The sequence below is a fragment of the Schistocerca gregaria genome, chromosome 3, assembly GCF_023897955.1.
Source record: "Schistocerca gregaria isolate iqSchGreg1 chromosome 3, iqSchGreg1.2, whole genome shotgun sequence".
Classification (NCBI taxonomy): Eukaryota; Metazoa; Arthropoda; class Insecta; order Orthoptera; family Acrididae; genus Schistocerca; species Schistocerca gregaria.
Genome location: NC_064922.1, coordinates 747069919 through 747214097, shown reverse-complemented (window position 1 = coordinate 747214097; position 144179 = coordinate 747069919).

Below are 144179 nucleotides of genomic sequence, written 5' to 3'. Positions count from 1 at the left end.
TGTGTTCAGTTAATTTAATGAGTTAAGTTTTAATTGTGACTTCTGTAAATTTAACTTCAAACAATGTACAGTTTCAGCACCTCTTATTGTGTGGATATATAAGGGCCCAATTTTTGGTCATGACACAGTCAGTCAACAGCCGAGTTTCAGACAAGAAACCTGTGTTGGTTAGAACAACAACAATGCATCAGCTTACTAGTGAAATAAGTGTTACACAAATAGATGGTGTGTTAAACTAATGACAGTGTCTACTCCATACATACCTGATTATTCCAAAATAACCGTGGACTGTGTGGTTATGTTTCTTACTGCTAGTAGATGTTCAAAAGTAAACTATTGCAGCAGTATGTGGATGTTCACCTGCAACCTATAAATTAGGCATATGGGAAGTTAAGACAATTATGCACTGGCTACATCAAATGGGGCTTATGGGAAGTTAGAACAATAGTGCAATGGCCAAATGACTGTGTATAATTGGGTGGTTGTGAAAAGTGAAAGTAAAAGTGGCAGAGATTATCAGACTGACTCAATTGAGAAATTTTATTCATAGACCTTTTTGTGGGAACTTACCTTTGTAAATGTGTTGTGCAATTAATTGCATCTGTCAGTGTTCCAATACAGGAACTGTTTTGTATTTGGACATCTTTTTGTTGCATTGTTACTATGCTTTACCTGTCCATTTTACCACCCACTCCTAGAAAGCCCAAGGACAAGCTCCACACCATGGCTGACTGCACCAAGCAGCTGCTGACATCATCTCTCCCCCCCCCCCCCCCCCCCCCCAACCCTGCTAGTGCTTGCACACCAGGCAAAATACATAGCACAGCACACTTCTCCACTGTTCCAGCACATACCATGGTGAGTGATGCAATGCAAGTCCAAACCCAGCATACTACTACCTTCAAGTTTGGCCCCAGCCGATAGCCAAACCTCTCTGCCACCCAAATCTACAAGTGCACATGTTCGGGTTTCAAGCCTTCCTCAGCCACTGGTCACAACTTGCAGGGACCACCACCGCCCCAGTGCATGACCCCCCTGCCCCCTCCCATTATCAAGCCAGCCTGTGCTCCCATACGCATGCCGCCTTTCAACTTCTGTAGCCCTTGGCTCTGGTTAGCTTCTGTAAAGACAATATTCACAGACTTCTCAATCACCAGTGGCTCCATGCAGTTCATCCTCACAGCTTGCACTTTGGGTGCTTCAGAGCTGCACAACATCATCACAAAACCAGCAGATTTGAGATTTGATGCCCTGAAAGACCAGCTGATAGTGTGGTTAGCTGCATCAGAAATACAGTGCACACACACACACACACACACACACACACACTATTTTCATCAGATGAATGCACCTATATGCCGCTCTCACAATGCTTCCAGCCCCTCCACATACTTGCCACACCTAAAATCATTATTGAAACACTGATACTCACAAAGTGCACCGCACATTTACTTGCCACACTCTGCATGACATTAGCCACTTACAACCATACTAAAGTTGATGTGGCAAACAGGATCTTCGAATCCCTCGACCCGCACACTGTCACCACCTCCACATAGTATTGTGATGTCCCTTCTCACATCTAGAAGCACATGCAACAGAAGTAGAGTTCCATAACAGATCCCATATAATAGTAACTATTTACCGAGCACCTGCAGGAAATTATAATCTATTCATAAATCATCTAGAAGCTCTTTTGGTTTATTTAACAGTAAGAAACAAAGAAATTTTGATTGCTGGTGACTTTAATACAGATTTTCTAATGCAATCTTCCAGTAAACATTTACTGCAGTTAGTAATGTTGTCTTTCAATCTAACTCACACTGTAAACTTTCCAACTAGGATCACTAAATCCTCAAGGACAGCCATTGATAACATTTTTATAGACAAATCAAAGGAACAAAATCATATCATAAAACCTGTAATAAATGGACTATCAGATCATGACATGCAGCTCCTTGTTTTAAATGTAAATTCTAAGCAGATTATCAAGACTGCTAAATCTGAGTACAGGAGAGTATTCAATCAACCAAAAAATTGAGTGTTTTAGAAAACTGCTCAAAGATATGAACTACAAAGATGTTTATAGTGCTCATGACATGAATGAAAAATATAACACATTCACAAACAATGTCAGTACTATGTTTGAAAACTGTTTTCCTCTAAAAGTTACTCAAATTAAACAGAAGTTTATAATAAAACCATGGATCACACAAGGAATAAAGATTTCCTGTAAGACAAAAAGGAAAATGTATCTGTCGACCAAGAATAGCTCCAATGCTGATGATTTAGCTAAATACAAGGAATACTGTAAAATATTAAAAAAATTAATTCGGACATCTAAACAAATGAACTACAAGAAGAATGTAGCAATGTCAGGGAACAAAATAAAAAATATATGGGATATAGTGAAAGAGGAGACTGGTAGAACCAGAAAGGAACAGAAGCAAATAGCACTATGGGTAGATGACACATTAGTAACTGATGGGCATAGTGTGGCAAATCTACTGAACAAGTACTTTATTTCTATTACTGATAGAATGGGATTGTCAGGATCAGTAAATAATGCCCTTGAATATCTGAAACCAGCCTTTACAAATAGCTTCAGGTACGTGAATATGTCACTCACTTCACCAAAAGAAATAACTTCCATAATAAAATCTTTAAAAATAAAGCATTCTAGTGGTTATGATGACATATCAACAAAGTTAATTAAAGCATGTTCTTGTGAGTTTAGTACAATTCTAAATTACTTGTGTAACCAGTCAATTATAACTGGGACATTTCCTGACTGGCTGAAATATGCAGATGTTAAGCCTCTATTCAAGAAAGGGGATAAAGAGATGCCATCAAACTACAGACCAATTTCACTTTTGCCAGTATTCTCAAAAATTTTGGAAAAAGTAATGTACAGGCAGCTTCTCAACCGTCTGGCCACAAATAACATATTATCAAGAACACAGTTTGGATTCCTGAAGGGTTCTGATATTGAAAAGGCTATTTACACCTACAGTGAAAATGTACTTAATTCATTAAATAACAAGTTACAAGCAGCAGGGATTTTCTGTGATTTGTTAAAGGCATTCAATTGTGTAAACCACAACATCCTTTTAAATAAATTAGAATTCTATGGTGTCACGGGCAGTGCTGCAAAATGGTTCAAGTCATACCTCGCTAACAGGAAACAAAGGGTGTCAGTGCAAGGGACTAGTGAATTAAGTCATCAGTTATCATCAGAATGGGAAGAAATTACATGTGGTGTCCCACAAGGATCCATCTTAGGGCCATTGCTTTTTCTTGTGTACATTAATGATCTCTCATCAGTTACACTGCCAGAAGCAGAGTTCGTTTTGTTTGCAGATGACACTAGTATTGCAATAAATAGTATGTCGACTGTAGCTCTATAAAGATCTGCTAATGATATTTTCATGGATATTAATAAATGGTTTAAAGCCAACACACTGACATTAAACTTCAAAAAGACTCACTATATGCAATTCAGAACCTGTAAGAGGTTTCCACCCAGCATATGCATAAAGTACAAAAAAGAGCAGATAGAAGAGGTTGACAGTCTTAAATTCCTGGGATTACAACTTGATAATAAATTCAGTTGGGAGGAGCACACCACAGAACTGCAGAAATGCTTTAACAAATCTGTATTTGCAATTCGAGTGTTAGCAGACATAGGCGACATAAAAGTAAAAAAGCTTGCATACTTTGCCTACTTTCATTCCATAATGTCATACGGTATAATATTTTGGGGTAACTCTTCAAGTGAAACAAAAGTTTTCAGAGTCCAAAAGCGTGTAATACGTATTATTTTTGGAGTAAACTCACGGAGGTCTTGTAGAAACCTCTTCAAAGAACTGGGTATACTAACTACTGCCTCTCAGTATATTTACTCCTTAATGAAATTTGTCCTAAATAATATATCTCTTTTTCCAACAAACAGCTCAGTTCATACATACAATACCAGGAACAAAAATGCTCTGCACAAGGACTTAAAAGTGCTTACTTTAGTTCAAAAAGGGGTCCACTACTGAGGAACACTCATCTTCAATAATTTGCCAGCACACATAAAAAATTTAGTTACAAATAAATATCAGTTTAAAAGGAGCCTAAAAGACTTACTAGTGGCCAACTCCTTCTACTCCATTGACAATTTTTTAAATAGAAACAAATGATGTGTTGTATATATTCATACTATTAGTATTGTTATTTCAGCTTAAAAAAAGGGGGGGGGGGACATGTTTCACATCCACGAGGATCTCCTCAACTCAGATCTATGGAACAAAAAACTAATCTAATCTAAACTATGTCACAATGATGCTCAGCCCCCTGGTTTTCTGCCAGCCCCACTGCCTTGTGCTGGTTAAGCAAAGAACCATGCAGGCTGGAACTGGGTCAGTGATCATCACCAATATGCTCCACCCCTCAAAGAGCCCATGGCATCCAGCCTACACCATGTCCAAAAGAAAGACAGTTCTTGGTGACTCTCAGGACCGCAACGCCAGGACTGTCCCCAGCCATTACCTAGTGCCTCTCTTCTGAAGGTACAGTGACAAACTGCCTGACACAACCATCTCCTGCAAGGTAGACTGTGCAAAAGCATTTGTGGAGATCCTGTTTGTCCCCCCACCCCCAACCCTGCCACACAAGGACATGGAGAAGTCACCAACAAACATCCCCTTCAGTCTTTTTGAAAGCTTATTCATGTCCTTTGAGCTCTGCAACCTTGCCCAGAGCTGCTGATGCTTTCTTCACAATGTCCTACGGGGTGCTTCATGTTGTTTATCCTACCTGTATGATATCCTCATCTACTGCCAGCAGCACCACTGGTGCCTCCAGGAGGTATTTTTCTGCCTCCAAGAAGCAGGAGTTGCCACCAGTATGAAGAAGTGCTTCTTCTGTGTTACATAGATTGACTTTCTTGAATAATCCCTGGGCTCCTGCTGCCGGGTGAGAAGGTCTGGTCCATTGCTAAACTCCCATACCTCACAAGTTTTAAAGAAATCCACAACTTCCTCAGGAAGCCAAATTTTTTTTCAGAAAAACTCTGCAAGTGTGGAGCACCACTCACTGCCACACTCTACAGCCTCCACACTTAAATTAGCACGCCTGTTCCCTGGATGGTGCTGATTACAGAGAATTTTGAATAAATGAAATGTTATCTCTCACCTGTTCTCCCCTGGCCCACTCCCATCCAACTGTCCTGCTCACAGTCACTACTGACACTGACCAGTCTGACCAAGGTACCGACATTCAACAACACATTGAAAGTTTCAGACAGCTGCTGGCATTCTTTACGAAGAAGCTCTTTGAGCTGATGCAAAGTTGGGCATTGTACAATCATAAGCTCTTAGCTGTATATGGGGTGGTGAAGTATTTCCACCCCTCAGTGGAAGGAATCACCTCCATTGTCTTCACAGCATCCTAACCTTATGACAGGAAGGAAGGCATACAGATCTTCCCTAGGCTGTTCCTTCAGCAGGAATACATAGCACTTATCACAATCAATGTATGGCACCTGACAGGCACGAACAACATTGTCGCCAAATGCCCCAGTCACTCCTGTGCCCTCACCATCTCCCTCAACTATGCTACCCTGGCTGCTACATGGGCATCCAATTCCAAGCTGCCAAGACTGTGCAGCAACACAAACACCAGACTCAATCTCCAACCAGCACTTGGTTTCCAGTCTGGTGCGACTTTCATGCAAATTCCAAACACCCAGACAACTCCATAGTGTGCATGTGTCCCTACATTCCCCCCTGGCTTCCCCAAGGTGGCATTCAGACACTTCCATAGCCTGTCAGACGACAACATAAATGTATCCACTGTCTGCCTCAGTATCCAACAGCACCGCACCAACTACGTCCACACCTGCCTCCTCAGGCCACCACTCCAAAGTAAGCTGTCATATGCATGCCGCTATTGCTTCTTTGCCCTCAGTGGACCATCATTTTTCCCCTGTCCGTATTGACACTGTAGGCCACAATTTATTATTGAATCATCACCGGTACATCTTCACCATCATTGACACATTCATTCAGTGGCTGGAAGCCATGCTGCTCTCCAATGTCATGGTGGATAGGCTGGCAAAGGCTTTCACAGACACCTGGATCTTGCCTCTTGGGTGCCCACATCATAGACCACAGATGGCAATCCACATCTTGTCTATTTTTAACACTCACTGAAACTTGTGGTATGCTCATCCATTTTATGGCTAGTTACCACCCTAATTCTAACAGCATGGTGGAAGGTTACACAGAACCCTAAAATGGCCTGTCAATCCATAACTTGGCACGCACCCTGCTGCTAGTTCTCCTAGGTTTGCAGGTGGCCCACAAAACTGCCTTATGTGCATATGCTGCCAAAGACATGTACAGGCAGCCACAGCCCCTGCTGACCAGCTCCTGCACTCTGGCCTTCATACAGCAGCAACATGACTGCATGGTGCACTTGTGCCTGGCATTCTTGCAATGCTACAGTGAGTGCAAGATCTTTGTGCATCCGGAACTCCACACGTGCTTGCATGTCATGTTTCAGATGGACTCAAGCCACCCACTACCCCATCCACAGTACTCAGGCCCAGCCCTTGTCCTCAAGTGTGGGAAGAAGACCTCTTCTGTGTACCTACATGGCACTGCCACCACAGTATCCATCAATAAATTGAAGCTAGCATAGACAATCAACCTTCCCAGCTCGTGTGTGCTATGAACTGTCAAAACTGAGGAGGCACCAATCAATGAAAACAATATGCTGGGCAATGACAATGACCTGGAGGGCAGCGCTTGCAACCCAAGAACAGGGGATGCCCTAACATTGACACCACACTGCCTCGCCCCCACCCCCCTCCACACTGCTGGATCTCATTGAGGCACATGTCATTCCCTCCCCTGGCAATGCCAGCACACATGTCTGCCACAACAGATAAACCAGTCTACCAGCAAGAGTTGTTGGCAGCAGTGACACCTACAGTATCAGCAGAGGACAATGTGCATTAAGCAACCCATGTGGAGTGCATTGTGCATTGTCTGACGTGTGTGACCTGTGCTAGCACCAGCATGACACCACGCCCTCTGCCTGCCCACTATCTGCACACCATATAATGCCTGACTACACCCGCCGACCACAGCGCATCTCCTCCCCTCACCCCTTCTGGCAGTGCAGTGAGGTGTTACCCCATGCTCAGCTCATGATATGATACTCTAGAGGCCACCATGTACCACATCACTACCTACACCATCACTAGCAGCCCTGATGCTGCTGGCACCATGCTACAACCCGCAGTCTCCCAGTCAATGCCAGGAGTGACTACTGCATCCTGCAACCTGTACTATCCCTCTCCCATGGTGGCAGCTGTGTGGTGATGAACTACTACATGTTTGTCCATTCTAACCATCTGCTGTAGAAGACAATATCACCCTGTAGCAGACAATGCATCATGCGGTGAGAATTGGCTTCACAAACTGTATGCATCTGAGGACAAGTGTTCTCTCTTCCACATGTCTCTGGGGTATTTCCCTAAAGCCTGTGTCAAGAAGCATCCTCAACTTGTCACATTTCTGCACCAACACCAAGCTGCCCCCACAATGAGTGCAATGATATAATATTATTTTGGTGGTCAGTTTATGTTAAAGTTATTCCATTATCAGAACTTAGTGACTTGCCATAGTGCTACAAGATAGGTACATGACCTATGAAGACATCAGTGGTAAGCTGTTTCGTGTGTCTATAAAATAAACAGCACTGCAGGCCTTCACAACGCCTATGGAAAACTAATAGATCAGACTAAGACCATACAACGGCGCAGCATTATTCAGCATCCATCTCATCATCTCATTTGCTTACGTCCTGAGCACAGAGTATGACCTTCAAGAAGTACAATAAATTACAGTGAGTGCAGCAAGACCTAAACTACACTCCTGGAAATGGAAAAAAGAACACATTGACACCGGTGTGTCAGACATACCATACTTGCTCCAGACACTGCGAGAGGGCTGTACAAGCAATGATCACACACAAGGCACAGCGGACACACCAGGAACCGCGGTGTTGGCCATCGAATGGCGCTAGCTGCGCAGCATTTGTGCACCGCCGCCGTCAGTGTCAGCCAGTTTGCCATGGCATATGGAGCTCCATCGCAGTCTTTAACACTGATAGCATGCCGCGACAGCGTGGACGTGAACCGTATGTGCAGTTGACGGACTTTGAGAGAGGGCGTATAGTGGGCATGCGGGAGGCTGGGTAGACGTACCGCCGAATTGCTCAACACGTGGGGCATGAGGTCTCCACAGTACATCGATGTTGTCACCAGTGGTCGGCGGAAGGTGCATGTGCCCGTCGACCTGGGACCGGACCGCAGTGATGCACGGATGCACGCCAAGACCGTAGGATCCTACGCAGTGCCGTAGGGGACCGCACCGCCACTGCCCAGCAAATTAGGGACACTGTTGCTCCTGGGGTATCGGCGAGGACCATTCGCAACCGTCTCCATGAAGCTGGGCTACGGTCCCGCACACCGTTAGGCCGTCTTCCGCTCACGCCCTAACATCGTGCAGCCCGCCTCCAGTGGTGTCGCGACAGGCGTGAATCGAGGGACGAATGGAGACGTGTCGTCTTCAGCGATGAGAGTCGCTTCTGCCTTGGTGCCAATGATGGTCGTATGCGTGTTTGGCGCCGTGCAGGTGAGCGCCACAATCAGGACTGCATACGACCGAGGCACACAGGGCCAACACCCGGCATCATGGTGTGGGGAGCGATCTCCTACACTGGCCGTACACCTCTGGTGATCGTCGAGGGGACACTGAATAGTGCACGGTACATCTAAACCGTCATCGAACCCATCGTTCTACCATTCCTAGACCGGCAAGGGAACTTGCTGTTCCAACAGGACAATGCAAGTCCGCATGTATCCCGTGCCACCCAACGTGCTCTAGAAGGTGTAAGTCAACTACCCTGGCCAGCAAGATCTCCGGATCTGTCCCCCCAATTATTTCAATTTCCAGGAGTGTATTTCCTGTACCTATAAGTAATTTTTATTTCTTTGGAACTGCATAGTATGGGTCTTTGTAAGAGTATGAGCTAAACAGGGAGGCAATTCTTCTGGAAAATCTGGAATCCTCAGGGAATTACATTTTACCTGGAAAATTATAGAAATCTCAGGGAATTCCAGGAATTTCATAAAATCTCAGGGAATTCTACATTTTTAATGTAGCACTGAAACTGGATTTTATTGAGTTCTATAAATCACTACCTACCCCCATGAACCATGGACCTTGCCATTGGTGGAGAGGCTTGCGTGCCTCTGCGAAAGATGGCCGTACTGTAGGTGGAACCACAACAGAGGGATATCTGTTGAGAGGCCAGACAAACGTATGGTTCCTGAAGAGGAGCATCAGCCTTTTCAGTAGTTGTAGGGTCAACAGTCTGGATGATTGACTGATCTGGCCTTGCAACACTAACCAAAACGGCCTTGCTGTGCTGGTACTGCGAACGGCTGAAAGCAAGGGGAAACTACAGCCATAATTTTTCCCGAGGGCACACAGCTTTACTGTATGGTTAAATGATGATGGCGTCCTCTTGGGTAAAACATTCCGGAGGTAAAATAGTACCCCATTCGGATCTCCGGGCGAGGACTACTCGAGGACGTTGTTATCAGGACAAAGAAAACTGGCGTTCTACGGATCGGAGCGTGGAATGTCAGATCCCTTAATTGGGCAGGTAGGTTAGAAAATTTGAAAAGGGAAATGGATAGGTTAAATTTAGATATAGTGGGAATTAGTGAAGTTTGGTGGCAGGAGGAACAAGACTTTTGGTCAGGTGAATACAGGGTTATAAAAACAAAATCAAATAGGGGTAATGCAGGAGTAGGTTTAATAATCAATAAAAAAAAAATAGGCATGCGGGTAAGCTACTACAAACAGCATAGTGAACACATTATTGTGGCCAAGATAGATATGAAGCCCAAGTCTACTACAGTAGTACAAGTTTATATGCTAACTAGCTCTGCAGATGAAGAAATTGATGGAATGTATGATGAGATAAAAGAAATTATTCAGATAGTAAAAGGAGACGAAAATTTAATAATTGTGGGTGACTGGAATTCGTCAGTAGGAAAAGGGAGAGAAGGAAACATAGTGGGTGAATATGGATTGGGGGAGAGGAATGAAAGAGAAAGCCGCCTGGTAGAATTTTGCACAGAGCATAGCTTAAACATAGCTAACACTTGGTTCAAGAATCATGAAAGAAGGATGTATACATGGAAGAATCCTGGAGATACTAGAAGGTATCAGATAGATTATATAATGGTAAGACAGAGATTTAGGAACCAGGTTTTAAATTGTAAGACATTTCCAGGTGCAGATGTGGACTCTGACCACTATCTATTGCTTATGAACTGTAGATAAAAACTGAAGAAACTGCAAAAAGGTGGGAATTTAAGCGGATGGGACCTGGATAAACTGACTAAACCAGAGGTTGTACAGAGATTCAGAGAGAGTATAAGGGAACAATTGACAGGAATGGGGGAAAGAAATACAGTAGAAGAAGGATGGGTAGCTTTGAGGGATGAAGTAGTGAAGGCAGCAGAGGATCAAGTAGGTAAAAAGACGAGGGCTAGTAGAAATCCTTGGGTAACAGAAGAAATATTGAATTTAATTGATATAAGGGGAAAATATAAAAAAAAACACAGTAAATGAAGCAGGGAAGAGGAATACAAATGTCTCAAAAATGAGATCAACAGGAAGTGTAAAATGGCTAAGCAGGGATGGCTAGAGGACAGATGTAAGGATGTAGAGGCTTATCTCACTAGGGATAAGATAGAGACTGCCTACAGGAAAATTAAAGAGACCTTTGGAGAAAAGAGAGCCACTTGTATGAATATCAAGAGCTCAGATGGAAACCCAGTTCTAAGCAAAGAAGGGAAAGCAGAAAGGTGGACGGAGTATATAGAGGGTCTATACAAGGGTGATGTACTTGAGGACAATATTATGGAAATGGAAGAGGATGTAGATGAAGATGAAATGGGAGATATGATACTGTGTGAAGAGTTTGACAGAGCACTGAAAGACCTGAGTCAAAACAAGGCCCTGGGAGTAGACAACATTCCATTACAGCTACTGACGGCCTTGGGAGAGCCAGTCTTGACAAAACTCTACTGTTTGGTGATCAAGATGTATGAGACAGTCGAAATACCCTCAGACTTCAGGAAGAATATAATAATTCCAATCACAAAGAAAGCAGGTGTTTACAGATGTGAAAATTACCGAACTATCAGTTTAATAAGTCACAGCTGCAAAATACTATCGTGTATTGTTTACAGACGAATGGAAAAACTGGTAGAAGCCAACCTTGGTGAAGATCAGTTTGGATTTCGCAGAGATGTTGGAACATGTGAGGCAATGCTGACCCTACGACTTATCTTAGAAGCTAGAGAAAGAAAGGGCAAACCTACATTTCTAGCATTTGTAGACTTAGAGAAAGCTTTTGACAATGTTGAATGGAATACTCTCTTTCAAATTCTAAAGGTGTCAGGGGTAAAATACAGGGAGCGAAAGGCTATTTACAATTTGTACAATAATCAGATGGCAGTTATAACAGTCAAGGGGCATGAAAGGGAAGCAGCAGTTGGGAAGGGAGTGAGACAGAGTTGTGGCCAGTCCCTGATGTTATTCAATCTGTATATTGAGGAAACAATAAAGGAAACAAAAGAAAAATTTGGAGTAGGTATTAAAGTCCATGGTGGAGAAATAAAAACATTGAGGTTCGCAGATGACATTGTAATTCTGTCAGACAGAGCAAAGGACTTGGAAGAGCTGTTGAAATGTAAATTGGCATTGGCAAGGAAAGCGTTTCTGGAGAAGAGAAATTTGTTAACATCGAGTATTGATTTAAGTGTTAGGAAGTCGTTTCTGAAAGTATTTGTATGGAGTGTAGCCATGTATGGAAGTGAAACATGGGTGATAAATAGTTTAGACAAGAAGAGAATAGAAGCTTTCGAAATGTGGTTGCTACAGAAGAATGCTGAAGATTAGATGGGTGTATCACATAACTAATGAGGAGGTGTTGAATAGGATTGGGGAGAAGAGAAGTTTGTGGCACAACTTGACTAGAAGAAGGGATCGGTTGGCAGGACTTGTTCTGAGGCATCAAGGGATCACCAATTTAGTATTGGAGGGCATCGTGGAGGGAAAAAATCATAGAGGGAGACCAAGAGATGAATACACCAAGCAGATTCAGAAGGATGTAGGTTGCAGTAGGTACTGGGAGATGAAGAAGCTTGCACAGGATAGAGTAGCATGGAGAGCTGCATCAAACCAGTCTCAGGACTGAAGACCACAACAACAACAACAATTTTTCTTCCAGACATTGTTCTTCCAGTCATAATACCCATTTAACAATGGCATTACTGACATTCACCATTAGTTAGGTGCTTGTGATTCTAGAAACTGCTTCTCTCAATTTCTTGGTTAAAAATAGGACACAATTTTTTTCTAATAATTTATGGGTGTGCAGTCAGACCCCATAGACTTTCACCCACTAAAAGAAGTCTACCTATCTTCAGGTGCACAGACAACTACTGAAGATCCCAGGTTCATTCACAATATTTATGCCGAATCACGCACATGTGAAATGTGCTGTTTTTTTTCGGTGCATGAGTCAGGTGATTACATGCGTGGAATAGCCAGGATGTATGTGCTGCCCTCAGTGGTGAAAGTGGGACAAGATCTAATCACTGATTATTGAATGATCCCATCATTTCCACTATGACTGGATAATTTTAATCATAGGACTCCAAATTTTGTCCATTTGAAAGCCATTGTAACCATTTATAAGATTAATGAAAGCCTTATTTCCACCAATCCATTGATTACTGAATCCTAAAAACTGTAAAATGGAGTTAACATTTTTGTTCTGACATATTCCATTGATTGTTCCAAGGAAATACAGTGTACTGCTACTGCTGATTTTAACAGTTGCTGAATTCGGGTGTATCTTTCATGTTCTGTACATTGCTCCTGGGCAGTTTCTGTTGACTGGCCTATATATGCTGCACCACACTCACAGGGGATTTTGTAACCACCTGCTTTTTTCAGTTGTAAGGTGTTTTTAATGTATCCAGCCAGGGCCAAGCTCTTCACTGGTGGACGGAGGATTGCCTTGATTTTATTTTTCCGAAGCAATCTACCTATTTTAGAAGACACATTCCTGGTATACTGAAGGACTGCAATTGATATTTGGTTCTCATTAGTGTCCTCAGTGCAATGCTTCTTGTTATTATAGCTGTGCACGACCTTCCTTATTTTGTGTGAGGTGTAGAAATTCTGTTTAAAAACCTTCTCCAAGTGTTCTAATTCTGTGTGGAGGTTTTCACTGTCTGATATTACATGTGCCCAATGTATTAAGGTACTAAGAACACAGGCGGTTTGTGTGGGTTGATGGCAGGTAGATGCGTGGAGATATAGATATGTGTGTGTGTGGGGGGGGGGGGGGGGGGGGAGGGGGCGGATTTGTACACAGAATGTCCCAATGACCCATCATTCTTTTAGATTAGATTAGATTCAGTTTCGTTCCATAGACCCAAAAAATGAGATGATTCTTGTGGGTGTGGAACATGTCAAACAATATAACATAAAAACATAAAACATTTGAATATAATACTTCCTACCCTGATCATTTGTCAGGAGATAGTCAAAATATGTTAATACAATGCAGTAATGCAGTAAACTGGAACAGCTAATATTTACAGAATTAACACACTGTCAGACTGGAACACTGTTATGCACTTAACAGAAAGAACAGTGAACAGCAATTTTAACAATGAAAGAACTACAATTTCTCATCATCCAAATATTATTTTAGATGAAAACAAGAAAAACGAGAAGACTGCAAGTTTACGAGAAAATGCATCAGTAGTGGTAGAATCAACATTTGAAGTTTCAGAAACAGCATCACTATCGACAACAACAAATAGAATGCTGTTGAGCAGAAGAAGTGCTGAGCCTCCTTCTCATCTCAACGATTTGTGCCTGAAGAAAAAGAAGGGACAACAGAAGGCAGTGTCAAGTGTCTCCTCCCTTCTGTCTCAATACAGACTCCAGTGGATCCTCTGTCAGGTAACAGCACTAATAGAATGAAGAAGCAAGAGGAAGGCAAATCTTTCTTTCATCAAAATGTAAGGGGCCTCTTAAACAATACAGATCAACTTCTTATTAACATTAATGAGAAGGACAGTATAAATAATGCTCAGATTTTGTGCTTAACTGAGCACCATGTTACTGATAAATGTGCCTTGCCATCTAAAGTAAGTTATAGTTTAGTAACCTACTACTGTAGGCTAAGTAAAGACAAACGTGGCATAGCAATTTATGTTAAGGATAGTGTAGCATACAAAGCTATAGATATTAAGAAATATTGTGTTGCGGAACAACAATTTGAGGTATGTGCAACAGAAATAATAACAAAATTCTACACAATTATAATGTTGGCTGTCTACAGGGCTCCTTCAGGTGACATAAGGACTTTTCTACATTTAATGGAACTCCTTCTGTCAGGGTTACCTTCAAAAGCAAAGGATATTGTAGTTTTAGGTGATTTCAATATAAACTTTACGACAGAAAATAAGAATAAAATTGACTTTGAGATTGTGATGACCTTACATAATCTGATATCAGTAATAAACTTCAAAACAAGAATTACATCTGAGTCCCAAATTATGATTGATAACATTTTTTTTTAGATTTAAGTAGACATGAGAATTATACTGTCAGGCAGGTTACAAGTGGTCTTCCAGATCATGATGGGCAAATTCTCACTCTTTATGGTGTTAATCTGTTCAAAAAAGAATTTCCTCAATGGAAATTCATAAGAGTAATGATTGGAGAGGCAAAAGAAACTTTCAACAATAGCTTGCAGCAAATGGATTGGTATTTAGTATATAGCTATGATAATGTTGATATTAAATTTAACTGTTTTATAAATGAATTCTGTCCTCTTTTTGAAGAAATATTCCGCAAGAAGTGGGTCAGAAACAATGCCTCCAATTCTGTAAGTAAGCCTTGGATTACAAAAGGTATAAAACAGTCATGTAAAACCAAAAGGGAAACATATGCTGCAATAAGATTATGTAAAGATGTAGAAAAATAGGAACACTATAGATTATACTGCAAAATTTTAAAGAAACTTATACGGAAATCAAAAGCCCTTTATTATGAGAAGAAAATAGATAATTCTAATACTAAAATAAAAACAATTTGGAGCATTGTAAAAAAAGAAACAGGAAGAGATACAACAAGCAAAGAAGATGCAAATAAAATTAGATATGAAGGTACCCTAGTAGACAACCCCAAAACTGTGGCAAAGATTTTTAATAAACAATTCATATCAGTAACTCAACAGATTGGTTGCAAGCCCAATGTTGATGAAGCTTTAACTCTTTGTCAAGCAGTATATTCAAACACAATTTCAGAAATACGCCTTAATTCTGTCACTGTAGAAGAAATTCAAAAACTCATCATGTCTTTAAAAAGTAAGAATTCTGCAGGGGTTGATAATATATCTAGTAATTTATTGAAATATTCTTGTGCATGGATAAGGGACATTCTCTGTCATATTTTCAATGCTTCCCTTCAGAAAGGTGTTGTTCCCAGTAGACTTAAGTATGCCATTGTGAATCCCCTGTACAAAATGGGCGATAAAGCTGAACTAACTAACTACTGACCTATCTCTTTTCTGACAGATTTCTCAAAAATTCTAGAAAAGCAAATACATGTAAGAATTACTGATCATCTCATGAAGAATGGAGTTCTCAGCTAGAGCCAATTTGGCTTTCAAAAGGGCCGTTCAACAGAAGATGCAGTCTATGCACTTGCAAATGAAGTCTTAGAAACCCTTAATGAAAAAATGCTAGCACTTGGTGTCTTCTGTGATTAATGCAAAGCGTTTGACTGTGTTGATCACCAGATTCTCTGGCAAAAAACAAAATTAGTAGGAATAAGTGGTGTTGCAGGCAATTGGCTACAGTCATACATCCAACACAGAAAACAAAAAGTTGTCTTGAATAGCTCAGGTGGAGTACGTGACGTTTCCTCACATTCTGAATGGAGTTCCATTACATGTGGAGTGCCTCAGGGCTCAATTCTTGGGCCGCTATTATTCCTGATTTTTATAAATGATCTACCATCATGTACAAGCCTGCCATGTAAATTTACATTATTTGCTGATGATACCACAATTTTTATGTGCAGCAGAACAGACAGCAATCCTGAGGAACTCGTTAATCACATACTCTCAGATGTGGTTAATTGGTTCAAGCTGAATGGTCTCTCATTAAATTCCAGTAAGACAAACTTTATTCAGTTCTGTACAAAAACAGAAAAAGAGAGACAGATCAGAGTGGCATGTGGTAATCAGCCAATAGAAAGATTGGAAACAACAAAATTTCTTGGAGTGCACATTGACAAGAAAATGAACTGGTCTTCACATATTATACATATCTGTAAGAGGCTCAGCTCTGCTACATATACTTTATGGGTTGTCACTACATGTGTCGAACCTAACACTGCAAAAGTGGCATACTATGGCCATTTTCACTCACTCATTGAATACGGCATTATTTTTGGGGGCAACCAGCCATTAGCAAGGAAAGTGTTCATTGCACAGAAGCGAGCTTTAAGAATTATATGTGGAATGCACCCAAGAGACTCGTGTAGAAATAGCTTTCGAAAACTTAAATTATACACAATTACATGCCAATATATTTTTCTCTAATGTGTTTCGTTTGTAAAAATATAGAGATATTTCAGCCAAATAGCAATTATCATGATCATAATACATGGAGGAAGAATAACATACACAGTGAGCAAAGAAATTTGAGCTTTGCACAAAAGGGTGTCCACTACACTGGAACAAAACTATTCAATGCTCTTCCTTCTGAAATAGAGACAGAGGTTCATAACAAGAGTAAGTTTAAGAAGGCACTAAAAAATATTTCTGCTAGAAAAAGCTTTTTACAGTCTAGATGAATTTTTAACTAAATAAATTGTAAAATTTTAATATTATATAATACAAATTGACATAATGCCACCAAGAATGTTATTTAACTTGAGCTCTGTATCTGTGCATGCTCTGTATCTATTTTCTGTAGTGCTTTAATGTATTTTCTTGTTACTGTATTGCTGCTCAAAGAATTCACTGTATAAATTTTTATGTAATTATGTACTCAAATGTCTGTATATGCTATAAGGTTATCATATTGTATTTGTGAAAAACTGACTTGTTCCACATTCTTGTGCACCCAACACAGTTGGACCTATGGAACATGAAATAAATCAAATCAAATCAAATCACTATTAATAAATTTATCATAAGCAAAATACCTATTCCCGAACATTGTGACCAAGTGTTGTCAAAACTGAAATCTAACAGATATTTTTACTTAAGCTGGCTTAACAGTCTCTGTTAAGATATTTATCTATGGAGTAGAAGAAGTTGCCTATCAAAAAGTCTTTCAAACTCTGTTTAAACCGCACTTTATCTGAAACCAAGTTATTAATGCTTGCTGGCAATTTATTGAAAATGTGTGTTCCTGAATATTGGATCCCTTTTTGGACCAAGGTAAGTGATTTTAGGTCTTTATGCAGATTGTTCTTATTCCTAGTATTGATCTATTGGTTGGAAATAGAGATGTATTACTTGCAATAAATTTCATTAAGGAACAAATATACTGAGAAGGAGTGGTTAGAATGCAAAGTTCCTTGAACAGGTTTCTACAATATATTCTCAAATTTACACCACAATTGATTCTTATCACACACTTTTGTACCCTAATAACATTTGCTCAGTTTGATGAGTTTCCCCGGAATATGATCTCATGTGACATAATAGAATGAAAGTAAGCAAAGTATGCAAGTTTTTTTATACTTATATCTCCTACATCTGACACCATTCTCATGGCAAATACAGACTTGTTTAGGCACTAAAGCAATTCTGTGGTATGTCCTTCCCAACTGAATTTATTATTAGTTGTAATCCTAGAAATTTAGCACTGTCAACCTCTTTGATCTGCATGTCTTCATATATTATACTCATGCTGGAAGGAAATCTCTTATAAGTTCTGAATTGCATATAGTGGGTCTTCTCAAAGTTTAATGACAGTGAATTATCTTTAAACCACTTATTAATGTCAGTGAAAATTTGATTTGCAGCTATTTCTAAATCTGTACTTCTCTTGCTACTTATTGCAATGTTTGTATCATCTGCAAACAAAACAAACTTAGCATCTGGCAATGTAGCAGATGAGAGGTCATGAATGTACACAAGAGAACACAGAAACTGCCAGTAGCCTCTAATTTATTATCTAATGAACTAAGTACATTCACACAGTTAGTGTAAATAGCTTTCCCTATATCAGAATCCTTCAGAAATCGAAACTGTGACTTGGACAATATATTATTTGCAGTTAGATGCTTAAGGAGATGCTTGAACACAACCTTTTCAGATATTTTGAGAAAGCAGGCAAAAGTGAAATTGGTCAATAGTTTGATAGCATCTCTTTATGACCCTTCTTGTAGAGAGGCTTAACTTCAACATATTTTAGTCAGTCTGGAAATGTTCCATTGATAAGAGAGTGATTACACAAATATTTTAAGATGGAACTCAACTCGCATGAGCACTCTTTGATTAACTTTATTGGTATGCTATCATACTCACTGGAATACTTAGATTTTAAGGATTTTATGATGGATGCTACCTCTTTGAGATACATGAGTGTCATTTCCATTTTAATGAAGTTATTTTTAAAGACTGGTCTCAGATACTCCATTGCACTGTTTACTGAACCTGATAACCCCAAGCTGTCAGTAATAGAAATGAAGTACCCGTTTAAGAGGTTTGCAACACTACATGTATTTGTTACCAAAGTCTTATTTATTTTTAGAGCTATCTATTCCTCTTCTTTTTTGACCCCACCTGTCTCTGTCTTCCCAGTATCCCATACAGTTTTTATTTTGTTACCTGATGTAATTATCTTTTTCTCATAATGAAGCTGCTTCGATTTCTGGATTACTTGCTTCAGTATTTTGCGGTATCCTTTGTAATACATTACAATTCTAACATCAGAGTTGCTCCTAGATAGTACTTACAGTCTCCTTTTTGTCCTACATGATCTTTATTCCTTGTGCAATCCACAGTTTGTTTGTCAACTTCTGTGACATTTGAGTTACCTTTAGAGGAAAACAATTTTCAAAAGTGGAGGAAACTTTATTAATGAATGCTTTGTATTTTCCATTTGAGTCAAATGTATTGTAAACATCTATCCATTGCATGTCTTTGATCAATTTCCTGAATTTCTCAATTTTTGACTTATTTATTACCCTACTGTACTCAGATTTAATAGATTTTTTATCCTGACAATTTTCAACATTTAACACAAGATGCTGCATGTCATGATCAGATAGCCATTTTACTATTGGTTTTGTGATATGACTTTTCCCCCTAGATTTATCTACTAACCAGGAAAGTACTTGGGCTCAAACAAACTGATCTCTATGAATGTTTGGTTACAGGGCCATTATGTACCCCTGAATGTGCTGGTGGGTGTCGTTTTTCTGCAAAACTCTGCAGTCATGCTCTAGATATCACTGTAGATGTAATTCTAGATGCCATACACAATGCAGCAATCTTAACTATAAATGTAAATGTGGAATGTCAATAAAATGCTCTGAGCAATATGAATGACTGCAAAACGCACAGAAATGCAAGTTGATCGCATAGCATATTTGCACATTCTATAATATCAGTGTTGAACGACATGTCAGTGATACTCTTGAAGTTGTTCACTGGTTCACCAATATCGTAACAAGCATTCTGTCACGCGTAATGAAGCATTGGTCTGTATACTCCCACAGATAACTGATTGTAAATGACAGAATGCATATTCATGATAAAGAATTTGTCATGTAATTTCGGCTGCATATTACTGGAATGTAGTTCAATGAAATCTGTTATTCTCTTGGCAAATATTTTATATTGCCTGAAGAAATACACATCCAGAGGTTGTGCATATTTTGTAGTTTTAGGCAGAATGATTTTTAAATCTACATGTTTTCTGCCAGATGCTTCCAGTAATACTCGTTCATCCTTATGTCCAGACCAGGAGTCACAAAGTACTAATGACTTTCTTGACAAATGTCAATTCAAAACTGACAGAAAAAATGTCTTCAGATGTTGTTTCGTCATCTTCCCACTCACATTTGCATCGACAATGACATTTAGAGGGCAGCGCGTTTCTGTTTCCCTTGACACGTGGGGTCCAAACTTTCCACTGGATTCTTGGAAGCAAATATAGAGTTTGTCTGCCAATTGTCCATCCGTTGATATAACAACATTGATTGTGTAACTAGATGTTGCACAGTTAACTGATTACAACATCGCGACAGTGTTTCTCTCGCCTTTCATGGATAGTTTTCTGTCAAAATTAAAGTTCGTAGTTGAACTGACTCTGATCACAGTTCCATACAGAACTAATATTGATGTTTTCCCTCATGATATGCTCACTGACGTCAGCAACAAACGTTTGAGCTCTTTCAATCAGCTCTTCTTCGTCATCCTTATCTTTTCGTGCTTGGAGCAAAGTGATATGGTGTGATGTTATCCTAAACTCCTTTTTCAAATTAGTAATAAATCCTAGTGAAGCTGTAAAGTTTGTACAGTCGAGATTTCTGGCTACGTCCAATGCCCAATGTTGTAAATGCCAATAATGAACGGCGGAACCGCATTCTCATGCATCATCGAATTTCACCATTACACACTCCTTGATGGTCTTGAACAGCAGTGTATGATTCCCTTTGAAAACTGTATTTCCTTCTCTTTTCTTTCCCATGGGCTCCCTATTGGCTCCAGCGATTGCAAACCTGTATATGGAACATTTTGAGGAGGTGGCCCTTAAAACTGCCAGACTTCTTCTGCTATGTTGACGGCACTTTGGTCGTGTGGGGACATGGCAAACAGGCACTAGATGAGTTTCTTGAACACCTCAACAGCATCTACCCAAACACCAAATTTACAATGGAAATAAAGGAAAATGGATGCCTCCCCTTCCTTGACATTTTAATTAAGAGGAAGGCAGATGGTTCACTAGGCCATGTAGTACATAGGAAAAAGACACACACAAACCTATACCTTCATGCAACAAGCTGCCACCATCCAGCACAAAGACAAACAGTACTGACCACCCTGGTACATAGGGCACACGCCGTCTGTGACAAAGACAAGCTACCATCCAAGCTGCAACACCTGAGGGAAGTCTTTCACCAAAATGGCTAAAGTGAAATGCAGATCAACAGGGCACTTAAAAGGAAGAAGGAAGCAGTGAGAACCACAGAAGAAGATGGCGAAGAAGAAGAAGAAGAAGAAGAAGAAGAAGAAGAAGAAGAGAAACGGCTCACATTCCTTCCATACGTGGGTCCGCTATCGGCCAAAATTGCATGACTTATGGGCAAATACAATATCAAAACCATTCTCCAACCACCACCAAAGACGAGGGAGCTCCTAGGTTCTGCCAAAGATGTGCAGAATCTTAACTCACCAGGAGCATACAGCATACCGTGCAAATGTGGAAAACAATACATTGGGCAAACACAGTGCTGCATATCTAAACACTGCGAAGAACATATCAGATGTGTGCGACTAGATCACACAGAAAAATCAGCCATACCAGCACACAGCAAAAATGAAGAACACACCTTCAACTTCGAAAACATGAAGGTACTGTGCCGAGCATCTGGCTTTTGGGAAAGTGTTATCAAAGAAGCCATAAAAATAAGGATTCACGACAATCTGGTCAACAGAGATGGGGGATACCAACTCAATGCACCATGGAACCCTGTGATAGTGGCAATCCATCGGGAGGGTGCCCGTCAATGTCCTCTGCAGCGGATGCAGACAGAAGGCTTACACGAAGAACCGAATGCAGCCGCTGGGGGCAACCGCCATCCCCTCTACTGCGCGCATGCTGCTGGTCCACTGCAGCCACTGGAGGTCCAATGGAGGGGGGAGACTGTGCATATAAATAGCCCGCTCTCCACAAATCTCAACACTTCGCCAGAAGATGGGTAATATGACACTTCCCGAAACATCACAAGATATCAACACTATCACCTGGCTGGAGACCCGAGAAACCTTCATCAATAGTTTACACCGGGAAAGCCTACAGTCACCTATGTTGGGCTTGTTTGACTTCTACCAAAAGTTCATATCAGATGGTCATTTAATCTTCCTTGCCTTGGTAATTTGTTGAAAAAGAATGTGGTGTGAAATTGGACAGAGGAGTGTGAAGAGGCTTTTCAGAGACTGAAAAAAGAATTAGTAAATAGTAAATTTTTCACTGCCTTCCTGTATGAGTACTGGTGCGAGTTTTTGTGGTTTGGGGATAGAAATTTTCCAATTTGTACCTACTGAGATGGGGGTTGAACACAAAACTAATGCTTTTGCTAGTAGAAGATTACCACCACATGAAAAGAATTATTACATTTCAGATGGCTTTGGAAATTATTTTTGGATTTCAAAAGTTTCAGTACTATTTGTGTGGACATAAGACCATAATATACACAGATCATAAGGCTTTGAGTTACTTTTAGAAGTGCATGCTGAAAAACACCAGGTTAACTAGGTGGGCTTTGTATTTGCAACAAATCAACTTGGAGGTAAGGTACGTAAAAGGAGAAGACAATATTGTGGCTAACATGTTATCTAGGATGCCACCAGGTAAGAAGGATACTGACAGTAGTGAGAACTGTGAATAACAGGTAATTTTGTTTTATTTGCAGGGAGTGAAGGATAAGAAGCTTATTAGGAAAATTTGCTAGCAAATGAGAAGAGAGCAGAATGGAGATCCAAAGCAGTATTACAATTCAGACAACAGGCGAAAGGAGAAACAGTACTATACTGTACATAAATAGTTGTTGTTTAGGAGGAAAAATCTGAATGATCAGGACTGGAAGTTATGTTTTCCTGGCCAACATATTGATAAATTTATTGGCTACTTTCATGAGAGTTATGGACATCATGGGACCAGGAAATTAGTAGCTAAAATACAGGAGACAGTAATATTTAACAACTTGTGGAGACGGGTTAAGCAGAGACTAGAAAGATGTGATAAATGTTAGAGAGTAAAGACAACAGTTATGCCATCAAAAGGCTTAATGCATTCTGTCCTTCCTAGCAAACCTACAGAGCTTACAGCAGTTGACCTTCTAGAAGCGTTGCCTGCATCTACAGAAGGTTGTAAATATATTTTCACTGTTTTGAACACATTCTCAACCTATGTAAAACTGTATCCAATTATGAAGACAAATACTAATGCTATAACTGAGAAGTTGACATCTGATTCCTTTTATAATGTTGGGGTACTAAAATCACTTTTGTCTGACATAGGCCCACAATTTGTTTCATACAGGTTTGAACACTGTATGGCAATGCAAAATATAAAACAAAAAAAGATTTCTACCTATTTTCCACAAGATAACATGAGTGAAACACAAGCAGGACTGATTGTGGTAAGAAACACACTGCTTGGGCGGGTCACATGCGAATTTTGAAAATATTACCAACAACTGATGGAACAAATTGACAGGATATGCCCTGTGTGAGCTTATGTACAATGAGAGACCCAGAAACATCATCAGAGAAGAAGCAGTATTGATTTTGTTATGAGAATGAAGTGTGTATTGGACCAGAAGTAAGACCTACAAACAAGTAGGGGGTTCAACATACTGTGTTGGATTCATCATGTGGCGATAATGCTTACCCCAGCTGTCTGTCTCATTTTTCATGTTTCCTGAGGCAGTCAAACTTCTCCTATCCTATCTGTAGTTTATAAGTGAATCAGAAACATTCTTTCTTCAACTTTCAGTAGAATACTTTAGTATAGGAATATTTTAGAAAAGGTTTATCTACTGTTATCTACAAATATATGTGTATTATGTTTGTTAGTGATAAGTAATGGAATCATAAGAAGAAGGAAAGAAAGGCAAGAAAACAGCAATGGTATTTGATAAAAATCTATGAGATACTGAGTTTATTCTGGTTTAATGAAATAATGAAAGTAAATTGCTGTCATGGTTAAAGAATTTCTTTAAATGAGGTAAGATAAACAGAAAATAAAAGGAGTCAGCATAGGTGGCAGAGAAAATTCAGGTTATTTGAAAACTATAATTCACATCTGAAGTAATCAGCTCATGTGTAAAATTAGTATAGTTTGGTGTGGCAGCAGAGGCAATATGGAGAAAAAAACAAAAAAAAAAAAAAAACCATCTTGAATACTAGGTCGTAATATTAATTGTAGTATAATAGAAGTGTTTGTGTTGAGTGCAATCAATATATAGAGAAAACAATCTACCTATAGAAGCATGCCATCGTACAGCGTCTTCTAACACTAAGGAAATTATACTTTAAACATACACTCCTGGAAATGGAAAACAGAACACATTGACACCGGTGTGTCAGACCCACCATACTTGCTCCGGACATTGCGAGAGGGCTGTCCAAGCAATGATCATACGCACTGCACAGCGGACACACCAGGAACCGCGGTGTTGGCCGTCGAATGGCGCTAGCTGCGCAGCATTTGTGCACCGCTGCCGTCAGTGTCAGCCAGTTTGCCGTGGCATACGGAGCTCCATCGCAATCGTTAACACTGGTAGCATGCCGCGACAGCGTGGACGTGAACCGTATGTGCAGTTGACGGACTTTGAGCGAGGGCGTATAGTGGGCATGCGGGAGGCCGGGTGGACGTACCGCCGAATTGCTCAACACGTGGGGCGTGAGGTTTCCACAGTACATCGATGTTGTCGCCAGTGTTCGGCGGAAGGTGCACGTGCCCGTCGACCTGGGACCGGACCGCAGCGACGCACGGATGCACGCCAAGACCGTAGGATCCTACGCAGTGCCGTAGGGGACTACACCGCCACTTCCCAGCAAATTAGGGACACTGTTGCTCCTGGGGTATCGGCGAGGACCATTCGCAACCGTCTCCATGAAGCTGGGCTACGGTCCCGCACACCGTTAGGCCGTCTTCCGCTCATGCCCCAACATCGTGCAGCCCGCTCCAGTGGTGTCGCGACAGGCGTAAATGGAGGGACGAATGGAGACGTGTTGTCTTCAGCGATGAGAGTCGCTTCCGCCTTGGTGCCAATGATGGTCGTATGCGTGTTTGGCGCCGTGCAGGTGAGCGCCACAATCAGGACTGCATACGACCGAGGCACACAGGGCCAACACCCGGCATCATGGTGTGGGGAGCGATCTGCTACACAGGCCGTACACCTCTGGTGATCGTCGAGGGGACACTGCATAGTGCACGGTACATCCAAACCGTCATCGAACCCATCGTTGTACCATTCCTAGACCGGAAAGGGAACTTGCTGTTCCAACAGGACAATGCACGTCCGCATGTATCCCGTGCCACCCAACGTGCTCTAGAAGGTATAAGTCAACTACCCTGGCCAGCAAGATCTCCGGATCTATCCCCCATTGAGCATGTTTGGGACTGGATGAAGCGTCGTCTCACGCGGTCTGCACGTCCAGCACGAACGCTGGTCCAACTGAGGCGCCAGGTGGAAATGGCATGGCTAGCCGTTCCACAGGACTACATCCAGCATCTCTACGATCGTCTCCATGGGAGAATAGCAGCCTGCATTGCTGCGAAAGGTGGATATACACTGTACTAGTGCCGACATTGTGCATGCTTTGTTGCCTGTGTCTATGTGCCTGTGGTTCTGTCAGTGTGATCATGTGATGTATCTGACCCCAGGAATGAGTCAATAAAGTTTCCCCTTCCTGGGACAATGAAGTCACGGTGTTCTTATTTCAATTTCCAGGAGTGTAATTGCTGGGAGTAATGTTTGTGGAAAGAATAAGCAACATTTTTATGTGGATCATTCTTCTGGCTAGAATCTTGAGCAGTGTGATGGAATACAGTGAAATAATAATTATTCTAAGTGATAATTTAGTCTGATCAGTAATAAGAGTTAAGTTTGTGTTAGCATAAGGATCTGTTACTGTGGAGTGTTTTTCAGTAGAATCAATTTTGCATTGGATAAGTAGAGCAGGTGTTTATTAATTAGGTAATGAAGCAATAATGAAATAACGAAATAATGAATAATGTTAGGGTCTTAATGGTTAGGGAGCCTGTCTCGGCAGTAGGAATATTTTTTGAGAACACACTCCACTAGCTAACAAGGTAAAAAATATAAATAAAATAATGGAGCTGGTCGACAAGATTGAGTAATGAAAAAGATTACTGTGAGGTGGATGTTCGGGTCAGTTACACCAAACAACACCTTATTATCAGGAGTTCATTTATTCACCTCTTTACACAAGCAAGGCTTAAGAAGAACTGGATGGCAGAACTGCACAAAGATAATGTTTAACTTAGTTCAAAGACGATACTCAGATTGATACTGGTGTTGACCTCATTGGCACCACGTAGCCCCCCCACCCCCACCCCCCACCCGCAGTACGGAGTACTCTTGAGAGGCTGGGGGCGGGGGGGGGGGGGGGGGGGGGAGGGTGACTATTTCATCGGCATGGGTGGTCTGTGAGAGCTGGACCATGGTCAGCTAGACAACGTCGTCAGGGAGCTGTGTGGGTAACTGTCATGAAGGAAGGTCTGGCCACCCGGCCACCAGGAGGAATAGAATGACGACGATGGCGTCTCCGGTGGGTGTGGCAAACACACAAAGAATGTCCAGGTCAATGTCGGGTGAGAGGGAAACACATTTCACCAGGTGGCAGGGAATGGTGGAGGTTGTGTTATGAGCACCGGACGAAGGGAAACACACAACAAACAGTGTATCATCACGTAGTATCATAGAGGTGTTGTGGATTATGTCCAGGGGAACAGGCACAAACACCTCAAGTAAGGGCTCGTTCAAGATGGGGGGGGGGGGGGGGGTGAGAAAACTCGACAGGGTGAGGCAGGCAAAGGGGGAGAGGTTGAAGGGACCAGCAAAGGGCCCGGCTGTGAGGGCGTGATCGTAGGTAAGCTCGACATGGGGAGCATGGGGTTACTCGACGGAGTGCATGACTGGAGTGGGGAGCATGGTCGGAGGAGAGCTTGACGAATGGAGCTGGAGGGAATGGTCGGAGCGTCAAGAGCCACGACAGTGAGTGGCATGGTCGTGGCCTGAAGGGGGGTAGAAGAAGGCTCGACATGAGCAGGCTTAAGTCTGTTGATAGAGACTGTGACAGCTGAATCTTTTATCTGGATGTCATAGGTGCTGCCTGAGCGCCAGAGAACTCGGTACGGGCCAGTATATGGAGGTTGGAGGGGAGCACGGACAGTGTCATCCTGGAGCATGACGTATTTGCAATTGTCCAGAGATTTCAGGACGTGAACCTTAGGGTGGGAGTGGCTGGCAGGCAGAGGGATATGGACGCTGATGAAGTGGCGTCTGATGCGGTCCACAAAGGAAGGTAAGTCAGACTGAGGGAGAGAAGCAGAAGGGCTCACAAGTTCGCCTGGGAAGAACAATGTTCTGGCCATATACGAACTCAGCTATTGTGCCCTTGAGGTCTTCCTTATAGATCGCATGAATGCCAAGTAGCACAAGGGGAAGGGCCTCCGTCCATAGAGACTCGTGGCATCGAAGAGCTGCCTTGAAAGTGTGGTGCCAGTGCTCAACTAGCCCGTTACTTTGCGGGTGATATGCTGTGGTACGGATGCGCTGAATGCTGCAGATGTTACAAATCTTGTTGAACAGGGCTGACTCAAACTGTCTGGACATCCAAAACGCAATACCCATGACTCGGCAGAAGTTAGAGCAACAGTTTCTGCCATAATATTGGGGAGAGGGGACAGCCTTGACCCAGCAAGTTGTTTGGTCGATAGATGAGAAGACATAACGAAAGCCATTAGAGGGGGGGGGGGGGGGGGGGGGAGGGGAGGAGGAGAGGGCCGACAATGTCAATATGAATATGCTGGAAACGCCCAGGAGGGATTGAAAAGGCTCCGAGGGGGGTGTGAATTGTGCTTGTGTACTTTGCAGCATTGGCACGCCACACAGCAGCATGCCCATTGCTGGAAGTCCATGTTGACATTTCTCCACACAAAGTGCTCCACAATGAGGTGGGCACCCGCACAAACACTGGGGTGGGCTAAATTATGCAGTGCGTTGAAGACAGAGCGTGGTTGGGATGAGGGGGCATAACGTGCCCATACTATTGTCGCACCAGGTCTCACCAGAAATGCCAGGGAAGGTGGTGAGGATGAAGTGTAGTGAAGAGGTAGAGTCTGAAATCAGGTTTTGTGTGTCCTCGTCAGCAGGTTGGAGGTTAGGTAGTTTAGAGAGGCCTAACAGCAAATGAATAGCGTCGACTCATGAAAGGAGATCAGCAACTATATTGTTAGCACTCTTTGTGTGTCTGACATCAGTGGTGAACTGAGATATGAAGTCCATGTATCTGAAGCGGCGAGGAGGCGGGTCTGCTGGCGGGTTTGTAATGGTCGCAGCCAGGGGTTTGTGGTCCGTTAAAACATAGAAAGGGCATCCCTCAACATCAGTCTTAAAATGCTTGATCGCTTCATAGACCGCGAGCAACTCCCTGTCAAACGTGGAATATTTCCGTTGTGCGTTGGTGAGCTTGCGCGAGAAGAACTGCAGTGGCGAAGTCTGGCTGTCGACTGTCTGGGTAAGGACAGCGCTGGTGGCAGTATCGCTCGCGTCTGTGGTGATGAAAAGCTGTGCATTAGGATGAGGATGGGTGATGGTGCAGGCCTTGGCAAGAAGACTTTTGAGGGAGGTGAAAGAGTCAGTCATAGCAGGGGTCCATGGAATGGTCCGAGATCCAGAAGAGTGGGTGCCTGCCAAGGCATCCATCAGTGAAACCTCAATTTCCGCAGCCTGAGATAGATGTCGGCAATAATAATGAAACGTCCCCAGAAAGTGCCGGAGCTCTTTGAATGATGCAGGTCTGGGTAGGTTTAGTATTGTTTGAACCTTCTCAGGGAGCAGTGAAATGCCATCGACAGAGACCCGAAAACCAAGAAAAGTGACAGCCAGTTGATGTAGCTGCAATTTGTCCTGGTTGGTCTCGATGCCTGCTGCCGTGAGAGCATTCATAACAGTTTGTACATGTCGAATGTTGTCCTTGATGGAGGAGCTGAACACAAGAATGTCATCAAGGTATGCAAAGCAGAATTTTAGGTCGAATAGCACTTCGTTGATGAAGCGCTGCCAGGTCTGGGTTGCGTTTTTCAGACCCAAGGGTATGAATCGAAACTGAAATAACCCGATTGGGGTGGTGATTGCTGTCTTCTCGATGTCATCAGGTGCCATGGGGATCTGGTAGTAGGCCTGTTTGCAATCAACGAAAGAGAACGTGGTCGCACCTGCGAGGGAACTGGTAAAGTCGACAATGTTGGGTACGGGGTAGGTGTCCATAATTGTTCGTGCGTTTAGTCGATGGTAGTCTCCACACATGCACCAGGTGGGTTCAATGACGCCGGAGCTTAGAAGTTCAGAAATCTGCTTTTTAAGGTCGGAGAGGCCCTCGGGACAAAGTCAACGGGGTTTACTAGAGATCGGGGGGCCTGGCGTGAGGCGAAGCTTGTGAACTGTGCCATTGGTGACAACGGAAATGTTGCTGGCGGCACAGGAGGCTGTTTGTTTACAATGGGTGGCGGGCGGGACAGGCAAGGCGTGGTCTTGGTGTTCGGAGCCACTCAGCGGATACGAGGCAGCGAAGTGTCTCAGGAGTCAACGTGACAAGATGGCCGCTGGCCTGAAGCAGTGGCACCGTGTTCGGGTGAGCTCTGTAGAGCTTGTGAAGTGTTAGTGAGTCCATTGTCTGAGGGTGCGGCCTGTGGCAGCACAGTCGCCGGCAAAGCGCTAAGCATGAGTACACTGTTTGTGTCGCACGGTGGGGCGCAGGAGCCGAAGTTGCATAGTTTGAGGTACTGTCCACGAGGGGACATGTGACGCTCATCGCGCGAGCGCACTTGTGTCCGGCCGAGTGTCAAATGCTGCTGCGTTAGGGGGTGTGGTCCCTGTTGAACTGTCAGTACACATTATGGTAGACTTGATAGCACAGTTGCAAGGGGTAGCGGGAGGTAAGCACATGGACGCTCGATTGCTGGGACTACAAGCAGATTCGGTGCACTTAGTAACCTTGCTCTGTCCTTGCTGCAGTGTCTGTAATTCTTTTGCTGTGACAGAGAGCGGGAGCTGAGTTTTGTCGAGCCGGAGGGAGAGCTTGAAGTTTTCCTTGCATAGGCAAGTGATGTTTTCAAGCTCGACAAGGCACTTGTGTGTTTTTTTTGTAACGTCGTCAACAGAGACTAGCATGTACGGATGAGCCTGGACCTATGTGTCACGTGGGGGTTTGCTCGAAAGAGCACAGAGGAGGTGAGTTTTGGAAGGGTGATGAAACACAGTGTTTCGCACTAGGTCCGGTGAAAGTTTGTGGTGTCGCAAGAAGTCAATGGCTCATATAGGTTCCTCAATATCGTACACTAAAAAAGTCCACTTGAGTTTGCAGTTTGCAAAGAGTGAGACGACGTGGGAGGTTGAACGTGAGCATTGTAGTTTAGTTGAATTCACGGCTTGCAGTGAAGTATGATGAGGGTGGATGTTCAATGACACTAAGGACATAGGCAGCAGCGGAACATCGGCACCTGCATCCACTAGGAAAAGTATCCCAACGAAATGTCTTTAATATAAAGTCATCCGTAATTATCCAATTGTTTCCGGACAGAATGGAACACTGGGAGGTGCCTGTCATGTTGTGTGCAGGAGGCGGCACCTACCTGCGATTGTTGTTTGGGAAGCAGCAGGGTGGTCTACAGTTCTGTGCCACTTCACCAAACCGCGTGTGGAAGTAACAGTGTGGGTAGTGCGTTTGCAGTTCCTGCGGAAAGTGCATTGTCAGAGACGGTGGCCGAGGTTCAGTGGCCGCAGCAGGTTCAGTTGCAGGAGGGGTTGTGACCATGGGCGGAGCGAGTGATGTCCCAGCTGCTTGTTTACTGCTTCCTGGAGCGAGCAGAACAGTCGGAACAGTGCGGCCCTGTCCGCTTCCGGCAGCAGGATGAAGAGCCTGAACCTGAGACTTGCCAGGTAGGAAGTAGCTGGCGAAATAGAGCAGTGATGCATCGTGTAGTTTGTCAGTAATTGTCATTCATTGCTCGACAGGTTTGGGAGACGTCTGAGCCACAGCAAAGCGGATGTGAGGAGGTAGTTTATCTGACCAGATGGTGAGGAGAGCTGTGTCAGAGAGTATATCGTCGCTGAACAGGGCCCGTAGCCATCTCCAGAGTTGGGAAGGTTTGTCATTGCCTATTTGCTTGACATGGAGCACTTGCCGTATTGCTGTCTCAGTTGAGCACACAAGCTGACGTAGAACTGTCTTTTGGCTAGAGTGTACTGGGTAGCTGAGTCCGGGGTGTCGACCAGGTCAGCAATCAAGTCCTCCTGGTCGTGCAGGTGGGTGATAAGGCACAGAAATCTGGTTGACTCATCGAGTTTGTAATGGTTGAACACTTCGTCCACAATTTTGAACCAGATTGTTGCCCTGTTGGGGTTGAACGGCGGCAGCGTTGGTAAGTGATCTAAAATGTTCGGAAGAACAGGTTGAGTTGAATTCGTCGGGGCACTGCCTGAAATGAGCTGTTGTTGCTGCAGTGTTCCAGGAGAGTGTGTCACCAGGGTATGTGGCGACAACAGCTCGTCGGGTGACAGCTTGAAGGTGACGTGTTGTGGTTGAGCGCAATCCGTCGCGAGGCGGAAGGCCAATGTGGGTGAGACACTGTAATGTGTCGATTGCAGTTGCGGAAGTTCAACACGTTGCGGGTGTGTTTGGATTGACGTGTTGCAGAAGACTGACATGGATGAGGCACCAAGATGTGCTGAGAACGGTAGCGGAAGCTTGACTGGAGCTGGTGTGGGGGCGACAGGTGAGAAAAAGCTCAAAGTTTGAAAACACGCTAGTCTGTGGAAAGCTCGACATATGATCAGAGCCAGAGCCACCTGTGTTGCAGGGAGGCTGTGGAGGTGTGGACTGTCCAGAAGCACAGAGTGGAAAATGATGTTGAACGTTGGACAGAATGTGTGAATGTTCACTTTTCATAGTCACTCCACTCATAACGGTGTGCAGATAAGGTGAATGTCATGGCACAAAACACTGAGGTGTGGCAGTAGGTTGGAGATGGAGGTCAGGCACAGATAACAAGCTATTGTTCCTGTTGCAGGCCAAGGTATTGAAGCAGGAAGGCATGTGTAGATGCTGAGCCAAGGCAGGCGCAGGTGTGGTGACATGCTGAGGAGGTTGACCTGTGAACAAAGCGGTTCCAGCCACATGGCAGGAATCCACATGGTACTGCACAGATTGTGGCATGGACAATCGTTGTCCTGGTGGAGGTAGGTTGTCCTACGAAGCATTTGCAGAAATCGGCATTGGTCCCACACTGCACAGAGATCCATAAGAGATACCTGCACCATTGATGAGAGAGGGCATATGTGGTGGGAACAAAGGCGTGTGATAGCTGGAGTCATGCACACTCCTAACCTCATTAATTGTTGCAGGCTCGAAAACGTCCAGTGAAATCAGTGTAATTATCGAGTGAGAGGCATCTTGTTGCAGTCCTGGCAGGTGTACATCACCCGCAACATGATGCATGCCATCACAAAATCTGGCGCTAGGCGTTGGGCTGAAGCCATTGTTCAAATGTTGTGTTCATGTAATACACACGAAAATAACTGATGTGGAGGCCGCAGACACAGCAAAACGCCGAAAACGGTAGACGTTACAACTCAGGGCCACTAGTGAGGTGGATGTTCAGGTCAGTTACACCAAACAACACCTTATTATCAGGAGTTCATTTATTCACCTCTTTACACAAGCAAGGCTTACAAAGAACTGTTTTCTGAGGAATTATGAGCTTAAAGTGGTAATACTGAAATGAAGAAAAGTAATTTTGGTTATTAACTGATAACTGTGGTGTTAAGTGATGTGAATATTCTAACAGGTCAGCTATTTGGTAACATTGTGTGAGGATTTAATTTTCTGGTTGAATGAGAGCAGCACTCAGAGGTGAATGGAGAATTAGGGCAATGATTTCGTACAACTTCCACCACCTCAATTTCGATGTGCATAGTAATTAAGTTATGTGATAGTACTCTATCCTTTTTTCCAAAAATCTAATGATTATTAAATCTACTAGTGCACATCATGAGATTTTGCTAGAGGTAATGTGCATATTTTGGACATTAAGATGATGAGTCCATAAATGAAAGTCCCCAACTTACATACTATAGTCAATTTCAGTGCTAATTATTGTGATGTTATGAGAACTGTGTAATGTATTTATTTATGAAGTAATGACCATTATTTGCCATTAGTGTGAAATGCCTTTCTTTATACATAGTTAGAATTGGCCTTGGTGCCAATAATGGTCGTATGCGTGTTTGGCGCCGTGCAGGTGAGCGCCACAATCAGGACTGCATACGACCAAGGCACACAGGGCCAACACTTGGCATCCCGGTGTGGGGAGCAATCTCCTACACTGGCCATACACCTCTGGTGATCATCGAGGGGACACTGAATAGTGCACGGTACATTCAAACCGTCATCGAACCCATCGTTCTACCATTCCTAGACTGGCAAGGGAACTTGCTGTTCCAACAGGACAATGCACGTCCGCATGTATCTCGTGCCACCCAACGTGCTCTAGAAGGTGTAAGTCAACTACCCTGGCCAGCAAGATCTCTGGATCTGTCCCCCATTGAGCATGTTTGGGACTGGATGAAGCGTCATCTCACGCGGTCTGCACGTCCAGCACGAACGCTGGTCCAACTGAGGCGCCAGGTGGAAATGGCATGGCAAGCCGTTCCACAGGACTACATCCAGCATCTCTACGATCGTCTCCATGGGAGAATAGCAGCCTGCATTGCTGCGAAAGGTGGATATACACTGTACTAGTGCCGACATTGTGCATGCTCTGTTGCCTGTGTCTATGTGCCTGTGGTTCTGTCAGTGCGATCATGTGATGTATCTGACCCCAGGAATGTGTCAATAAAGTTTCCCCTTCCTGGGACAATGAATTCACAGTGTTCTTATTTCAATTTCCAGGAGTGTAACTATGTGCTCACATATTTGTCTAAGTTACATAGACCATCATGAACCTGTTGGCAATTTATAGGCTGCTTAGTATCTTGTTAATAAGGTTGTGTGATAAATGGTGTCCAACAGTCAAATTGTGAGCACCCACTGCATATCACACATCATAATGTATTTGCAGTTTGGCATTTGCCCTGCCTAAGCCAAGTACAGAAAGCTTAACATTAATCATTCATATGCCAAAGGGTATTATGTTAAATAGAATTCAGTTTTGTTTTGGTATGCACACCAGATCTAGGTGCACACAAATAGTGGTGTCCACATGGAGTGTTTTTTCTGGGCCAGCTTAAGTTAGTACATTACCTATGTAATCCTACTACATGTCATATGCAGTTATGTCCAGCTCCAATATAGGGACCATGAGAACATTTCTGTGTCACATTATTTTATTCTACAGACTCAATCCTGCATGTGTAAGAACATGGCACACATTGAGGTCATGCAGAGCAAGATAATGAGGAATGTATTTCCCACAATGTTGACATACCACCATCATTTTCCTCCACTACCCAGCTACTGCTTGCCACACTGGATCACATGCATCACACAGCTTTCCCCACCCCTCCACCTGCCCAATGCTAGCAAGAAGAGCAGAATTTTATGTGCGAAATGATCCTGGTATGCCACTCCTAGCAGGTTTGGACCCCACTGATGGCCTGATTTCCTATGTCCTCCCCAATGTACAGGCACAGATAGATGGCTTCCAAACTGCCACAGCACAGGTGCAGCTGCACATATCCCCCCCCCCCCCCCTACCCCCCAATTGTCCCACACCTATGGGTCATTTCTGCAAAGGCAATATTTGCAGGCTCGTCTATCACAAATGATGTAATAATACAGTTAGCACATGCTGTTGTGCAGCTTGAACCTTCAGTCACCTTGGAGACATATGACATTATCATCAACCCTCTGCAATCCAGCATGTTCAATGCCCTATGGGCCCAACTAACAGAGTGATTCATTGCATTGGAATTACAGCTCATGGGCACATTATTTTCATAGGAGGAGCATGCTGACACATGGCCCTCACAGCTCCTACAGCACCTCTGCACACTGGCGAAGCTGATAGTGCTTCCCAACAGGTTGCTGACTGCAACTTGGCACAAGCTTTTGCCAGCTGTAGTATACACGTCATTAGCCACGTGGGGTGAGTGCCGACACAGTGACCACCTCAGCTGATAGGCAAGGCCTTCAACCCACTCACATGACCATACACTCATGCTGCCTGCATTAATCCCAGCACCCCCAGCCCATGAACACTTCACAGATAGAGCACAACTCATATCTAAAACGATCAGTGAGACAGGCAAGCTTGTCACAGCCCTGAAGCACACACATCTATCCCACATCGCACACTGCCCATGTACCCACCACTAGGCCTAAAATTGCCAGTGTGCATGCCTGTGCAGTCGCACCGCCTCCTCACCCTTCCCCCCTCCCCCCTCCCCCTTCCCCCCTCCCCCTCTGGGCACCCTCCGCTACCAGTTGATGACAACCCAGGTGTCTGTGGGCCAGTGAATACTGCTGATATCATGAACATTTCGACAGCATCTATCTGCTCTGTGATTTCACAGCACCTGTTTGTGTGTGATTGTGGTAACCCACTCTCCTCGACCTCCTTAAAACTGGTTATGACTTTTCTGTCTATCCACACAGGTTACTACCCTCTGTTAGCTGCCATCCACCTTCTCTACAACTCCTCACTACAGATAATGGCTCGGCAATCATAACCTACTGCCCCCATGCCATCCATTGACCTAGGCCTTGATAGAGTGTTCTCATGGACTTTTCTGTGGCCGGCGTTATGCACCTCACCCTTGGCGCTCATTTTATTTTCCACTACAGTCTCCTCCTGGATGTGACAAGCCACTGCCATCTCCCGCCATTCTATCCCATGTCAGTCTCATTCCACCACTCTCAGCTCTATCAAATAATTTTCCTATTCCAGCCCTTTGGCTGAAATTCTTGCTGCATTTTCCCTCCTCACTGTCCCCCTCCTGTGCTCCCCTTGAGGTTCACCATGACAACTGGCACTATATTGCCATGATGCAGGGCACACTGGTTTACTGCTACCTCTGCCCCCTTTCACCCATCAAACAAAGAGCTGAGGAAGCCGAGAACAAGGTAGTGATCAGCATATGTGTGCTCCACCCCTTCAAGAGCCCATGGACCTCCACCCCACCCCTCATACCAAAGAAAGATGGTATGTGGCGCCTATGAGGAGCTTTTGGGCACTAGATGCCAAGACAGTGCTTAATCATTACCCTGTTCCCCTTTTGCACAGCTATAGTAATGACCCATGTGACACAACCATTTTAGCAAAGTGGACTGTGCAAAAGCATTTATGCAGATACCAGTCACTCCTGAAGACATGGAGAAAATGGGCATTGTTAAACCACCTCTGTCTCCAGGAGATATTCTCTCGCTTACAGGAGGCAGGTGTCATTATCAACCTGTAGAAGTGCATTTTTGATGTTCTGGAGATTGACTTCCTGGGGTTACAGACTATTATCATCTGTGGGCTCCCACCTCTTGATGAGATGGCCTGGATCATGTATGAGTTCAAATGCCCCACTGCATACAAGGAACTCTGTAGGTTCCTTGTGATGGCGAATTTCTTTAGGTGTCACCTGAAAGATACCATGAGTGTGCAAGTGCTGCTCATGGCCGCACTCCAGGGTGACTGCACAAAAGGCAATAGGCCCTTTCCCTGGATGGCACAAATTTTGGACTGTTTTGAGGACACAAAGCTCACAGAGCCATAGCACAGTTGGGCCACATACAGTTGTGAATTCCTTGCTGTGTATGAGGTGATGTGGTATTTCTTCCCTTCAGCGGAGGGGCGCCATTTCATGGTTTTTACTGACCATCACCTCATGGCAACAGGTTTCTGTTGTAAGGAGGACACAAAGATGCTACCAAGCCAATTCCAATAGCAGGAATATATCACACAGTTTACTACACATGTGTGGCACATGGTTGGCATCAACAACATAGTCACCAACTGCCTCAACCAATCATGTGCCCTTACCACTCTTTTCAATTATACATCCCTCACTGCCTCCCAGGCAGTAGACCACCAGCTTGTGTAATTGTGCAATGACAATAATATGGGCCTCAACCTGCAACTGCCCATTATAACAGCTGTCTGCAGAACCATGTGATCTCATGCATCAGTACAGGCCGCCTGCCCCCTATCTTCCCACAGACCTCTCCAAGGCGGCCTTCAAGTACATGCATGGCCTGGCCCACCCTGGCATCCATTCTTCTGCCGCGGTCACTCAAGAACATTTTGCTTGGCCCAGTATCACCAACTGGATTTGCACCTATGCCCCATATCAGCACTCAGAAGTAGGCAGCCACATGCATGCCCTCAGTGCCTCTTCCCCCAGTGGACCATCACTTCTTGCATGTACACATGCATGTCACAGGCCAACTGCCATCTTCCAATGGTCACTAGTTTCTCCTTACTGTCATCAGCAGATTCACACAGTGGTCCAAAGCTGAGTCACTGTCCAGCCTAACTGTGGACAGAGTGGCCAAGGCCTTTATAGACAATTGGGTCTTGCATTTCATGTGCCATTGCCACATCACCATACGCCGTGGATGGCAGTGCATGCCTTTCTCATTTAAGATTCTCACAGAAACTTGCAACACTCTCATGCTCTTTACAACAAGGTACCACACTGCTACCATGGCAAGGTGAAGCAGTTTCACAGGGCTTTAAAAGCTGTCCTCACATGCCATTCTGCAACTTTAACTGCCACTCTGACTCTAGTCTTCTGAGGTTTGCAACAAAGCTGATTTGGGCACATCCACCACCAAGCTGGCGTGTATGGGTAGCCTCTTACCATCCCACATGATCTCACTGAGTGCACCCCGTACCGCCCACGACCTGATCTCAGCCTTCATGCAGCAACTCCTTACTGCCCTCAGTGCCTCCCCCTCCCCCCCCCCCCCCCCCCCCCAAGTGATACAGTGATGCCAGCCAGTCTTTCATTGGGATCTTTACATGTACACATCTACGATGCTCTGGTTGGATGCTAGCAAGTCAGGCACTGCTCCACCCTCAGTACTCATAACTGTATTATGTCATCTTCTGTGGCACCAAGACATTTTTCCATATGGCTCCAAGGTGCCACCACCACTACCTCCATTGATCGCTTGAAGCTGGCATACACACACTACCTCCCAAGTCCACGCACATTGCTGGCCATTGAGCTTGAGATGGCACTGACTAACGATGATGGCTCCTCAGCCAACACTGCCAGCCCCAGGGCAGAAGCTAGCCTGCCACTTGCACCACCATCCACACTAACAGAGCCGCTGCTGATGTCTGCCACTCCACCCTTGCCACTAATCCATACCCGCAATGACGCCTGATTAACAGCGCAGCAATGCTGTATCCCTGGCACCATAGGACTGTTTACCACCAGCATAACACTGTCACTCACTCCTTTGGCAACTTAGTGACCCAGCCTACCAATGTGGGGCACCAGCAGTAGATACAAAAGCACTGACCCTGGATGGCACACAGTCCACCCACAAGGGACACACTGTACACCACTCACTTTGTGTTACCTGACCATGTGCTGGCACACTACCACTTTCCCTGCCAAACTCCATCACCATCCCACAGCATAATACACCACGTCGACTGACTGCAGTGCTGCACTGCACCCTACCCTGCCCTACGCAGTGTCACGCTCATGCCAGGCTTGCTGTGGAACAGCATCAGGCCCACTGCCCACACTGTTGATGTGCTCACTGCCAGTGCACACCTCAGCTCTGCTGACACTACACTGCTGCCTGCTGCAGAAACCACAGCATGCGTCATCGCCACCTCCACCTTCACCACCACTGATGGTAGTTCCAATAAAGGAACCATCATAACTATTTCATTTTGCAGACCCAGTCCTGTGTGCACCAGCACATGATAAATGTTGAGATCACATGTAGCAAGGTAGTGAGGAACCTATTTCCCACACTTCTGTCCTTGCTTGAAGTACCAATTTGCTTTGAAGCATGTTACCTTTTTGGAACAGTGAAAAGTACCCACAGTTTATTGCTAAAACAAATGCTTTTATATTTTTCACTAAATGATTTTCATAGCAATTTACACAAGACCTCATGGTGAACACAGAATTAAATACTGTCTCACAGAGTAAATCTAGAGCACAATATTGAACAAAATGCACATACAGACTCACTATACATGATAGGGCACAAAATTTAATACAATATTTGGTAACCTTGACATTTTCAGTTAATAGCTTACTTTTGGAAGAAACAGAGGAAACCACAAAAAAGTCTAAAATTTCTGTGCTTTTCTTTTTATCACAGCTGAAGTTGCATTCAGAAATGGGGGGTTACTAATATAACAGGCCAAATTTGTATGGTTAAAATAGTTTCCTGAACTCCACTGAGTTTTGGAGGTAGAACTCTTAATTTTCTTGATCTGGTAGCTGTTACCTACTATTTAATGAGAGCAGCCATTTGTACCACCAGCAAACATCATCCTGTAACTGGCCACTGCCAACCTTAGTGATCTTAAAGTATTATAACATGTTTAATTCAATATTCATTACTGTTAATAAATACCACATTTGAGTGTAAAAGTTACTATTCTGTGCTTTCACAAAACATATTAATTATCCTCTGTCATTCCCAGGGTGGATTGCCTAATGCACTGGATAGCAAGCTTTGTGTGTGTCTGTCTCAATTCCTCTTTCACAGAATTTTTTAGATGAATTCTAAACTGATCTAGCACAAGAAGAGAAATCTTCTTCAATAAAGCACCTTTCCTTTGCTACGTTTGCCTGCTTGATTTCTTCATTGATAGTCCTTGGTGTCAATTGGGGGTGTGTGTGTGTGTGGGGGGGGGGGGGGGGGGGGGGGGGGGGGAAGTTCAACAGTTCTACACTGAATATTGTAAGAGATGTAGCTGACAGTAGCACAATTGCTTAGCACAATTAAATGCGCAGTTCACTATTGGTAAATGTTGAAAAGCCTCATTAATAGGTTGCAGGCAACATCAGTGTACTGCTACTATTAAGATGATACATTGTTGTTGGTTGAAACAGTACATAATTTTCCTCTGGAAATCAGCCATGGACTGACTGTCTTGAGACTAAGAATCTGGCCTTTTATATCCTCACAATAATAGTCACTGAAACAATACGTTGTTTGATGTTTAAGTTACAGAAATTACAATTAAAACATAACTCATTCCGTTAGCTGAATATACATAAAAAAAGTCCTCCCTTTTAAAGAGTTACTTCTACCACAAAGGTTAGGCTGACTTATTTGTTTAAATAATGGAATTAACAGATATAGTTAAGCAAATAATGTTGCTGACAAATCTGGTAATTATTCCCAATTAAATAATAGGCTAGCATGTATTCAAATAGAGCCAAATAAATACTTAAAGAATCCTAGTAGTTCTTCTTCCAAATGTTTATAATTAGTACAGAATTTATATTTGTTTATAAGTCAACTGTAGCATTTAAGTCACAAAACAATTACTTATTTCACTCTATAACAAAAGATATTAACTAGGTTTAGTCAAAATAAATTAGGAAAATAATTGTATACATAAAACTATGCACAAAATTAGACAGGGTGGTATATTTCTTAATACTGAGAGCCAACCTTTCTCTTTTATGGAAATGCAGACTGTTGTACTCATGTACGTTAAAGGTAATTAGGCAAAAAAATGAATTTAAGGAGGCAGATGGCAGAACAAGACAGGAAGTAAAGAAATCCCAGCTTGCTTCATCACATTGCCCCTGATTGGACTGACCAGATACATATTGCAAATAGCTAACTGCGCAATTCAGTGACTACAAGTAACTCCAGAAAGTATGTTTAATTACCTACACATAAAAGAATATTACATGAGAAATCTCCTTATCAAAAACTACAGTACATACATTTTTCCAATTCCTACTTATGTGAACTAGCCATATGAAAAACCCCATACAAAACATTTATATATAGTGTATTTTACAATGGCACAAAATATCTACAAGTTACATTTTTAATAAAAATTAGGCATCTTCATCATAAGTGATATCCTTTTTGGATGAACAAATATTACATTCTAAGTCCTGTCTTGCTTCAAAAAATACACGATCATGGTTTGCAAAAAGTTAAATTATACTGCTCATTGCAGTTCACTTTCAGACAGAAAATTTCACTTTTTCAATGGTTAGTATTTTCCACAAGCACTTTCACTCCTTTAATGAGCTTTAAAACATTTTTTCACCAAGTCGTCCTTGCCCTCAACAGGTCCAAGTGGTAGTTAGTAAGGAAATGCACTGCCATCAGTTCCCTTGGAGGTGGTTCCCCTCTGCCACAACACATGAAAAAGTAGAAAAAAGTACTCCACTTCAGTACACTCACTTTCACTTCTAACTAAGTATAAAGAAAAAATGCTTCACACTTATGGCAAATAATGGTCATTACTTCATAAAGAAATACATTACACAGTTCTCATAACATCATAATAATTATCACTAAAAATGGTGATAGTATGAAAGATGGGGACTATCAATTATGGACTCATCATCTTAATGTCCAAAATAGTACATTACCTCTAGCAAAAACTCATGATGTGCAGTAGCATAAATATACTAATCATTAGATTATTGGAAAGAATACAGTCACCATCACATAACTTAATTACTACACACATCAAAATAAAGAGGATGGAAGTTGTATCAAATCATTGCCCTACTTCTCCACTCAACCCTGAGTACTACTCTTATCAAGAAGAAAATTAAATTCTCACTCAATGTTACCGAATAGTTGACCCATCAGAACATTCACATCACTCTAGCACCACAGTTATCAGTTAATCAGCAAAATTACTTTTCTTCATTCCAGTATATCCACTTTAAGCTCATGATTCTTTAGAATACAAATAGAAGTTTTCAGATAACCTATAGATCCAATAATGCAGCATTACATGACTAGTTAAAGTTACAAACATGTCACAATCAGCAGTTTGTTGAGTATGTGAGGACATACAAAAAGACTTACCGCAAAGTAATAGCAAAAGCAAAATTATTAAGTAATGATAGATTAATAAGGCAGGCTAGTGACAAGTCCATAATGATGTGGAAAATGGTAAAAAAAAGAAACTGGGGGTCAAACTAAAGAACAGGAAATCAATCTTAAAAATAATGAAAATATTTCCATAGAAAAAGATGCCATGACAAACTATGTAAACAATTATTTTGTAAATATTCCCCTTACTTTAAGTAGATTTAAGCAACAACCAGCAGTGACAACTCCAATGGTAAATAACAGCATGATGGCAATCCCAACAGATGAGCATGAAGTTCTAAAAGTCATTAAATGCTTGAAATCCAAAATGTCCTCTGGGTTGGATGATGTACCTGTATCAATAATTAAGAAAATTGTTCCATGTGTTGTCAAACCTATAGTGCACATTGCAAACTTGTCCCTTAGTGAAGGGATATTTCCGGATAAACTTAAAATCTCTAAAGTGATACCTCTATACAAAAATGGTGACAGACACAAAATAGAAAATTAGCGACCTATATCTCTCCTCCCTGCCTTCTCCAAAATAATCGAGGAATTAATGAAAATCAGGGTTACAAAATATCTAGAAAAATATAAACTAATAAATAACAGTCAACATCGCTTTCGAGCAGGGCACAGTACAGAAACAGCCATATTGGACTACACAACAGAAATTTGGTGTCAAATAAACAGGTTGTTGGAATTAATCTAGATTTATCCAAAGCCTTCAATACTGTGAACCATGTAATATTACTTGAGGCAATAGGCATCAGGGGTACTGTTAAAAAATGGTGTGAATCTTATCTGCAAAACAGGTCACAAGTTGTTGAGCTGAGGTCATCCAACAATCATCACAATTTTAAACTCATATCTGAACCAAAACAAATTGAAATAGGTGTTACACAGGGCAGAATTCTGGGCCCATTGTTATTTCTAATTTATATCAATGATATACAGGCTCCAGAGAGCTCAGCCAAAATTCTACTATTTGCAGATGACATGAGTATCATAATTAGTGATATAAAAGAATCATTGTGTACTACAGCAGAAAAAATGCTCTCATACATACAGTGATGGTTTAATTCAAATAAGCTGACATTAAATACAAAGAAAACAAACTTTATACAGTATGGAAGCAAGTGTTAAGGGCAAAATATATGCATTATGCTGGATAGCAAACAAATAAAAAAAGTGTGCACCACAAAGTTTCTGGCAATGTGAATTGACCAAGATTTAAACTGGAATGAACACAGTGTATGTATTACTCAGAAACTTAGCTCAGCATGTTTTACCTTAAGAATAATGTCCAAGGTATGTAGCAAAGTATGTATTAGAGTGGTGTACTTTAGTTATTTCCAATCAGTTGCAAGCTATGGCATAAGTTTTTGGGGAAAAACCAGGTCAAGACTAAATGACATTTTTATTATGCAAAAATAGCTATTCGTATCATGACATGCAGCCCACCACAAACTCACTGTAGACCCTTATTCAGACAACTAAAGATACAATACCATCAATATATATTTTTAAATGCCTGGAAATGATCAGTAAAAATAACTGCGATCTCCAAACCAACTCAAGCTACCATGATCACAATACAAGGCATTGTAAAGACTTCCACATTCCCTATGTAGCAAAAACTAGAAGTCAGAAACATGTTAGCCACTTAGGAATCAAGCTTTTAAATGCACTTCCATCTCAAATTAAAGAACTGAAAGGCAAAAATAATTTCAAGTGTGAAGTAAAAAAAAATACTTGATGGAAAAATGCTACTACAGTGTAAATGAATACCTGTTTCAGACTGTGGATTGAAACCTGTACTTGTTGTTGTTGTTGCAGTCTTCAGTCCTGAGACTGGTTTGATGCAGCTCTCCATGCTACTCTATCCTGTGCAAGGTTCTTCATCTTCCAGTACCTACTGCAACCTACACCCTTCTGAATCTGTTTAGTGTATTCATCTCTTGGTCTCCCTCTACGATTTTTACCCTCCACGCTGCCCTCCAATACTAAATTGGTGATCTCTTGATGCCTCAGAACATGTCCTATCAATCGATCCCTTCTTCTGGTTAAGTTGTGCCACAAACTTCTCTTCTCCCCAATCCTATTCAATACTTCCTCATTAGTTATGTGATCTACCCATCTAATCTATAGCATTCTTCTGTAGCACCACATTTCAAAAGCTTCTATTCTCTTCTTGTCCAAACTAGTTATCATCCATGTTTCACTTCCATACATGGCTACGCTCCATACAAATACTTTCAGAAAAGGCTTCCTAACACTTAAATCAATACTTTCCTTGCCATTGCCAGTCTACATTTTATATCCTCTCTACTTTGACCATCATCAGTTATTTTGCTCCCCAAATAGCAAAACTCCTTAAGTGTCTCATTTCCTAATCTAATTCCCTCAGCATCACCCGGTTTAATTCAACTACATTCCATTATCCTTGTTTTGCTTTTGCTGATGTTCATCTTATACCCTCCTTTCATGACACTATCCAACTGTTCAATTGCTCTTCCATGTCCTTTGCTGTCTCTGACCGAATTACAATGTCATCGGCGAACCTCAAAGTTTTTATTTCTTCTCCGTGGATTTTAATACCTATTCTGAATTTTTCTTTTGTTTCCTTCACTGCTTGCTCAATATACAGATTGAATAACATCGGGGATAGGCTACAACCCTGTCTCACTCCCTTCCCAACCACTGCTTCCCTTTTGTGCCCCTTGACTCTTATAACTGCAATCTGGTTTCTGTACAAATTGTTAATAGCCTTTCGCTCCATGCATTTTACCCCTGCCACCTTCAGAATTTGAAAGAGAGTATTAACCGGTACTTATTTTTTTAAAATTCAAACTAATTTAATTATGTTTTCAACTTCGTAATTATGGTACTTAGGAAACATCTGTTTAATATCCATAACACATTTTGTGTATAAGGGGTAGTTCATGATCTATAATTGTTTATCATGAGCATGTACTTTTGTTTTTGTGTAATAAGTTCTTGTACACTACTTATGTACTATGTGTATGTAATTTGTTTGCTTTTTTGTATATGTTTGTCAATATATAATGTGTATGTGCTGTTATGTGTTACGTGTAATCAAATGACAAATCCTATATCACATGTGTGATCTGTTGGATGCTAAATAAATAAATAAAAAATAAATAAATACACAACTTTTGTTTTTATACAGTTATCTTTTTCATTACTTAATCTTGTCTGTCAGCTCCATTTTTTTACTTATACTTTTTTTACCTCGTTAGCTATTGGAATCTTTTCTCAAAAAATATCCCTGCTGCAGAGACAGGCTCCCTAACCATTAAGACCATAACATTATTCATTGTTTCATTATAGCTTCACTATCTATTTATTAGACACCTGCTCTGCTTATCCAAAACAAAATTGATTCTACTGAAAAATACTCCACAGTAACAGATCGTTATGCTAAGGCAAACTTAACTCTCATTACTGATCGGACAAAATCATCACTTAGAAAAATTATTATTTCACTGTATTCCATAAAATTTTTTGAGATTCTAGCCTGAAGGGCGATATACATAGAAATGTTGCCTGTTCTTTCCACACACATTACTCTGGGCAACTATGTTTAACATTTTATTTCCTTAATGTTAGAAGAGGCTGTATCATGACAAGCTTCTATAGGTAGATAGTTATCTCCATATACCGATTGCACTAAACACAAACACTTCTATTATACCACAATTAGTATTAAGACCTAATATTCAAGATGGTTTTTACTGCACATTGCCTCTGCTGCTGCACAAATTATACTAATTTCACACATGAGCTGATTACTTCAGATGCTAATTATAGTTTCAGATAATGTGCACCTTCTCCTCCACATATGCTGACACTCTTCATTTTCTGTTTACCTTACCTCTTAGTTTGACAGAAATTCTTTAACTTTGACACCAGATTTCTTCATGTTTCATACAACCAGGATAAACTCAGTATCTCATAGATTTTTACCGAATCCCACTGCTGTTTTTTTCTTTATATTGCCTTTTCTTCCATCCTCTTATGATTCCACAACTTACCACTAACACAACATTATATATATATATATATATATATATATATATATATATATATATATATATATATATATATATATATATATATATATGTCTGCTTGTGTCTGTGTATGTGCGGATGGATATGTGTGTGTGTGTGTGTGTGCGAGTGTACACCTGTCCTTTTTTTCCCCTAAGGGAAGTCTTTCCGCTCCCGGGATTGGAATGACTCCTTACCCTCTCCCTTAAAACCCACATCCTTTCATTTTTCCCTCTCCTTCCCTCTTTCCTGACGAAGCAACTGCCAGTTGCGAAAGCTCGTAATTCTGTGTGTGTGTTTGTGTGTTTTGTTCATGTGCCTGTCTGCCGGCGCTTTCCCGCTTGGTAAGTCTTGGAATCTTTGTTTTTAATATATTTTTCCCATGTGGAAGTTTCTTTCTGTTTTATATATATATATAATCCTACTCCCAACATCACCACAGCCGAATCCCAGGCTATCCGTGATCTGAAAGCTGACCGATCCATCATCATTCTTCCGGCTGACAAGGGTTCCACGACTGTGGTACTTGATCGTCGGGAGTATGTGGCTGAGGGACTGCGTCAGCTTTCAGACAACTCTACATACAAAGTTTGCCGAAGTAATCCCATTCCTGATGTCCAGGCGGAGCTTCAAGGAATCCTCAGAACCTTAGGCCCCCTACAAAGCCTTTCACCTGACTCCATCAAACTCCTCACCCCACCGTCACCTCGCACTCCTACCTTCTACCTACTTCCTAAAATTCACAAACCCAAACATCCTGGCCGCCCCATTGTAGCTGGTTACCAAGCCCCCACAGAACGTATCTCTGCCTACGTAGATCAACACCTTCAACCCATTACATGCAGTCTCCCATCCTTCATCAAAGACACCAACCACTTTCTCGAACGCCTGGAATCCGTACCCAGTCTGTTACCCCCAGAAACCATCCTGGTAACCATTGATGCCACTTCCCTATACACAAATATCCCGCACGTCCAGGGCCTCGCTGCAATGGAGCACTTCCTTTCACGCCGATCACCTGCCACCCTACCTAAAACCTCTTTCCTCGTCACCTTAGCCAGCTTCATCCTGACCCACAACTTCTTCACTTTTGAAGGCCAGACATACCAACAATTAAAGGGAACAGCCATGGGTACCAGGATGGCCCCCTCGTATGCCAACCTATTTATGGGTCGCTTAGAGGAAGCCTTTTTGGTTACCCAAGCCTGCCAACCCAAAGTTTGGTACAGATTTATTGATGACATCTTCATGATCTGGACTCACAGTGAAGAACAACTCCAGAATTTCCTCTCCAACCTCAACTCCTTTGGTTCCATCAGATTCACCTGGTCCTACTCCAAATCCCATGCCACTTTCCTAGATGTTGACCTCCATCTGTCCAATGGCCAGCTGCACACATCCGTCCACATCAAACCCACCAACAAGCAACAGTACCTCCATTATGACAGCTGCCACCCATTCCATATCAAACGGTCCCTTCCCTACAGCCTAGGCCTTCGTGGCAAACGAATCTGCTCCAGTCCTGAATCCCTCGACCATTACACCAACAACCTGAAAACAGCTTTCGCATCCCGCAACTACCCTCCCAACCTGGTACAGAAGCAGATAACCAGAGCCACTTCCTCATCCCCTCAAACCCAGAACCTCTCACAGAAGAACCCCAAAAGTGCCCCACTTGTAACAGAATACTTCCCGGGACTGGATCAGACCTTGAATGTGGCTCTCCAGCAGGGATACGACTTCCTAAAATCCTGCCCCGAAATGAGATCCATCCTTCATGAAATCCTCCCCACTCCACCAAGAGTGTCTTTCCGCCGTCCACCTAACCTTCGTAACCTCTTGGTTCATCCCTATGAAATCCCCAAACCACCTCCCCTACCCTCTGGCTCCCACCCTTGCAACCGCCCCCGGTGTAAAACCTGTCCTATGCACCCTCCCACCACCACCTACTCCAGTCCTGTAACCCGGAAGGTGTACACGATCAAAGGGAGAGCCACATGTGAAAGCACCCACGTGATTTACCAACTGACCTGCCTGCACTGTGATGCTTTCTATGTGGGAATGACCAGCAACAAACTGTCCATTCGCATGAATGGACACAGGCAGACAGTGTTTGTTGGTAATGAGGATCACCCTGTGGCTAAACATGCCTTGATGCACGGCCAGCACATCTTGGCACAGTGTTACACCGTCCGAGTTATCTGGATACTTCCCACCAACACCAACCTATCCGAACTCCGGAGATGGGAACTCGCCCTTCAGTATATCCTCTCTTCTCGATATCCGCCAGGCCTCAACCTCCGCTAATTTCAAGTTGCCGCCGCTCATACCTCACCTGTCTTTCAACAACTTCTTTGCCTCTGTACTTCCGCCTCGAATGACATCTCTGCCCTTAACTCTTTGCCTTTAAATATGTCTGCTTGTGTCTGTGTATGTGCGGATGGATATGTGTGTGTGTGTGCGAGTGTACACCTGTCCTTTTTTTCCCCTAAGGGAAGTCTTTCCGCTCCCGGGATTGGAATGACTCCTTACCCTCTCCCTTAAAACCCACATCCTTTCATTTTTCCCTCTCCTTCCCTCTTTCCTGACGAAGCAACTGCCAGTTGCGAAAGCTTGTAATTCTGTGTGTGTGTTTGTGTGTTTTGTTCATGTGCCTGTCTGCCGGCGCTTTCCCGCTTGGTAAGTCTTGGAATCTTTGTTTTTAATATATTTTTCCCATGTGGAAGTTTCTTTCTGTTTTATTTATATATATATATATATATATAGAAGGAAACTTCCACATGGGAAAAATATATTAAAAACAAAGATTCCAAGACTTACCGAGCGGGAAAGCGCCGGCAGACAGGCACATGAACAAAACACACAAACACACACACAGAATTGCTAGCTTTCGCAACTGATGGTTGCTTCTTCAGGAAGGAGAGGGAAAGACGAAAGGATGTAGGTTTTAAGGGAGAGGGTAAGGAGTCATTCCAATCCCGGGAGCGGCAAGACTTCCCTTAGGGGAAAAAAAGGACAGATGTACACTCGCGCACACACACACACACACACACACATATCCATCCGCACATAATTTAAATATGTCTGCTTGTGTCTGTGTATGTGCGGATGGATATGTGTGTGTGTGTGTGTGTGTGTGTGTGTGTGTGTGTGTGTGTGTGTGTGTGTGCGCGCGCGATTGTACACCTGTCCTTTTTTTCCCCTAAGGAAAGTCTTTCCGCATTTTCTAACATATTCCTATACTAAATAATCCTGCTGTACGAAATCACATGAAAGTAAAAGATAGAATGTTTCTGATTCGCATATAAGCTACAGATAGGATAGGAGAAGAATCTCATTGCTTCAAGAAACACAAAAAATGAGACAGACTGCTGGGGTAAGCATTATTGCACTCATAAATAAATCCATCACAGAATATTGAACCCACTACTTATTTATTTTAAATGGTTTTATCCAGAATTAGCATCTTCCCCTCCATATCTGTTCCTTGAATTTCTCCTACCATTTCTGGGCCCATTCTGGCTATCTTCCACCAAATCATTCCCTGAATTCCTGCTACAGTTAGTTCTGTTTGTCCTATTACCTGAGACTCTCTCCCTGATTGATAATTGTCATCAAAATTCCTCCCACAGTCTTCCACTGTGGGCTTCACTGTCTCCACTTTATCAACACAATTCAAAAAATCACTAACATTACCCCTAGGGGCAGGTACAAGCAATTCTCGAACTTTCTGAGGCAACTTAGTTTCTAAAACCATATTCATTGATTTACTACCTAGCTTTTTGTCCACATATTTCAGTTTGTTTATCCAAAACTGACCAAAAACTTTTGTAGTGCCCTCCCTAGAGTCAAATCTCTCCCCTCCCCAAAATTCACTCGAAATTCTCTGCTGCTTCTCTTTGGACCAATATTCATCCAAAACTGCTTTCTTAAAGATATGCCATGAAGTACAACTATCAGCTAACTGGGCTACCCATCCATAAGCATCCCCTTCCAAACAGCCTCTCACAAACAACATTTTCTCTTTGTCATTTCATGTTTCAGGCAAATCATTAAATTCCCTAATGAAATCCTGTGGATACACTTCACCACATGGTTCAAAATTATTAAATTTCATACAACTAATGAATGAAGGACTGTTTGGGGTGCTACATACTCTATGCTTTACATTTTGTGCCTTTTCCACCTTTTTCTTCATTTCAGTCAATTTTGAATCTACATTCTTATTCACTTTTACCAGTTTTTCCTCTACCACTACTGCCCACTTGGGATCTACCTCTGTTTCTAAATCATTTTTAATTTGATTGATTGTGTTTTCAAGTTTAATCCTATTTTCAGCATAAAATTTCCTGATTGCTCTGACTTCATCTTTACACTTTCTCAGAAGCCTCCACACTCCTGCTATAGTTATCACAAAGTTTCTATCTCTCTTCTACACATTTACTACTCACTAATGTTAATTTCTCATTAGTATTCTGTACTACTTTCTTTATCTTTTCATCACAATCATTCACTACTGCCTCAGTCTTCTTATTTTATGCTGAAAGATTAGAGCTGACTACCTTTATTTCCTTGTTAATTTCTTTCTACAGGTCATCCTTTAAACTAGTCATGCCAGTTTTAATACTATCAGTTTTATTTTCCACCCTAATAATGTCTTTTTTATACTATTTTCCATTCTACTAATGTCTTCTTTTGTACTCATACTACTCAAACTACTCATAATTTGCCTTGACATCGCTTCCAATTTTCTGTCTGCCATAAAGTTTTGCCTTTGCTGACATTTGCTACTAGATTCTTCCTCCTTAACCTTAACGAGTTCACACACTTCATTACTGCTTTTGTCCATTTGGCTCACATCACCACACAATGCAGGTGACACTTTTATCATCTCATCTACAATATGACTTTTGTCCCCATCATTGAAAGTTACATTCCTGTTTGATTTATAACCACTACCATCTACCAAAGCAGTCACCATTAAGTGCTTCTGTTCATTTAAAAACTTAACTCCTACAGCTTTGTTATCAGTCACATCACCCCCACTGTTGTCCATCCTCCATCACACCGTCTTGTTCATTAAGGCCACTTATTATGTGTCACTTGATATAAAACAGCTTTTGCTATGAATTAAGTTATTTTTATTCACTCGTATCCTGCTGTCGCTGTCACTGCGGCCATCCTCCATAACCTCAGCCAACGATGTTCTGTTTTTATGCTGTATTGTTCATGTTCATGTGCAATCAAACTTTTGGAATACTGTAATTCCTTTTCATTGCCATTAGTTCGTTCACTGTTCTCAATAATACTAATACCACATGTGCTTTAAATTCAGTCACTCCACTCAAAATGCACTGTTCACTGTTCAAAGTTCACAAGTCCTTGTTTATTGTGTAAAAATACAATATTCCTTGCCTAAAAGTACGTCATATGTGACGTTTGCCTGCTTTGTTTCTTTGTTGATGGTCCTTGGTGCCAATGTACTGCATTGTTATACTGCCTTGAAAAATGGAGGGTGGAAGTTCAACACTTCTTCTTCTTCTTCTTCTTCTTCTTCTTCTTCTTCTTTATCATCGCCTTGTCCCACGTCACGTAGGGTCGGCGTTGCTCTTCTGGATCCTTCTCCATAGTTCTCTATCCATTGCCTCTTCCTTCTTCCATCCTTTCTCCCTTAGGTCCCCGGATATCTTATCCTTCCACCTCATCTTCACTCTTCCTCTCCTTCTCACTCCTTCAATCTTTATATCTTCAACTCTGTTTCCAATATAATCTTCCCCTTTTCTCTGTAAGTGTCCATACCACCTTAGCCTGCTCTCTTGTATCTTTTTCCCCATGTGTCCCTCTTTCACAGCTCCTCTAACAAATTCATTTCTAATTCTGTCCTTCCTTGCTACCCAACACATCCAGCTCAGCGTCCTCATTTCCGCCACTTCCATCTTCCTTTCCTGGGCTACTGTGATTCGCCATGTCTCTGCCCCATATGTCATAGCAGGCCTTACCACCATCTTGTACACTTTCCCTTTCAACCCAATGCTCACCTTCTTGTCACACAACACTCCACTCATTTGCCTCCAGTTGTTCCAACCGTAATTTATTTGGTGTTGTATCTCGCTTTCCAGTCCTCCATCCCTCTGCATGTATGACCCCAGGTATTTAAATTTGCAGACCAATTTCAGCTCATCGTCCTGAATCTTGCAAGACCACATCTGCACATCCTTCAGTGGAAGTTCAACACTGAATACTGTAAATGATGCAGTCGACAGTTGCACAACTGCATTTCACAGTTCTTTGCTTTCACTGTTCACAACTCCCCAATATTACACAATTATATGGCCAGTTCACTTTTGGTAAATGTTGAAAAGCCTCATTAATAGACTGCAAGCAACATCAGTGTACTGCTACAACAGTTCGCTGTTGAATATCTATGAGCAGTAAAAACCTAACCACGCCATTCACAGTTTTTGAAGAATAATACAGTACATGTGATACTATTTTTCAAATAAATTAAACAGACATTTTGATTAATTGTTCTCATGCATGGCCTATTTGTGTTACACTTATTCCACTGTTAAGTTGATGCATTGTTGTTAACCTAACCAATACATGGTTCGCGTATGAAAATCAGCTATGGACTGACTGTCTCGGGACCAAACATTGGTCCTTTAAATATGTAAGGATGAGCCAGACAGTAGGGGATTTTACTTTATTATATAAGCTTTCAAATGATAACTTCATTTTTCTTGTTACGGCCAAACCTTGGCCAGCAGTGTCGGCTGCCTGTAAACTTTCTCGTCCCACAGTCTAGCAACAGGAAGTCAGCACCAAGGCAGGCAAACTCGATCACATGCATCCCATGTGAGCTGATGAAGTAATGTTGTCCCAGGGGTCGCTGACCAGGCCATGCTCTGGAAAGTTCCATTGCCACCCCTGTGGGTTTCTCAGTCCTGACCAATCAGGGCAGAGGAAGCTGCGGGGCCATGCTGGAAGTACTCAGCCACCCACCACCGGGCCCGCTCTCTTGGATGTGCGCCCTGTAGTAGTGAACATCTTCTGCTTCTCCAAGTGCTTTGCTGCCACCGTGGACTTAGTTTCACAGCCAGCATGCCGCTAGAACTTACCTAATTGGCAGACACCAACTTTCGTTAGCTTCACGAACTATGTTTCACCAAACTCTACAGTCAGGCTCACCCTCGGCTCCCTAGGCCTGGCTATGTGACTCCTTTTTAACATGCTTTCCTGAATAAATAGCCTTTGTTTAAATATTATCCTGATGACTTAATTATGCCCAACACATTCCCATCCGTCCATCCTGTACATATGTCCTCACGATAATAGGCACTGAAACTATACATTGTTTGATGTTTAAGTTACATAAATTACAATTAAAACACAAGTTACTCAATTAACTGAATACATTGAAAAATTCCTCCTTTTTAACAGTTCCATCTATCACAAAATTTAGGCTGAATTATTTTTTTGATTAATGAAATTAACAGACATAGTTATACCGGCAATACTTTTGACAGACCTGATAATTATTTTGGAATTAATTAAAGGCTGGCTTTGCTAATATATTTTCTAGTAGAGCCAAATAAATACTTTAAGAATCCTAGTAGTTCTTCTTCCAAATATTTACAATTAGTACAGAATTTATACTTGTTTATAAATCAACAATAAAATCTAAGTCATGAAACAATTACTGATTTCAGCCTATAACAAAAGACATTAACTATAAATGGTCAAAATAAATTAGGAAATTAATTACATACACAAAATTAACAACAAAATTAGTTCTGATGCCATATTCCATAAGACTGAGGGCCAGTTTTTCTCTTTTGTGGAAATGCAGATTATACTCGTGCATGTTAATGGTAATTAGGCAATCATGAAAATAAAATGAATTTAAGGAGGCAGATGGCAAAACAAGGGAGGAAGTAAAGAGATCCCACCTTCCTTTGTCAGACCTTCTCTTCCACACTCTGTTAGTCCATTATTTCATACCAGCCTCATCCATCCAACCCTTTTCATGTACGTGAACAACAGACGATGGTATTTTGGAAGATTTTGGCATTGTTTAGCACAACATGAAAGGCCAAAGTGTAGTGCATCTTTTCATGTCCACTTGTTTTTACAGTTAGTTTTAGCACCTTTCATGGCAACAGTTCTGTTACTCGGCACAGCAAATGTCAAATGAGTTTAATCTATTTTGCTATTTGCTTAGTTCCAGACTGGTTTTCTTTCAATGTTGAACAATCAAAGCAATGGAAAGATAATATTTTCTCTTCATACCCTTGTGGCATTTTCTGAGATATTGTGGTTTTGGTTCACATATTATGTCCATAACAACATAAATCTGTAAGTGCAGAACAGGGAATCAGTGATCATAAGGCCGTTGCAGCATCCCTGAATATGGAAGTTAATAGGAATGTAAAAAAAAAGGGATGAAGGTTTATCTGTTTAGCAAGAGTAATAGAAGGCAGATTTCAGACTACCTAACAGATCAAAATGAAAATTTCTTTTCCGACACTGTCAATGTTGAGTGTTTATGGAAAAAGTTCAAGGCAATTGTAAAATGCGTTTTAGACAGGTACATGCCAAGTAAAACTGTGAGGGATGGGAAAAACCCACCTTGGTTCAACAACAAAGTTGGGAAGCTACTGCAAAAGCAAAGAGAGCTTCACTCCAAGTGTAAATGCAGCCAAAACCTCTCAGACAAACAGAAGCTAAATGATGTCAAAGTTAGTGTAAGGAGGGCTATGCGTGAAGCGTTCGGTGAATTTGAAAGTAAAATTCTATGTACCGACTTGACAGAAAATCCTAGGAAGTTCTGGTCTTACGTCAAATCAGTAAGTGGCTCGAAACAGCATATCCAGATACTCCGGGATGATGATGGCATTGAAACAGAGGATGACAAGCGTAAAGCTGAAATACTAAACACCTTTTTCCAAAGCTGTTTCACAGAAGAAGACCGCACTACAGCTCCTTCTCTAAATCCTCACACAAATGAAAAAATGGCTGACATCGAAATAAGTTCCAAGGAATAGAAAAGCAACTGGAATCAAACTGTAATCACTCAACAGAGGAAAGTCCACTGGACCTGACGGGATACCAATTCGATTCTACACAGAGTACATGAAAGAACTTGCCCCCCTTCTAACAGCCATGTACTGCAAGTTTCTAGAGGAATGGAAGGTTCCAAATGATTGGAAAAGAGCACAGGTAGTCCCAGTCTTCAAGAAGGGTCATCGAGCAGATGCGCAAAACTATAGACCTATATCTCTGACGTCGATCTGTTGTAGAATTTAGGAAGATGTTTTTTGCTCACATATCATGTCATTTTTGGAAACCCAGAATCTACTCTGTAGGAATCAACATGGATTCTGGAAACAGCGATTGTGTGAGACCCAACTCGCTTTATTTGTTCACAAGACCCAGAAAATATTAGATACAGGCTCCCAGGTAGATGCTATTTTCCTTGACTTCCGGAAGGCATTCGATACAATTCCACACTTTTGCCTGATAAACAAAGTAAGGGCATACAGAATATCAGACCAGCAGTGTGGCTGGATTGAAGAGTTTTCAGCAAACAGATCACAGCATGTTTTTATCAATGGAGAGACGTCTAGAGATGTTAAAGTAACCTCTGGCGTGCCACAGGGGAGTGTTATGGGACCATTCTTTTCACAATATACACTCTTGGAAATGGAAAAAAGAACACATTGACACCGGTGTGTCAGACCCACCATACTTGCTCCAGACACTGCGAGAGGGCTGTAGAAGCAATGATGACACGCACGGCACAGCGGACACACCAGGAACCGCGGTGTTGGCCGTCGAATGGCGCTAGCTGCGCAGCATTTGTGCACCGCCGCCGTCAGTGTCAGCCAGTTTGCCGTGGCATATGGAGCTCCATCACAGTCTTTAACACTGGTAGCATCCCACAACAGCGTGGACGTGAACCGTATGTGCAGTTGACGGACTTTGAGCGAGGGCGTATAGTGGGCATGCGGGAGGCCGGGTGGACGTACCGCCGAATTGTCCAACACGTGGGGTGTGAGGTCTCCACAGTACATCGATGTTGTCACCAGTGGTCGGCGGAAGGTGCACGTGCCCGTCGACCTGGGACCAGACCACAGCGACGCACGGATGCATGCCAAGACCGTAGGATCCTACGCAGTGCCGTTGGGGACCGCACCGCCACTTCCCAGCAAATTAGGGACACTGTTGCTCCTGGGGTATCGGCGAGGACCATTCACAACCGTCTCCATGAAGCTGGGCTACGGTCCCGCACACCGTTAGGCCGTCTTCCGCTCACGCCCCAACATCGTGCAGCCCGCCTCCAGTGGTGTCGCGACAGGCGTGAATGGAGGGACGAATGGAGACGTGTCGTCTTCAGCGATGAGAGTCGCTTCTGCCTTAGTGCCAATGATGGTCGTATGCGTGTTTGGCGCCGTGCAGGTCTGGTGATCGTCGAGGGGACACTGAATAGTGCACGGTACATCCAAACCGTTATCGAACCCATCGTTCTACCATTCCTAGACCGGCAAGGGAACTTGCTGTTCCAACAGGACAATGTACGTCCGCATGTATCCCGTGCCACCCAACGTGCTCTAGAAGGTGTAAGTCAACTACCCTGGCCAGCAAGATCTCCGGATCTGTCCCCCATTGAGCATGTTTGGGACTGGATGAAGCGTCATCTCACGCGGTCTGCACGTCCAGCACGAACGCTGGTCCAACTGAGGCGCCAGGTGGAAATGGCATGGCAAGCCGTTCCACAGGACTACATCCAGCATCTCTACGATCGTCTCCATGGGAGAATAGCAGCCTGCATTGCTGCGAAAGGTGGATATACACTGTACTAGTGCCGACATTGTGCATGCTCTGTTGCCTGTGTCTATGTGCCTGTGGTTCTGTCAGTGTGATCATGTGATGTATCTGACCCCAGGAATGTGTCAATAAAGTTTCCCCTTCCTGGGACAATGAATTCACGGTGTTCTTATTTCAATTTCCAGGAGTGTATATAAATTACCTAGTAGATAGTGTCAGAAGTTCCATGCGGCTTTTCACGGACGATGCTGTAGTATACAGAGAAGTTGCAGCATTAGAAAATTGTAGCGAAATTCAGGAAGATCTGCAGCAGATAGACACTTGGTGCAGGGTGTGGAAACTGACCCTTAACGTTGACAAATGTAATGTATTGCGAATACATAGAAAGAAGAATCCTTTATTGTATGATTATATGATAGCAGAACAAACACTGGTAGCAGTTAGTTCTGTAAATATCTGGGAGTATGCGTGTGGAACAATTTGAAGTGGAATGATCATATAAAATTAATTGTTGGTAAGGAGGGTACCAGGTTGAGATTCATTGGGAGAGTCCTTAGAAAATGTAGTCCATCAACAAAGGAGGTGGCTTACAAAACACTCGTTCGACTTGAGCATTGCTCATCAGTGTGGGAACCATACCAGGTCGGGTTCACAAAGAGAAGACCTAAAGAAGAGCGGCGCGTTTCGTCACAGGATTATTTGGTAATCGTGATAGCATTACGGAGATGTTTAGCAAAATCAAGTGGCAGACTCTGCAAGAGAGGCACTCTGCATCGCACTGTAGCTTGCTCGCCAGGTTTCGAGAGGGTGCATTTCTGGATTAGGTATCGAATATCTTGCTTCCCCCTACTTATACCTCCTGAGGAGATCACGAATGTAAAATCAGAGAGATTTGAGCGCCCATGGAGGCTTTCAGACAGTCGTTCTTCCCGCAAACCATAATCGACTGGAACAGAAAAGGGAGGTAATGACAGTGGCACGTAAAGTGCCCTCTGCCACACACCGTTGGGTGTGTGTAGATGTAGATGTAGATGTAGATGTAGGACCAACTCCACCCTTAAAGTCTGTTAACTTGAACTGTAGTGATAGATTATGATCATGTATTTAAATCATTTTTATATTCATTCCAGTGCCATTTTGATAGTGTCCTTGAATCCATTTCAATGCAACATCATCTTGTTTTGCCCATTTTCCATTCAGTCCTCTATTTCTTCCTCATTTTTTTTCAGCTCTCTTCTCACTAGCCCCGTGAATTGTAAATGTTTTTTTCTGTTAGTGGAGGGCAAAAATGCTACTCAGCTGCTATGTTTCCTTGTTCTTTTGCATATACTATCACTTTCCATTTATAGCCCGCATTGTATCAGTATCTTTTATTTTTATTCCACTACAGAACTAGCTACTGTTACCAGTAACACAAATCACTTTCAGTTCAAGTTCACTGACACCGTAGACTGTAATGATGTATCATAGGCTGGATAGTGTTCTTGGTTTGTGATGGTGGGGCAAGAGGAAGACAGTGTTAGAAAAGTTTTGAGTCCTCACAACTCATGTTTGTTGTATCAGTGCACTGCTGCTGCCAGTTGAATAGAGTGTTGCAAGACAGAGACTGATGAGAATTTTAAATCAAACAAATAATTTTAATTTAAAGTGTAAGGTGCACACAAATTTTGGAGTCAATTATTCAATGAAAAAATGCATTTTATAGTCTGTAAAATATGTTAATAATAGAATAATTCATGAGTCAACATAGTCACAGTACAGTTTTCAGTGATCCAGGAAATATTTATATTATTATAATAACAGTCATGAACTACAAGCTTTTATCAGTCAAGTTATTAATGTCAGTTAATGATGACCTCACACAGATTTTAAAGACATACATACAGAGGTAGCCTTGTGTACAAATACACCCACATTATACAAATACAGAATCAGAAATCAATTTAAGCAGTATGGAAACATTACCATACTTGAGTAGATACATTATAACAAATACATAACATATTATTATTTGTATATATATAGATGGTACAGTCACAACAGTTAGCCACATGAAATTCATCACAAAGCTACAAAATTTTGAGTTCCATAATCAGCACTCTGACATATTTGCTAACACTTTGGGGAAACAAATTAAGACTGCCATGCAATGATGAATGACATGTCTGCATCCTGTAACACTGGAAGTGATTGCCGTAGTTCAGTTCCCTGATTCCAACAGAAATATTCTTTTTAATTAAGTGTACAAAATCTTTCCAACAAGAGTTAGTGCAAACAGATATAAATGCACGGACAATTATGTTTAATACTATACAACAAAATGTAATGAGGAAGGATGCGTTATTAAGAAAAATAACAGTAGCTATGTTATGATAATTAATCAGCACTATTGTAAAATGCAATGTAATTAAAATAACAAATATGAAGCTTGGTAATAAATAAAGTAGAACAAAACACGAGCACACTTGCTGCCCAGTACAATCCACTTGCCAATCAAAGAGCACCAAAAATGGCTTACAAATACTTGCAAATATATGGAAAATAATTGTCATGGGACATAATTTGTACTACTGTCTCACACAGATATTGACACACACATTGTCATAGGAACATCAGAAGATTTTTGTTTCATTTTTTTCCCCATCAGAAGATTTTAGTTTCATTTTTTTTCCAGGTGTATTTATCTCTGCACTGGACAAAGTGCTAGGGCCCAAACTTTTGAATAAGGTAACAGTATATGTGGATGACCTAATAGTTGCTACACAAACTTGGGTAGAACACTTAAGATTAATTGAAAAATTATTGAGCTGCTTTTCTGGATATGGAGCAACAGCAAATGTCATGAAACCTAATTTCAGACAAGAAAAGATAAAATTTTTGGAACACATAATCTCTTCATAAAGCATACTGCCAGATCCTAAAAAACTTGATGCCATTGGGAACTGCCCTGTTCCTCAAAACAAGAGGCAATTAAAGACATAATTAGTCTTTGTCTCATTTATCAGGTAATTCATCCCTAACCAACTTATGAACAGTGATGCTTTATTCAATCTTCTCCAGAAAAACTGACCATGTTATGGGACAAGCAATGTTAAACTGATTTCAAGAACATCAAGCAAGCCTTATTAAATGCAAATATTTTACCTCAACCAGAGGTGAAGAAGAATTTTTGTTTATGCACTGACACATCTTCACAAGGTGTGGGTGCATGCCTTTTTCAAATGGTAGAAGAAGAGGGAAATCACATCCCTAAAGTAATTAGCTTTGCCTTCCACACCTTATCTGAAGCTGAATGTTCATATTCAGTTATGGAGTTGGAGGGTTTGCGGTAATTTGATTCTTTGAAAAGTTTGAATATTTCCTTTGGGTTAAACACACAAAAGTATAATGCGACCATCAGTTCCTATCATTTTTGTTAAATTGTAAATTGCTGCACCAGTGGATAGCCAGGTGGGGCATGTATCTTCAAGAATTCAATTTTGAAATAGTGTACAGAAAAGGAAACCAAGACATAATAGCTGATGCTCTTTCTCGATTACCACAAGGCTTACAGGAATTAAATGATCTTTTATAGAAGGATGGTGAAAGAAGAGCTATATTGATGGAAGACAAAACACTCCGAAAATACTATGTCCACATGTGTAAACACATGGAACAATTACAACTGGAAGACACATGCTCGAGTAAGGTAAGAGTGAAACTTATTCAAAAAGGTGGTGAAGAGTTAAAAAGACTTTTCACTACTCACAAAGGTGTTCTGTTCCATAGGAACTATCTTGAACAAGAACAATAGTGCATGTGTTTGCCAGAGGAATACATGGTTGATTTTTTCTCTTATACACACACAATAATTGGGGCCATTATGACACTGCAAAATGCAGTGACAAAATAGAAAAATGTTGTTATTTCCCGAACCAAAGACAAAGTGAACTACAGCTGGTAAGAAAGTGTATCATCTGCCAGAAAGCAAAACAGTCTAACATTTCCAAACAGATAGAATTACATCCAATTGTGGCTAAAAAACCTCTAGAAAAGACGTACTTGAATGTGGTTGGACCTTGTCCTAGAGGTAAGAGGGGAGTAAAGTATATAGTACATCTGTATGAAATTTTCACCAAATACGTAAAACTGTATGCTGTACAGAACATTACAGCCAGTTCAATTACAAGACAAATCAAAGAGGATTATTTTGCAAGAGTAGGAAAACCAGAAGTCATGTTAACAGATAATGTGTTATATTTTGTTGGACGTAAATGGAAAGAGTTTGTAGGTTCCAACCAAATCAAACACATTTTAGTATCCAAATTTCACCCCAAGCATCCCCCATACAAATTGTGTTTAAGGAATTCAACAGATTTGTGTGAATCTACACTCCTGGAAATTGAAATAAGAACACCGTGAATTCATTGTCCCAGGAAGGGGAAACTTTATTGACACACTCCTGGGGTCAGATACATCACATGATCACACTGACAGAACCACAGGCACATAGACACAGGCAACAGAGAATGCACAATGTCGGCACTAGTACAGTGTATATCCACCTTTCGCAGCAATGCAGGCTGCTATTCTCCCATGGAGACGATCGTAGAGATGCTGGATGTAGTCCTGTGGAACGGCTTGCCATGCCATTTCCACCTGGTGCCTCAGTTGGACCAGCGTTCGTGCTGGAGGTGCAGACCGCGTGAGACGATGCTTCATCCAGTCCCAAACATGCTCAATGGGGGACAGATCCGGAGATCTTGCTGGCCAGGGTAGTTGACTTACACCTTCTAGAGCACGTTGGGTGGCACGGGATACATGCGGACGTGCATTGTCCTGTTGGAACAGCAAGTTCCCTTGCCGGTCTAGGAATGGTAGAACGATGGGTTCGATGACGGTTTGGATGTACCGTGCACTATTCAGTGTCCCCTCGACGATCACCAGAGGTGTACGGCCAGTGTAGGAGATTGCTCCCCACACCATGATGCCGGGGGTTGGCCCTGTGTGCCTTGGTCGTATGCAGTCCTGATTGTGGCGCTCACCTGCACGGCGCCAAACACGCATACGACCATCATTGGCACCAAGGCAGAAGCGACTCTCATCGCTGAAGACGACACGTCTCCATTCGTCCCTCCATTCACGCCTGTCGCGACACCACTGGAGGCGGGCTGCACGATGTTGGGGCGTGAGTGGAAGATGGCCTAACGGTGTGCGGGACCGTAGGCCGGCTTCATGGAGACGGTTGTGAATGGTCCTCGCCGATACCTCAGGAGCAACAGTGTCCCTAATTTGCTGGGAAGTGGCGGTGTGGTCCCCTACGGCACTGTGTAGGATCCTACAGTCTTGGCGTGTATCCGTGCGTCGCTGCGGTCCGGTCCCAGGTCGACGGGCACATGCACCTTCCGCTGACCACTGGCGACAACATCGATGTACTGTGGAGACCTCACGCCCCACGTGTTGAGCAATTTGGCGGTACGTCCACCCGGCCTCCCGCATGCCCACGATACGCCCTTGCTCAAAGTCCGTCAACTGCACATACGGTTCATGTCCACGCTGTCGCGGCATGCTACCAGTGTTAAAGACTGCGATGGAGCTCCGTATGCCACGGCAAACTGGCTGACACTGACGGTGGCGGTGCACAAATGCTGCACAGCTAGCGCCATTCGACGGCCAACACTGCGGTTCCTGGTGTGTCCGCTGTGCCATGCGTGTGATCATTGCTTGTACAGCCCTCTCGCAGTGTCCGGAGCAAGTATGGTGGGTCTGACACACCGGTGTCAATGTGTTCTTTTTTCCATTTGCAGGAGTGTATATACCCTGCAAACATACCAAGTGGAGTGAATATGTCACTCCCTTCTTACAAGTTGTTAACAACCTTCCCCATACATAAACTGGATTTACACCTAATGAGCTGATGTTCAATTGCAAACAATAGTCAAGTGGGAGAAGCCTTTGCCCACGATACTGTTACTGGAATTATCACTGGAGGATAAAATATGACAAGCAGTAATCAACCTTGAAACTTTGGCTAAATATAGGAAAGGAATTTATGACAGAAAGCTGAAATGTACAAAACAATTTTATATAGAACAAAACGTGTTATTTAGTACATACCCCAAATCTACCAAAATTGGAAAACTGAACCATAAGTGGCAACTACTATACACCGGACCATACACAATTACTAAAATCCTCTATCCGGGAGCATACAGATTGGTACACAAGAACATGGGTAAAAACAAGGGCCTTTACCCACACAAAGACTTGAGAGCATTATATGTTGAAGAAATATTAAAATATGTGAAGAAGAAAACAGATGCAGTATGTCACATATTGCAATGCTTAACTAAAGCTGAACACTACCAAATAATTACGGCGTCAAAACCTAACTACTGTGAGTGTCGACTACCCACGAAAACATCAAACTCGTGATTAACATCGAAATTTTTATGCTTGTTTGTTACTTATGTAAAAACTGTTTTACACTCATTGTACATAACATATTGTATTGATGATAGAGCTCTGTATACCTTAGCACATGGTTATCCTTTATACAATGAACATAACAAGCTGCACTTTTAAACATTGAATAAGTATTTCATACTATTTGTATCGTCCAGTTTGAGTTGTGCTTATAAATAACAAACTATTTTGTTCTTGGGATAACAGTTAAGCCTATTAATGAGACATAACTGAGCACATGAAGGCCTTTCCGTGGAACTGCCTCAACCCTGTAGTGTGTAGACCATTCCTGGAGAATGCAAGAGAGGTGAGGCCATGCATAGTTATCTGAGCAGAGCATAGTATCGATTGTAGTGACTATTGCTTACTTCTTTAATTTTTTGGAATTGATAAATATGCTCCGACAAGCAGTCACTGTAAATTGAAATGAAATTATATCAATGTATACTATAAATGAAAACAGAATCTGTGAGGGTAATCCCAAAACTAAGGTCTCCTATTTTTTTTTATAATTACATAGATCTGATTATTTCTACAATTGTTTACACCAGTTTACAGCTTGAACATTTAGTTATTTTTTGACATAATCACCATTTCTGTTGCTGCATTTTTCTAGACACTCTGGCAGTTTTTGTATGTCCATGTCATACCAGCTTGCCACCATGCTGTTTGGAAAGTTATGAACCTCTTCTTTCACCTCGTCGTCGGAGTTGAATCACTGGGACCACAATTAACACTGACTGGTACTGTGAGACTCTGAAAAAACTCAAACAGGCAGTTCAGAACCGGAGAAGAGGAATGTTGAACAAGGGTGTACACATTCTCCATGACAACACTAGCTCACACATCACTCAGTAAACCGTTTCTCTCCTGCAACAGTTTCAGTGGAACATAATCACCCACCCACCCTTTATTCCTGACTATCACCTGTTACCTAAAAGAACATTTGGCCAGAAAGCGATTCAGCTCCAATGATGAGCTGAAAGAAAAGGTTCATAACTTTCTGAACAGCATGGTGGTGAGCTGAAATGACAGGGGCGTACAAAAACTGCCACAGCGTCTACAAAAACGCATCGACTAAAATGGTGATTATGTAAAAAAATAGCTAAATGTTCAAGCTGTAAACTGATGTAAACCATCGTAGAAATAAACAGGTCTATGTGTTTATAAAAAAATAGAAGACCTTACTTTTGGGATTACCCTCATATTATTGTATGAATGTTATATGAAGAATGTATAACCAAATGAGAGTAAAATGTGTATTCATATAATTGGAATCAAATAATGTAATGAAATTGTAATTTAACAAAATGTACTAAGACAAAATGACAAACAATGAAAATGTATATCAAAAGGGGAGAGAATATGTTACAGATTATAATGTTATAAGTAACGATAATGGCATGTCAGCAAATGGATAGGATAAGTGTGTTTTCCAACTGTATTAATAATTTTTTGTTATGTGTTAATATTTGGAAAGGACACTACAGAAACTTTATTTAATGCAACTGTATGAAAGACACTCAAAAACAAAGCACAAAAAGATACACACCTGGCTGCAAAGTGCTAAGTGTGTGTGTGACATACATGGATGTGTGTGTGATAAACTAAAGATGGCAATACCTCATGTAACAAGAATTCTCTGTGCGTGACAATGTCATAAAAGCAGTAAGGAACTTACCTTATCAATGGATGTCAGATGTATGGCTGGTGTCCCCACTGAATAAGTAAGTGCGACAAGGTGAAATAAATTCCTTGGGACACTGATATGGAAACCAGTTGTCACCACATCGAAGATTTCACAAAGGCTCACGCCGCTGAACATAAGCGTCATGAATTTGTGCAGTGAAAGCTACTGTAAACACATGACATGGACACTCTGGCCTTGTACCAAACACATGTGAGCATAAACTGGGATGATAATGGACATTGTGCTGTGCGTGCACACTTTGCAAGGTGAGCTTTGTGCAGATGCTGACTAACAACAATGGGACTATGTGATTACAGAAAGCACTTTGTTAGGAGGGAAAACTGATGTATGTATGTGTTAAAAGAAGCTGACATGCCCATATAAATTGATAACCGTTTAGGATAACTCGAATGGCTGAAAATAAAGGCTATGACCATACTGGTTAGGTCAGGATTATTAAGTTTCAAAAAGGGAAACAAGCTCAGACACTGCGCATCTCTGTATGATGTCAGTGAACAGTGTGTGATGATTACCTGCCTTATTTCTTTGTTTGTTGTCCTCGGTGTTGACGTACTGTGTTGTGATATTGGCTGAAAAATGGGGTGTGGAAGTACAATACTGACTATTTTAAATGATGTAGCCAAGAGGTGCACAGTTGTGTTTCACAATTCTTTATTTTCTCTGTTCACAACCCCCCAATAATACACAGTTATATGGCCAATGCACTATTATTTAACTTTCAATAAGCCTCACTGGCTGAAGTTGCAGGCGAAAATCCACATACTGCTACAATAGCTGACTGTTGAACATCTACGAGCAGTAAAATACATAACCACATAGTCCAAAGGTATTTCAGAATAATCAGATATGTATGGAACAGATACTGTCATGTTTTAACACACGACCTAATTGTGTTACACTTATTTCACAGTTAAGTTGATGCATTGTTTTTGTTCTAACCAACACAGGTTTCTCATCTGAAACTCGGCCATGGACTGACTGTCTTGGGACCAAAAATCAGACCCTTATATATCCTTACAATAATAGGTACTGAAAATACACATTGTTTGAATTTAAATTTACAGGAATTACCATTAAAATTTAACTCGTTAAATTAACTGAATACATCGAAAAATTGGTTCTTTTTTACAGTTTCTTCTATGGTGAGGTTAAGCCAAATTATTTGTTTAAATGATGAAATTAACAAATGTAGTTATGCAAACAAAAATGTTTTTGAATAGAGCCAAATAGATCCTTTAAGAATACAATTAGTTGTTCCTCCAAATGTTTATAATTAGTACAGAATTTATATTTGTTTATAAGTCAACAATAGCCTTTAAGTTGTGAAACAATAACTGATTTCACCCTATAATGAAAGATACTAACTAGGAAGAGTCAAAATAAATTATAAAATCAATTACAGACACAAAACTAAGCACAAAATTAAGTATGATGTTACATGAGGGCTAACCTTTCTCTTTCATGAAAATGCAGATTATACTCATGTATGGTAATAGTAATTAGTCAAAAATGAATTTTAAGGAGGCAGATGGCAAAACAAGAGAAGTAAAAAAAATATATCCCATCTTGCTTCATCACAAGTGAGGGGCAATTATGTTGAAGCATATTATCTTTTTTTTCCTTTTTATACATGTAAGCTACATGTAAACTGAATGGCTTACAAACTGCGACAAAGATAAATTAACGAGTTGTTTTGTGGCAAGGATAATGTTTTGATACTTCTATGTGAAAAAAGAAAGAAGAAATATGCTCTTCAATTTATTAGTTCCTGTATCTTCACCTGTTTGTTTCTTTAAGTGGTAGCATGTGGACGTATGATTAGATCCGTCATACCAGTATTGTTTAAAAATGTGTATTTCAACCATACATTAAAAAAGTTATAAAAAGTTACCCTACAAGGCAAAGTTTATTCATACATTCATGATGACCACACCTGTCTGTTCATCATTTCACCTGCTGCCGAGATCCTACATTAGGAGGGTCCAAGCAGTCGAGAGGAATTTGCATGTGCAGCGGAGGAGTGATCCTGCATTGGCAGTGCTATAATCAGGACTACACACAATGGAATTAATATGAAACAGTACATTACTCAAATTATGAACATTGATCTTAACAGCATTGATACTGAAGGTCTGTTGATATTGTTAATGCTCACCCAGGATATGTGCACAGATTTATAAATTATCTTCCAATTTCTTTCAACTTTTCTGTCAAATTTTTTTCAATTATTCAAGCAGAAATTATTAATCAGTTTTCATTATTTGCCTACCCACATATGTCATTATTCAGATTTCAGTAGAAATATTCCTTGTTACTAAGTATACAAAATCTTCCTAATGGGAGTTAGTGCAAATAGATATCAAAGCACAGATACTTGTACTTCCATATTACACAATAAAATGTAACAAGGAAGGAGGCTTCATTAAAAACTAACATTAAATATGTTGCAAAAATTTGCATTGCACAATGCAACTGATAATGAAAACAAAAGTTCTGAAGCTCACTAATGAAGAGAGTACAATGAAATTTTAGTGCACATGCTCCCTCATGCAATCCACTTTCCAGTTGGGAGCACCCAAAGCTGCTCACAATTACATGCAAAGAAATGGAAAGCAATTGTCACCATACATAATCAATATTGTTATCCCACATACCATCTATTCATATGAATTCCAGATGAAACTCTAAACTTGTAGATTATGGCTGTGAAAAACATTTGATATGAGCCCATATATGGATAAGTCTGAAGTTCAGCAGGTATGTTCCCAGTACATCAGATCAGTTATGCAAGTGGAGCTAAAACACACACCAGTCAAGTGTAAAGACAATGATCAAAATATAGTAAAATAAAAAATGTATAATGTGGGAATGCAAGGATCACATAAAATATATTGGCCATCAAATGGCCAAAAGAGAAAATAAAAATGTGTTTAGCTAGAACACATAGGCATGTTGTAAAATATAAAAGTGCCTTAAAAACTAAGAGTCAAAAAATAAAAATGCTCTTACTCGCAGAAGTCACTGTAAAAAAATTACTCTATTAATACTTCACAATTGCTAGCTGGGGGAGAACTGCCGCTGACTCAGTTACATTTTATGCTGTGTGATATTCCATACAGTACATATTGCCATCAACCAACAAACCACAGAGACCAGCCAGAAAGATGGAAACAAAGTAGCAAAGCACAAAAACCGAGGAGATCAAACCAACCAACAGGAATGCTAATACAATCAAACAATCACTTTGTATTCAAAAAGACTCCAAAGCCAAACAATGAGTTTTAAACGGAAAATTATCAAACAAACCAAAATATGCACAAGGCACAAAATCAGTTTGTTCATTAAGAGCACTATCAGGCTGATTTTTCTTAGAGTTATAAACCTCCAGGAGACTGAAAAGTGGGTATACTATTGTCTATCCTATCCAACTTATCTCCACTCTCAGACAAATGCATACCAAATGCAGACCCATTCTATAGTTGCAAGGGCTCTCTAAATCTCATATTAAAAGATCTGGTGGTGTGGCCTGTGTAGTAATGGTCACATTGACCACTATGAATTCTATATACTCAAGACACTGAAAACCTGTTTTTCTTTCCTATATTATGTCTAATTCTCAAGCTTAGCACATTATTTATTTGGAAGTGCTGGACCTCCTGAAGCACGTCTCAATTTTTTATTTATATATACTGTACCATGAAATGTCGTAGGGGCAGGCCTGACATTAGCAATATTTTGGCTATCATTTGTTAACTGGAATGAAATTCTCTTCTCTCCTTCTTTTTTTAACTTTATTAAAAAACACAGTGTACCTTAGCTATTGCATTCTGTTTTTAGGTATATAATTCATCATGTATTTCTTCAATTACTAAAGGAAAACTAGTAAAAATGGCCTTCTAGTTTATTGATTGACAGCAAAAATTTGCTTTAATAATTGCATTGGTACATGTCAGCTTTATGTATATTGCTTTACAAATATAGTGAACTTATATCCATTCCCAGCTTTTATAGTAGTAAGATCAAAATAATTAATAGGACCTCTCCTTCCAGTTCTGTAGTGAAATCTATTTTCAAATGCATGTTACCTATCAATTATGAAAATCCATTTCCATCACTATATCAGAACAAGGATATTGTCTACATATTCCCTGTAATTGATAACTTTCTCTTTAACTTGTGGAAATTTCACAAAATGTCTACTTTCTAAAACCCACAAGAATCATCTCATTTTTTGGGTCTGTGGAACGGAAACTGAATCTAATCTAATCTAAAATTTATGAAAATATTTGCCATCATCCACAAGACAATTCCCCATACCTAAGCCATCTGTTGGAGCAATGATCTATAATTAAATAAGAAATGTCTTAATATTATTGATGACATACATAACAAACAAGAGCATGCACATTACACAAGAGAAAAAAATAAAAGGACAAGGCAGGAAACAGAAAGCACTCCAAAGTTAGTAAATCAGTTAAAGCAAAGAAATTCAAGACTTTTTGTCTTAATGATTGACTATTTGTATCACCCTCCCCTCCTTGTGATCTGTACAGTGGAACACTTGGGATGAATGGATATATATGTCAGATGATTCTGCCAGCCCTGGTGTGTACTAGATGCAGAGTTGAAGAAACAGAGTAAGTGTCCTGAATCTGATGTCACCAAGCATCAAGAGTGATGAAAGAAATATCAGCTACTGCAGAGATACTGTACAGCAAAGCAGTACCATGAGGTGCAAATGAGATGCTAGGAAGAAATTATGCCTCCTGTAGTTCTGAGACACAACTACTGGACCTCTGCCATGAAACAGCATCACCAGAGGCAGGAGGGCAGTTTTGTTCGAGATCAGACCCTGCCCACTTCCAGAAAGTTCCTGTCAGAGTACCATCACTGCGCTGCCTGCTTGCCATGACACAACGCTTGTCAACTTTCATGAAGCGAAAAGGGCTCCATCTCTTGTGAACTCTGCCTATGCGTCCATGCTATCAGAACTGTGTCAACAAATGTCTATGAACTCTTGTTTTCTAGTAACTGTAGTGAAGCCGCACTATGGCCACTCTGAACTTTATTAATTTGGCACTCAGTAATCATGGTTCATTTAGTGTGTTCTGTACCACAGTTTCAGAGCTACAGCTGAGCCTGGCAAATAAAGATAAGTTTTGTTGCAATTAATAAAGTATTACTTATTCAGAGTGTTCTAATTAACTGTTTTATTACTAGGCACCTCAGTGTCCAACAAGTTGGACACAAAAAGTAAAGTGATACAAAGGATGCAGCTCAACATTTGTTCACTGTGGCATATTTTGTAACTAACTAGCAGTACTATCTTCCTGTTTGTGTGTGTTTTTATACTGAGTGTTCATGATGTCTCTTCTGGATGTGTCTTTAATGACAGCTACACAGCTGCAGGAACAAAGGATTGAACAGTTATTAAACACACTGCGAGGAATAGTGGCAGCACCATAACTGACATCCCAGCTGGAAACAACTCAACAAATGGTTCAAGTGATTAAATTCAGACTGTTTCCAGGGCCAATTATGTTGAGCAGTTGTTAGTGCACTTCAGTGCATACAGCACAACAGATAACCAGTATATTTACCACTTGCTCTCCGCCATAAGCTCACACGTAGTCCAGTTAATAGTAAAACTGTGTCCAGGTGATTGGTCTCATGAGGTCCACTACAACCAGTTAGTTGGCAAACTGTCAAATCACTTTACTTTCAAGTGCATGGGTTTCAGGCCAATGTTAATGTATTATGTCATAAGTACAGTTTTCTGTTCTCTGGTAGTTTAGGAAAGGCCCAAGGGTTCGATGCCCATGTGACACTGAAAGACACAGCACAGCCCAAATTTTAAATGCTTGTCCTGTCCCTCATGCATTATGGGAGCAGACGGCTGCAGAGTTGCAGTGGTTGCAGGACAGTGATGCCATCAAACCACTGTCAGCCAGCCAGTGGGCTTCACCCCTGGTGATCCTTAATAATCCTTCAGGTGGTTGAGATTCTGTACAGACTTTAAATCAATCATCAACCCACAAACTATTGTTGATTATTTTCCATTGCCATGCCCTTAGGATTTTATAGACAAATTAAGTTGTTGTTATTGTGGTCTTCAGTCCTGAGACTGGTTTGATGCAGCTCTCAATGCTACTCTATCCTGTGCAAGCTTCTTCATCTCCCAGTACCTACTGCAGCCTACATCCTTCTGAATCTGCTTAGTGTAATCATCTCTTGGTCTCCCTCTATGATTTTCACCCTCTACTCTGCCCTCCAGTACTAAATTGGTGATCCCTTGATGCCTCAGAACATTTCCTACCAACCGATTCCTTCTTCGAATCAAGTAGTGCCACAAACTCCTCTTCTCCTCTATTCTATTCAATACCTCCTCATTATTTATGTGATCTACCCATCTAATCTTCAGCATTCTTCTGTAGCACCACATTTCGAAAGCTTCTATTGTCTTCTTGTCTAAACTATTTATCATCCACGTTTCACTTCCATACATGGCTACACTCCATACAAATACTTTCAAAAACAACTTCCTAACACTTAAATCAATACTCGATGTTAACAAATTTCTCTTCTTCAGAAACGCTTTCCTTGCCATTGCCAGTTTACATTTTATATCCTCTATACTTCAACCATCAGCAGTTATTTTGCTCCCCAAATAGCTAAACTCCTTTACTACTTTAAGTGTCTCATTTCCTAATCTGATTCCCTCAACATCACCTGACTTAATTCGACTACATTCCATTATACTTGTTTTACTTTTGTTGATGTTCATCTTATACCCTCCTTTCAAGACACTCTCCATTCTGTTCAACTGCTCTTCCAAGTCCTTTGCTGTTTCTGACAGAATTACTATGTCATTGGCGAACCTCAATGTTTTTTTTTCTTCTCCATGGATTTTAATACCTACTCCGAAGTTTTCTTTTGTTTCCATTACTGCTTACTCAATATACAGATTGAATAGCATTGGAGAGCGGCTACAACCCTGTCTCACTCCCTTCCCAACCACTGCTTCCCTTTCATGACCCTCGACTCTTATAACTACCATCTGCTTTCTGTACAAATTGTAAATAGCCTTTCGCTCCCTGCATTTTACCCCTGCCACCTTCAGAATTTGAAAGAGAGTATTCCAGTCAACATTGTCAAAAGCTTTCTCCAAGTCTACAAATGCTATAAATGTAGGTTTGCATTTCCATAATCTTTCTTCTAAGATAAGTTGTAGGCTCAGTATTGCTTCACGTGTTCCAACATTTCTACGGAATCCAAACTGATCTTCCCCAAGGTCAGCTTCTACCAGTTTTTCCATTTGTCTGTAAAGAATTCACGTTAGTATTTTGCAGCTGTGACTTATTAAACTGATAGTTCAGTAAGTTTCACATCTGTCAACACCTGCTTTCTTTGGACTGGAATTATTATATTCTTCTTGAAGTCTGACGGAATTTCACCTGTCTCATACATCTTGCTCACCAGATGGTAGACTTTTGTCAGGACTAGCTCTCCCAAGGCTGTCAGAAGTTCTAATGGAATGTTGTCCACTCCTGGGGCCTTCTTTCAACTTAGGTCTTTCAGTGCTCTGTCAAACTCTTCACATAGTATCATATCTCCCATTTCATCTTCATCTATATCCTCTGCCATTTCCATGATATTGTCCTCAAGAAAATTGCCCCTGTATAGATCCTCTATATACTCCTTCCACCTTTCTGCTTTCCCTTCTTTGCTTAGAACTGGGTTTCCATCTGAGCTCTAGATATTCATGCAAATGGTTCTCTTTTCTCCAAAGATCTCTTTAATTTTCCTGTAGGCAGTATCTACTTATCCCTCATCAGATAAGCCTCTACATACTTACATTTGCCCTCTAGCCATCCCTGCTTAGCCATTTTGCACTTCCTGTTGACCTCATTTTCGAGACGTTTGTATTCCTTTTTGCCTGCTTCACTTACTGCATTTTTGTATTTTTTCCTTTCATCAATTAAATTCAGTATCTCTTCTGTTACCCAAGGATTTCTACTATCCCTCATCTTTTTACCTACTTGGTCCTCTGCTGCCTTCACTATTTCATTCCTCAGAGCTACCCATTCTTCTTCTGCTGTATTTCTTTCCCCCATTCCTGTCAGTTGTTACCTTATGCTCTCCCTGAAACTTTGTGCAACCTCTGGTTCCTTCAGTTTATCCAGGTCCTATCTCCTTAAATTCCCACCTTTTTGCAGTTTCTCCAATTTTAATCTACAGTTCATAACCAATAGATTGTGGTCAGAGTCCACATCTGCCCCTGGAAATGTCTTACAATTTAAAACCTGGTTCCTAAATCTCTGTCTTACCATTATATAATCTATTTGAAACCTTTTAATATCTCCAGGGTTCTTCCATGTATACAACCTTCTTTCATTATTCTTGAACCAACTGTTAGCTGTGATTATGTTGGGGTCACTTATTTTCAAAAATTGATCTCCCAGAGGCCTACCTGTGATGAAAAGTCGAAGAAGATTTCTGTGATCAACACACACAAGGGACTATTCCAGTTTTAGCAGTTACCATTTGGTAACAATTTCACCCCAGCTATTTTCCAAAGGTACCTTAAGCAACTGATGCCGCAAGTACCTTCTTGTTCCAACTGTTTAGATGATATGTCTCTGATCATATGCCAGCAGAACATGCACAAAAATTAGAGGCAATGTTTCAAGTATGGTCCAAAGCAGGACTGACATGCAACCATTCTAAGTATTCCATCTTCCTTAATGAAATTCAGTGTCTTGGTCATGTGATTAACGTGTACGGCATACATCTGTCACAGTCACACTTAGTGGCCATTCTCAACTTGCATGCACTGACCAATGTATCAGAATTGCAAGCTGTAATGGGGAAGTAATCTATTACATACATTTTATCCTGAATGCTACTCAGATCACAGCACCTTTAAACCAGTTGTGCCACAAGGGCATTCCATTCATACAGTCGGCATAATGTCAGTCCACTTTCCAGCAGCTTCGACACCAGCAAGCCTGTCATTTTTGCAGTAGATGACTCATCTGATAGCATTTGTGTGGTGTTGTCACACTGAATGGGCTCTGGTGACTGACCACTTGCATGTGGGTCAAAGACACTAATGCCCAGCACAACTACAGCCAACTTGAAAAGGATGCAGTGGTTATCATTTATGGGGCCACGCATTTCCATCAATATCTGTACAGCCGCCTCTTTTCTCTAGTTATGGAACACAAATCATTGATGGCTCTGTTCAGGCCCTCCCAGTCTGTCCCAGCATGTACAGTGCAAAAGTCACAACGGTGGGCCCTTCTTTCATACAATTACCAGTACGAACTGTCATATAGAACCACCATCACACAATCTAATGCCAAACTCCTGCCGAGACTCACTATTGGCTCCAATGCTGCATCTGACTCCTCCAAGGACTCTTGTCATCACATGGATTCAGAAGAAATCCAGTTTTTGGAAGATTTTCTGGCCAGCTTCCCATATGTGATGCAGGATATGGCATCGGACCCGACATTGAAGGTGACGCTTGAGTTTGTTTGTCGTGGGTGCTCAAGAAGTCTGAAGATGATCTGTCATGTGGTGGTTGGTCACTACTTTGTCATCAGCATGCCATCTCTGTATGGATAAGTGTCCTCCTGATGCTCACCAGAAGTGATGATTAAGAGTGTTGTTGCACCAGGCAGTTGGCAAGGTGCTATTGTACATGGCCAGCAATGGATGCACAGTGTGCAATGTGTACGGAGTATCAGTCTACTCCCCCACAGTGATACCTTGAGTGGCCACATCCTGATGGGCCTTGACAATATCTGCACATACATTCTGCTTAGCCATACTGGAACATACACTGGCTAGTAGTTGTAGATGTGTACAGCAAGTTTCCCTTCTCCATTTCAATGCAGTCTACCACACCAGCAGCACAGTGTCAGCTCTTACATTGATCTTCTGCACTGAAGGCTTACATGAGGTGACAGTGAAGGATAATGAGCCGCAGTTCATGACTTGGGAGTTTGAACAGTTTTGTGCAGACGGTATTCAGTGCGTACTTACAGGACCCTTTCATCTAAAGTTAAATGGTGAATCTGAAAACTTTGTAAGGACCTCCAGTCATAGATGGACAAGTTTTTGAGCCACTCACATACAGGACCAGGCTTTGAAAAACTTTCTGTCATCATATCACTCCTTGCCCAAAACTGGAAAGTCGGCAGCAGGGCTCCTGCATCGTTGATGCCATAGGACTCTGCTCCATTTGCTATGTGCACCACTGATACCTTATGTCCCTTCTTCTGAGTCACAGTTTCAGCCTCAGCAACCAGTGTTCTTTCATGTATTTGGAAGGGGTCACAGACGTGAACAGTGTGTCTCGTCTGAGGTGTTGTCCCATTCCAATCCTGCCAAGAGTTGCACAGGCAGCTTTGGAACCAGCTTCAGCCAACCCACTCAGGAGATTCTGCCACTCCCTTTCTGATCACAGATCCACCGTGTACCCAGGGCATGCAGCAGTCATTGCCACAGTCGCAGACATCACCTGTGGCAGCACAGTCATCTCCACAATGGGAGACATCCATGGTCATCAAACTGGCGCCACCATCAGTGTCGCAGTCATGCTGGCACCCATGATGTGGCCAGCAATAGGATTGCACCTAGTCACCCACCCTGGAGGACCGAGACATTATCCCCAGTGGCATGCCTGTCACATCATCTGCCTCTGTGACTACAACCACTGACACGCACCCTTTGGTTGGCTTCCCAATTGGCATTTCCAGCCACTTGCAAGGTGGACACTGGGATGTGAGTGGGTGACCCTCAATGACTTAAGTTTCAGCACCTTCCTCCACAGTTGCATTGGCACTCCATCCTCCCCTAATACCATTAAGTCCCACCTCTATACCCAATGCTGGGACAGATGGTTGGGGGAAGGGGGGAATGCAGTGTCATTGGGTATCAAGAATGGCACAAGAATAAGAAGTAATGACCACCAAAGAGATACTGTACAGAAAGTGGTATCACAAGGCACCAATGAGATGCTAGGAAGAAACCATGCTTCCTGTAGTTCTGAGGCACCACTGCTGTCTCTCTGCCATGAAATATCATCACCAGAAGCCAGGAGGGCAGTTCTGTCAGTTCTGTTTGAGGTCAGATCCTGCCCACTTACAGGAAGTTCCTGTCAGAGAAAAATCATTGTGCTGCTTCTCTTCGCGACACAGCCTGTGTCAACCATCAGGGAGTGACAAGACTTCTGCCTCCTGTGAACTGTGCCTATGCGCCAACACTGTCAGAACTGTGTCAATAAGTGTCTATGAATTTGTGTTTTTTAGTGACCATTGTGAAGCCACAGTATGAGCATTCTGAACTTGGAACAATTTACCACTCAGTAATCATGGCCCGTTTAGTATGTTCTGAACCACATTGATTTGATTTGATTTGATTTTATCAGGAAAGCAAAAACAAAATTGGTCAAGCCCATTGCTGTCTGCACCAAAACGGAGTTTATTGTGCAGTATTTTTCCCTGTGTCCCTAATAAAGCCAACCAATGCCATAGAACAATGCAAGGAAATCCGTTACCAGAGCTTTGCTAGACACAATTTCTTCAGCTCTGGTTGATCCAAATATTCTGTGTCTTTTAATCTCCTATGCCTCGCATTCAAAGATCAAATGTGATATGGTTTCCTCGTCCACATGACACATCCTACATTTGGAATCTTCTTCTATTATCCCCACTGTATGTAGGGTATTTGAAATCCCCATGGCCTGTTAATAGTCCAACCATGAGTTTCATTTCTCTCCTGTTCAAGCCCAGGATTGAGAATCTTCTCTTAGAACATGGTTTCGGCATCAACACCTTGCCATGTTTTTGCTTTTGGATCATAGCCCAATATTCTACATGCTGTCTCCTTGTACAGCCTCATAGTTTTATTTTGATCATTGTGTTGGTGATTGTCAGGACAGGTTCTGGCCCAATAAGTGGTGTCATCGGCCCTCCTGGCCTGGCCAACCTATCAGCTTGCACATTACCAGTAATCCCTGAGTCACCAGGGACCCACAATAGGTTTACCCTATTGCTTTCCCCTAGCTCCACAAGGAGGTTGTGGCATTCTGCCATGATCTTTGGTCTTATCGCAGAGGCTGCCAGTGCTTTCAGGGTTGCTTGGCTGTCTGAATAAATGAAAATGCTACGACCTCTGTAGCACCACCACAAATTCTCCTCCATGCACACACTGATAGCAGATATTTCTGTTTGAAACACAGTGGCCATCTTCCCTAGAGATATTGCACTCTCCAACCTTGGCTCTACTCCATGTACCCCAGCCCCAACACCGCTGTCTGTTTTCAAACCATCAGTGAACCAGACTATGTCCCCAGTACGGTGTCAAAATTTGTTCTCCCAGAGCTCTCCTCTTCCAATTACTATATTGAAAGACCTGTTGAAGCAGTTGGGAGTTATTATTCTATATAGTAGGCTGACATTTCCCCAACCATACCTACATCTTCCTCACTCAGTATTTTAGTGTGAGATCCTGGATACCCCAGCGAGTTCCAGTTTTTGCCAGTCTTTAACCTGTATGCTCCAGCTGCTGCCTCCATCTTTACCCACAGTGTAACAGGGGTATGTACAGCATGGTTCCCATCCCAGCAGTGAGTGTGCTGCTAATTCTGTCTGTAATGACTAAGCAAGCCAATCTCTGCACCTTAGCAAGTTCTTTAACAGCTACCTGCTGTTCTACCTTTTCCACCACACTATAGCCCATAAGTGGTCATAAGTCTTACTAGTGTGCTGTATATCCCATACCAACTCTTGGGGCTTAAGCCCCAATTTTTACCACAAGTTCCCCTGGTACTCATTAGAGTATCTTTTGCCTTGGAACAGGTGCTCCTTACATGAGGGATCCATGATAGTTTCTCATACAGGGTTACCCCTAGATATTTCACTATCCCAATATGTGTGTTGGATCTGCTTCCTTGTAAATGGTACTACAACAGTCTTCTTAGGACTGACCCTTAGATTCTGTTTCCTGCACCAATTCTGCACAATGTTCAATACTCCTTGTCCCATATCCCTGGCTGTACTTGAAAATTTGGCAAGTATTACTATGACAAGATCATCTGCGTATCCCTGGCAAAAGTTCTGTCTAGAGTTTAATTCTACAAGGGTTCATTCACAACAAGGTTCCACAGTAGAGGGTACAGGAACCCTCCTTGTGGACGACCTCTTGTGGAGTTGATTACCATTTTTTCTTGCATCATGGTGGCTTCTAACTTTCTACCACTACACATGGCTCTAATACACCTACAAATGTTGGTCTCCAAATCCTGCACCTCTGCTGCCTTAACCATCGATTCCAAAGTCATATTGCTAAAAGCCCCTTCGGTGGCCAAGAAGATGCAGAGGGCTCTTTCCTGAAAGTGTAGTGTTTTCTCCATCTTCCCTATATGTTGGTGGAATGCAGTTTCACACAATTTTCATGGTTGGTATGCATGTTGGTTTATGTGTAGAAAGACCTTAGTCAACCTCCTCTCCCTAATGCACACATTGACCAGTTTTTCTAATCTTTTAAGAAGAAAGGAGGACAGACTGATTGGTCTCATATCACTGGCCTTGGTGTGATCAATTCTCCCTGGCTTTGGAATGAAGACAACCTTCACTGCCCTCCAGACATTAGTAATTACTCCTACTGCTATGCTAACCCTAAATAACCTGCATAGGAATCTTATTAAGTTCACTTCTCTTGCTGCAGGAGTGCTGGAAAAATTCCATCTGGGCCAGGTGACTTGAACGGTTGGAGTGTTCCCACCACCCATTGGATTTTACAATAGTCAACACATTCTCTGGCAGATTCTCAGTTTTTCCTTTGAATACCTGAAAACCAATATCTCACAGGGATCTCATCCTTGTCTATGTTGTCTGCCAGAGTACTATGAGGAAAATGAATCTCATCCTTGTCTATGTTGTCTGCCAGAGTACTATGAGGAAAATGAATCTTGAGGAGTAGTTCCAGCTTTTCATGTGCTGTCCTTGTATACTCCCCAACCTCTTTCCTTACAGTTCCTCCTGGATTAGTTGGTATCTCAGTGAGGATTTTGTGAAGTCTGGCCTGGTCAGCCATATCCTCTACCTCCTCACAGAATACCTTCCAGGACGCCTGCTTTGCTTGCTTAATTGGAAGACTGTATTTGACAAGAGCCTCTGATATTTTGCACATTGTCCTTTCCTTCTTGCAAGGTTAAACAGCCTTTGTACCTCTTTCCTCTCTGATTCCAGATTGTTGTTCCACCAAGATACATTCCTATTCATGCACTTCTTGATGATTGAGCAGTTGTCATGGTATGAGGTCATGATGGCAGTCACTGCCTCTGCTACCACCTCAAACTCTACTGGATTCCTTATCGAAAAATACTGACTTCCAGTTAGCTTGAGTCGAGTCCCTCCTGTACGCCTCTCAGTCCATTTTCCTGGGATTCCTATAGAAATGGTCTGTCTAATGCCCATTTCAACCTCGAACTTAATATACATGTGGTCTGATGAGGATGGTTCTAAAGCCACATGCCATTGTTTGACTTAACTAACCATAAAAGTGGAAGCGAAGCTTATGTCAGTTACTTCTTCCCTTCTTATATTCCTAAATGTAGGTCCCTTGCCCCTATTGAGTATATCTACATTACTAGCAAGAAGAAATTCGAGGAGGTTCTCACCTCTACTGTTGGTGTCGGTGCTGTTCCACACTACATTGTGGGCATTAGCATTGCATCCAACCAATAGTGAGTCACCCTGTTGTGCACAAGCTTCTGTCAGTCTCCTCACCTGTCCTCATAAGGAAGGTATGGCAAGGTTGTTAAACTTCCTCGTCATACCTTCCTCATGTTGCCGCATCCTGGTAGTCCCTAAGTCCCTAGAACAAAAGACCGCCATCGGCATGAAGGTGATTCAATTTTTTACATAAATGCACATTCTGAAGTGTCTTCTATTTCTAGCATAAACCAGCTTACCTCCAGTGCCACCGAGGAGCAATACAACCCTTTTATATAAATAGGGTTCTTTAAACAGGGCCAAATCTACATCTTGTCTTCCCAGAAGACAACTCAAGGCAGCAGTGGCTCCTATACTGTGCTGCAGATTTATCTGCAGCACATTCAGTCTCCATCTTGCTGCCATTGCTGCTTCTGATGTCTTTGATTACCCTGATGACAACCTGTGAGAACCCGAAGAATAGTCTCAGGTCCTGTTCCCACATTGCCTTCAGGGACTTCTCTCCGACTTCCACCACAAGGGTTTGGTTGTTTGGTGCAATCTTATGGCTGATTACCCTCCAATCCTCTGTCAAAACTTTCGGGTTTTTAGACCCTATTTTGTCAATCAGAGTCTCAGGAGAGATATCCTTAAGGAGTTTTGGCACCCAGATTAATATCTTTGCGACTTTGAAGAGCTCAGCTGCTGTCTTTATCAGGAGCTTTGCATCCTCCCACAGTGATATTAGGGCCACCTTTTCCTTAAGCCAGTCCATTTACCCACCCCCTCACAGACAAAGGTAAGAGAACTGTGATCCAGATAGACTCTCCTGAATTTGGATCCTGGACCAGCATCCCCCCCCCCCCCCCCCAATCTTCTCAAAGAGAGACATCTGCACGAGCTCCTCCTGCTGCAAGGTGATCTTGACCAGTGGATAGCCTTGCTGGATGACCACCATCCTAAAAGCTGAGATGGCAGTACTATAGGTCTGTTTCCCTATTTCTTGCCTTGGCTTTTTCTGGATATGCTTATCCTGAGAAGTGGGAGTCTTAGATTCCTCCCTTGTTCTCTTACTGCCTCTTTTCCTTCCTTTAGCTTTTGTTCTATAAGAAGTTTCCTCCTCTGAGCCCCAGACAAGTCTTTGATCTTAATCTGATCCAGCTTCTTAGTAATCATTCCCACTTCTTGAACAGGTCAGTCTCCCTGTTCAGCGGAGTGGATATTTTCCATCAGTTCCAGACCCAATGTTTGGGTGTCTGAGGTCTCAACTTGCTCCTCAGTATTGCTATTTTATTTCATGTCCATTTTGATCCCATGAGAGTTTGGGATCCAATCAGTCCATAACACAGAAACGCTATGCAGTGCAAGGCTAATTACTCAAGGAGGTCACCCAGTATCCCTGAGGCTCCAGTCACAACACATCTTTCCATGTGCCACACACCCCTTGGCATGGATCACATCACACCTTGGGTTGGAAATTGAGGACAAGGAATGGATGTGGGATGACAGGTCATTGTGGGACACACTTAGTCTGGTCCATCAACCAAGATCTTACCGACTGTAGGTTCCTACAATCGGCATAGCCCTCAGCTTCACATCAACACACAAGCCTCCCCACCCACATGAGCAATGCTACAGCAAGGTAGTGTGCCCCAGAGAGATTCTGAACCACAAATCCACATGTGTAGTTTCATAGCTACAGCTGAGCCTGGTAAGCAAAGATAAGTTTTGTTGTAAATAATGCAGTGTTATTTATTCAGAGTGTTCTGATTAACTGTTTTATTACTAACCACCTCAGTGCCCATTGTTGAAAGCTGCATCTGTTGGCAAAGGTAAGAGACAGGTGGATTCTCCTAGCAATTCAGTGGTGTAGATTGGTCAGCTGCAACATAGGTGTTGGGTGGCATTAGAGGAGGCAACCTACAGGATCATACGTCTGTAATAAATAAGCCAGATTGATGCACTGAATGTAAATCTTCGTGTGTTTCACATTAATTCAAACTGTCATTCTGTGAGTAGTACCATCTAAAGCCAAATGTGGGCTAGTATAATGTGGTTGCAAAGGAAGCCTAATGGAGTCTTTGGCAGCATGACATGAGAGCTCATACATGATTAGACAAGTTTCTTTAGATAAAAATTGAAGGATTCACATGATGGGACACAGTAGATGGGCAGAAACTGGAAATGCAGTTTTTGACATGTTGAATTAAGAAGGGGGTTCTCAAGGAGGGTAGTTCTGTTGTTCACTGAAAAATTTGGTCTTGCTGTAGACAAATTCAGCAAATGATGTACCAAGGTCAGGTTTGGATGCAGCACAAAACAAAGTAATGCAAGGGGCAAGGCCATCAACCAGAAGAGTTGTGATACATTAGGACCAATTTGAAAGTCCAGTGCCATGTTATTGCCAGACAGGTACTAGCTTGTGGTACAATGTTGTATAAAACCACATAAATCCACCATTTCATGAAACAATGTTGAGTCAGATTGGCAGCCGTGGGCCATCATTACATTAGTAGAGCAGCCAAATTGCAAGATCCGTATTGTTAGAAATGTCTGTATGAGAGTTTCTGCTGAGATACCCATGATGGGTAAAGTCTCTACCTATCGGGTAGATCTATCGTTTTTAGTGAACGCATATTTGAAGCCTTGCTGGCGGTGGGTAACCCTACAAGGTCGATATGGAAATGAGAAAAATGCTTTGTAGTCTCTCTGAATGTACTAACTAATTGACTGGTGGGCATGGCATCCCAGTTTAACTGATTGACAAGCCAAACAAATTTTAACCCACACTTGACAATCACGCTACACAACCAGCCACACAAATCTATCCATTACCATTTGTATAGTGGTGTTGGCTCCTGCATGAGTATGTCCATAAATGGCATTAAAAATCTGTTTCTGGAAACTTGATGGTACAAAAGGTTGTGATCGGCTTTGAGAAATGTCACACCACATGAAGAAGTTGTCTATTGATAACAACTGTAGATGTACAGTAACAAATAAGTCCTCGGTCACAAATATTAAGTCAAAATTGCTACTATGAGCGTCAACACGGATGGAAAATGCATTTCTTCAAGAAAAACAGTGAACCACAACATTAGCAGCACTCCACAAGTGACAAATGTCAGTAGTAAACTGGCTAATGAATTGTATGTGGTGGAAATTCCATGGTGAGAAAGAGTCTTGGAGGGATGGGGGAGAGGAGGAGGGGTTGGAGAAGGCCAAGGATACCCATTTATTTTTAGTACACTGCCAAAAGCGCACTCCATTTCATCTGTGCTTCTGTCAGTTTACAGAAAAAGAACCCACACGACTGCCATATACCAGCCACATGTAGCATGACATAAAGCTGCTGGAGCAATAGCCAAAAGCAAACTACAGGAGGTAGCAGAGTAGAGGGATGCACCACATAGTGGCAGTCAAAGGAGTCATCAAAGAAGGAGTCATAGGATGGATGACTGGGCATGGCAGACAAATGGCATGTGAACCCGTTAAGGAGAACAGCAATCCAGTATGACAGTGATAGTTTGGCAGTTTCTGCACAGAGACTCTCAACTGGGCTAGTGCAAAAGGCACTAGAGGCAAACGGATTCCATGATAGGGGATTGTATTCATATAGATGGAGGTGCAGATGCATAAACGAAAAAACCATAGTCTACCTTTGAATGGACAAGGGATAGGTATAAACTGGGAGGGTGGTTCGATCCACTCACCAGGAAGCACCACTTAGGACACGCAGGACATTCTGGATGCAGTGGACAGCCAGGTAAGACATATGGGAGGACCAAGAAAGTTTTCTATCAGGCATGAGCCCCAGGAATTTTGTAGTTCCAGTGAATGGAGGAGCAACAGGTGCAAGATGTAAAGATGGTGAAAGAAACCCATTGTACCACCAGAAAATTAAACAGTTTCATCAGTGGAAAAGCGAAAGCCATTGTCAATGTTCCATGAGTACAGATGATTGAGACATCACTGAAGATGCCACTCAAGGAGACAAGTCTGTGTGGAAATGCACCAGATCGTAAAATCGTCAATGAAAAGGGAGCTGGATGTGCCTAATGAGAGACAGACTGTAATAGGGTTAATGGCAAGGAGGCCAACACTCAGGCTGGAGCCCTGAGGCACCCTGTTCTCCTGGCTAAAGGTGTCCAACAAGACACAGCCCTAACATACCTTGAAAATCTTGTCTTTTAAAAATTCCTGAAGGAAATGGGGCAAGCAGCTTAGGAAGTCCCACGTGTTGGAAAGTATGGAGGATACCAGTCCTCCAGCAGGTATCCTAGGCTTTCTCCAAATCAAAAAACATGGCCACAGTCTGGTATTTCCACAGAAAACTGTTCACGACATGGAATGGCAAAGTGATGAGATGGTCGACTACAGAATGGCACACTCAAAATCCACTTTGAACAGTGGTTAGTAAATTGTGAGACTCAAGCCACCAGCCAGCCAGTCATGAATCATATATTCCATCACCTTTCAAACACAGCTGGTGAGAAAAATGGGGCAGTAGCTACAAGAAGGTGCTTGTCTTTACCTGGCTTAGGTGTAGCTATGACAGTAGTTTCATGCCAGCATCAAGGAAACATGCCATCTGCCCAGATGCGATTCTACATATGAAGGCAAAAGTGCCTGCCCAGAAGAGAAAGATACTGCAACATCTGAATGTGAACATTGTCTGGCCCTGGGGTGGAAGACTGAGATGAAGTGAGGCATGATCTAGCTCCCTCATAGTAAAGGTGGCATTATAGCATTCTTGATTCTGAGAGGAGAAGGGCCTCTTCCACTCATTTCCAACATTTTGTAGCAGTAAGAATAATGTTTGTTAGGTACTCTACCTGGTCATCACAACTGGGGAAATGTTGTTCATCAAAGGTCACTTGGGAGGAGTAAAGCCTCCAGTCAGCCTTAGAAAGCTGCCAATTGGGATTACACATAGATAGGGTAGGAGTCATCAATTGGATAGCACACGGGAACTGGTTGTTCGAGTCTCAGAGAGAATGGGCCACTCAAACTGATGGGCAAGCTGGGCAGTGCAGAATGAGAGGTCCAAATGGGAGTAGGTATGTGTGGAGCCTGAAAGGAACATGGGTACTCCAGTGTTAAGGCAGATGAAGTTGAGCTGACTGAGAAGGTCAGCCAAGAGGGCACATCTAGGACAGGTTCTGGAAGAGCCCTAAAGGTGATGGTGTGTATTAAAGTCAGTGAGCAGCAAAAAAGGGCTCAGGAAGTTGACCAAGAAGCTGGAGCAAGTCTGCCCAGTAACACCAAATGAAGGAGGGTTGTAGACATTACAAAGAGAAAAGGTGAAGCAAGGAAGGAAAATGTTGTTGTTGTCTTCAGTCCTGAGACTGGTTTGATGCAGCTCTCCATGCTACTCTATCCTGTGCAAGCTGGAAGGAAAATACAGACTGCAATAACTTACAGCCAGGTATTCAGGAAGATGGCTTGACTATGAATGTCATCCCAGACGAGCAGCATGACTCTCCCAAGAAATGGAATGCCATCCTCGGGGTGGGGGGATCAAAGCAGACGGGAAAGAAATGCAGGAGATCAAAGAGTTCACGAGGACACAACTTTGTGTCCTGGAGGTAGTAAAGAAGGGGACGCTGTGATCCAAGAGCAGCTATAACTCTACCTTATTTGATCTAATGCCATGAATGTTCCATTGGAGGAGATTCATGACAGGGAATGGAGAGGATGGTAAATAATGGAGGATCATCACCTCAGCAGCTGTCAAGTGCCGGCCTTCAAAGACTCATTGCTACAGGGTGCACAGGCTGGAGGGTCCTGTTCCATGAGATCTACAGAGGGATCCGCAGCCTCTCTGGTCAGCCTGAAGATTCCAGAGCAGAGAAATCATTGTTGGTGTGCACCTGAGAAACAGAGGTTGGCCAGGTGACAGTATCATGTGGCAACACTGTGGAAGAGGATCTCTGAGTCAACAAAGGAGGAGACCATTTGTTCATCATCATCATTTAAGACCGATTATGCCTTTCAGCATTCAGTCTGGTGCATAGCCCCCTTATAAAATTCCTCCATGATCCCCTATTCAGTGCTAACATTGGTGCCTCTTCTGATGTTAAACCTATTACTTCAAAATCATTTTTAACCGAATCCAGGTACCTTCTCCTTGGTCTGCCCCGACTCCTCCTAACCTCTACTGCTGAACCCATGAGTCTCTTGGGTAACCTTGCTTTTCCCATGCGTGTAACATGACCCCACCATCTAAGCCTGTTCGCCCTGACTGCTACATCTATAGAGTCCATTCCCAGTTTTACTTTGATTTCCTCATTGTGGACACCCTCCTGCCATTGTCCCATCTACTAGTACCTGCAATCATCCTAGCTACTTTCATATCCGTAACCTAAACCTTGTTGATAAGGTAACCTGAATCCACCCAGCTTTCACTCCCATACAACAAAGTTGGTCGAAAGATTGAACGGTGCACAGATAACTTAGTCTTGGTATTGACTTCCTTCTTGCAGAAGAGAGTAGATCGTAGCTGTGCGCTCACTGCTTTAGCTTTGCTACACCTCGCTTCCAGTTCTTTCACTATGTTGCCAACCTGTGAGAATATGCATCCCAAGTACTTGAAACCGTCCACCTGTTCTAACTTTGTTCCTCCTATTTGGCACTCAATCCATTTATATTTCTTTCCCATTGACATTACTTTCGTTTTGGAGATTCTAATCTTCATTCCATAGTCCTTACATTTCTGATCTAGCACTGAAATATTACTTCGCAAACTTTCAATCGAATCTGCCATCACAACTAAGTCGTCCGCATATGCAAGACCGCTTACTTTGTGTTCACATATCTTGATCTCACCCAGCCAGTCTATTGTTTTCAACATATGATCCATAAATAGTATGAACAACAGTGGAGACAGGTTGCAGCCTTGTCTTACCCCTGAAACTACTCTGAACCATGAACTCAATTTACCGTCAAATCTAACTGCTGCCTGACTATCCATGTAAAGACCTTTAATTGCCTGCAAAAGTTTGCCTCCTATTCCATAATCTCTTAGAACAGACAATAACTTCCTCCTAGGAACCCGGTCATATGCCTTTTCTAGATCTATAAAGCATAGATACAATTCCCTGTTCCACTCATAACACTTCTCCATTATTTGCCGTAAGCTAAAGATCTGGTCCTGACAACATCTAAGAGGCCTAAACCCACACTGATTTTCGTCCAATAGGTCCTCAACTAATACTCGCACTTTCCTTTCAACAATACCTGAGATGATTTTACCCACAACGCTGATTAAAGAGATACCTCTGTAGTTGTTACAATCTTTTCTGTTTCCATGTTTAAAGATTGGCGTGATTACTACTTTTGTCCAGTCTGACGGAACCTGTCCCGACTCCCAGGCCATTTCAATTATCCTGTGTAGCCATTTAAGACCTGACATTCCACTGTATTTGATGAGTTCCGACTTAATTTCATCCACCCCAGCTGCTTTATTGCACTGCAATCTATTGACCATTTTCTCCACTTCCTCAAATGTGATCCTATTTCCATCATCATTCCTATCCCATTCTACCTCGTAATCTGAAACACTGCTGATCGTATTTTCACCTACATTGAGCAACTCTTCAAAATATTCCCTCCATTTGCCCAAGGCATCCACAGGATTCACCAGCAGTTTTCCTGACCTGTCCAAAATACTTGTGATTTCCTTCTTACCTCCCTTACCCTTTGTTATTTGTTTGATTTCTTAGAGCCTTCACGGTTGGTAGCTACAAACTCAGATGTTTGTTGGCTGGAGGAACGCAAAAAATCTTCGTGAGAGTATTCCTTTTGTCCTTTTGGACCTGCCAGTTGTATAGCAGGTGATTTCATCACCAACGTTGGTGTGCTGCACAGCTGGAGAGGAAGGAGTCAGGGATGCTACCATGACACTGGGTAATTTGACAACTGCATTGCTGAATTTGAACAATGGGTTAAGGCAATTTTTCCTTCATTCAGATCTCCTGGACAGGCTGCTCATTGAGATACACAGGACAGTCTCAGGATGAGGCTGCATGGTTCCCATTGCAATTGACATAGCAGGGAGAAAGAGAGTCAACCACTCTTGTGAGCATCCTTACCACAAGTAACACATTTGGCCACGTTTTGACAGGACATTCGAATGTTGTTGTAATGTTGACATGGGGAACAGCACATCAAGTTTGGAATGTGCAGTTGGACTATGATGACTTCATAGCTGGCTTTGATCTTTGTTGGAAGCATCACTCTAGCAAATCTGAGGAAAAGAGTGCATGTAGGCACTAAGGTTACATCAACCTTCTTCATTACCTGATGGAGCAGGATAGTTTAAAACACACAACGTGAAGAATTCAGTATTCGATGGACCTCAAAATGAACAGGATATCCATGGAGGAGCAAAGCTGCAAGCAGTTGTTGGGCTTAAAAATCACAATTGGTCTCCAAAAGCAAATGTTGTTGTTGTTGTTGTGTTACTCAGTCCGGAGACTGGTTTCATGCAGCTCTCCATGCTACTCTATCCTGTGCAAGCCCCTTTATCTCTGAATAACTGCTGCAACCTACACCCTCCTGAATATGCTTAGTGTTTTCATCTCTTGGTCTCCCTCTATAATTTTTACCCTCCAAGCTTCCCTCCAATACTCAGTTGGTAATCCCTTGGTGCCTCAGAACATGTCATACCAACCGATCCCTTGTTATAGTCAAGTTGTGCCACAAATTCCTCTTCCCCTCAATTCTGTTCAGTACCTCATCATTAGTTACGTGATCTACCCATGTAATCTTCAGCATTCTTCTATAGCACCAAATTTTGAAAGCTTCTATTCTCTTCTTGTCTACACTGTTTATCGAGCATGTTTCACTTCCGTACATGGCTACGTTCCATACAAATATTTTCAGAAATGACTTCCTGACACTTAAATCTATACTCAATGTTAACAAATATCTCTTCTTCGGAAATGCTTTCCTTGCCATTGCCAGTCTACATTTTATATCCTCTCTACTTCAACCATCACCAGTTATTTTGCTCCCCAAATACCAAAATCATTTACTACTTTAAGTGTCTCATTTCCTAATCTAACTCCCTCAGTATCACCTAATTTAATTCAGATACATGCCATTATCCTTGTTTCGCTTTTGTTAATATTCATCTAACATCCTCCTTTCGAGACACTGTCCATTCCATTAAACTTCTCTTCCAAGTCCCTTGCTGTCTCAAACAGAATTACAATGTCATCGCCAAATCTCAAAGTTTTTACTTCTTCTCCCAGGATTTTAATTCCTACACCAAATTTTTCATTTGTTGCCTTTACTGCTTGCTCAATATACAGACTGAATAACATCAAGGATAGGCTACAACCCTGCCTCACTCCCTTCACAACCACAGCTTCCCTTGTATGCCCTTCGACTCTTATAACTGCCATCTGGTTTCTGTACAAATTGTTAATAGCCTTTTGCTCTCTGTATTTGACCCCTGCCACCTTCAGAATTTGAATGAGAGTATTCCAGTCAACACTGCCAAAAGCTTTATCTAAGTCTACAAATGCTAGAAATGTAGGTTTGCCTTTCCTTAACCCACCTTCTAATATAAGTCATAGGCTCAGTATTACTTCGCATGTTTCAACATTTCTACAGAATCCAAATTGATTTTCCCTGATGTTGGCTTCTACCAGTTTTTTCATTTGTTTATAAAGAATTCATGATAGTATTTTGCAACCATGACTTACTAAACTGACAGTTTGGTAATTTTCACGCCTGTCAAAAACTGCTTTCTTTGGGATTGGAATTATTTATATTCTTCTTGAAGTCTTAAGGTATTTCACCTGTCTCACATATCTTGCTCACCAGATGGAAGAGTTCTGTCATGGTTGGCTCTCCCAATGCTATCAGTAGTTCTAATGTTTCAACTTAGGTCTTTCAGTACTCTGTCAAATCCTTCATGTCTCCCATTTCATCTTCATCTATGTCCTCTTCCATTTCCATAATATTGCCCTCAAGTACAATGCCCTTGTATGGACCCTCTATATACTCCTTCCACATTTCCACATTTATGCTTTCCCTTCTTTGCTTAGGAATGGTTTTCCATGTAAGCTCTTGACATCCACACAGGTGGTTCTCTTTTCACCAAAGGTCTCTCTCATTTTCCTGTAGGCTTGCCCCTACTGGTACATGCATCTACATCCTTACATTTGGCCTCTAGCCATCCCAGCTTAGCTATTTTGCTCTTCCTGTTGATCTCGTTTTATGAGATGTTTGTATTCCTTTTCACCTGCTTCATTTCCTGTATTTTTATATTTTCTCCTTTCGTCAATTAAATTCAATATATCTTCTGTTACCCATGGATTTCTACTAACCCTTGTCTCTTTACCTACTCAATCCTCTGCTGCCTTCACTATTTCATCTCTCAGAGCTACCCACTCTTCTCCTACTGTATTTCTTTCCCCTGTTCTTGCTGGCTGTTCCCTAATGCTCTCCCTGAAAATCTCTACAACCTCTGGTTCTTTCAGTTTATCCAGGTCCCATCTCCCTAAATTCCTACCTTTTTACAGTAAATTGTGGTCACAGTCCACACCTGCCTCTGGAAATGTCTTACAGTCTAAAACCTGGTTCCTAAATCTCTGTCTTACCACTATATAATCTGTCTAAAACTTTTCAGTCTTCAGGCCTCTTCCACATATACAACCTTCTTTCAAGATTCTTACACCAAGTGTTAGCTATGATTAAGTTGTACTCTGTGCAAAATTCTACCAGGCGGCTTCCTCTTTCATTCCTTACCCCCAGTCCATATTCATGTAATACTTTTTCTTTCCTTGTTTTCCTACTATTGATTGCCGGTCTCCTTGATTATTAAATTTTCATCTCCCTTAACTATCTGAATAATTTATTTTATCACATCATACATTTCTTCAGTCTGTTCACCATTTGTGGATCTAATTGGCATATAAACTTGAACTACTGTGGTAGTCATGGGTTTTTTGTCTATCTTGGCTACAATAATGCATTCACTATGCTGTTTGTAGAACCTTATCAGCATTCCTACTTTTTTATTCATTATTAGACATACTCCTGCTTTACCGTTATTTGATTTTGTGTTTATAACCCTGTATTCACTTGACCAGAAGTCTTGTTCCTCCTTCCATCAAACTTCACTACTTCCCACTATATCTAACTTCAACATATCCATTTCAATTTTTAAATTCTCTAACCTTCCTGCCCAATTAAGAGATCTAATATTCCTCACTCCGATCTGTAGAATGCCAGTTTTGTTTCTCGTGATAACAATGTCCTCCTGAGTAGTCCCCACCCAGAGATCCAAATTGGGGACTATTTTACCTCCAGAATATTTTACCCAAGAGGATGCCATCATCATTTAACCATACATTAAAGCTGCACTCCCCTGGGAAAAATTATGGCTGTAGTTTGATGGCTCAAATGGCTCTGAGCACTATGAGACTTAACATCTTAGGTCATCACTCCCCTAGAACTTAGAACTACTTAAACCTAACTAACCTAAGGACATCACAGAACACCCAGCCATCACGAGGCAGAGAAAATCCCTGACCCCGCCGGGAATCGAACCTGGGAACCCCTGGCGTGGGAAGCGAGAACGCTACCGCACGACCACGAGATACAGGCGACTGTAGTTTCCCCTTGCTTTCAACCATTCACAGTACCAGCGCAGCAAGACCGTTTTGGTTAATGTTACAAGTCCAGATCAGCCAATAATCTACTGATGCTCCTGCAACTACTGAAAAGGCTGCTGCCCTCTTCAGGAACCACACATTTGTCTGGCCTCTCAACATATACCACTCCATTGTGGTTGCACCTATAGTGCAGCTGTCTGTATTGCTGAGGCATGCAAGCCTCCCTACCAATGGCAAGGTCCATGATTCATGGGGGTTTTGAATAACAAATGGATTAACTGTAGCAAAGGATTGATCTTCTTCAGTATATGATACTCATTGAATCAAGATGCTGCTGGGAGATTCTTGGAATCTTTAGCCTCATACCATTTATATTTTGTAGACATAGTCTGAGATGGCGAATGGCTCATTGCAAGAAAGTCCTCCATGATTGCTAGCGGCTCCGATGGCGTTCTCCTTTTAACTTGGGAGCCTCTCACAGAGGGAGCCTCACCCACCTTAGGTGATTGTTCACACCTCACATCACAGCTCCCAAACTCCAGACAGAAGGACCAATTGGCATTTTTGGAAGGTAACAACTCAGGAAATCACCCCTCACTGGGCCTGGCATGTACCAGGGGTACATGCAAACCCTAACTGTTGACCTCGTGCTTGGAACTACACATTACCCAGTTACCTGTTATACCTGTTGTGTGTCAGATGTGTGGGTTTGCCTTCAGGAGTGTGCAGGGGGGGGAGAAGAAGGAACCTCAAATGTGAAAGCAGCGGAAGGATAGGAGATGGAGAATAAAGAAAGAAAGAACAAGTCATAAGGACAATTCTGGTGACCGGCTACTGAAATTTCAGAACACATTCCCAAAAAATATCCCAGACATGTTCCACAAGGGAGGGGAAAAAGAATAGCAGGACGATAGACATGTAGCATTGAAAAGGGAGCCAACAGAAGTGAGCTGTATGATCATTAATGTGAGCATGCAGCACATTTTGGCAATAACGTGTCATTTATTTTCCTCTATGGTTGTCACTTTCCAAATAAGTTCACTAGCAGTATTCCTTATGGTAAGAAGTTCTTTTAATAATGGTCATTTCATGTCCTCAGATGGACACACAAGCACTCTGCCTGTCTGTTTGTGAGCACTGCTTGAACATGTAGAACTTCCCTAAACATTTTCATCATTCAGTGTGAGTTGAACCACTCATATGGACATGTTGATGTGGAAATGAAGAACAAGTTGGCCCAAGGTCCAGACTTGGTGACATCCACAATCAAGGAGGCCCACCAGAACTTCTTCATAGAACCCAAACTCACTATCACACTGCATTGTCCAAAATTGGGTATTTGAGATTTGTTTGCAGCCATGAATCAGTATGTAACAGAAGTCAGTCTTCAAACTTCACTGGAAGGATGTAAGGTTTGATTCTGAGCTGATTAAATAATTTTGTGCTCTGCAGGTGTCCTGAATGTACAAATACCGTCATGTAGGAAAACTGTTGTACTGGTAGCCCTGCGTCTGCAATACGGACGTTTCAGTCACAGCTTCCGTACAAGATAAGTAATTTAAGTAGTAATAAGCTGTTTCTAACACTTTAAACTAATTTATCACGTTAATTATAGTGCTCTTCAAGCGTACCATTAAAAGTTTTTTGTCTTACTCGCGTATTTTCACAATAATCACATAAAGTTCGTTTTGTTTACATATCGTGGCCAGGCCGAACTTTTGAGCTTTCAGATTAAAATTCATACCGCAATTTTAAGTGCATTTACTGATAGTTTAGTGTGCTAAATACGTTTGCAGCCCCTTTATATCTGTAGAGTATCGTCATCTCTTAAGTAATTTCCAGTAATAAACTTCTGAACCATTGTTTACATTGTCGTGAGTAGGCCTAATTTTTCTTACACGTATTTCACTGTTTTCCAGTAACTTAATTGTCTTCTGTCACAAAAATCGATTGCACCATGAGTGTAAAGTGCCTGACATGCCATAGAATCGTTAGCTCTGGGGTCTGGTGTGATGGATGTAGTAACTTTTTTCATTGGGGCGATTGTAGTGGCGTGGGAATTGGGAAAATGAGCAAGACTCATCAGTGGTTCTGTAGGCTATGCAGTAGAGATAGAAAGATTGTGGAACAGGAGGGGAAAATTGCTGCCCTTCAGGCTGAGTTAGATGAGGCTAGGCGAGAACTGGGCAGGTTAAGGGGGGAGAAGGGTAAACAGGGGTGGGAAGTGGCAACAGGCTTAAGGAACAGGCCAAGAAATTCTTCTGATAGCTTTGTTATTAATGTACAAAATAGGTTTGACCTATTGCCTCAGTCAGAAACTGATGAGCCTCTCACAGAAGTAGATGTAGACAGGGCTCAACAAGCTTTCAGCAGCAAATTGAATAAGAAGGTAGGGAAGTCTTCAAAGAGAAAGGAAGTCTTGTTGCTAGGTAGTTCGCATGCTAGAGGTGTGGGCCAACTTCTGCAGGATGAATTAGGGTCAGAATATCAGGTCACAAGTTTTTTCAAACCTAGTGCTGGACTGGGGCAGGTTACAGAGGATTTAGGTTCACTATGTAGAGGCTTTACTAAGGAAGATACCGTGGTTATTGTGGGTGGGCCGGGCAACTGTATTGACAGAGATCCGGGGTACAGCATAGAGTGTGACCTGGCAAATATTTCATCAGCATCGAGTCATACCAGTGTTGGGTTTGTGTCGGTTCTGGAGCGCCACGACCAGCCTCATTTGAGCTCTTCTGTCAGGAAAGTTAATTTGGAGTTGGAACGGCTACTTGGATCTGGTGCAGGGTCACACATTGGTGTGGTTCCTGTTGATTCACTCAGTAGATGGGACTATACTAGACATGGCCTACACCTCAACAAGAAGGGGAAGGGTAAACTGGCTGGGCTGATAGCAGGAAATTTAAAGGGGGGAGGAACTACATTTCATGGTGGAAACTCTTTTTTAGTGTAAAATCAGTGTCCAGTGGGAAACTCAGCCAGGCAAGTACTAAAGATGTTAAAAAAGTTCAAGATACTCACAAAAGTAAAGTGAAAAATAATGTTAGTATATTTCATCAAAATATTGGGAGATTGAAGAATAAAACTGATGAGCTTCTGCTTTGTTTACAAGATATAGAAATTGAGAATGTAATAGATGTACTATGCCTGTCTGAGCATCACATTGTCACTGATATGCAAAAGCTTAGCATCAATGGGTACAAATTAGCTGCACATGTAAGTAGAGATAATATGATGAGAGGAGGAGTTGCCATATATGTCAGAAGCTTCCACAGGGTAAAAAATTTAGAAACTAAAAAATGTTGTGTAGAGCAACATATGGAAGAATGTGCCACTGAACTAAAACTAAATGATGGCACTTTCATAATTGTAACAGTGTATAGGTCCCCCTCAGGGAATTTCCAGCTATTTCTAGAAAACTTGGATGCTTTGTTGTGCTATCTGTCAGACAGGGGGAAGCAAATTATCATTTGTGGGGATTTCAATGTTGATTCCCTGAAAGAATGTAATAGGAAGAATGACCTTGTAGTATTACTCAGTTCTTTCAATTTGAGCTCCATCATTGATTTTCCTACTCGGATAACAAAGAACAGCAGGACACTGATAGATAACTTTTTTATAGACCAAGATAAATTTAAGGACTAAATGCTTATCCTGTTGAGAATGGTCTTTCAGATCATGGTGCACAGTTAGTTACAGTACATGACATAGCTCCATGCAGTATATCAAATCAGAATTTCAAAGCAGTGCGTTCAATTAACAATATAAATACTGCAAACTTTAGGGAAAGCCTAAAGCAGCTAGACTGGGATGAAGTGTATAAGGAACCTGATGCAAACTTGAAATATAACTTATTTCACGATACATTTTTAAGGGTATTTGAAAATTGTTTTCCCAAGAAAATAGTTAAACATAATTCCAAGAAAACATATAAAAAACCTTGGCTAGCTAAAGGAATAAGAATATCTTGCAACCATAAAAGAGAACTGTATCTAACAGCAAGAGGAAGTACTGACCCCGAAATTGTTCAATATTATAAAAACTTATGTGCGGTACTAAGAAAAGTTATTAAAATGTCCAGAAGCATGTGTATCATGTCTGAGATCAGTAACTCTGATAATAAAATTAAAGGAATTCGGAATATTATTGAAAGGGAAACAGGGCAACCAAGAGCACAGGAAGACTTTAGTGCCATAAAACTGAATGACAAGTGTACTAACAAACAATCAGAAATTGAAAATATTTTCAATAAACATTTTTTTAAATGTTGTGGAGAAAATAGGATCTAGATCTTCACTAGAAGAGGCAAGGCTTCTAATAAAAGAGGCCATACCTGTGCAGTATGAAACAACTGTATTTCCACCAACCACTCCCTCTGAAATCAGTAAAATAATAAACTCACAGAAAAGTAAAAGCTCTTACAGAATTGATAGCATTTCTAGCAAGATACTTAAAGCTTGTTCCCCACAGATAAGTAGGATTCTCAGCCACGTATGTAATAGCTCTTTGGAGCAGGGTGTTTTCCCTGATAGACTGAAATATGCCATTGTAAAACCATTGCATAAAAAGGGGGATGCGATGGATGTCAACAACTATCGCCCAATCTCTCTTCTGACAGCTCTATCAAAAATTTTTGAGAAAGTAATGTATTCAAGAGTAGCCTCCCATATTTGTAAAAATAAAGTACTAACAAAATGTCAGTTTGGTTCTCAGAAAGGCTTTTCAACAGAAAATGCTATATACGCTTTCACTGATCAAATATTAAATGCTCTGAATAACCGGACATCACCCATTGGTATTTTTTGTGATCTCTCAAAGGCCTTTGATTGTGTAAATCATGGAATTCTTTTAGATAAGCTAAATCATTATGGTTTGAGGGGGGCAGTGCACAAATGGTTTAATTCATACTTAACTGGAAGAATGCAGAAAGTTGAAATAAGTGATTCATGTAATGTTAAAACAACAGCTGATTCCTCAAACTGGGGGGGGGGGGGGGGGGGCTATCAAGTACGGGGTCCCACAGGGTTCAGTCTTAGGTCCTTTACTGTTCTTGATATTCATTAATGACTTACCATTCCACATTGATGAGGATGCAAAGTTAGTTCTTTTTGCTGATGATACAAGTATAGTAATAACATCCAAAAACCAAGAACTAAGTGATGTAATTGTAAATGATGTTTTTCACAAAATTATTAAGTGGTTCTCAGCAAATGGACTCTCTTTAAATTTTGATAAAACACAGTATATACAGTTCCGTACAGTAAATGGCACAACTCCAGTAATAAATATAGACTTTGAACAGAAGTCTGTAGCTAAGGTAGAATTTTCAAAATTTTTAGGTGTGGCGATTGATGAGAGGTTAAACTGGAAGCAACACATTGATGGTCTGCGAAACGTCAGTTCAGCTATGTATGCTATTAGGGTTATTGCAAATTTTGGTGACAAGAATCTCAGTAAATTAGCTTACTATCCCTACTTTCATTCACGGCTTTCGTATGGCACCATATTCTGGGGTAATTCATGATTGAGTAGAAAAGTATTCATTGCTCAAAAACGTGTAATCAGAATAATTGCTGGAGCCCACCCACGGTCATCCTGCAGACATCTATTTAAGAATCTAGGGATCCTCACAGTAACCTCACAGTATATATATTCACTTATGAAATTTGTTGTTAATAATCCTACCCAGTTCAAAAGTAATAGCAGTGTGCATAGATATAACACCAGGAGAAAGGATGACCTTCACTATGCAGGGTTAAATCTGACTTTGGCACAGAAAGGGATAAATTATGCTGCCACAAAAGTCTTTGGTCACCTACCAAACAGCATCAAAAGCCTGACAGATAGTCAACCAACATTTAAAAATAAATTAAAAGAATTTCTAGATGACAACTCCTTCTACTCACTGGCATAATTTTTAGATATAAATTAAGAGAGAAAAAAAATAACTAGCTTAAACATTAGTGTCATGCAATATTTTGTGTAATGCAATATCTTGTACAGACATCTTTTATTAACCTGACACGTTCCACATCATTACGAAGTGTCGTATTCATGATCTATGGAACAAGTATTAATCTAATCTAACCTAATCTGTTAATAACAGAGCATCCATGAGGTATCATGCTAAAAACAGCCACATTTCCAATACAAAGACAAGATGTACGTTTTCTGACTGGGAGTTCACACTTATGCTGGGCTGTTTAATGAGGAAATTTTAGAAAAGCTGTCGTCATTATTTGGGCAACTGCAAGGGGGAGTGCATTTCCAAGCCAGCCATTCAATGTGGAAACGATACCAACATTGCTCTGGGTGTCAGGAGATGCCATGACAAACATTACATCCATTGACAAGAAGGTGGCTGCTGGGAATCATAGCAGCTTGCCAGAGGTGTCATGTGAGAGTACTGAGGTTGCTCCATAACAATGTAACTAGTTCCACTAGTGGAAACTGCTCTCCCCTAGCAGTGTCTCTTGTGACTACATTTTTGAAGCCACAACCAGTTTTTGGAGCCCCATTTGTGTCACTGGATAACAACAAATTATGTATGTGGTCAGCAATGAGAAACTGTGAGTCTAGATTTGAGATGTTACTTGCAACTTCAGCATTCTTTACCACTACATGTAACTGATGAATCCACACTCACTTTGGGTTAGCCTGCCACTTCATCTTTGGAAACTAGAGACTGGAGATGATGCCAGAGTACAGAAAGTGACTTGTTGCGAATGACTTCACTTTGTAAAACTTGCTGTATGCAGAGGTTTATGCACATAGTATAGCATGTTGTCCTTAAAGTGTGTGTACTTGTTCACTTGCTGCGCAACATCATGCAGCAGTAACAAGGTTTGAGAATCTTATGCCCTGATTGTCATTATGAGTTGCAGGTTGTCATCTGCAGTTTTGTAGGTTTCAAACGAAATTTATAGGAGGAATCATAGATCTGGTTGTTGAGGCATGTTCACATTACAGCTCATTAGCTAATTGTCTGCAAGCTGCATACCATTCAAAGTGCCAAACACTTGACCGAAATTGAAAACTGGCTGTGGAATGCTAGTATTGTCTTCAGATGCACTGTGGAAAACAATAACTAGAAGAAGTGATATGATTCTTAAGATATCAGGGAATAAATTCTATGATACGAGAGAGAGAGCAATAGCTGGCAACAGTTCTTGGAGAAGAGATTTGAATACATATAGCAAATAATTGAGGACATATGGTGCAAATGATTCTCTGATAAGAAGAGATTGGTACAGGAGAGGATATCATGGTAGGCTGCACAGAACCAAAGGAAAAAAAAACACATCTTCTCCACTGGCCATCAAACTTTGTCTTTATGCCACCAAAGTATATGTAGTTTCTAGAATAAAATAGACCAGTTGCCAGTAAATTTAAAAGATAAGTGTGAATGTGAGCCTGATATACCATGTTTCTCGGAAACATTATGTTATGAGTGGATTCCACACACTACAAACTGAGAACTTTAGTTTAGTTGCACATTACTGTAGATTTATTATCAGAAAAGGTGGATTTGCAATATTTGTAAAAAACAATGTGGTGTATAAATCTCTAGATTTAAGCAAATACTGTGATGGATAGCATTTTGAGGTGTGTGGCATCCAGTTAACAGCACACAGTGCAACGGTTATTGTACTGGCTATTTACAGGGCACCATCTGGAAATCTGGATGTATTTCTGAGACAAATAGAATCACTTCTGTCCCACCTATGTAGGATAACTAAATCAACCTTTGTTATGGGTGACTGCAATGTGGATTTTTTAACAGAAAATATAAACAAAATGGATTTTGAACACCTGAAGTACTGTTACAACTTAGTACTGGTAGTGGACACTAGAACTAGAGTAACAGTCAGTTCTAGCACTTTAATAGATAATGTATTTGTAGATAAGTATATTTACAATAACTCAACTGTGAAAAATATTATAAATGGCCTCTCTGATCATGAAAGGCAATTCCTCACTATAAACCAAATAAATGTACAAAGGAAAGAAAATATCATTTGGAAAAACTTTAGGATTATAAATGAACACACCACTGCCAGCTTTAATCAGCAATTACAGCTAGTGGACTGGTCTCCTGTGTATGCTGCAGTTGGTGTTAACTCAAAATTTAATACATTTATCAATGAAATTACAAGTCTTTTTGAAGAAACCTTTTCAAGAAAGTCAGTGAGAAAAAACTTGTTAAAACCTGGAAACAAGCTTTGGATTACTAAAGGCATCAAAATTTCTTGTAAAACAAGAAGAGAACTATATACAGCAGCCAAGAGATCAAATGATTCCAGTAGGAGTGTGCACTATATAAATTATACAATAAAGTTCTGAATAAGACCATACAAGCAACAATGAACATGTGCTTGGAGGCAACAATTGATTACTCAAGTAATAAAGTAAAAACTATTTGGAATTTTGTAAAGAACGAAACAAGGAAAAATGCAGTTTGTAGTGAAAATATCCAAATTAAAAGTGAGGGTCATCTTGTTAGCAATCCAAAAATAGTAACAGACATATTAAACAAACATTTTTAACAGTAACAGAAAAAATAGGTCTACAAGGCTCCATGAACCAAGCCATCAATCTTTTGAAAGCCAGAGTACCTATCTCAGACAACACATGTAGGTAACAGCAGTCACTGTTTAAGAAATTGAAATAGTTATTAAATCCCTGAAAAGTAAAAACTCTATAGGAATTGACAATATTTCTAACAAATTATTAAAATAGTGCTGCAGCCATGTAAGTAAAGTACTTTACCACATTTTTGATGCATCACTTTCACAGGATCAAGTGGACCAGCTGACAGTGACAGTGTAGAAACCTCACCAACAGAAAAGCCACCCTCTATGGCAAAAAGGAGCACAGTAGTGACTGCAGCTGCTCCACATAGGATGTCCCTGAGATCAAGAAAGTCCTCAGCTGCAAATGGGGATTTTTTATGGTACTGGGGCAGAAGGGGAAGGTTCCAATCAGAATGTAAGTAATGCAGTTAATTACAACAAATGTGGGTGTTACCACCACAACAGCTCCCCCTTCCCTGTAGTAAACTGTTCCTGTAATACTGGTATGTCAAAAGAAATAAAACTCAGTCCCAACAGTGGCAGCACCACAACCAATCATGTAATTAAAAATAAGCTCAAAATTTTTCACCAAAATATTCAAAGCCTACGCAGTAAGTTAGACCCGTTTATTGTAAATATTGATGAATCAACAGGTGCAAATTGTGCTCATATTCTCTGTCTGACAGAACACCATGTCACTGTTGGCATCGAAATGCTCAATGTTCCAAACTATGTATTAGCTACCTCATTTTGTAGGAAGGATATGTGCAAAGGTGGGGCAGCTATTTATGTGAAAAACTGCTTGTCCTTTTATACAATAGATGTAGAGAAACACTTTGAGACACGTGTCACAGAAATAGTAGAAGCTAACAAGAAACTGGCAATTGTAGCAGTATACAGGGCTCCATCTGGTAATTTTAAAGTATTCATGAAACAAATAGATTCTATGCTATTGTATCTCACAAGAAAAAATAGGAACATTATAGTGAATGGAGATTTTAATATAGATTTCCTAGAAAGCACAAAAAAAAAATGGTTCAAATGGCTCTGAGCACTATGGGACTTAACATCTATGGTCATCAGTCCCCTAGAACTTAGAATTACTTAAACCTAACTAACCTAAGTAAGAGCATATGGACTATCAGATCAATTGTGTGATTGGATTGAGGAGTTCCTAGATAACAGAAACGCAGCATGTTATTCTCAATGGAGAGAAGTCTTCCAAAGTAAGAGTGATTTCAGGTGTGCCGCAGGGGAGTGTCATAGGATCGTTGCTATTCACAATATACATAAATGACCTGGTGGATGACATCGGAAGTTCACTGAGGCTTTTTGCAGATGATGCTGTGGTGTATCGAGAGGTTGCAACAATGGAAAATTGTACTGAAATGCAGGAGGATCTGCAGCAAATTGACGCATGGTGCACGGAATGGCAATTGAATCTCAATGTAGACAAGTGTAATGTGATGCGAATACATAGAAAGATAGGTCCCTTATCATTTAGCTACAAAATAGCAGGTCAGCAACTGGAAGCAGTTAATTCCATAAATTATCTGGGAGTACGCATTAAGAGTGATTTAAAATGGAATGATCATATAAAGTTGATCGTCGGTAAAGCAGACGCCAGACTGAGATTCATTGGAAGAATCCTAAGGAAATGCAATCCGACAACAAAGGAAGTAGGTTACAGTACGCTTGTTCGCCCACTGCTTGAATACTGCTCAGCAGTGTGGGATCCGCACCAGATAGGGTTGATAGAAGAGATAGAGAAGATCCAACGAAGAGCAGCGCGCTTCGTTACAGGATCATTTAGTAATCGCGAAAGCATTACGGAGATGACAGATAAACTCCAGTGGAAGACTCTGCAGGAGAGACGCTCAGTAGCTTGGTACGGGCTTTTGTTAAAGCTCCGAGAACATACCTTCACTGAAGAGTCAAGCAGTATATTGCTCCCTCCTATGTATATCTCGCGTAGAGACCATGAGGATAAAATCAGAGAGATTAGAGCCCACACAGAAGCATACCGACAATCCTTCTTTCCGCGTACAATACGAGACTGGAATAGAAGGGAGAACCGATAGAAGTACTCAGGGTACCCTCCGCCACACACCGTCAGGTGGCTTGCTGAGTATGGATGTAGATGTAGATGTAGATCACACAACACCCAGCCATCACAAGGCAGAGAAAATCCCTGACTCCGCTGGGAATCGAACCCAGGCGTGGGAAGCGAGAACGCTACCGCACGACCACAAGATGCAGGCTAGAAAGCTCATCTTCTAAGACAGAGTTTGTAAATTTAATGCATACCTATAATCTTGTCTCCACTGTCAGTTTTCCCACAAGAACTACTGCCACTTCCAGCACTCTAATAGACAATATCTTTGTAGATATGAGTAGAACCCATCATATCAAATTTGAAACAGTAATAAATGGTCTCTCTGATCATGATGGGCAAATACTCACAATTGAGAACTTTAATACAAATCAGAGCAAAGCTGGTGCACAGTGGAAAACCATTAGAAACATGAATGAGGAAAATATCAAAAACTTCAAATTATGTGCTCAGGATACTGACTGGAGGTATGCTTATTTTGCAAATGATGCTAATACAAAATATAATTTATTTACTGGTGAATTATCAGGTATATTTGAAAGTGTCTTTCCAAAAAAGGTCTGCAGACTACAGAACAGGCAATCAAGCAAAAAACCATGGTTCACCAAGGGCATAAAAATATCAGGCCAGAGAAAAAGAGAACTGTATATAATATCCAGACAATCCAATAATCCCCTCTAGATGAACAATTATAGGACATATTGTAAAATTTCAACTAAAGTCATTAAAAAATCTAAAATTATGTGCATAGAATCTGAAATTAATTGTTCAAATAATAAAATCAGAACGATTTGGGATGTAATAAAGAGGGAAACAGGTACTGCACCATCTGACAATGTAAAAACTGCTGTCCTAAAAATTAACAATTTGGAAATACCTGATAGTAAACAGATAGCAGACACATTTAACAACCTCTTTCTGACTGTCACTTCTCAAATAGATTGCAGTGGTGACCTAAGGGAAGCTGCAGATATTCTGAAACTTAACTTCCCACAAAGTTTTAATGGTATAAATGTACCACCCATAACTGTTAATGAAATTTAAAAAAAAATTCACTCATTGAAAAGTAGAGGATCTTCAGGTATAGATAACAACTCTAGTGAACTGTTGAAAGCCTGCAGTAATCATGTAAGTGTAGTACTTGCTCACATTTACAACACATCTCTGTATGAGGGAGTTGTTCCAGAGAGAATGAAGTATGCCATTGTGAGACCTCTTTTCAGGTCTGGCAATACTACAGATGTCAAAAATTATCATCCTGCCTCATACACAGCAAGTGGCTCCCAGGCGAATACTAACCATTTCTTCTGGAAGAGCGATAACTTTTTTGAGAAGAAACGTAGGGGTTGTACTTCGTATACTGTTGCAGGACAGCCCTGATGGAAGAATCGCTGGTGTCTGTGGTGGTGGAGATTTTAGCATGCACAACCATATCAGCTAAGGTGACAGCTTGCACGAGAGTCTGTTTCAAATCCGCAAATGTGCATTCAACTTCCTCAATCCACGGTATTTTGCTTGTACCTGTTGTATGTGGGCCTGAACAGGCATCTGTCAATGGTATTTGTAGTGTTGCAGCCTTAGGGATGTGGTGACAGAAGAAGTTAATCATCTCCAAATAATTATGCAAGTCATTGTACATTTCAGGTGGAGGTAGCTACTAACCAGCAGAATTCTGTCTGAAGTGGGTCTAATACCTTAGCCAACACTCTGTGGCCGAGAAAAGTGCATTGGAGATGCATTTTCTCCTCATTGATTACCACACTGTTATGGGATAGGATACAAAACACTGCCTTAAAGTGATGTTCATGTTCTATTGCTGATGAGGAAACAATTAGAATATCGTCAAGGTATGAATGGCAAAATGGGAGCACAAGCAGGAAGGAATCCAAGAAGCATTGCCATGTCTGCGCTGCATTCTTTAAATCATATGGCATGTAGCAATACTTGAAAAGGCCAAAGAGTGTGATGATAGCAGTTTTAAGTATGTTATTAGGGTGCATTTGGATCTGATGATATGCTTTCTTGCAATCTACCACGCTGAACATCTTAGACCCACTCAGTTATTGTGCAAAGTCCTGTGTATGGGGAACCGGGTAATTGCACAAAATGGTACTATCATTTAATCTATGGTAATCCGCACAGAGTCTGAATGAGCCATCTTTTTCTGGAGCGACTTCAACTGGTGATGACCAATCACTGGATGAGGCCTGAACAATCCCTGTAATTAAAAGTTCCTGAATAACAGACTTAGCGATCTTGAGTTTATAAGAGTTCTGTCTCTGAGATTTATGTCTAACAGGGGGGCCATCAGTAGTGATCAGTTTATGACACGTACTGTTGGTGACAGCCAAAACACTTAGCAGATAGGGGTGGAGATCACACTGTTCACTAGGTGAGGCAGAAACACTGACCTTAATATTGTCACAGAAGAAACTGAGTAGCATCATGGTGTAGTGGTTATGATACTAAACTGTTACATGGAGGGTCATGAGTTCAAAATTCACCTGGAATGTACAATTTTAATCTCTATAATCGGTTCAAGTACATTCTAGAAGTATCCACAAATGTCAAGAATCATTGTACTGGCATGTTCTGTAGCTGTATATATACTGTATGAGTTCTGGCCGCAGGCAGTTTGCTCCTAGCTATTGGGTGTGCAAGTGCTGAATAATCCTTTGTTAAGTGAAGTTAGTGTTTGTCATTCATCTAATTACACCTTCTTCTAGGTGGAGGCACTGGACATTGGAACTTGTGATAGTGCACATTATCAACAACACACTGGCTCCCATCAGGCCACAACAGAGCCACCGTTTACGTGGCAAGAAATCCAAGTTCAAGCCATATTCAACAGATCGCAATCTATCAGAGACAGAAGAAGAAGAGGACGTTACAATGACATCAGCTGTGTGCCACCACATGAGACATCCTTCCGGGTTCTCTGGCGATGATGGCCAAGATCCAAACAAGTGGCTATAGGTACATGAGAGTATAGCCAAATTTAACAAATAGTATGACACCACGAGTTGGACTAACGTATTTTTCTACTTGGAGGGCACTGCCAAGCAATGGTATGACAACAACGAGCAGAAGTTCACAAGCTGGGAAATATTCCTGGAGGAACTACGCAAGTATTTCAGTGACACACAATGACAGATGTGCAAGGCTGAAGATAAGTGCAGGGCGCAGTGTCCAGAAAATTAATGCATCCTACATTCAAGACGTCTTGGAGCTGTGTAAAATAGTGGATCCTAGAATTAAGGAGGAAGACTGATGTCTGGAGGACCCAGGATAATCAACCAAAATGTTTCCACTGTGGACGACTGGGACATGTAGTGCGCTATTGTCGAGAAAGGTGGCGGATATTTGATGATGCCTGCACCAGAAGACAGCAGACCAATCTTAGCTCACGGCAACTCCAGGACAACGAACATGAACAAGAAGATGTTGGTGCAGGACAACATAGGTCACCATCACCACAAGCTAGCCACTGGAGAGTACGCTCCTCAACACCCCGATCAAGGTCTCCATCACTGTTTAGCAACTCCAGCCAATCACCTAGCCACCGCAACATGGGAAACTAAAGGGTGCGACCTTCCTTGGAGGTGAGACCACTGAAAACAAATATCCTCCGCCATCGATCACTACAAAAATGATAGGAAACTACGTCAACATCCTCATAGATGGCAGACCAGCCCAAGCTCTTGTGGACTCTGGAGCATCATATTCAGTCATTTTAGAGAAGTCCCATTGCCAGTTGCAGAAAACTGTATTTGTCGACAGCAAAACATCTCTGCTGAATGTAGCTAATGGGAAATGTGTAAAACCTACAAGGAGATGTACCATTCGTGTGGGTAAAAGTGGCCATACACAGCCCTTAGAATTCATCATCTTACAAGAGTGTAGTCAAGACATCATTCTCAGACAGGACTTTTTGAAAGCTTCTCAGGCAATTACAGATTGTGGTTGCTCACAGATTATGCTAGACAAGATGAGATACTGTGGACAGGAAGATGAGCATCTGAGTCTGTGGAGACTACGTGTGCTGGATGGAGTGATCATTCCTGTAGTCAGCACTAGAAAGGTAACTGTCACATGTCATGCCATGCATCAACCCATGGATCTTGTAGTGGAATGTAAGAGAAGCATAACACTGAAGAATAACTTGCTCATCCCAGCCTATGTCATCTACACTCCTGGAAATGGAAAAAAGAACACATTGACACCGGTGTGTCAGACCCACCATACTTGCTCCGGACACTGCGAGAGGGCTGTACAAGCAATGATCACACGCACGGCACAGCGGACACACCAGGAACCGCGGTGTTGGCCGTCGAATGGCGCTAGCTGCGCAGTATTTGTGCACTGCCGCTGTCAGTGTCAGCCAGTTTGTCATGGCATACGGAGCTCCATCACAGTCTTTAACACTGGTAGCATGCCGCGACAGCGTGGACGTGAACCGTATGTGCAGTTGACGGACTTTGAGCGAGGGCGTATAGTGGGCATGCGGGAGGCCGGGTGGACGTACCGCCGAATTGCTCAACATGTGGGGCGTGAGGTCTCCACAGTACATCGATGTTGTCGCCAGTGGTCGGCAGAAGGTGCACGTGCCCGTCAACCTGGGACCGGACCGCAGCAATGCACGGATGCACGCCAAGACCATAGGATCCTACGCAGTGCCGTAGGGGACCGCACCGCCACTTCCAAGCAAATTAGGGACACTGTTGCTCCTGGGGTATCGGCGAGGACCATTCGCAACCGTCTCCATGAAGCTGACCTACGGTCCCGCACACCGTTAGGCCGTCTTCCGCTCACGCCCCAACATCGTGCAGCCCGCCTCCAGTGGTGTCGCGACAGGCGTGAATGGAGGGACGAATGGAGACGTGTCGTCTTCAGCGATGAGAGTCGCTTCTGCCTTAGTGCCAATGATGGTCGTATGCGTGTTTGGCGCCGTGCAGGTGAGCGCCACAATCAGGACTGCATACAACCGAGGCACACAGGGCCAACACCCGGCATCATGGTGTGGGGAGCGATCTCCTATACTGGCCGTACACCTCTGGTGATCATCGAGGGGACACTGAATAGTGCACGGTACATCCAAACCGTTATCGAACCCATCGTTCTACCATTCCTAGACCGGCAAGGGAAGTTGCTGTTCCAACAGGACAATGCACATCCGCATGTATCCCGTGCCACCCAACGTGCTCTAGAAGGTGTAAGTCAACTACCCTGGCCAGCAAGATCTCCGGATCTGTCCCCCATTGAGCATGTTTGGGACTGGATGAAGCGTCATCTCACGCGGTCTGCACGTCCAGCACGAACGCTGGTCCAACTGAGGCGCCAGGTGGAAATGGCATGGCAAGCCGTTCCACAGGACTACATCCAGCGTCTCTACGATCGTCTCCATGGGAGAATAGCAGCCTGCATTGCTGCAAAAGGTGGATATACACTGTACTAGTGCCGACATTGTGCATGCTCTGTTGCCTGTGTCTATGTGCCTGTGGTTCTGTCAGTGTGATCATGTGATGTATCTGACCCCAGGAATGTGTCAATAAAGTTTCCCCTTCCTGGGACAATGAATTCACGGTGTTCTTATTTCAATTTCCAGGAGTGTAGTTTAAGAATGGATTTGGTGAATTGTTGGTAGTTAATTGTTGCCGAGAACTGCAGATCCTTCGAAGGCGCATGTGCATGGCGAACACTGAGCCGTTAATTGAAGAGCAGCTGAGTGTCATAGAAACCTCCCATGCCGAGTCTGTGGGCAAAATTAATGCTACCACTATGAGACAAGATCTTCTAGCTCGACTAACACCAGATCTCACTAAGGAACAACAGAAGAAGCTACTTGCCATTCTTCAAGAGTTCTTCTCCACAGGTGAAGAGCAAAGTAGACAAATTGATGGTGAAGCACCAGATTAGCACTGGAGACCATCAACCAACAAGCCAGAAAGCATACCATGCCTCAGCAATGGAACGTCGAAAAATTCATGAAGAGGTAGAGAAAATGATGAAGAATGACATTATTCAGCCTTTGCAGAGCCCATGGTCATCACAAGTGGTCCTCATCAGGAAGAAGATTGGCAGTTGGCGCTTTTGTGTTGATTGCAGAAAGCTTAATAAGATAACTTAAAGGGACGTTTATCCTCCTCCACGAACTGACAATTCACTACATTGTCTGAAGGGGGCTACGTTTTTCTCAACCAGGGACATATACTCGGGATACTGGCAAATCGAAGCAGATGAGGCTGGTTTGTGTAATGCACCAGCAACTTTTGAATGGATGATGGATAATCTTCTAAGGCACCTGATGTGGACAATGTGTCTTTGTTATTTAGATGACATAATAGTGTTCTCAGAGACATTTGATAAACATATAAAAAGACTGAGAGCCATTCTTAAATGTCTCCAACAAGGCAGACTGAAACTTAATCCAAGAAAGTGTCTCTTGTTGTGCAAAAGAAATCAAAATACTTGGACACCTCGTGTCAAAAGAAGGTGCAAGGTCAGACACAAAAGGGCGAGATCTATAACGGATGACAGTTCAATCCCGCATCCGGCCATCCTGATTTAGGTTTCCCGTAATTTCCCTAAATAGCTCCAGGCAAACGCTGGGATGGTTCCTTTGAAAGGGCACGGCCGACTTCCTTCGCCGTCCTTCCCTAATCCGATGAGACTGATGACCTCGCTGTTTGGTCTCTTCCCGTAAACAATCCAATCCAATCCAATCTATAACAGAATTTCTTATTCCTAAAAGTATCAGAGATGTGAGAAGCTTCCTCAGATTATGTTCTTATTACCATTGTTTTATCAAAGACTTTTGTAACAAAGGCAGGCCACTCCAAGAGTAGTTAAAAGCTGATGCTAAATTTATCTGGGGTGGTGCTCAACAAGATTCTTTTGATGTGCTCCGAAAAGCTCTGAAGACTGGCCCTGTACTTGGTCTGTATGATGAGAGAGCACCTACAGAACTACACGCAGATGCTAGCGGGTAAGGGATCAGTGCTGTTGTGGTGCCAATTTCAGATGGAAAAGAGAAGTTTATAGCCTATGCTTCTAGGACACTTACAAAAGCAGAGAGAAACTACTCAACTATAGAAAGAGAATATCTTCCTGTGATATGGGTCAGGTGCAAATTTCGACAGTATCTCTACAGAAGGCCATTCACAATTGTTGCAGATCATCATTCACTTTGTTGGTTGACAGGTTTTAAGGAACCAACAGGACGACTCACTTGTGAGCACTACGTTTTCAAGAGTATGACATTACCATAGTGTACAAAAGTGGAAGAAAACAGCAATTTGCCAACTGTCTCTCAAGAAACCCTGTGCAAGACCATCAAGGCTTTGATGAAGATAGTGACTGTCTCACTGCACTCCAGTATCTCTCTGCTGAGCAGAAAAAAGACACCAAGATATGTCAAATTACACTTGCCTTACATCGGTCAGAGGATGTGAAAGAACAATTTAAGGTAGTTAATGGATCACTTTGCAAGAAGAACTTTGATCCATTTGGAAAGAGGTGGCTACCAGTGATTCCTAAACATACATGCTTAAATGTTCTACAGAAATTCCACGACACACCTGAGGCCAGACATTTAGGATTCATTAAGACATATGATAGAATCCGCAAGAGATTTTTCTGGCCAGGAGCATCCGTCACTGTGTGTCACATTGTTGAGAGCGCCCGAGGAGAAAGGCAGTTCCTCAGAAACCGCCTAGCCGACTCATACCAATTCCACCAGCCGAAATGCCTTTTCAGCGTGTTGGAATTGAACTCCTCGGACGATCTCCAGTAACTGTTAGTGTCAATAGATGGATTATTGTTTGCACTGATATCTGAAACACTATGCCATTACAAAAACTGTGAAAGCAGCCAAAGCACCCATGGTAGCCAAATTCATGGTGGGAAACATTGTATTAAAACACAGTGCCCCAAGGTCATTAATTACAGATCGGGGAATAGTTTTTCAATTGAATCTTGTGACAGAGATAAACCACCAGTGCAGCATTACTCATTACATTATGACTGCCTACCATCCGCAAAACCAACAGACTTATTGACTGCCTTAATAAGACCTTGTCCAACATGCTATCAATGTTCATTAGTGTTGAGCAGAGCTACTGGGATGAGGTGCTACCATTTGTGATGTTTGCCTACAACACCACCAACCAACACACCACAGGATTTATGCCATTTTTCCTGGTGCATGGGCATGAAATGACTACGATGGTGGACACTGTGTTTTCATTACATCCTGATGATGTGGACAATGACTACATCGGCCAGGTGTTAACCAGAGCTCAGGAAGCTTGGCAGTTAGCTTGACTCCGCACACTGCAGGTTCAAGAAAACAATCGCTGAAGGTATGACACGAGCCACCGCCCTGTTGGCTACCAGTGTGATGACCTCGTCTGGATCTTCACGCCTGTTCAGAAGTATGGTCTCTGAGAAGCTCATCAGGCGCTAATTTGGACCTTACAAGGTTGTAAGACAGTTGTCTGATGTTACTTATGAAGTTGAAGATTTCCACCATGACACAAGATGACGAAAGATCAGAGTTATGGTCCACATCCTTCGTATGAAGCCTCATGAGGATCTTGAAACTCAGGGTAAATTTGAAGCTCCGGCAACAGGCAACAAGCGGAAAGGTGATGAAGAGTGGCAAAAGAAGTTCTAAGACGATCACAGCCAGGGCGAGAATCAGTCATCGGGAGTTGAAGTATGCAGGACCAATGACTGGTTCCCAGACTAGGAGGACATAACACTGAAATGCTGTTCTCTTAAGAAGGGAGCAATGTGGCAAATGAGGCTGAGTAGCACCATGGTCAATTCACTGCTCAGCTGCCGAGCTGGACGGACATGTGGCGGCAACACTAGGAGGGCTGGCGTAAACAGCAACTGCATGCTGTTACAAAGGTCAGTAGAGCACTTTGTTTACTTTGCATCTTTCAGTGACTTAAAATGACAAAATGAACGAAATTAACTGTGAAAGAAGAGATACGGTTAGATTCACTTTTGATTGGACCTGCAAAAGACCAAAGGCTTTAAAGGTGGCTTTCAAAAACAGTTAAGATCACAGGAGACGAAATTATTGGCGTTCATCTTTCTTTTGTTTCCAATTCTGTCTTTTTGAAATTGATTTCCTCTGATTTGTGCTCCTCGATAGTTGACAAATGTGGTGAAAAAATGAAATTTAATCATGCAGACAGAACGGTTAGTGACGTTCTTGTTTCCCATGCTGGACTAGGCATTCAAACAGTGACAGTTTTCAAACTGCTTTTCGAGGTCCCTGCTGGAGCAATCAATGCTGCTCTTCAGCCATATGGTAGGGTTATATCTAATATTGCAGAAAAATGGTTGGAGCAATATATGTTTCCGGTTTTCAATGGACTTAGACAGATTAAGACTGAGCTCTTAAGGCACATCCCTTCTTACTTGAATATCTGTGGCCATCACACTCTCATAATTTATTATGGACAGCTACGAACTTGTGCGTTATGTAACGCCACAGGGCATGTCAGAAGTGAGTGCAGTAGAAGGCGTGTTCCTCAGTTACCAACTAATGAGGCGGCTGTCCCAGGATAAGTTGTTAGCTTGCAAGTGACGTACGCTGCGCAGCAGCTAGCCGGGCCCCCTATCAACCGAATATGGCCAAGCAGGCGGGAACTTCCGACGTGCGCAATGAAACGGGAAGCACCGCGGAGTTCACTAATGATGACAATCAGAATCTGTCCAGTAATAACGTCACTGAGGGTGCACCGCACGTGCCCTCTGAGTCTGACAACTCTTCCAATGAGCAACAAGCTTCATCGATAATACCTGATGTAGACATGGTAGAGTACGAAGCGGTAGTTACACACAAAACGGCCAACATCCCAGAGGGAACTACAGTGGATGAACATAAAGAGGAAGTGATGCAACAAATAACTGACAACCACACAGATGACAGGACACTACAGACAAGTTCAGGAAACATCAAAGGAAAAGGGAGTGCGCAAGAAGACGAACCAATGACATCACCCATCTCAAGTGTCATAGAAACAGCAGCAACGGCCGACTCCGAAATTAACGGAGCTCAAAAATCTTCCGCCATGAAGGCGGAACTGGTGACTTCTCCTTGACCTTCCATGGAGCCGCCAGGAAGTTCATCAAAGGTTTCACCAACGATTTCACCGAAATCATCCAAAAATAAAAGGAGACGAGGAGCACATCAAGCTGCGGAGAACTTGGCCCCTCCTTTAAGAGAGTGACTGAGGAAGATACAGGAGACTGAAAAGAAGGACGAAGATAGACAAAAGGAAGTGGTCGGCGAGTCTTCGGATCGAGACAAGAAACAAGAACGGGCTGACACGCCACACGGAACATTTGAACCCTTGCATGACAATACAACATCAGATATGGACAATGAAACCCAACTTGGACAAGGACATGGACATGACATTACAGTGCCACAATTTAACTGGGTGGACAAAGAGGAGGATCAAACCGATGCAATGGGGGGCCGAAGGGGCTTTTGAGGAAGAATTTTTTTATTAAAAATTGTCACACTGAACTCTAAGAGGAAAGAAAAAAAGAAAAAAGAAGGAAAAACTTCAATGGAATAAAAGTAAAATAAAATAACACTTTATATATCTAACCAGAAGTTATTTTAAGCGGCTCCAGTAACGTGTCCTCTATTTACTGTCTTGAAGCATCTCACTGTGGAACATACATATAACGTGACCACCCTCAACATAAACAAAATTCATAGTCAAGCAAAGGTAGCTGCACTGAAGGACTTTCTGTATCAGTCAGATACAGATATCGCATTCCTGCAGGAAGTTAATGTCAAAGAACTGTATGTTTCAGGGTACAAAGAGGTGTTAAATGTGGCTCCAGAAAATGCGTGTGAAACAGCCACCCTTGCTAAAGAAGGGATCAAGATGACAAACATGTGCCTTTTAGAGTTAGGGAGGGGAATTAGCTGCAAAATTTTTAACACCACTTTTATAAACCTTTACGCACCATCAGGCAACAATGCGTGACATTTTATTTTTACTCCAAGAAAACCCTGCAGAAATTGTCATGGTGGAGATTTTAATTGTGTTTTAAATAAAAAGGATCAGTGTCCAAATTTTAACTTCTCCCAAGAACTGCAGGTGTTGGTCACCAACATGAAGTGGTTTGACGTGTGGGAAATAAAATATCCGACACTGGTTAGCTTAACATATATCACTGGTGCTACACAGAGTAGACTCGACAGAATATATGTCACTCCCACTTTAGCCACCAAAGTCAGTAGTATCGAGGTGATACCAGCTGCCTTCTCTGACCACCTCGGAGTGAGGTGCAGCATCAAATTGACCAGGCAAAAGACATATTGGGGTCGCCCACTATGGAAATTAAATATCAACACCCTCTCTGAAAATGCTCTAGCTTTAAAGATGCAAGAAACTTGGCAGTCTGTTTTAAGGATGCGTACTAAATATAGAACAACTATTGAACGGTGGACTATGTCCGCTAAGAAAAAGATAATAGCAGCGCTGATATCCTACGCCAAAGAAAGGGCAATGTGGTCAAGACACACAATGGAGTTTTACTATTCTTGCTTAAGAGACCTTTACGATCAACCAATGTCTCAAGACGTGTTTATCAATATTAAAAATGTTAAAGCCAAAATGATAAGTATCAAGAGGGTACATTTGGAGAGATTACAAATCAAATAACACATTAGAACGATGGTGGAGGCAGAAAACACCTCCATCTACCACTTGATACAACACACAAACAACAGAAGAAGAAATTTTATTGCCAGCCTCAGAACGGAAGATAACAGAGTCCTGACAGAACAAAGGGATATCTTAAATGAAGCACATAGATTTTTTCAGCAATTATATCCTGGAAATGCTATTAGAAATTACGAATGATGAGGTTTTTCATATACTCAAATCCTCACTGTCACGGAAGTCTCCCGGCCCAGACAGCCTGCCTGTGGAGTTTTATAGGACCTTTTGGCACCTAGTAGGTTCCCAATTCACGGAAGTAGTAAATGACGTCTTGAGGGGAGAGGAAATTCCGGCTGCTTTTCAAGGAAAGTGTAACTGTACTGCTTTGAAAGGGAAGGAGAACGGACATGAAAGATATTACTAAAATGAAGCCGACAAGTCTAATGAACTCAGATTATAAGGTAGTTGCATGTGTAATTAAAGAATGAATGGAACCGAATATAGAAAAAGTCATTGGATGCCACCAGACGTGACTCCCCCGACGTACCATTTTTAAGACTGTATGTGAGTATCGAGACATTATTTTTATTTTCTCATCATCATCAGCAAATGGTGGCATTGCCTTCATTGATTTTGCTAAAGCGTTTGACAGAGTCAACTACGGATATCTGTTCAGAATGATAGCATTGCCTTCATTGGTTTTGCTAAAGCGTTTGACAGAGCCAACTACGGATATCTGTTCAGAACGATATCTGTTCAGAACATTGAAACACATAGGTTTCAATGATGGCAACTTACTGGTTTTAATGAACATCGTCAGAGGCCTACGAACCAAAATCTCAATCAATGGACAATATACTAACGAAGTGTTGATATCTAGTGGGGTTCCTCAGGGAAGTCCCCTGTCCATGTTGTTTTATGTGGTTTCTCTGGAACCCCTTTTACGGCTTTTGAACACAACCTTAGATGGCATAACAATAGCTGGGCTGGAGACGGTTGCAAATGCATACACTGATGATGTGGGAGTTCTAGTAAGGAGCGATGATGACTGTGTCCAGCTAACGGACAAGTTATTGCTTTATAGCAGGGTAACTGGTGCGAGAATAAATGAAACGAAAAGTTTCTTTTTAGATTTACAGGGTCTTGACAATGTGCAGCTACCTTGGGCAAACAGGGTGGACCGTCACACTGCTTTGGGCATAACTTTTTACAGTTGCCCATTCAGAACAATGGCTTCTAATTGGAAACAGGTGTTAGGAAAAATCAGAGGCAGCTTAATACTGCATGAAACGAGAGATTCAAATATCAAGCAACAAATGAAACTAATCAACTGTGCAGTTCTTTCAAAAGCTGCATATGTCACTCAGATTTTGCCAACACCTCCAGACATAGCAAAATCTATAATGAGCACAATCTGGAATGTGGAAAGGCCATATTTTTAGAGTAGCAGTAGGAACGACTACATCAAGACCTGAAAACGGAGGCCTGGGGCTGACAGACCTTTGGAGGAAAAACACTGCCCTCTTCATTAAAAGAAGCTGAAACTTATAGAGATGCAGCCAAATAGAATAACTGCCACTCTATTTGACCTCCTTAAACCCAGAAGCATGCAGCCGCCAGTAGATGTTCACAACATAAATTACAACCTAAAGCATATTAAGGATTTTTATGTAGAATTAAGCTGCTTGACATGCATTTTAACAGACAAAAATAAGAGGACAAGTAAATACATCACGTGAAAACCAAAATAAAATGGAGCTGAAGTATCCCAACAAAAACTGGGAAAAATATGGACTAATATAAATAACAAAACACTGACTACGGAAGTGCAAGCGTCATGGTACAGAGTTGTCAACGACATCATTAGTACCAATGAAAAATTGTATTCAGTAGGATTACATGCAACCAATGTGTGCCAAATATGTCACAATTTGGACTCCTTGATGCATCACTTCATGTGTAATGGATACAAGAATATTTGGAATGACATTTCATTGCAAGTCACTTTTCTCAAACGGACCAATGGAAGAGAGATCACACCACATGATATACTCTTCCCGAAAGAAGTTTCCTTTCCACCACAAAAAACAATGTCATCTTGTGGCTATTCGGAAATTTTGTCAATTATGTTGTCAACAACATAGGTAATGACAATCTACAAGAATATCGAGAATATATGAAAGATGAATACTTCAAAATATACCAGAACAAAGACCATAAAAAGAAGTTTGGATATATGATGCAAATTTTGTTTCAGAAACAAGGCATCAGTGAATACCTGAATAATATGAAATCGATGGAACAAGACAGACTGCCAAAGTAGGGTATTGCTGTTGAGGGTGAAGTATGGTGGGGACTTCGTGTGCCCTGGGGCCACTACAGTAGCCGTGAAGGCCTCAACAGAACCCCAAAAAGTATATTTCCCAAAAAGTAACAGGAGTCATGCCACAGCACAAGAATAGTAGGGAAAAACTATTCTAATGCATAAGATGTGCATCACTGAAGAAGTTTAATTTCCTCTCTTAATTTTACTTTTCTTCTCTCTCATTTTTGTTTAAATTCTGATGGAAGAATATTTTGCGTTCCGTTAATGCAGTCAACAGTATAATAGTGAGAGTTATTTCCACGGTAATCTATTCAGATTACAATTTCCTAACATTGTCTTCAAGATGCAATTCTGTTTCATAACCCATTTAAAAAAAGTGGAGCATTGGAGCTCGCCGAAGAAGGTGCTTGAAGGAGAGCGAATGGAAGGGCTAGAAGGGGAGACGGGGGGCTCTAAAAAAATTAATGAAAAAAAATGGTGTAGTCGTTATGATACTAAACTGTTGGACGGAGGGTCGTGAGTTCAAAATTCACGTGGATTGTACAATTTTAATCTCTACATTCGGTTCAAGTACATTCTAGAAGTATCCACAAATGTCAAGAATCATTATACTGGAATGTTTTGTAGCTGTATATATACTGTATGTGTTCTGGCTGGACGCAGTTCTCTCCACACTCTTGTATGTGAAAGTGCTGAATAAACCTTCATTAAGTGAAGTTAGTGTTCGTCATTCATGTAATTACACCTTCTTCTATGAGTCATTATCATCCAGCACAAAGTGGTCATTATTGGTGGCGAGACTGAACAGCTGGTGCTGCAAAGGCTGCATAATCTCAGGTCTGGCGAGGTCAAGGGCATGAGTAATGTCCTCAATTAGTCATTGTAACATGGCTTGATTAGTTTGGAGGTTGTAAATCTCTTGGCGTTGAACTACAATGTCACAAGTTGAACTCGCGTGTTTAGCTGTAATCAGGACACACTCATCTGTCGAAGAGCTAAGAGAACTGTCACAAGGGGGCGGGAGTTGTGCTCGAGAGGCAGACACGGGAGGAATAGTCGTGTCAGTAGGTAAATGACACACAATACTGTCTGATGTATTGATAGAAAACAAGTGGTGGCATAGGAAATCAATGCTTAGCACTGGGTAACTAACGTCTGCACATGGAATGTCCGTGGAAACTGCAGAGAGGTGGATAATTTCAACGTGAGCGGAGCTGTACCGAGCACACTGATGTCTGAATCGTTTGCGGTCAGTAGTAATGTAGGTGAGAGTCACAGATGTGGAGGGAGGTGCAAGTGGTGGGAGAACGACATTTGTGTCAGTCCTCCTGCCAATCAAAAACATTTGGTTAGTGGTGGCATCGTGCACATAGAGGCATCTACTAACAGGTGAGGCGACATGTGCTGACTGCCCATGACTGTGGTGCCATGTATTTTTTGCGCAAGATGAGGTGCCTAATGCATCTCGCGTTGCATGTTTTGCACTGCACATGGTGAGTGACAGTTGCAACCAGTGTTGCAGAATGTGGCATGAAACCACCATAAGGGATAACGTGGGTGCAGTTGAGTGGCTGTAGTATAGCAGAGGTTGCTGCTATGCTTCGTTGCATGTCACTGGAGGCCGCCAGAGGGGGGCTGGCTGCAGCGTACAAGGTTCACAATTTAGGCTGGCAGATGGAAGCACTCGCACTGGCTGATGACTGCATGGATGAACACATTCGATACCAGGTGGTGGAGGGGGCAATACTGCGTTGATGTCACTCAACTGAATGGGCGAAGCTGGAATGAGAAATGAAAGTTTGCGCTGGCAAATTATCTTGAAAGTGTTGTCCGCCACTAACAGTTTGTCAACAAGCAAGCTTGATGTAAGAGACAGGAGTTGCAGTTGTAATGTTTCCAGGAGTTTCATCGACGAGATTGACCACAGTGCTGCATCTGGCAGAAAGTCGTGTGTTGCAAGGGCACAAAGACAACACCATGGTGCAGAGGAAGTGAGGTCATCTAAATGTTCCTTTTGAATAATGTGGTGAATGATCCCATCAGAAGATAGCGACAAACATTCACAGATAATTTGTTTAGCATTTGTGCATTGCAGAGCGATGAGGAAGATGCACCATAATGTCACTGATTAAGTCCACATGGTCATGTAAATGGCTGGTGAGGCACACTAATTTCGATTCCTTGGAGTGGACACCAGTATCACGAAAAAGAGAGACCACGAGTGCAAACCAGGTGTGTTGCTGGTCTTTTACAAATGTGGGCAATTTTGGAAATTTGGTGTGCGGGACGTCTGATTACACAGCATTACTTGGGAATTGATTGTGCATAACCGTTTGTTTGGTACTGCTAACACTGGGGAGAGGGGGGACGTGGGGTTCCAGAAACTTGACCAGGCAGGCGAAGTTCCTGTTGCAACCAGGGCATCAGGAAATGTTGCGGTGAGGTAGTAGCACCTCCCATATCAACAATGCACTGCTCAGAATGCCCGATAGGTGCTGGAGAGAGTTGTAATTTGGTCAGAAACGCAGCTGTCACATATGGTGCGGGAGACTCAGCCTTGGCTGAGGCAAGACAGCACAGGTCGGCGAACCCATGTTGTACGAAATCAGATGCAGTACATATCGGATCACAAGGCACAGTTCATGATACATCACTCTCTTGTTCAAAATGTCCATACAAGTACAAAGGAACAGTCCCAGGCAATATGGCAGCGACCACATGGGTACTATTAACTGTAGCACTCACAGGCACAATACAAAAATGATGAAAGTTTGTGTTCGGAAGTTCCTGTTGCATAGCTGGAAGCTGCGATGGCATCTGGTTCAATGATAATAAGGTGTCTGAGTCGTGAAAGGTGAAGGTAGCTGCTGTTGGTGTAGCAATAAGAGATGATATGTAAAACATGAAAACAGTTTGGAGAACTTGTCGTCAGGATCACCAATGCGCAAGCAGGTACAGTGGCTTAAATGAATACACTAAGAAACTTTGTGTAGAGATAAGTACTTTAATGATCAGCTCAATACAGCTATACATCAGCACATAGTCTCTCCAACTGAAATCTTCACAACAAACTGAAGGTCCAAGCACTATTGGCTGCAAGCCCCAAAGAAGGCAGTTCAAAGATAGGTCACTCACCTGATTGCATGCCACCACAGTCTCTTCACTTTGGATGCACACCAGGCTCAAACTCTTACATGAATCAGTGAAATGCCATGAGTAACGAGAATAATGTGCATGGCACTATATTAGTAGTGTGGGTAAGCTTAAAATTTAGGTCTGATGAGAAGCATGCTAGGGTAGTCCGTGCAGTAACAATTACCACTGTCTCCAGATGGCTTAGTGGTAAGAGAATTTGCCAAGTAAGTAGGAGACCCAAGTTCAAATCCCAGTCCAGCATAAGTTTTCAACTTTCCCCATTGATTTAAGTTGATGCCTACTCATAGCCAATATCTGTAATTCCTCTGGGTTATAATCATCTAACACAAACTTTTTTCCTTAATGTATTTCTTTTTGCAGCTGTTACAACCATACTAATTCATCACTGTCATTGTGAATGATTAACTTGTAAAAACACAGCAAATACATCTAATACTAAAGTTGTGAACCATGCAGAAACTGTATGCAAACAGTGGTATCCTGAGATCACGTGACAATGCCAGTTTAATGTTGACAACTTGTACAGAACATAATTCTCACTCCACATACTTTTACTTATGCATCTCTCTGATCATGGTGTAATGTGAATAATTCATTATAATTTACACATCCATCCTTATTAAATGGCTGTGGTTCAACAACTACAGACTAAAGATTATGGAAAATGCATATATTTTCAGAAAGCAATGCTTTAACTGATGACTGATGACTACTTGTCACAATGAGTGATAATGCTCATTTCAATTAGCTAGTTATATTAACAAGCAGAATTTCCTTTGGCAGTCAGATAAAGAGCGCTAAAGACATGCACAAAAAACACCTTCATAGTGATACAGTGGTGGTATGGCGTGAGTTGATGAAGAAGTATGTTATTTATTTATTTACCTGTCAAGTTCCGTAGGACCAAATTGAGGAGCAAATCTCCATGGTCATGGAACAAGTCAGTACACAAAATTACAACATAAAAGTAATAACAGATAATAATAAATGTTCATGAACCTGAAAAAAGTCAGTCCATAAGTTTAAGTAAAGGCTATCAGCAGTACAATAAGAATCAGTTTAATTTTTCAAGGAACTCCTCAACAGAAATAGAAGGATTGACCCATGAGGAAACTTTCCAGTTTCGATTTGAAAGCACGTGGATTACTGCTAAGATTTTTGAATTCAAATGGCAGCTTATTGAAAATGGATGCAGCAGCATACTGCACACCTTTTTGCACAAGAGTTAAGGAAGTCCAATCCAAATGCAGGTTTGATTTCTGCCGAGTATTAACTGAGTGAAAGCTGCTTATTCTTGGGAATAAACTAATATTGGTAACAAGAAACGACAAAAAGGAATATACATATTGAGAGGCCAATGTCAAAATACCCAGACTCGTGAACAAAGGTCGCCAAGAGGTTCATGAACTCACACCACTTATTGCCCGAACTGAATGTTTCTGAGCCAAAAATATCCTTTTAGAATGGAAGAGTTATCCCAAAATATAATACCATATGACATACGTGAATGAAAATAAGCAAAGTAGACTAATTTTTGTGTCGAACAATCACTCATTTCTAATACCGTTCGAATAGTAAAAATGGCACTATTAAGTCTTTGAACAAGATCCTGAATGTGTGCTTTCCATGACAGCTTATTACCTATCTGAACACCTTGAAATTTGAACTATTCTGTTTCACTAATGTGACTTGTCACTTCTTCTTCCGTGTGTTTCTGCTTTTAGGAAGCTTTAATTATCAAGTGCTAGTAATAGTGTTCCATAGATTTCATGTTTGTTTTGAATACAGTCAGAGAGAGTACCTTTAATCAGTCATAATGCCAGTACTGCTAGTATTTGTTTTGAATACAGTCCAGAGACAGTTAATGCCATTTTCATTGTTTTCTACAAGAAGTGTCTAGTAACCACAGTTTAGTCAACTATCAGCCGCCTTTAGTGAATTAGCAGTCTAGTTAAAAGTTGATTAACTCTCTACAGTAAATTGATTTCTTAGGATGGATAGGATGTGTGACTGCTGTGTACGGACACAGGAGGAAATGGCCACTGTTTGCGAACAGCTGAACGTGTTGATGGCCACGGTCAGCCGTCTTCAGGCTGCTGCCTCGGTGTGTAGCAGCTGTGGGGATTCTGGTGCATCACATGGTACACCTGACATGTTAAATGGTTCACCCACTGTCCTGCTGTCAAGACATCTTCAGGGTACCAGGCACGGTTGGGCCACCCACTCCCCAAGGGGAGTGGCGGGTTCAGCAACGTTTGCGGCACACGAGGCGGAAGGTCAATGTGGAGGCTGGCCGTGTGGCATCGCCTGCTCTGCCTGTAGGTGTACATGTGGTTGCTCATTCAGCAAGGTCCGAGAGGGCACATGGGGAGAGGGGTTTATTAGTGACTGGGAGCTCCAACGTTAGGCAGGTGATGGAGCCCCTGAGGGAGATAGCAGAAAGGTCGGGGAAGAAGGCCAGCGTTCACTCTGTCTGCTTGCCAGGGGGGTCTCATCTAAGATGTCGAGGAGGCCCTGCCTGCAGCGATAGAGATCACTGGGTGCACCCGACAGCAAATTTTTGCTCATGTCGGCACCAGTGACTCCTGCCGTCTGGGTTCAGAGGTCATCCTCAGTTCATACAGGCGGTTGGCGGAGTTGGTGAAGGCCGAAAGCCTCACTCATGGTGTGGAATCTGAGCTAACTATTTGTAGTCTCATTCCCAGAACCGATCGTGGTCCTCTGGTTTGGAACCGAGTGGAAGGTTTAAACCAGAGGCTCAGACGATTCTGCGGAGATCTAGGGTGCAAATTTCTCAACCTCCGCTATCGGGTGGTGACATGTAGGGTCCCCCTGAATAGGTCAGGTGTGCACTACATGCAGGAAGTGGCTACAAGTGTAGCGGAGTACATGTGGAGTGCACATGTGGATTTTTTAGGTTAGAGAATTCCCTCCATAGGCCCAACAAGATGCCTCCTGAGACGCGGCAAGGTAGAAGTAGGCAAAATGCAACAGGGAATAACAATATTAATGTGCTAATAGTAAACTGCAGGAGTGTCTATAGAAAGGTCCCAGAACTGCTTTCATTAATAAATGGTCACAATGCCCACATAGCACTAGGGACAGAAAGTTGGCTGAAACAAGACGTAAACAGTAATGAAATTAATGAAATTCTAAACTCAGATTGGAGTGTATACTGCAGACACAGGCTGGACAGTGAAGGGGGAGGCGTGTGTATAGCGATAAGAAGTGCAATAGTATCGAAGGAAATTGATGGAGATCCGAAATGTGAAATAATTTGGGTGAAGGTCGTGGTTAAAGCAACCTCAGACACAGTAATTGGATGTCTCTATAAGCCCCCTGGCTCAACAGCTGTTCTGGCTGTGAACCTGAAGTATAATTTGGAAAATATTTCGAGTAGATTTGCTCACCATGTTATAGTTCTGGATGGAGATTTTAATTTGCCGGATATAGACTGGGAGACTCCAATGTTCATAACGGGTGGCAGGTACAACGAATACAGTGAAATTTTTTTAAATGCTTTATCTGAAAACTACCTTGAACAGTTAAACAGAGAACTGACTCGTGGCAATAACATGTAAGACCTTCTGGTGACAAACAGACCCAAACTATTTGAAACAGTTAACGCAGAACAGGGAATCATCAATCATAAAGTGGTTACTACATCGATGATTTCAGCCAAAAATTGAAATATTAAAAAAGGTAGGAAGATTTTTCCATTTAGCAAAAGTAACAAAAAGCAGATTTCAGAGTACCTGATGGCTCAACACAAAAGTTTTGTCTCAAGTACAGATGTTGAGGATCAGTGGACAAAGTTCGAAACCATCGTACAATATGCGTTAGATGAGTACGTGCCAAGCAAGATCGTAAGAGATGGAAAAGAGTCATTGTGATACAGCAACCGAGTTAGAAAACTGCTGCAGAAGCAAAGGGAACTTCACAGCAAACATAAACATAGCCAAAGCCTTGCAGACGAACAAAAATTACGCGAAACAAAATGTAGTGTGAAGAGGGCTATGCGAGAGACGTTCAATGAATTCGAAAGTAAAGTTCTGTGTACTGACTTGGCAGAAAATCCTAGGAAATTTTGGTCTTATGTCAAAGAGGTAGGTGAATCAAAACAAAATGTCCAGACACTCTGTGACCAAAATGGTACTGAAACAGAGGATGACAGACTAAAGGCCGAAATACTAAATGTCTTTTTTCAAAGATGTTTCACAGAGTAAGACTGCACTGTAGTTCCTTCTCTAGATTGTCGCACAGATGACAAAATGATAGATATCGAAACAGATGACAGAGGGATGGAGACATAATTAAAATTGCTCAAAAGAGGAAAAGCCGCTGGTCCTGATGGGATACCAGTTAGATTTTACACAGAGTACGCAAAGGAACTTGCCCCCCTTCTTGCAGCGGTGTACTGTAGGTCTCTAGAAGAGCGCAGCATTCCAAAGGATTGGAAAAGGGCACAGGTCATCCCCGTTTTCAAGAAGGGATGTCAAACAGATGTGCAGAACTACAGACCTATACCTCTAACGTCCATCAGTTATAGAATTTTGGAACACGTATTATGTTCGAGTATAATGACTTTACTGGAGACCGGAAATCTACTCTGTAGGAATCAGCATGGGTTTCGAAAAAGACGATCATGTGAAACCCAGCTCGTGCTATTCGTCCACGAGACTCAGAGGACCATAGACACGGCTTCACAAGTAGATGCTGTGTTTCTTGACTTCCGCAAGGCGTTCAATACAGCTCCCCACAGTCGTTTAATGAATAAAGTAAGAGCATATGGACTATCAGACTGATTGTGTGATTGGTTTGAAGAGTTGCTAGACAACAGAACACAGCATGTCATTCTCAATGGATAGAAGTCTTCCAAAGTAAGAGTGATTTCAGGTGTGCCGCAGGGGAGTGTCATAGGACTGTTGCTAATCACAATATACATAAATGACCTTGTGTATGACATCAGAAATTCACTAAGGCTTTTTGCAGATGATGCTGTGGTATATCGAGAGCTTGTAACAATGGAAAATTGCACTGAAATGCAGGAGGATCTGCAGCGAATTGACGCATGGTGCAGGGAATGGCAATTGAATCTCAATGTAGACAAGTGTAATGTGCTGCGAATACATAGAAAGACAGATCCCTTATTATTTAGCTACAAAATAGTAGGTCAGCAACTGGAAGCAGTTAATTCCATAAATTATCTGGGAGTACGCATTAGGAGTGATTTAAAATGGAATGATCATATAAAGTTGATCGTCGGTAAAGCAGCTGCCAGACTGAGATTCATTGGAAGAATCCTAAGGAAACGCAATCCGAAAACAAAGGAAGTAGGTTACAGTACGCTTGTTCGCCCACTGCTTGAATACTGCTCAATAGTGTGGGATCCATACCAGATAGGGTTGATAGAAGAGATAGAGAAGATCCAACGAAGAGCAGCGCGCTTCGTTACAGGATCATTTAGTAATAGCGAAAGCATTACGGAGATGATAGATAAACTCCAGTGGAAGACTCTGCAGGAGAGACGCTCAGTAGCTCGGTACGGGCTTTTGTTAAAGTTTCGAGAACATACCTTCACTGAAGAGTCAAGCAGTATATTGCTCCCTCCTACATATATCTTGTGAAGAGACCATGAGGATAAAATCAGAGAAATTAGAGCCCACACAGAGGCAAAACAACAATCCTTCTTTCCACGAACAATATGAGACTGGAATAGAAGGGAGAACCGATAGCAGTACTCAAGGTACACTCTGCCACACACCGTCAGGAGGCTTGCGGAGTATGGATGTAGATGTAGATATGCCCATTCTGTGAAATTAAGACGTCAGGTTTTGTTGAATTGTGTGTTAGAAACAGTAAAAACTGAGTCTTACTGTGATTTAACGTTAGTTTATTTTCTAAAAGCCATGAACTATTTGAAACCAAGCCAATGTTGCACACAACAACTTTTACTACCAAGCTAGTGTAATCAGCAAACAGAAATATTTTAGAGTTACCCGTAATACTAGAGGGCATATCAATTTATATAAATAAGGAACTGGAGTGGCCCCAACACTGATCCCTGGGACACCCCCCACTTGACAGTACCCCACTCAGACCCCACAAAACAGCCGTTATCAACATTGTGAATAATGACCTTTGCTGCCTGTTGCTAAAGTAAGAGGTGAACCAATTGTGATCTACTCCCCGTATTCTGTAATGGTCCTACTTCTGGAGCAATATTTTGTGATCAACACAATCAAATGCCTTAGTTATTAAAAAAAATATGCCAAGCATTAGAAACCTTTTGTTTAGCCCATCCAGTACCTCACAGAGAAAAGAGAATATAGCATTTTCATTGTTAAACGACTTCTAAAGCCTAAATGTACATTTGATAGCAAATCGTGTGATATAAAATGATCAATTATCATTACAGACACAGCTTTTTCAATAACTTTTGCAAACACTGATGGCATAGAATTAGGTCTAAAATTATCTACATTATCCCTGTCTCCATTTATAAAAAGAGGCTTTACTACTGAGTACTTTAATCGCTCAGGAAACTGACCACTCTTAAAGGAAAAATTACAAATATGGCTAAATTCAGGACTACCATCTGCAGCACAGTACTTTAATATTCTGCTAGACACTCCATCATAACCATGGAGGCCTTAGTCTTCAGTGATTTAATATTGGCTCAATCTCCCTCTTGTCTGTATCACAGAGGAGTATTTCAGACATCAATCTCGGAAAGGCATTTGCCAAGAAAGTTATATGATTTCCTGTAGAAACTAAATTTTTATTTAATTCACCAGCAATGCTCAGAAAATGATTGTTAAATACTGTACATATATCTGATTCATCAGTAACAGAAATATTTTTACTGGGAACTGACTTTATATCATCAACCTTGTGCTGCTGACCAGACACTTCCTTCACAATTGACCATTTGGTTTTAATTTTATCCTGTGAATTAGCTATTCTATTTGCATACTACATACTCTTTGCCTTCCTAATAACATTTTTAAGCTCCTTACAATACCGTTACCTTAACTGTGACTACTTCTAACATTTTTATATAATTCCCGCTTTGTTCTACATGATATCATTGTCTCACTAGTCAGCCACCTGGGCTGCCCATTACTGCTAGTACCCCATTTAGAATGTTCTAATGGAAAGCAACTCCCAAAGAGCATGAGAAATGTGTTAAGGAAAGCACTGTATTTATCATCTATGTTATTGGCACAATAAACATCCTGCCACTCTTGTTCCGTTGACAAGGTTTAAAAAACTCTCTATTGCTGTTGGATTAGCATTCCTACATAGTTTGTAATTAAATATGTCATTGGTAACTGGGCTATGCTTCTTTGTGGGGAACAGTGAACCTGCAGAGCATTACCTGTCAATGCATGAAAATTTCCTAGTGCCCAAACTATGAAGAAGATGTCTAAAGTGTGTTATAATGGGGTTCCAACAAGATGATGCTCAAATTTGATGATTGCCTAATTTTTCATAATTATGACATAGTTTGGCAAGTATGTTCTCCAGATCTCAGCATAAAGACCTTCAAATATAATTGAAGGGCTTAGTGATATCTGGGTATTCCTCAGTCTGGTGAAAATTGAACTGGGTGCATATTACGTGAACTGGTCCACATGACATCAGTTTATTGAACTTCAGAGTTTAGGATAACTCCATGTCAATAAGAAAAAGGATAAGATAACAGACCTTACAAAGCAGTCTTAAACTTCTGAATGGAATAAGGTGGTGTTCTGAATCTCTCTGTTACCTGGGTTCTAATTGACTAACTGGTTACCTAATTGACCAACGGGATAGCAGCATAAAGCCTTGCATTTATAATCAACATGGCTGACACAGAAAGTGATAGTTTGGTCATAAGTCGCAAAAACACAGAAAATAAAGATGAAAGGTGAGGAGACCTCATGTCTGCAAGGATGGTGGTATCCCTTTGCAAGGAAGCACAGATCTTATTATTCATTTACAAAGAATACACATATAGACATTATTTTATTAGTGTCAGTTCAATCAAGGAAATATGTCAACTGTATGTCACATACTGTTGTGAGATTGGAGTTCTTCCTTTGAAACTATATAAATACAAATTACTTTTAAAACCTATTTCAACACAACTTCAAACTTCATGAAGTGACACATGTAAAGTAAATAACATAGTTGCAAATATCCCACTTGAAGAAACGGCAATAAGTCATGAACTACATATAAAGAAAGCTAACATGGGCTATAAAAGTCTATCTCGAGCAAACAAAACATCTGTTGGGGGGTATGTGATGCATTGATTCTTGCAGCAAATTTATAACAAACATTAATGACACCTACGATTTCAACCAAAGTTTTATTTTATTTAACACAATTAAGGACCTACAACTTTGGCATTCATGTTTGTCATACAATTGATGCATTTATGTGCATCTGGCCGGAGTGTATGGCAGGATGGGGAGCAGATGAAGTAGGCAGTTGTTTACTTCAAGTCTCCTCAAAATTAGAGGTAATATGAATCGCATTTTATAGTGATTCTTGTGTGGGACAAAATGAGATATTCTGTGTGTGTGTGTGTGTGTGTGTGTGTGTGTGTGTGTGTGTGTGTGTGTGTGATAGAAGTGGGCCAATTTGAGAGCATAGAATATAGATTTTTGGTGCTTGCCCATACCTATTTACCTTGTGATGTAGGTTCTGAGATCACTGAAAAGTTAAAGCTCAGGTAGTCACTTTGCTATCACAAGAGAAGCATTCTTCAGTACCATACAAAGGTCACTTTTTTAATGTACACTGAATTTCAGTTCTAAATTGTTCCACTGATTATGATTGAATATCCTTAGGTAGAACATTAAGTAATTCAGGGTCACCATTGCAAAGCTATTTCGTATCTTTGTTAATCAACATCTTGACCTATCTGTCTATATTGTGAGTGCTGTGTTGAACTTCATTTCTCTGTCATTGAAAATGTATTGACTGAAAACAGTCGGAACTCCTGATCTGGTAAAAATTGGATACTGATTCATTGTATGTACAAATTATGAGTAATGAGAGAAAAATACTCCCTATGGTCAGTATCGTTCTTCAGAAAGAATCCAGATAGCTTTGGTTTCTGGGAGTGAGATTACTGTGACTACAGAGAGCCTTTCTCACAAAACAAATATTATTTGAATTATTACACTTTGTCAGTGGGTAGTGTGAAAATAATGTGAGTAACAGGAAAAACAATAAGGAAAACAACTGTTACTTTCATTTTCCTAGTGAGAATAGAAACACAGGGATGACTAGTATGAAGTCGAAGTAGACAGCCACTACAGCACCAGAATTGAGGCAACCACCAAATTCTAGCAGTAAATCAAGAAAATTTCAGCAAAACAAAACCATTCACTTTGGTATAACAATGAAAATAATAAATTTTTGACAATATAATGTAACTGAATAGATAAGAAATCCACTCACCAAGTGGTAGCAGGGGAACACACATATAAAAAAGGTTTTATGTTCGCTATCTTTCAAAGCCAGTGGCTCCTTCTGGCAGAAGAAGGGGAAGGAAGAGGTGTGAAGGAAAAGGAATGGAGAGTTTTAAGAAATGAGGAGACTTACCGGACAGGATGAGACCCCTGACCTTGAGTTCTGGGTGACATTTCCAAACTCTATCCCTTTTTCTAAACGTCTGCAGTCCTTTTCCTTTTCACACTTCTTCCTTCCCCTTTGACCCTTCTGCCAGAAGTATAAAACACTGGCTCCAAAAGCTTGCATACACAAAACCTTTTTTTACTAGGTCTGTTCAAAAAATTCTGGAACATTCATAATTTCGTGCCCGTGTTACATTGGAGCGAAATATGGTTGGCGTCCCTGCACATGCCTGTATAATTGTGTAACAACCAGAAGTTTCATTTTTGCATGTCTTTTAGTTATTGTTCAGTGCTGTATGGAGCAGAACACTGTGTTGTACAGTTTGCAGTTTGCAAATTTCGAGTTGGCAGAGTCAGAGGAGCCACACATCTGCATTAAATTATGCGTGGGAAAAAAACTTTACAGTGGCACACCAAATGACGCAGGAAGCCTAAAGAAGTAAGTGCTTAATCCATACTTGTTGTTATGAATGGTTCACACAGTTTAAAAAATGGCAAAAATGGCCGGATGGAAGTTAATGATGGCCCTTGTTCAGGATACCCTTCAATGTCTACTGATGATGCACATGTCAGGAACGTCTACAAAATTATGCACGCCAATTGAAGAGATTACAGAAGAATGTAACATTCAAGCTGGATCATGTCACAGAATCCTGACACTGCATCTTGGTATGCATCGTGTTGCCGCCAAGTTTGTCCTGTGGCTCATACCACAGGAGACCACACAATAAGAAAAAGTTGAGCATAGAAATATTTTGAGGACAGAGTTCTGGAATTGTTTTGAACAGATCTCATATATGTGTGTTCTCCTGTCACCACTTGGTGAGTAGATTTTTTATCTATCCAATTACATTATATTCACATTGTTAGCAGTTTTGTCTCATGACTAGCATACTACAAAACCATTGTTACTCTTGTAGTCATGTAAGTATCAGGCACATAGGACTTTTCTAAAAAATAAGACATGTGCTAATAACAGCTTGTATGCAACTACTAGCTCATTGTGTTACAGTAAATAAACTTACACCCCAGCCCCCCCCCCCCCCCCCCCCCCCCCCAAATTACAGAGAATGCAACACTTAAAGAAGAAGATCACAAAAAACCCTAAATTTTAGAAAAAAATCTGGCAGTTCTTCCTGGCCCCTTCCTTTGTGCCTTTTGTTGCTCATCTGGTGTCTTTCCCAACAGGTGAGTGGCCAGCATGTCTGCTTGCCATGCAGAGGACCCTGCTTCAGTTTCCAGCCAGCAAATCGGCAGTCGAACTTTGCCAGCTGGTGATTTCTGGCCATTATGTCATATGATCATTTCATTTTTGCTAATCTGGTCACAAAACTGAAGTGTTAGAATTCCAACAAGTGGTATTTATTCTTTTTTTCTTCAGTGAGAATTCTGTTTGGAATTTGGTATTAATGTGAATGATATATACATTTTTTATGGGGGGGGGGGGGGGGGGGTACAAACTAGTGGAATGTTTCTTTCTATTTTATTTAAACTATTTTGTCTCTTATATTTAATTATTTTATATATTTAATTTGGAAATTGCTTACCACATTGCATCAGGATGCAGTAATGTAATTATATTGCTGACTTATCTATGAGACTTTTATGGAGAGCCTCTTCCATGCATGCAACAATAAAAATCCAGTTAATTACAGCAACATGGGCTACTAGATCATAAAGCAAAAGTCCCAAAATTTGCTTGGGAGACTAAAACATATGACTTTCTTGTTGCAGCCTATTCGCACCATGTATAGTGAATTGAAAATTCAAATAGGGAAAACATAAACCAGAGACTTATTGAATTGCATTTTATAAGACATAAATTTACATCTCTGATGTAGATAAATTTGACTTTATAAAGAGAGCAGGGTGAAGCCTACAAACAACTTTTTGCTTCATAATTACATGGGAGAAAGGAAATGTTTCAGTTCTGAAATTGTCTACCTTCTTTTCAGGCTCAAAAATCCACAGTATGCCATGTCTGACAAGGTTGCAGCAATTAAAACAACCTTGGAGTAACATTAGTGTATCCAGGGGAACATGTAACCCTCAGATTTGACATTAAAATTACTACTATCAGTGTAAATGTGGGGAAAAAAAAGAAAAAACAGGAATGCAACTGCTGTACTTTCATATGTAGCTGAGCGTAACACAATATTATTATTGTTTCTAGAATGAATCTTTCACTCTGAAACAAAGTGTATGCTGTTTGAAATGTCTGGCTGATTAAAAGTGTATGGTGGACCTAGATTAGAACTGGAACCTGCAATCTTGCTTATTATTTACTGACCCACTACAATTACAAAACTTTGTAAGTTTGCCATTGTTCTATTTCACAAGTGAGGGGAGCATGTAAGTAGGTTGAAGGAGAGGGGGGGGGGGGGATGTTGGCGAGGGGATGTGGTTGCAAAATACACTACTCACCTAGTGAGACAAAATATCTTAATTCAGTTCAGCAGAAAGAAATGCAGCAAGGACAAGGTATGACCATGACATTAAGTATGGACTGATTAGTACTCCTTCAGACATCATTAGGTCTGAAAAGGATATGCAGGTGGTCAAGAAGAATTACAATGTAGTGGACCACTGGGAACAAATGGAGGAAAGACAATTGATTAACACTAGTGTTTGGGAGTGGAGGCTACTAAAAGCTGGGATACACAATGGTTTTGCTACAGATGCAAAAATGAAGTTTGAGGAATTCCCAGCTAGGTTACAACTTTAAAAGGTTACAACTTTAAAAAGCTGTAAACAATCTTTTTTGGTACAATTGCTATAAATCAAATATTTAAGAGACTATCAGATACTTATTTCTCAAAAGAATTGAAGGGGCGGAAATGAGAAGAAAGCTTCATACCAAAAATGCTAAGAGCTTCAAGAGAGGCTACAATAACTGATTAAATGTTGGAAGTATCGGTCTGACTGATGCTGATGTTTGGATGCCAAATAAAATAACTTGTATTAAAAGAGACTGAATTATGGTTGCGGAAAAATTATTATTAAAATTCTCAGGTGCGTGAATTGTTAGCTTTATCTGTCTGACAGAAAGATACTGGCAAATTCTGCCAACCAAGGATTCAGTTATATATCACATTTTAATATAAAGAGAAAAGTTGCCAATGCAGAGTATTACATTTTGGATTAAATACACAGTGCCTATGGTTAAAGTTCCAGTTTGAAAACGCTGTAGAAAGAGATCCACTGCTCATAATGATTTAAAATCTGAACAGCATATTATTAATGCAGGGGGAAACATCAAGGAATTAAAAAAAAAATTATGAAAATTTTACTAACAGGCGGCACTGTAAGCTTCTTAATGTAAATGGGATCAGTTACAAATGACAAATGAATTGCAATATGACGGCTATGGTGTGAGTTGCACATTACATCATTCGCACTGTTCACTATGCATGACTGCACAAGTTCAGCTGTCAACAGTTGTGGCATAGTATGTTAGGTAAGAATATACACCATCGCAACATCGTACTACATAGGAAGGGAAAAATTGATTTTTAATTTCCCATGGCCAAAAACTGCAAAAAAAGCAAAAGGACATTGGTTTTTTATTGTCCTGGAACCACGAACCACACAACAAGCAAAATAAAATCAGTTCTTAAGTGTTGTGAGGCCAAAAACTTCATAAGGAGCAAAATGAGGTTGGTTTCTAAGTGTCATGAGACTGGTGCATGAAATGCTGAATATGCTACCCACCATTTTTTACCACAGGTTTAAATTGTAAAAAAGCACTTTCTGCAGCAGATGAGAGTGTCTCAGGGGTCAGGTTCAGAATGTGTTGCACAATGTGTGCCTTCAATTCAGCTTCACACAACTGAAGCACTGAACACAGCATCTTTCAGACAACCTACACCCAGAAGGCATGCATATTAAGATTAGATGATCTGTAGGGGCAGGCTGTAGGGAAATGACAGCTGACAATTCCAGCGTTTCCAAAATGCCTCTAACATTACTCACTGCACTACCTCTGCCATGCATGGACGAGTGCAGTCTTGCATAAAAATGTTGCTATCCATATAACCATGTTATTGAAGGGTTGGAATGACATTGGCGCACAAAAGATTCTCATAGTATGTACCAGTGATGGTACTGGTAACAGGCCCTGCAGGACAACTCCTTGAAAAAATATGGCCCTACTATCAATGATGGCAACAACCCACACAACACAGTCAGCTGCACAAAATGAAGAAATACCGGTTAATGTGCATGTGGATTTTTCACTGGCCACAGCCTGCAATTCTGCATACTGACATGTCCTTGGAGATGGAAATGGGCTTTATCTGTCTGTAAAATGTTCTATGGTCATTCATTGTCCACCTCCATGTGAGCAAGAAATTCCAGAGAAAATGTTTGTCTTGCAGGCAGGTCAGCAGAATGCAACTCCTGAACAAAAGTGAGTTTGTATGGATAGCAATGTAGGATGTTTCATAGGATTTTATGCACCATACTCACAGGTATATCCAACATTCAGGCAATTCACCATGCACCGCTCAGCCCTTCCTGCAATGCTGTGGGCACATCTGCGACAGATGTCAGATCAACTACTTTCCTCCCTATGCCACATTGGACTTCAAAAGAACCTGTCCTTACTCTTTGCCTTTAAATATGTCTGCTTGTGTCTGTGTATGTGCGGATGGATATGTGTGTGTGTGCGAGTGTACACCTGTCCTTTTTTTTCCCCTAAGGGAGGTCTTTCCGCTCCCGGGATTGGAATGACTCCTTACCCTCTCCCTTAAAACCCACATCCTTTCATTTTTCCCTCTCCTTCCCTCTTTCCTGACGAAGCAACTGCCAGTTGCGAAAGCTCGTAATTCTGTGTGTGTGTTTGTGTGTTTTGTTCATGTGTCTGTCTGCCGGCGCTTTCCCGCTTGGTAAGTCTTGGAATCTTTGTTTTTAATATATTTTTCCCATGGGGAAGTTTCTTTCTATTTTATTTGAACCTGTCTTTTCAAATTTTATGTAAACTGAAGGGAAGGGGAAGAGAGAAAAGTAAAGGCAAGTTCCTAATCATAGCATCTGCATTGCAAATTTGTGCAGAATTAGCAGCAACAAGTGAGAATGCATGTTGGACTGGGACTTGAAGCTGCTTACTAAGCAGTTGCATTAACCACTGCACCACCTGTGCATAGTGTTTATCGCAAATGCGCAGATTACCTTGGCATGCTCCCTGGCTGACTGATACTCCCACCTAGAATCACCTATCTGCAGCCCCCATCCACGTCCTCCATGCTCGCCAATTTTAGATTCTTGCTGGAGGGAGAATCTAAAGGTGCATCTGCAATGAAGATTGTGGATTTGCAGGCCATCAAGGTGAATGAACAAACATCGCACATTCATATAACTGTCTTGCCTCAATGGGCAATGAATTCACAAGTTTCAATGCATATTCACATCTATGTTCGAATTCCAGTGGGAATTTAAAATTAGCAAGCATAGAGGACATGAATGCAGACAGGAACTTTGGAAAGGTGGCTCTAGGTGAGAGTGTGAATTGGCCTGGGAGCGTGCTGAGATAGTCTCACATTTGCAGTAAACACTGTGTCTGGATGGTGCAATGGTTAATGCAACTGCCTAGTAAGCAGGAGAGCCCAGGTTCAAGTCCCAGTCCAGCACACATTCTCACTCATCACCACTGACTCTGGACAAAGTCTTGAGGCAGCATTAATTCACTCTCTTTCCCTTCTTCTACCTCCCCTCCCCCTTCAATTTACATAACATGTACCACAGCTGCGGATCCCACATTCACAATTTTCATGTTTTGTTATCATTTTCTCCAGACCATTAGGAGACATTGGACCAGTCCCCTTTTTTTGGGGGTGTCTGCAGGGCTATTGGTGCACAGTCACTGTTCTTGTAAAAGAAGTTTACCACCAGAGCATGATCCTTCATAGAGACAGTCACGTTGTATGTCTCGGATGCAAACTGAGGAACAACCATGCACCACACATCTGCTGGTGTGGATATTCTGACACTTGCAGCAGCATCTCTTTCTACAGCATTTTGAAATTGGAACTTTAATTATGGACACCCTTATACCTGCTGATAGTTTCATGAGAGCTGTGCATTAAGCCCTTGGGGAAGAATTCTTGGATAAGTTCACTTTGGTACCCTTGCTTAACAGCAATGGAAAAAATGGAACCATTCAAAATCTGGTCAAACAGTGATATCAATATAGCTGTCATAGATTCTACTGGTGGGTTGCTACAGCTCACATTTACAGATTCCACCATTGTTTGTAACTACAAATAAAGTCTACAGCCTATTATGCACAATAAAGTAGGAAAGTCAACAGGCCACAGTTAGTTCAATGATCATGAATCCTTTAATCACACGCTGTGTACAGCCTGCCTACCTCTACTCTGCTATTCCTGGATTCCTCTTTGTTGACAATTGACCTGTTATTATCAGGCTCACAACAAAGCAGCCTCCAGTTTATGTTGTGTGTTGGCTGGAAGGGTGACGGGAAATCTTGCTCTCTACTGACAACCTTATTCAAAATAGACCTGTGATCAATCAAAGCACAATTGTTCTGCTCAGTCTCTCATGTGATGAACTTGCTAGTTAAGTATCATGTGGGATACTAAAGTGATGATGAGGATTTAACCTGTGTGGATTATCAACTATTTCATTATGGATCCAAACTTCTTGGAATTGTGGCAGCGACACCTAATGCAACAATAGTGCCACAGTTTACAACAGCAGCAAAATTTAGTTGCTTGAGAATCATCTGGCATACCAAAATAGAATGAAGAGTTCATTTTGTATCACTTAAATCATCAGGCTCTTCCCAAGTTTTGATGAGCTGAAATACAGTGGGAAATTTACTACCCCCATTTTATGCTGTATTCCCAGACAAGTGGCATCACAACACTTCTTCACCAAAATGCATTATTATTAATTCTGTGCTGTGTTCATTGACAATATTCCCTTTCACATGATGTTGTTAAACTATCACTAGTTCTGAAGAAACTCATCGGAAAAAAAATGAAAAAGTTTGTTTATCCTGCGATTTTAATGACATGTTGCATTGCTCATTCTAAATGAAATAGTAAATTCTCCATTAAGTCTAATACAAACTGTGATAATATACAAAATGAAAAATGTGAATTTGTATTGTCTATATCATTTAAATAATGAAACTATAGAAAATCCAGGGTGGATGCTGAGACGCAGAGATGGACAACAAAAACACTATCTGAAAGTGAGCTTTTGGCCAACAAGGTCTTCATCGAAATTAGACTCTGGGTCTAGCTTCAGATGCCAGAGACTGTGGCCATGTGTCTGCGAGTTGCTTTTGCATGCATGTTCATTTATATGTTGTCTAATTTCAACAAAGGCCTTGTGGCCAAAAGCTCACTTTCCAACATCCTTTCGTTGTGCCTCTCTGTGACTCAGTATCTCCACTATCTGGGGAGTGCGCAAAGGTGAGGTGGAGAGACACTAGGGCAGCTATGTGCAGTTGGGAGGTTAGACGGATGGCAGAGGAGAGGTTGGGGGGGGGGGGGGGGGGGGGAGGTAGCAGAAAAGGAGAGAAGTAAAAAGACTGGGTGCAAAGATGGAATGAGGACTGTATAGTGCTGGAATGGGAACAGGGAGGATGGATGGGCGAGGACAACGACTAATGAAGGTTGAGAACAGGAGGGTTATGGGAACATAGGATATATTGCAGGGAAAGTTCCCACCCACACAATTCAGAAAAGCTAGTGTTGGTGGGAAGGGTCCATATGGCACAGGCTGTGAAGCAGTCATTACAATGAAGGAAGTCATGTTTGGAAGTGTGCTCACCAACAGCGTGGCCCACTTGTTTCTTGGCCACAATTTGTTGGTGGCCATTCCTGCAGACAGACGGCTTGTTGGTTGTCATGGCCACATAGAATGCAACACAGTGCTTGCAGCTTAGCTTGTAGATCATGTGACTTGTTTCACAGACAGCCCTGCCTTTGATGGGATAGATGACTTTTGTGACCAGAGTAGGTGGTGGAGGGAAGATGTATGGGACAGGTCTTGGATCTAGGTCTACTACAGGGGTATGAACCATGAGGTAAGTGGTTGGGAGCAGGGGTTGTGTAGAGATGGACGAGTATATTGTGTAGGTTCAGTGGGTGGCTGAATATCACTGTGGAAGGGGTGGGAAGAATAGTGCACAGGACATTTCTCATTTCAGGGCACAACGAGAGGTAGTCGACATCCCGGCGGAGAATATAGTTCAGTTGCTCCAGTCTTGGGTGGTAGTGAGTTACGAGAAGGTTGCTCCTCTGTAGCCAGACAGTGGGACTTTGGGTGGTGGTGGGAGATTGGAAAGATAAGGCACAGGAGATTTGTTTTTGTACAAGGTTGGGAGGATAATTATGGTCTGTGAAGGCTTGAGTGAGAGCCTCGGTATATTTCAAGAGGAACCACTCGCCACTGCAAATGTGATGACTATGGGTGGCTAAGCTGTGTGGAAGGGACTAATTGGTAAGGAACAGGTAGCAGCCGTCGATGTGGAGGTATTGCTAGTGGTTAGTAGGTTTGACATGGATGGAGGTACTGATGTAGCCATGTTTGAAGTGGAGGTCAACATGTAGGAAGGTGGCTTGTTGGGTTGAGTAGGACCAGGTGAAGTAAGTGGGAGAGATGATGTTGAGGCTCTGTAGGAATGTGGATAGGGTGTCCTCATACTTGATTCAGACTGCAAAGATGTCATTAATGAATATGAACCAGGTGAGAGGTTTAGGTTTCTGGGTGTATAGGAAGGATTCCTCTCAATGGCCCTTGAATAGGTTGGCACAGGAAGTTGCCATGTGGATGTCCATAGCCATACCTCAGATTTGTTTTTGTGTAATGCCTTCAAAGGAGAAGTAATACAATTGGGCGCAGCAACTATGAAGAGGAGCATTTGGAAAGGTAGTGTTCAATAGTCGTAGGGCCATGGGCATTAGGCATGGTAATGTAAAGAGAGATGGCATCAATAGTGATGAGGAAGGCACTATGTGGTAAAAGAGACAGGAACTGTGGAGATTCAGAGGAGGAAATGGTTGGTATCTTTTACATAGGAGGTTCTGGGTGATAGACTGAAGGTGTAGGTCTATGAGAGCAGAGATTCTCTCAGTGGAGGCATATAAACTGGCCACAATGGGGCAACCTGAGTGGTTGGGTTTGTGGTCTTTAGGAAGTGTATAGAAACCTGATTTGGTTTTTACAAGGGAAAAGGATATCAGACCTTTCCACTGACTAGTTAGAGGAAGGGATCTGATGCATTACATGTCAGATTCACCTCAATTATCATATCTTTAAGATACTAATGTGTTGATTACAAGTTTTTTAATCCTTCTGCATAATTTTCCATCTTGTAGATCATCTCAGTATTTTGAGGACCACATATTGGACACAAAAAAGAAAGTGGAAGTAGAATCAAAAAAGGGAATGGGGCAAAAAAAATTCCAGACAAATGCCACTGGAAATCATTTGAGTTAGTCTGTCATGATTTATAGCAGAGGCAGTGAAAGAAGATCTCTGACAGCTGAAGTGAACTTTCTGGGCCTGCTTTGCATATCTTCCTTAACCAACCACATAACTCAGTTCTGTATAACTCCTTATGCTAACACCTCTATGTTGCTGGAACCCTATATACAACTTGTTTTAGCATGCAGCCATTTGCACTTTGGAGATGAAAGTCGGAAAGAGTGCTGACAGCTGTCATGATCTTCTCTCACTGACTGTACTGCTTTTATGAATGAGAGAAAGAAAACAAAAGCACACACTTGAGCCAATGTGTTTTCCAGTCAACGCAATATATACTAGTAATAAAAACACAAAAGATAAAAATCATTCATATGAAGAAAAAGTTGTACAGTCATTTTCTCTTTTTCATCTTCCCCATTCTGGTCAACTTCTAGTGGTATCAGTCACTGAACAAGTCTTGTCCATCAGTCTATTTGTAATTTGTTTATTTTGTCCTTCTTCCAGAATGCTGTCCTCTTGTACAAAGATGATGTGTAATTTGGGTCAATGGGGCCTGCCAGCTTTCTAGAACTGATGGAAACTCCACACAAGAAATAAGTGTTCTTTACCCCAGCCCTTCCAAAAGTTATTGGTTACCTTCAGCTGAAGCTTAAATTCTTTCACCAAATATGCTGTCTTTGGGGGTGAGATCCTGTGGGTAGGGTAAAGTCTAACTACTGCGCAGAAGTGCACAAAGGTAAACACTTTGTCTGCAGTTTGTGTGATAAGTCTTGAATTAAGGGCAGCTTTTGTGTTCACGAGTACTATTTGAAGACCTTCCTCATCCTCACTGCAGCAGTTAAACACTTTGCAGATCCATCAGTTTGTGGAATCAACTGTCCAATTCCTCCAACCTTCCCACCAAGTCACACGTGATGCTAAAAATATGCACAAGATGCTTTGTTGTGCGGTGAAGTGGTGGGTCCTGTCAGTAAAGATTGCATTTTGGAGTTCAGTTGTTTCTCAATTAGTTGGTGGAAACTTTTGGGCATTATCTCTATAATTACTGTGTCCTGTGCCACCCCAACCTTTTAACATCCATAGAGTTTATAAGAATCTGTCCATTGCTGAGTTGTTGGTTAGTTCTAAATGGGCAGCTCTAGCTTCAGTACAAGTGTATCCGAAAATGTAGCATTAATTTGTAACTTACTTATTTTTTAGCATGGTGGTACATCAAAATTTGTTCCAGAAATTTCCAACAGTTTGTAAGTCTTTACTGGCACTTGTATCTGTTAACCATAGATGCTACATAAAATTTTACAAGAAGTAGATAGTGTCATAGGACAATATTGATGTCACAACAGGTATACAGTTTCCACAAGGATTTACTTGTGATAGGACCACTCATGATCGATGATGATATGCATTGATATGTGTATACTCATACATGACTATATAGAAGTTCAATGAGTTATGGTTCCCTTTTCTAAAAATAAGACGGGTTACAATCTTCATTAGATGTCTCAGTGTATTGTAGATAACCTTCCAAATGTACTCTAAATAGGGTTTGAAAATCTTTCATGTGCTGGATAATGTTGGGCCTTTCACCAAAGCACCTATTTCTGGGAAAAAATATTCTTCCTGCACAGTCTTACCCAATGTGAATGAGTGTTTGCTATCTCTTCCGCAGTAAATTCCTATGTGTGCCTTCATTCTGAACAACTTTTCTTTTGAAGTAGAGAGTCAACAGCAGTTTGTAATACACTCCTGGAAATGGAAAAAAGAACACATTGACACCGGTGTGTCAGACCCACCATACTTGCTCCGGACACTGCGAGAGGGCTGTACAAGCAATGATCACACGCACGGCACAGCGGACACACAAGGAACCACGGTGTTGGCCGTCGAATGGCGCTAGCTGCGCAGCATTTGTGCACCGCCGCCGTCAGTGTCAGCCAGTTTGCCGTGGCATACGGAGCTCCATCGCAGTCTTTAACACTGGTAGCATGCCGCGACAGCGTGGACGTGAACCGTATGTGCAGTTGACGGACTTTGAGCGAGGGCGTATAGTGGGCATGCGGGAGGCCGGGTGGACTTACGCCGAATTGCTCAACACGTGGGGCGTGAGGTCTCCACAGTACATTGATGTTGTCGCCAGTGGTCAGCGGAAGGTGCACGTGCCCGTCAACCTGGGACCGGACCGCAGCGACGCACGGATGCACGCCAAGACCGTAGGATCCTACGCAGTGCCGTAGGGGACCGCACCGCCACTTCCTAGCAAATTAGGGACACTGTTGCTCCTGGGGTATCGGCGAGGACCATTCGCAACCGTCTCCATGAAGCTGGGCTACGGTCCCGCACACCGTTAGGCCGTCTTCCGCTCACGCCCCAACATCGTGCAGCCCGCCTCCAGTGGTGTCGCGACAGGCGTGAATGGAGGGACGAATGGAGACGTGTCGTCTTCAGCGATGAGAGTCGCTTCTGCCTTAGTGCCAATGATGGTCGTATGCGTGTTTGGCGCCGTGCAGGTGAGCGCCACAATCAGGACTGCATACGACCGAGGCACACAGGGCCAACACCCGGCATCATGGTGTGGAGAGCGATCTCCTACACTGGCCGTACACCTCTGGTGATCGTCGAGGGGACACTGAATAGTGCACGGTACATCCTAACTGTCATCGAACCCATCGTTCTACCATTCCTAGACCAGCAAGGGAACTTGCTGTTCCAACAGGACAATGCACGTCCGCATGTATCCCGTGCCACCCAACGTGCTCTAGAAGGTGTAAGTCAACAACCCTGGCCAGCAAGATCTCCGGATCTGTCCCCCACTGAGCATGTTTAGGACTGGATGAAGCATCGTCTCACGCGGTCTGCACGTCCAGCACGAATGCTGGTCCAACTGAGGTGCCAGGTGGAAATGGCATGGCAAGCCGTTCCACAGGACTACATCCAGCATCTCTACGATCGTCTCCATGGGAGAATAGCAGCCTGCATTGCTGCAAAAGGTGGATATACACTGTACTAGTGCCGACATTGTGCATGCTCTGTTGCCTGTGTCTATGTGCCTGTGGTTCTGTCAGTGTGATCATGTGATGTATCTGACCCCAGGAATGTGTCAATAAAGTTTCCCCTTTCTGCGACAATGAATTCACGGTGTTCTTATTTCAATTTCCAGGAGTGTAGTTTCCAGTAGGGACTTAAATACATTCATTTAATCTATTTGTGTCTATGATACCTATGGGACCTGAATGAGGAACGTCTGAGTAGCCTCAAAGCTTACAATGAGGTAGGTGCAGTTTATGTGAAATGACCATATGGTTAGAGCTTAGTGGTCCATTCACCACATACTTATCATATGCTGGAGCTGCAGTGTTTTTTGTCTTGAGAGGTCCTCTTTGTACAATATCTCCAATTTGCCAAGTGTCTTGAAATAAGATTTTCTCCACAATACATATTGGTGCCACTAGTCGCTGAGGGTTGTGAAGACTTGCAGTGGCTGTTAATAAGTTCTTTCAGGTGATACTATTTCCAAAATTTCATCAATGACTTCTCCCTGACTCGTAGAACATTACATTTTTCTGAGTTCAGTAGCACCGTCAATTTGTTATGTTCTTATGAGTATGAAGCACTTGAATCAATAAATTATTCTTTGTCTTCCATTAATTTATTACTCAAGTTTATTAGTGTCACCATTGTACCAGAAGATGTGATAAAATCATTTATGGGTATCAACTGTACATGGCCCCTTATATTACACAGAAGAGCCAACGAAACTGGTACATGCCTAATATTGCATAGGGCCCCACAAGCACGCATGGGCTCAACTAATGTCTAAAGTAGTGCTGGAGGGAACTGACACCATGAATTCTGCTAAGTTGCCCATAAATCTGTAAGAGTACGAGGGGGTGGAGATCTCTTCTGCACAACATGTTGCAAAGCATCCCATATACGCTCAATAATGTTCATGTCTGGGGAGTTAAATGGCCAGTGGAAGTGTTTAACTCAGAAGAGTGTTCCTGGAGCCACTGTGTAGCAATTCTGGACATGTAGCATGTCACATTGTCCGCTGGAATTACCCAAGTCTTTGGGAATGCACAATGGACATGAATGGGTGCAGGTGATCAGACAGGATGCTGACGTATGTGTCACCTATCAGAGTTGTATGTAGATGTATCAGGATTCCCATATCACTCCAAGTACACATGCCTCACACCATAACAGAGCCTCCACCAGCTAGAACAGCCTCCACCATGCAGGGTTCATGGATTTATGAGGCTGTCTCATTACCCATAGATGTCCATCTGCTCAATACAATTTGAAATGAGACTTGTCCGACCAGGCAACAGTTTCCAGTCATCAACAGGTGCAGAGCTTTGTGTCATGCAGTCATCAAGGGTATACGAGCACACCTATAGCTCCGAAAGCCCATATCAATTATGTTTCATTGAATGGTTCACACTGACACTTGTTGGTGGCCTAGCAATGAAATCTGCACCAATTTGTGGCAGGGTTGTACTTCTGTCATGCTGAATGTTTCTCTTCAGTTGCCATTGGTCCCATTCTTGCAGGATCTTTTTTTTTTTTTTGCTGCAATGTTGGAGATTTGATGTTTCACCAGATTCCTGACATTCACAGTACAGTACACTCATGAAATGGTTGTACATGAAAATCCCCACTTCATCACTACTTTTGAGATGCTGTGTTCCATTGCTCATGCACTGAATATGACACCACATTCAAAATCACTTAAATCTTGATAACCTGCCATTATAGGAGCAGTAGCTGATCTAACAATTGCGCTAGACACTTGTTGACTCATACATGTAGGTGCTGCCGACCACAGTGTCGTATTCTTCCTGTTTACATTTCTGTGTATTTGAATACAGTTTCTTTGGTGCTTCGGTGTATATCTCAACCTTAGATCGTCGTAAAAGCCCCATTGGTCATCATTATTAATAGTTGTATTTTCTACACTTTAAAACATCTCTCAACATTGTAGAAGAGGTAGATACAATGACTGTGGCATTTCAAGGGAGGAAAACAACTCATTGCTGGTCTGCAAGCACAAATGATGCATGAAACTCTTACAAGAAAGACATCTCTTTCCCACTCATTAATCCTTCTTGTTGTTGCTTGGTACAGCTGCTTCCAAATCTCAGAGGCTATGGATAGTGTTACCAATTGACTCTTCAAAATTTGTAATGAGATTAACTATAATGTACTTTGTTAAAACTCCTGGGCCACTTAAACCAAGTTTAGAGGGCAACAATGCTAACCACTGAGAAATAAGTATTGGCAATGCATTTTCCACTATCTCCTAGTAACAACACACTTCGATAAGTAACTCTAAAGTGTTATGTCTTGCTTTGCATGCTGTATGGTTCTTCAATGGCTACAGGAGTGAGGAACAAATTCCATTCATGAACTGAGAATTCAAATATCCTAACATCAAAGAGTAAAAATAATGTGTAACTTTGTTGATGTATTTACAGCTGCTATCAAAGCTAGAAAGATATGGTATTCGAGGTCTGTCCAACAAGTGGATCAGTTCCTTCCTGACAAATCGTATGCAGGCAGTGTGCGTAAAGCACACAAATATTGAACT